This window comes from Nilaparvata lugens, chromosome 9, assembly GCF_014356525.2.
Source record: "Nilaparvata lugens isolate BPH chromosome 9, ASM1435652v1, whole genome shotgun sequence".
Taxonomy (NCBI): domain Eukaryota; kingdom Metazoa; phylum Arthropoda; class Insecta; order Hemiptera; family Delphacidae; genus Nilaparvata; species Nilaparvata lugens.
The window spans coordinates 10,134,068-10,278,246 of NC_052512.1; the positions used below are offsets into that span (position 1 = coordinate 10,134,068).

The 144,179-nt window shown below is 34.5% G+C and overlaps 3 protein-coding genes across 3 annotated transcripts in view; 1 reads left to right on the forward strand and 2 right to left on the reverse strand.

The window, feature by feature from the left end:
• The window catches only part of LOC120353035, a 69,126-nt gene extending 59,552 nt beyond the window's left edge, over window positions 1–9,574 (reverse strand). Inside the window, exon 1 of the mRNA XM_039435473.1 lies at window positions 9,244–9,574. The gene's annotated coding sequence lies outside the window, so the exon portion shown is untranslated. The remainder of the gene's footprint in view (window positions 1–9,243) is intronic.
• Window positions 9,575–10,365: 791 nt separating this feature from the next.
• Window positions 10,366–87,090, forward strand: LOC111055103 (zinc transporter ZIP1). The gene is made up of 7 exons (XM_039435474.1): window positions 10,366–10,381; window positions 19,782–20,018; window positions 24,009–24,143; window positions 26,859–27,067; window positions 41,263–41,427; window positions 58,446–58,643; window positions 86,600–87,090. Coding segments are annotated over exons 1-7 (1,119 nt in total). The 5' UTR covers window positions 10,366–10,380; the 3' UTR covers window positions 86,774–87,090.
• An 11,178-nt stretch (window positions 87,091–98,268) lies between these two features.
• Window positions 98,269–144,179, reverse strand: part of LOC111055098 — a 49,635-nt gene continuing 3,724 nt past the window's right edge. The window contains exons 2-9 of the mRNA XM_039435475.1: window positions 128,173–128,362; window positions 126,231–126,312; window positions 122,714–122,906; window positions 121,438–121,520; window positions 109,870–110,020; window positions 108,194–108,359; window positions 105,522–105,570; window positions 98,269–98,595 (exon numbers count right to left, since the gene is read on the reverse strand). Of these exons, the coding sequence (XP_039291409.1) occupies window positions 98,547–98,595; window positions 105,522–105,570; window positions 108,194–108,359; window positions 109,870–110,020; window positions 121,438–121,520; window positions 122,714–122,906; window positions 126,231–126,312; window positions 128,173–128,332 (933 nt within the window). The 5' untranslated portion in view covers window positions 128,333–128,362 and the 3' untranslated portion in view covers window positions 98,269–98,546. The remainder of the gene's footprint in view (window positions 98,596–105,521; window positions 105,571–108,193; window positions 108,360–109,869; window positions 110,021–121,437; window positions 121,521–122,713; window positions 122,907–126,230; window positions 126,313–128,172; window positions 128,363–144,179) is intronic.

Genomic DNA, 144,179 nt, shown 5'->3' on the forward strand with positions numbered 1-144,179 from the left:
CCCGATCCCCCCTGATATGGCTCCGTTTCACTGATGACATATCCCTCATATGGTCCAATGGACATGATACCCTCTGCCACTTTCTCAATCAACTCAACTCCAACTACTCTGTCTCCTTCACCTGGAACATTTCTGAATCCTCCATCAACTTCCTAGATATCAATGTAATCCTTTCCAACTCCAATACCTTATCCACCAATACTTTGACCAAAGCCACCCACACTCAACAGTTCCTACTCTTTGAGAGTTGCCTTCCCTACCACAACAAAAGATCCCTCTCACGTTCCATCTCAATCCGAAGCCAAAACATTTGCAGTGTTCCCCACCATCTTGACCAGTACATAAAAAAACTCCACCAATCCCTCATGAAATGTAACTCTCCAGAACGGTTGTTACAGAAACAAATCTCCTCCAAAACTGACACTAATCCAATCACAAAAAAATCCCAAATTCCAAAGCTCTGTACCACCTACTTCCCTGGAATTGAAAACCTCAAACCTGTCATTAAAGATCTGTTCCATGTCGTCTCCCCCAATCCCTCTAACAAACACCTTTTCCAGCAACCACCCACCCTCATTTCTTATAAGCAACCTCTCAACCTCAAGAAGATTTTCAGTAAAAACAAATCACTCACCTCTGATGAAATCTCAACTCCACCTGGTACCCTACCTTGCAAATGCCCCCGCTGTAAAACCTGTTCTATCACTGATTCTCCCATCTCCTCTACCAGTCCTATCACCAACCACACCCACCAAATCCATCAATCCAGTAATTGCATCTCCAAAAATTGCATCTACCTCCTTTCCTGCAACTTCTGTCCTGCCTTCCACATTGGTGAAACCAACCGCCCTAAACCTCTGGATCAACAATCACAGGGCTTCCTTTGAAAATATACTTCCCTACCCATCCCTACCTATGGCTCTGAGCACAACAAGAACTTTGACCAATGCTTCAAAGTCAAAGTCCTTGGCACCCTCTCTCACTCCCACAGCCCCATCCATAGATGACAAGATGAAAGAATTGGCTTTCATTTGGGTGCTTGGAGCTGCTTCTGTCCTGGTCTCAACAGACAGCAATAGTACCATAGCTATCAACTCTACACCATCTGTTTAATCGAATTGAGATAAATTCCATCATATCATAATAAATTTCACAGCTATCAAAAATATATTAAATGTTCAATAAAAATGAAAAATAGATTTCATTCAAGTTCAATTCTACAATTCTTCTCCAATTCCAGTCTAATCTTTTTTGATTTCTAATTTGAATCTCCTATTCTCTATCCATTCATAAGCTACACCTTCGTTATTCATAACCCACTCAAATCTTAAATATCCCATTTCTAACCGCCCCCTAAATACCCCATAATGTCCCCTGAATCAACTTGAATCTGTACCCTTTTTCTCTCCATCTGTCTGCACTGTGTAATCTGTGGTCTCTGCTGCTACAATTGACTCTCCGTGCTCACTCCGTGGTCACGACCGTTTGATTTCAAGCTGTACCCACTCACTACTCGATTGAGAAGATAACTCAGTTCTCGAAATTTCGGTTCTAATGTAAGTTCTAAGTGTTTTCAATCTATTTATGTCTTGTGTCTCCTTTTCTAATTCATATCACAAACTTTGAATTGTCTTCCATAATAAACATAATTTTCTATCCTGTACATGAATAAGCCAGCTCTTCACTTTATTATGAATATCGGGCAACAAGCTTCGCTCATCATTTTATATTTTGATAAACAGAACACAATTCTCCAAATGATCTGTTCAATTCCACAGCTGACTATATGTCATCTTATGAATTTCGGAAAGCGATATTTTGATTTTTCATATATCACTCGCTCACTCACTCTTTTACAAATCCCAGCTGTTTCAGCCAAGGATGAATTATCCTTTTTATGTCGTCGCGATTTTCCCAGAATGAGATCTATGCAATCGAATTTCTATATCATAAACCTACTATCTTCAATTTCGTGAATCTGTAGAGCTGTTTGTGAGATCCGTGAACATTAATAAACATATAATTAAAATGAAATACGGGTTATCCTTTTCAACGACTGCAAGAGATAGGACTGGGAACAGGATAGTGGTGAAACATAATAGCGCCAGAAGTGTCTCACACAATAGTAGCTAGTTACATGAACTTTTGAAAGTGATTTGAAAAAAATGTTAAAACACAGAACTGAAAATTGTCACCTCTCTATTCTACCCCTTTTAAGAGGCTTTTTTGAGCTGAATTGAATTTTCTCTCTCCCTCTCTCTCTCTCTATATAATATATCTAACAACAAGTATATATATTATGATATATATATATATATAAGCTAAATAATGCGTTCAGTAAGATTTCTTTTAAAAAAGAAATCTTTATTTACATACACAAAATTTGGAATTAAATAATTTTGACAAGTGAATTTTGAGTACCTCTCGCTTCGATGTTGTAAGCAGGACTGACGCTCGATGCGTGAGAAAGCTGGCTCCAACAGTTCCAGGAGAGTTCCAAGAAGTTGTATAGAAACTGCTGACTGCTGTAGGTTCTCACAATGTAACTCCTCCCTCCCTAAAGAGAACTTCGGGGGTTGGTAGCGAAGTTCTTGAAGAAGGTTGCTGTCCTCTTTTGGAGATTCTTTTGTACACGGTGAAAATCACGCAAAGAACAAGTGGAGACACTTGAATGTTTTTAAATTGGTTAAAGTTGTCTAAATTTTTCAAATGAATTTGGAAGTCTGGAATTCGATGATCTTGAAGTTCTAATTGGATGTTTTCTAGAAATTTTGGATGTCCTCTCGTTTGGGAAGAGTGGAACAGAGGTTTTCCTCGATAGTAAATTTTTCCTTCGGCTGTATTGATGAAATAAATTCCTTGAAGTGTTGTCACAGTAGTTTCGGTTTTCGTTTCTATGTGGAAGGTCTCCAATTTTGGTAAGACTGCCAAATATTGTTGTATTTCGGGAATCCATTTGATGAGGTTCTCTTCAATTTGGACGGCGGTGAATTTACAGTTGTCAGTGGAACCAGTAGATATGATAGCCGCTTCACATTGCAGTTGTTGATGGGAGATGGCTTCGGATGAGCACAGATAGCATTCGTTATCTCCTATCAATCTACATTCTTTATACAATCCTTCAATTTTTAAAGTATTAGAACATCAGAAGATTTCAATAGGTATTTGTTTTGTGGAAGTATTGTTACAAAATTTGATTCTACTTTACTTGGAATTGGTAATAATTCAAAAAGATCAAAAGTTACTTCTTCTACAATCGGAAATTCGAGAAAATAAATGATTTCGTTCTTAATTAGCTTACAATCTACATTAATCAATTTTTCTATTTCTAACATCTTATTATACTTAATTTCTAATGGGAATTTCTTGTCATAGAATTTTGAAATTTTCACAAGTTCATTGAACAATTCTTTAGTAGACATTATACTAGGGTGCAGAACGCCTACTTTACAAGATGCAATAGAATTTTCAATGTCATGAACTACGTCTAATAAAATATTATAAGCTATAAGTAATTGATTCAAAATATCTTTAATTTTTTCTAATTCTATGAAATCGTTTAAATCATCATCAATTATCAAAATTTCTCTTTCAATTCATTGAAGTTTTGGTTCACAAGTTTAATTGTTTCATTGAATTCTACAATAATGTTTTGACTGATTGAATAATGGTTTGAAATTTGATTGGCTAAATTATCTTGATTATTATACAGTTCGAGAATCAACTTATCGTATTTTTGTTCGTCATATGCGTCCAAATTACCAGTGATAAATTTTAAAACAGATCCAAGACTATTTATTAAACCTCTTTTATTGCGTTTGACGTTTTCATTGTAAAACAAAATCATTTCCAATTTTTCTTCAATAACAGACTTTGTATGGTTGATGAATTTCAAATAGTTGATTGCATCTCTTAATTTACTACTGTTTTCTGTAACGAAATCGGTTTTTGAACTTATACTAATATTTTTCCAAAAATAGTGAGATACCTTATCATAGTAATTATTCAAATTTTCAATTTCTGAATACATTGATTTCAGATCATAATTATGTACAAAAACGTGCGAGTTATATACAAGTTTGGCTTTGCCAAGGTTAATTGGTACAATTCCAGAATTAATAGTAACATTCTTAATGTCTATTGCTGTTCCTGATCTTGCTGCGTACAGGATGAAGAGGGACCTGGAAAAGGATTGTCATTGTCAATAGTCAGTTGAGTCACTGTCTTAGGTTTTTCAATGTCATTAGTTTTGATGATTTTTCTAGGTCTTTTAATTTTGGAAAGGTGTATTTTAGATTTTGTGTTATGGTGTCTCGGTACGATTTTAGCTGTTTTAAGGTCTCTGTTCACAGATTCGATTTTCTCTTTGTTATATTTGTTTTTTGTCTTACTCTGTTTCTGCATATTTTTAACGTAGATATCGGATGGAATTTCAGGCAATGTTCTCTATTCTCGTTCACTTTCTCGATAACCTTTTCTTTAATTGCTTGATTCGTTTCTCTAATGTGTTCATAGAGCTTTTTGGTTTTTTCTCTGTGTTGATTGACATAGTCGTTCATCATCTGTTTGCCAATGTCAATGTCAAATAAAGCATTTGCGTTTATGTGTCCGTTCAGAATTTCAAATGGAGTTAGTTTTGTTACAGAGTGAATACTATTATTGTACGCTAAAATTGCATGTTTCACTTTTCTCTCGATAGAATCGTCTTTGAATTGAGCTTGATTATTAAGGAGTCTAATATGCTCGACAAGGGTTGAATGCAATCTTTCACACATGCCGTTTGACTGGGGATGCTGTGTGCTGATAAAGTGAATCTTTATCTTATGAAGTGCCATCAATTCTTTCACCACATTATTAGTGAACTCTGTGCCATTATCTGAAACTATACTTTCTGGAACACCGTGATGACTGAAGAAATCCAGTAGTTTATCAACTATTTCAATTCCTTGTGCACTAGCAAGTGGATAGGCTTGTGCATAACGTGAAAAACTATCTATTATCGTCAAAAATTTCTTTTGTCAAAAGTAATGCTATCGATATGAATAGTTTGAAGTGGTTTTGAAGCAGTGGGGGTAAGATTCATTTCCAAGTTCAAGGGTACTCTTTCGTATTTTGTTTTTAAGCAAATGTCGCATCTATTGATGAAATTTTGAATTCTGTTTCGAGTATTTGGCCAGTAGTACTTTCTTTTAATTTGCTCATAAGTTTCTTGAATTCCACGATGATTATTCTTTCCGACATGATAGTTATCGATTATCTCTTTTATCTCTTCCTCGTTTGTGACATCAATCAGTTTTTTCGTACAACGTACTAGTTTGAGTTGTGTATTTTTGAAATAAGTTGCAATTACTACAGTGAATCTTTCGTAGAAATCATTTTCAAAGTATAGACAATATTTTACATTCGGAACTAGATATTCTTTTACAAATTCTACTACATCTTTCTCAAAATTATTCTCGGAAATTTCTACAATAATTCGGCACTTGTTTTCAAATAGTTTTTGTATTTTCACTTTTCGTGGATTGTATTTCACTAGATTTAGTAATATTTGATTTTTAGCAAAGTTTACTGGTTCGTCAAGAGTTTGAATTCCAATCATTTCATTACCGTAATAGTCTGAATGCACTGTTTGATCGTCAGAGTCATGTTGTTCTTCTCGAATGTCAAGGTTGTTGTCACGTACATCATTGTCGTCTACATTTCCTATCATAGATTGATCGTCAAGTTCAGAAAAATGCATTTCAATAGCTTCGTTTATTATCTTATCTACTTCTTCACCTGTGTTTTGTCTTGAAGGACCTGGAATAACATCATTATTATTCAATTGGATCCTAGATAGAGCATCAGCGTTCTGATTCAAAATTCCTTTTTTATAACAAATCTCGTAATCGTATTCTTCTAGTTTCAATCTCCAGCGGAGAAGTTTGGAATTTGGTTCTTTTATTGAGAATAGCCACTGCAATGGTTTGTGATCAGTATAAATTTTGAATTTTTGGCCGTACAAGTAGGGACGAAAGTATTTGGTTGCCCAAACTATCGCTAATAATTCTTTTTCTATTGCCGAATATCTGGTTTCGCTTTCGTTCAGGGTTCTACTAGCATAAGCTATAGGTAAATCAGCACCATTTTTCTTCTGACTCAGGATAGCTCCTACTGATACGTTACTAGCGTCTGTTGTTAATAAAAATTCGGATGAAAAATCAGGATATTGTAAAATTGGGTCATTACACAAAAGGGTTTTGCAATATTCAAAGCATTTCACATAATCTTCATCTTCAACATTAATTTTGGTTCCTTTCTTTAGGCGTTTTGTTAGTGGTTTGGTTACATCTGCGAAATTTTTTATGAATCTTCTGTAATAGCCTAACAGTCCTAGAAATCCTTTGATTTCTTTAGTAGTTTTTGGGATAGGAAATTGTTGTATTGCTCTTATCTTTTCTGGGTTTGGTTTTACTCCTTCTGGTGTGACTATGTGTCCTAGATAAGCTACTTCTTTTCTTAAAAACTCTGTTTTGTCTGGCTGAATTTTAAAGTTAGCATTTCGTAATCTATCAAATACTTCTCTCAATCTTTGGATGTGTTCTTGGAGACTGGTAGAATAGATTATTATATCATCTAAATAGACAAGACATTTTTCGTTCTGAATACCTCTCAAGATATTGTTAAGTACTCTTTGAAATGTAGGTGGGCTGTTTTTTAATCCAAAAGGCATTCTTAGAAATTCATAGTGACCTGTATCTGTGGAAAAAGCTGTTTTCTCAATACTATCGGGATGCATTTGAATCTGGTGGAAACCACTTGCCAAATCAAGAGTTGTAAAATATTGACATCTTCCTAATTTATCCAGGATTTCAGCAATATTTGGCAATGGGAATCTATCATCAATAGTTTTTGCATTTACTCCTCTAAAATCTATCACAATTCTGTATTTTTGTTTTCCGGATGCATCACGTTTTTTGGGTATAATCCAAATTGGTGAGTTCCAAGCTGAATGACTGGGTCTGATAATTTTTTGATCTAGCATTTCTTGGATTTGTCTATCAACTTCTGCTTTGTAAACAACAGGATATCGATAATTTCTTGAATAAACTGGAATTTCATCGGTTGTTCTGATAACATGTTTGACCTGATTTGTGAATGTCAATTTATTTCCGTCTACATGAAAAATGTCTGCATACTCTTTTATCAGTTCTAATATTGCTTCTTTTTCTTCGGAATTCATGTGTTCGGTTCTAATTGTTGAAAGATCTAATCTAGTTTGGTCAACTTCAAAATTATTCAAGTTATTACTGTTTGGAGATGAGGTGGATTTTGAATGAGGGACTAGTTCATAGTTTTCCAAATTTTCAACTTCAAAAGGTCGTGTGATTGTCAATTTTTTATCTTCCGTAAATGAATTTGTAATTAGACAGATTGCTTTATTGTTTTCAACTTTTAGGATAGATTGTGGAATTTCTAGTCCAGAGAGATTTTGGTATTTGAGAAAGCATTCTCCGTTTGACACGTTTTTTATCGGAATTGATATTGTTTTCTGACTACGTGCTTCAATCAAGTAAGTCCACAGTTGACGAGGTTTATTGACTTTAGAAGGTTCATTGTGTTGCAAAGTTGTATTGTAATACAGTATTGGTACTTGTTTGTTGTTTCCATAGTAAAGTTTGTTACTAATGTAATCCAATCTTACTCTCAATTGCTTTATAGCATCCATTCCTAACAAGAGATCGAAATCTTTATGAAAATCAAATACGAAAAAATCAAATTTTCTTCCTAGGAATGGTATTTTAGCACTGAATTTTTCTTTTGATTTACCATGGGCTGTAGTAACTTCAAATGGTGTTGGTTTCAAGGAATCTTTAAAACCTTCATGTGCAATTACCTTTTTTATAAAGGATTGCGTACTTCCGGGATCAATCAGTACTCGAAAGTTCGTTTGTGGGTCTAGAAAGTAAGAGAGTTCGTTATCTTTTGTTTGCAAGTTCATAATTGAAAATTTGTTCCGAGGCTCGTTTCTCCTAAAAAATGATTTTGTTCTGTTTGGTCGGAAGTCATTTGATTCTTGTGATCATCATTCAATTCCAAGTTTTCAAAATTGTTCATGAGATTTCCAGTCATTTCGGGGTAATTGAATGGTTCATTTGAGAAATTGTCAGTCAAGAGTTCGTTTTCGTTAGTATTGAGTAATTCGTCATTGTTTGTAGCGAATTCGGTTGTCAGTTGATTGAATCTGGGGTTCTTTTTCGGGGGTTCAAGTTCAGTGTTTCTGGTTGAAATACTCATTGGAGTTGGTTGCGATTGCATTTGTGGTCTATGTTGTTGACCGAAAAATTGCCTTTGAAACATTGGTCTCTGTTGGTTCATTGAACTGAAGTTGCGAAATTGTTGATTGCTATTTTGATGTGTAATCATTGGTCTTTGTTGTGATTGGTTTTGGAAGTTCGGATAAGTCTTGTTTTGGGGAAAGTTTTGCATTGGTCTAGTCTGAGGAAAGTGTTGGATTTGTTTAGTCAGAGGAAGTTGTTGGAATGGTTGTGAGATTGGTCTCTTATTGAGAATGAAATTATAATTACTATTTCTGTTTTTGTACTGCATTTCGTTTGTGATCATACTCGAAGCTCCACTTAGACTTGAAGGGTTTTTTGTTCTCATCAGTGATCCTATAGGTTCATTCAGACCTCTCAAAAATACCCTAAGGGCAAGCTGTTTTGCATATTCGCATAGAATAGTTGAGTTTGCTGCCATTTTCGTAAGGAAATATGCAAGTTGTAAGTTGAGAATCTTTTGAATTCTCTCGTGAAAATGAAAAGGGCTTCCGCTACTTTCTTAGTTTCAATTCTGTCATTTCAATATTCAACGTGAAACAATCACGTTTGTCAAGATAGCCGTCGAGAAGTACTCTTCTCACTTCAGGCCATGCATAAGTGTTTCCACTAGTTACAAGTTCTAAAGCTCTACCTTTGAGTCTAGAAATAATAGTAGAAAATAGATATTCATTTTGAAAATCATCGGGATTCGATTGTACAAAAAACTTAGCAACTACTTTATCGCAAATCGATACAAATCTGTTTATTAATAATGGCTCTCCAGAGAATTCTGGTATCATATCCAGGAATTCTTTTCTTAAAACAGGGGTAGCAGCAGAGGGTGCTGTATCTACTGATTGATTAGGCATTCTGAAATATTCAAATGTTTCGAGAATAACCAAACTAAAATATTACAATATTAAAACTTAAAATTAAGACTTACACTTAAACGAATGCTATGCTCATCTCTTCTGATGTCCTTTCAGCGTTGATGATGAAGATTTGTTGATGATGATATCGAAGTTTGATATCCACTGCACTTCACAATGTTGGTGTTTCGCAGCTTGATAATTCACCACACTTTTCGGATGTCGCGAACGCGAGGTCCTTATATTACGAACGATCGTTAACAGTTTAAAAACTGAAGATTATGTTCATTATTAATCCCGATCGTCCTACCGACTGTGCCAGCTAAATAATGCGTTCAGTAAGATTTCTTTTCAAAAAAGAAATCTTTATTTACATACACAAAATTTGGAATTAAATAATTTTGACAAGTGAATTTTGAGTACCTCTCGCTTCGATGTTGTAAGCAGGACTGACGCTCGATGCGTGAGAAAGCTGGCTCTAACAGTTCCAGGAGAGTTCCAAGAAGTTGTATAGAAACTGCTGACTGCTGTAGGTTCTCACGATGTTTTATATATATATATATATATATATATATATATATATATATATATATATATATATAGCACATAACAGGAGACACTTTAAAGTTTGTGATATAAATTAAAACAGGAGACACGATATAAATAAAAATTTTGACTCGATACAAAATTTTGACTTATTTACTTCACTCGAGTAGTCTCCACTAGAAATTCATATTTTCGGGAATTGTCATTTCATCTCCCATAATGAATCAATCAATTAATTTCCAACTATTCTGAGATAAGAATACGATTATAAGGCCTCATACAACAATGCTGAAAAACTCTCCCTCTAGACTTTAATAACTGTCAGCAGGAGATAATTCATGAAGATTAATGTTCAAAACGTCCATCTCTGTGTTTTATATTTTCCCTTATCAAGAGTTATTGTTATTCGAATCGTCATTTTTCTATCTTTATTTTTATTTTTTCACTACCTATCGTATTTCAATGAGCGAATCTTCCTCTTCAGAGTTTAGTGTGATAATAGGAATCTGACACTGAGCATCCACAGAAATATAATCAGAGCTCTTGAATTCATATTATGTTGTGTGGAAATTATGAATTATGGTAATTTATCCATATTTCTTCATGTTTACAAATTATTAGGTTCGTCGTCCTCTTCTCAAATATATTATAGGATACAATTGCCAAGTAAGTGAAATCTCTACTATTTATTATGATTATTTTTGATTCATTGGAATCCATTAAAACTAACTTAATTTAGAGAATTATTGACACATATATAGACTATTGGGCTATGTCTATTTTATAATATTGAAGAATCTGTGATTTTTTCATCAAAAACTTTTAAATCGTAATGTTAAAATTAAAAACAGTGGAACTCTCATGTAAAACAGATCCTATTTCAATATAATTCAATATAATAACCTTACTATAGTGAGTTCCACGTTATAATGGCAGTGTTTGATTGGCAATGGTATTGCTATCATCTTCTATCATTCAACAAAGCGGACAGCGCTATCTCTTTCTCGCTCTGCTCTGTTGTCAGATCATCTTTCAACAGTGTAGAATTAATAATTAATTAACAAAATATTTCATCTCCTTTATTTATTTAATCATATACAAATACAATCTAGGTAAAAACATCAGGCATTCGCCCAAAACTGCTTCAAACCTTAATTTGGAATACACAGTCTAGAGCAATGGTCTCCAAGCTTATGAGCTTGTGAGCTAGAATAGCATTTATAAAACTTCTAGTGAGTTACCAAGGAATATTAGACTGAAGAAAGTATCTTTTATTGCCTTTAAAGATACATTTCTAGTGTTGAAATCTACTTATCTCATAGCAAAAAGTATAACAAAAGTTGAAATGTAGTACATTTCAATGAGAGCAGTGGAACTCTTTTTGGTCATCATCAAGTATTTTCTTGATGTTTGGAGTTGTTTGTACGTTGTAGCCGCTATTCTGATGCAGTTGTCCATATCGATTTCTCATGAATTTCATACTTGACAAAGATGCTTCACACGAGAAAGTAGAGCTGAAAATAGTTTTCAACCTCAATGCAACTTGAATAATATTTTGATATTTTTCTTTGGGGACTTGAGGCCAAATATTTCCAGTTAAAGGAAGTGAGAGACAAAACATTTTGAAAATCCACAGATTCCATTTAAACTGAAGCCTGATCTCCACCAAAATGTTGTGCAGCACAAGCTGCAAAATCTTCTGCATAGATCTATCTCTACAAAAAAGAGTTGATGAATTGTACCATATTTGATATGCTTTTAAAATCTTGAAATCGTTGATCAAACTGTTGTCTCAAGTCTGAAAGAATTGTGACGTATTCTTGGTTATTGCTGCGGTGCTGTCAAGGATTTTTCTCGTCATTGATTTTCTTCAGACTGGGAAAGTGTTTATATTCAAACTGGACGACATTCTTTCGCACGAGCATTCCTGCGAGCTACCAAAAACTTCCCCACGAGCTACCGGTAGCTCGCGATCGACTGTTTGGAGACCACTTGTCTAGAGGTTATGCAGAAATGATAAATCAAGTCACACACTATTTTGTGACCAAAAAATGTATCTTCTTCAATTTTGAATTTATCAGATTAATTAATTTCAAAATACAAATCCAAACAAAAATCTTCCATCACAATTGTCAAAAATATTAAAAATTTCACTCAAATCCACAATTAATTATACTCATGTAAACATAATATCATTGTGATGGAATTCATTATGAATTTATTGAAAAATATACTTTCTTGCTTAATAAAATATAATTGATTATTTTAATTGAGAATGAATAGTTAATTTCACATCAATAAACCTGTATCAGCTACCGTCTATAGAAGGCATTGACAAGACAGAGGATCGGCAACGTTGTTCTCCTATCTTTCTTCACTGAGCCATTAAAACGTGAACCTCACTAAAGTTTTTCTGGTAAAAATAATCGTTTGCTCGATAGTATAATATATGATAATATAAATACATCGGGGTTCCAAACAAATGTGAGTGAAATTCCTGTGTTTAATAGTATTGGTAGCATCATTAATTACAGCTTCTTTTATGATAAATATTCAATGGAAAAGCAATCCAATAATCTGTTTTGGCACACATCAAGAGTCTATTTTAAAGCTCTGTGGGTGGATAGCCTGTGCGTACCCTTCATGTAAGCCCAAAGGTAAAAGCTACAAGGGAGTTGAGTGAGGAGAACATGCTCTACAAAAGCTTTCTTGTAGCCCTTCAAAAGCCCTTGTAGCTTATCCATTGATCAGATATGGAGAGCAACCTCTCATTTTTGTCTAATGAGAGTCCACGTTATAATGGAAGTAAAGAAAGATACAAGAACAATGTTGCCAAATTGACTCCATTTTGCCACTGAGTGTACACAGCTGTTATTCAATTAATACATCAAATTTGGTCTGATATTAATTTTATTTCCCTTGATAGAATAATTGATTTCATGTCAAATTTATTGAATTTATCAATAAAATGTTTCTCTTCATAATTCGATTCTAAACTTTGCTATCATAACTGAGATCAGATTTATAAACCTGAAATGGTGGCTAATTTAAGAAGCTGTGTAACACCAAACTGAACTTCAAAACAACAGCAATTCAGTTATTCGGTAGGTAGCATATTCTACTCCAATTTCTTTTTAAAAAAATAGAAAAATAGGAATCCTATCAATAATTTATTCCAATTAAAATAATTCTAAAATAACCTTTCGATGTTATTTATACTGGTACCAGTGTAGGCCAAACCTATTCCCATAAACTGAAGCATGGACGAAGTCTAGGATATGGTCTCAAAGGTATAAACTTTTGAAATTAATGTCATTTCAAGTATAATTTGTGTTTCTCATACGGTAATATCTAACAATAATTATTCCATTTATTCAATAATACACTTAAATAAATGCGACTCCTCTACCATTCTTTAGTATTTTGTTATAAATCAAAATAAAACATGGCGGCTGAGGATTGTTTGTTGCCTTTCTTACAGTCTGTAATCTATAAAAGGGTGGGAGAATAGAAGTATAGAGCTTTATTGGTAATAGTGGGGAATAAACCATATATGTAACTAGCAGAACACCCGTGCTCCGCTACGGCAATTAAAAGATAAGATTATTCTTGTGAAATATTTATAATCCAATAAGTTCTATCAAAATTGTTATAATTGTTTTTGAGATTAGGCCACAACTTGGCATGAAAATTATTGAGTCAAATGATTCGAATAATTATTAATTGATGTGTTGAAAGTGCTCTGTAGAATAGTAGACTAATTGCAGCGAATTTTGTAGAATATTGGGCAGGACTTAAAGAGTCGACCTCGTCTTTATTCATTGGCAATTAATATTTCCCGTTGACAGTTATCAAATTAGCAGTTAGCCAAATCAGGTTATTTTTGCTTTTGTTTGATGCAATTGAAAATTAAATTCCAAATTAAATTTATTTGAATTTGTTGACTCTTATATCCATGGATCTCTTGCTTATTCTGGAATTTTTGGCATAGCCTATCGCTTAGCCTACTTTTAGTTTCACTAATTCAAAAGTGTGAAAGCAGCCAATTTACTGATTCTTTCTTCCTTGGAAGTCCGCCCATTACATAAGAGTTCATTCATAATAGTTAATTTATTGTGGCTGATTTCTCATGTTCTAAACTTTACTATCATACATATTAAAGTGGGATCATTTTAATGTGAATTTGCATAAATCTGAATAGAGTTTATTCAATCACTTTGATTATTGACTACCATTATATGATTTCTTTCTTTAATCTTCGCTTGAAACGAAAAGTAACGAAAAGTTAAGGGATGAACATTATTTGGATGTAAATTGACATGTAAGTTAACTCAATTCAATTTCTATCTCAATTGACAACTTTCGTATTCACTTGTGATCTATCGATATCAATAGGTTTATCTTGTGTCATGTAAAGACATCATGAAAGGAAATAGGAGCTGCTGATGAAATATTATGTTTTTTTCCGATTTAGTCTGAAGCTGATTTTGAAACATGAAAACATCAGACCCAGTAGCACAAAAGTCTGTTCAATTTCAATCATGATTAAATTTCATGAGAATTAATCAGAGCATGATTTTTCTCAATAGAAGGCTTCTCTGATTGGTTCTCTTGGTATTCAGACCGGATTATGAATTAACAGACAGTGCAACTGGCTTTCTCAAGGCCATGGCTGCGTACATAGAGGTACAAGTACAACAGAGAAGCTGAAGAAATTAGTCGCATTTTCATCATCTCAAAATGGACATTAAATCCAACTACCATATGTTTCGAGAGATTGATTTTGAATTTATTTTGCTATCATCTGGTCGACTCCTGTGGGTTGAGGATTGGGGGAGCTTTGAGTCGATTATCGTGCTCAGGAATGTGTTGAAAACCAGAATTCACCCACAGTATCTATGCTTGTTGTAGGAGGCGACTGAAATGGACCTCAAGGAAACTCCAGAAGTTGCCTTGCCTTCAACCCGCGGGATCAGCCCCATCAGGGGGATCTGCCCCTTCAGGGCAGTTTCGGAGAAACAAAAAGAAAACCCTAAGAGACCAGAGATGGGTGAAACTCCAGGCACAATGTGGGCCAAGAGGCTGAGTCGAGGTTGGCCGGGCGCCTTAGAGGCAGTTTGACGTCCCCTCTCTCAGCTGAAGGACCTACAGAGGGGCTAGGAGTGGAACTCACTTAGGTCACGAGTTTGTGGGTGGAGAGGCCAAAACTCACCACTGCTCAAAGAAGGGCGGCCATTCAGGCAGAGCTTTTCGGGAGAGGTGAGTCTCTTAACCCTGAAGAGTTCCGGAGGGGCAAAAAGAAAAACTCAAGAGACCAGAGATTGGTGGAACTCCAGTCACAAATGCGGGTCAAGAGGCTGAGTCAAGGGTGGCCGGGCGCCCTAGAGGCAACTTGGCCGCCCCTCCCTAAGCGGAAGGACCTACAAAGAAGGCCAGGAGTGGAACTCACGCAGGTCTTGAGTACTAATCAGTCTGAAGAGACTGCCAAGCATATCACACTGGATTGCGACAATGATTGCAACCAGGTGATGAATGGAATGTTAGTATATAGGGAAAAACTCCTGGTTCTTGTAAAGGACAAATATATTGGTTTGCCCAGCTAACATACTTCTTGGGAACACAATAAGCCTCAGTTGATGTGTCGGGTTGTTTGAACATTTGGATCCTTGAATCCGTCCCTTTAAAAACAATAAACAATCATCCGGTCACTCTCTGAACCTATTCTTCCAGATAACCTATTCTTCTTGAATACTGCAATGTTTTAAAATAAGGTCACAGAGTTTGGAAAATCAACTACAGCTATTATAATCTTTCTCATTAAATTTGCTCACACTCTCTTACGTTTTCAACTGGCTATGGAAAAACTTTTTATGATCAGCTGCTACTTGAGGGACCAATAATTCTTTCTCAGGGAACTTTGGCGAATTTTCTCAGAGTTGAGACCTGTTCCAAAATAATGTTTCTGTCGCAAACCCATTTCATTCCTGATTCAATCAAAATCGTTAGAGCCGTTTTCGAAATCCGTCCAACACAACATATATTATGTATGTCAATACATATCCACAAACACACATATTCGAACAGAAATTGCTTTCTCAGTATAATTAACATCAATGATCATGATTTCATTCAATGAGAGCTTATTTCACATAATAAATATCGGGGCACCGAGCTTCGCTCGTTATTCATTAATTGATTTTTGATCCCTCTCTTGGATAATGAAACGTTAATGCTAAAAAGAAATACACAGACTGCTAATGATCAATACACACTTACAGGTAGAACAGATGACAAAGTAACATACCTAGAAAAGAAAAAAGCCTATTATTAAGAAGTAGAAAACAAAAAGAAATTACAGCTGAGCAGAAAGATTCACCAGGCAGTAAATAAACCCAAAGTGCTATGGACAACAATCAACGATGAAAGGAATAAACTGAAATGCAAACATCAAGAAAACCTCCACCTGACTTTCAAGGGGGGAAAAATCACCGACCCACATCAGATTTGCAATATCTTCTACACATATTTCACCCAACCAATTACTGAACTACATAGCAGCCAAAATGGTATAGAGGATCTGTTGGTTCGGAATAATGCCCAAGTGTTCTGTCAATTCAACACCATCACTGAAACTGAACTGCACCATATTTTCAGAAGACTAAAAGCCAAACGACTAATCAGGCCATGATGATATAACTGGTAAAATCCTGAAGTACTGTGAGAATGAAATAAAGGAACCCATCCTACACATAATAAATAAATCATTCAAACAGGCAGAATTCCCACATAAATTGAAAATAGAGGAGATTTATCCAAAGCATAAGTCAGGAAATAAATCTGACTCAAAAAACCACCGACCAATAGCGAATCTGCCAGTTGTCTTCAAGATCATTGAACGAGTGGCCTACAACCAGCTGATAACACACCTTGGAAGAAACGAACTATTGTCAAAAAATCAGCATGACTTCCAAAAGAACCACAGCACATAAACAGCAATATCTGATTTATGTGACGAGATATGCAAAATATGGGAAAACAAAGAATCTGCCTCAGGTCTTTTCATCGATATCTGTAAAGCTTTTGACGTCCTTGATTGGGAAACTCTCAAAACTAAATTGAAGTATATGAAAATCCAGGGGAGTGCACAAGAATGGATCGAAGATTATCTAAAGGACAGAAGGCAGTATGTGGAACTGGATTTTCAAGAAAAAACATCAATAAACTCATGTAAGTCGTCATTCCGACTTGTAAGGAGGGGTGTGCCACAGGGCGCGATTCTAGGACTATTGCTCTTTCTAATTATAAATGAGCTTCTAGGCAACAAGGCAACAAAAAATGCATTCTTTTTTGCGGACGACACCACTATTCTACTCCCTGCAAATAAAAATGTGACACAATATAACCTTGTTGACTCTACGCTTGCAGAAGCAACACTAATATGCAGTGAAATGAGACTGGCAATTAACAACAACAAAACAGTGCACATAAATTTCACTCAGACTCATCACGTACAGCAACAAAACAGTACTGTGCAAACAGTCGAATGCACCAAATTTCTTGGTGTCATTCTAGACAATTACCTGTCATGGAAACAGCATATGGTGAGTCTGTGTAGAAAACATTCATCAGCAACATTTGTCATTCGGAGAAAAAGAAATATAACCGATGAAAAGACAGCAATAACAGCAATAACTGTAATCACAACATAGACCTCCTACAACATAGATTGAAAAAGCTCAGCGATTCTCTGTCTTATGCAGGGGCATACCTGTTCAACTTGCTCCCTAATAGTCTAAAAAAATGAAATTCAATTCAATTCAATTTTCTTTTCATCTATGACCAGTCTCCACACTGGATAGATTCCGTAAAAAGAAATGAGATAGCGCTATCTGTTTTGTTGGATGTTGGACAAGGATAGTAACACTATTGTCAATCATACATTGCCATTATAACGTGGACCTCGCTATAGTTGACAAAACGACCAGTTGGAGTGCTGACGAGTGACTGCGCATTACAATGAAATATACTTGAGAGAGATCACAAAATGCGCTTTCCAAACATAACTTGGCGGTTTGTGATGAAACATAACCTCAAATCAATTCCGTTTAAAGTTTAAAAATTATTATTCTCAGTTCTTATAACATAACTGATAAGAAGTGATAACACTCTTCTTGATAGCTTGAAACAAAATAGGATAGTCACTCAAGTCTCAAGAGGAAAAATGTTTTGAGTTTTATCAAGAGCAATTCTTATCGTAAATTCTCCGTCATTTATTTTCTATTCGATTAGCTCTTGTAAATAGTCTATATTATACTTTGTTCAGGCTTTTTAATGACTCATCCACAAGAAATCATTGTCTGCTTTGTTTCTAAAAATATAAACAGAGGATAATTTCGTACTATTCGGCATTTCATATCGGATTGTATATAGGCCTAGACAATTTTTTAAATGGTAAGTAACCTAGATAAAATTATTTTAATATGGTACCGTAACCTTATTCAACTTGATTATGCTATCAGTAAAGATACACTCATGCATTTGTGGATGTAGGCCTAGGACTCAATTTATTCACTAAATTAATTTAGTGATAAATTAATTTTCTGCTCCCATGTAGCCTACCATAACTTGTTTAGATTTATTTATTAGACATACAACTGTGTCATAGTCAGTTTAATTAGACTAATTATTCTCAATCGAAGATTTTTTGTTCAATATTTTAGATATAAACTTAATCAGTTGGCTATAAAACGTAATGAATCTATGGAGTAGTAAACTGAACTGGTTCTATTGGATTATGTAGGTAGTGCAAGAAGTACTCAAATTCTACAAATTTAGGTAAGAAAATACTTGATCTACATTTTTCCAGACTACGGTAGGCCTACCTATATTCTTTATAGGCTATCATGAAAAATGATAATAATAATGGTTATGTTCATAGCACAGACATGCCGCCAGGGCATGTCTATAAGGGAACATGTTAAAAGAAAAAACCAACAAGTCCATAGATGTACAATCAGAACAGAAATATTGTGAATGCACTTATATCTTCACATACTGTTGATATTAATAGAATTTTGCAAACTACTGTATATGTAGCCTTGAAATTAGGCCAATTTTATAAAGGTTTGCACCAATCAAATAAATTTATTCCAACATCAAAGACAATATAATGAAAAAACATTCAAATTAGTACAAAGTAAATCAAAGACAAGGTCCAAACTAATAATTCAGGGGAACAAATCAAACGAATGTCTCTTTAATTAACCTGTTTTTGAAATAACAGACCTTGACAATTGTGATCTAACACAGTTTTCACCATTGTTCTCTTTCAGGTAGTCCTACCTAGTGCATTCATCTTCATGCATGATTCACGCTGACCTTCTTTGGATAAACATTTTCCATTGCAAATTTGCAATGTAGCTAAATATTAATAATCATAGGGCCTACTCAAAATCTCTCAATCGAATTTTAACTTGAAAAAAAAACAATTCTTTCATTAAAAATAAATCATATTTATTCACATCAACTTTTAAATAATCAAATCACTTGCTTTGTAGTATCCTACTGGTGTTAACTTAATTTTCCACTTTAACATAACTTGTACTGAACTCAATGATCCATCATTCAAGATTGAACTAGCCTATTTGAACTGGAGCTTATTGTACCAAGCTTGCCTCAACTATCGAATGTCAACTTATAACAACTCCACCCCACTCCATCGAATCAAGGCTGTTAACAATTTATTATTCAATTTGAGTGAATGTTGCACCAACCTAACCTCACCTGATCAAATGAAAGTTATACACAAAAATTCCAACCTAACCTAACCTTTATTTTCAAATGAAAGTTGTACACAATCATCCTAACCTAACCAAACTTTACTTCATCAAATGAAAGTTGTACACAATTATTCAATTTAATCTGAAGTTGTACCAAACCCAATCTCACCTTATCAAAGCAGATTTGTACACTGTCAATTTGTAGTGAAGTTTGATTGTAGCAAGTAGGTAACCCAGCCTGAGCTCAACCTATAACAAAGTGCTCGACGTTGCAGTGTTGTTTGCAGTGTTACACTGTCTGGCAGGCGATGTGGTGCATCTAACCGTTGCCATGGCAACACTGCTTGAGGTGAAAGGTGTGGCAACACTGTCGCTGTTGGCGGGAAGCTTCCTGATTGGTCTGACTCCATCGTGGCTGGGCTTCCAGTCTGGTGCCGATCACCTCGAGCACTCGCTTCTCTTGTCAGTCATCCTGTGCTTTGGAGCCGGTGTTCTACTGTCTACAGCCATTGTGCACATTTTAGGTGAGTTTATGATCCTACGAAAGTTCATTATCATACACAATGAGAATGAAATAGAATCAATAGAAATCAGAATAAAAAATCAGCGCATCTAACAAATTGACCCAACTCAACTGCTGTGCTGTGTTGAAAGAAACTCTCTCTCACACAACCACAAGATGAAAAAAAATCACAGGAGAGGCAATATAAAATATAATTTTTGACTAATTTTGTGTAAATCGCCGTAGAGATAGGGCTCAAACAACCAATTATTTCACAAACCATGAAGGCTCAAATAATCCAGTCCCGGCCTGAAGTATAGACTATAGATGTCAGGTGTAATCACTATTGACCACTTCAATTCAGGCGTCATACTTACCTTCCTGTATAAGGAATTCCTACCAAATAATTATGTTGTGAAAGAAATTGATGAGCTCCACTGAAATTACCCAATTTTCCCTGAGTAGTGACATTTTTCTTGATTTATATTTCAATATCGGGGCATCCAGCTTCGCTTGTTATTTATTTATTGATAAACAGAACACACTTCTTCATAATGATTGAGGAAGGACTATAACAGATACAGCCCAAAACTGTTTTTTCTCCAAACTTTGATTTATACACAATAGATGGTCCAAAAAGTAGGTTATGTTTCATACACTTGAATTCAGGTCCGATTTTCAGTCCAATTATTTGAAAACAGAAAAGTTCTAATTTAGATTGTTTACAAACCAAATTGAATAATAAAAAAACACTAACTAATCACTTGAAACTTTAAAATAATTATTAACTTTGAATATTATAATATACTCTAATTTAGAATGATATACCATGTCATGTCAACAAATCAGATTATTTTGATCGAGTCCATTAAAATTTTTAGATAATATTTCTCGCGAGATATGGTAAGCTGATTGATTACACAGCTGTTCTCCCACACAGGCATACACATCTTCTGTTATCGACAGACGACGAAATTATCATCTGTTTTTCCAAGGATGAATAATTATCATCCTTTTCGTGTTCTTCAACGAGTTTTCCCAGGGATGAGACCTAGTGCAATCGAATTTTTATATCATAAACCTACTATGTTCCAAATTTCTTGAAAATTGTTAAAACTGCTTAATCTATATAATAAGAGAGAGTAGGGTTGTGTTTGTTCATTTGTTCGTTTGTTCGCATCAAAACATGTCAACTTGTGAATTGCATACCGGAAAAACGGGAATGATTTAGATTTCCAAATTTTGAACATAGATTCCAAAAATATCAATCACGTGCACCTGGAAGCCCAAATTTCAATTTTCCTTCTAGATTTTTCAGAATTAATGTTCAAATTCATCTATGCTACCGTACATGAAGTTCCATAGGCTACATTGTTGCAGCCCAAAGTGTGTTTTTTATGAGGAGGTTATAATGCTGTTACAAGACTATCATTTTCGAACGGCCGTGTAGCGCAACGGTAAAACGCTAGCTCACGGAGCGATGGTTCGAATCCCGATGCTTCCCAATTTTTTCCCTCGAATCGTAGCCTATTATTATCAATTATTTTTTGAAGGAATTTTGTTTTCATTACAATTGAACTTGGATTTTATCAAATAATTATTTTTAATGTAAAATTTTGCCACCAGTACCAATGAATTGGACATAGTCTTCATGCTGTAGGCCTATCATTGAATTTCATAAGAAAAACATGAATAGATCACAATAAAATAATTGATAATTCATATTCTTCAGTTATAATGTACTATCAGACACGAATTCCCAGTGAAACGAGTATTTTAGGTATTTTGTTTGGTATTGGAAAAACAAAAGGCTGCCTGATTCAAATTGAGGAGGATCCTAATCGAACTAAAATTTATTGATGTATTGGAAAAATCAATATGATTCTGTGAGGTTTTCAAGTATTATGTCTTCTTCAGTCTTCTATACTATAATAAAGGAAAAAACTGGCTTATACACGTAAGGAATAGGGAATTATGTTTGACGCACCATCACGTCTGAAATATACTCAACTGATTAATTTGAAATTTTGCATATAGATTCTTAATTAACCGAGGATGGTTATTTATGCCTATTTCCAGTTCTTCAAGATTTCATTACGTCAAGTTTTCAATTTGTCATGCTTCCAGTTGTTGTATAGAAGCAGCTGAACATTTCATTTAAAAGGGACACTAGATGATATGTATGATTGGGGATCCTACTCGAATAAAAATAATTGATTTTCTGTTGCATCAAAACCGCACCGATTTCTTAAACCGTTCAAAAGTTATTCTCATTCAAATATACTGATAAATCATCCATTTATCCATCATCTTTACTATAATAATGGAAAGAGCTGGCTCATACACGAACGTGATCTAGGAAAATTATGTTTGACACATCATCACGTCTGAACTACTGGACTGATTGATTTGAAATTTTGCATAAAGATTCTTCATTATCCAAGGATATAGGCCTATTTTCAAATTTCGAATTTTTTATTACGTCAAGTTCTCATTTTGCAGTTTTAAAATAGACCCTTGCGAAGCACTCGTTACCTACCAGTATAATATAATAGGATGGTTGCTCTATGATAGTTGAAGGATGTGTCATTTTTCCAGCAAACTATTTTTTCTGGTTCGGTGTAATAGATTGTCATAATACTCTCTAGCATCTGACAGATGAGTTACTTCTTAGAGCATAAGATGCTATCTCTCCTGTAAGGTTACTCATAACAAGACACTTTCCCTGTGGTAACTACCAGCATTCACATTTTTCCATGTGAAGCACGAATTATATTATATACCAACTTTATTTTATATTCTGTATTTTAATAATTATTATGAAATATTTCAGTTGTGTAATTCTTCTTGCAATGCAGAAATTTAGTAATGTATTGTTTCACTTTCCCAGCATATGATCTAAAAATAATTTCCTTTTTCAAAATAGTTATTTGTGCAACTAGTGCGCAAAGTGACAGTTTGCTGCACCGAAAGAAACGTTTACGCACGAGCCGTAGGCGAGGGCGGAATGATTTCTTGAGTGCAGCAGAGGAACTTTGCGCACGTATTTCACATAAAATTTTTCCTACAGTTACCATTGAATATGAACAGTGGTTGATTATGGGTAAAATGATGGCTGAAATCCATCAAATGTTTGTCTGTATAATTTTGTTATCAATAGCAACTTTAATTTATTTTAAACTTGATAATCCAATTGGAAATTAATAATCGATAATTTACTCAAATTAAAAATTAAATTAATTTGAAAATTTGAATAATTTCGAGTAAATCTTAATTTATAAATAATTTTTCAATCAATCAATCTATGAATGAAAAAAAATTATTTTAAATAATGAATTAATAATATTCAAAATGTATAATTTAATGAGTTCTCTTTTTTTTATTTGAAAATCATAAAAAATATAGATAGAAAAATTCGCATTCAAAATACATGCCAACAGCTGATTGGGGTGGCTGCAAGATAATATGCAAAGTATTAAGAGTACGCAAAGTAATACTTTACGCACTAGAGCGGAAAAGTGATTCTTTGCGTTCTGTAATCAGTGCAGGAATAGTCACTTTTCAAGGTAACTATAGGAAAATTGTATTTTTTATGAATCGGTGATATAAGTTGGCATATCGGTTGAACTAGATAGATGATGGAATTAACCGAAGTGCTCTCTGTTGATGATTTATGTTGATCTCTGTTGATATTGCTCCATATCGTACCATTTTGTTTGTAATGTATTGTTTTGACAATTGCATTGCACCTGAAGAACTCAGAAGTTGTTGCAATAAATATATATTATATAAAAATGTTGATCTTCCTATAATAATCATTAGTAAACGAAAATTTAAATTGAATGCTGTAAATCACGCCGAAGACTTCTGCTACTGCAAATATTGACAACAGGGGTAAACAGCTAAATGGAAATTCGATGTATTATTATTAATAAATATTTATTAATTCATCAGCATTTGAATAAATGCAACATCTCAGTAATTTCGATCAATCTATGTTTGTATGCTTCAGGTGACGTGATCACATCTATTGGTGTGTGGGGTCAGATTGTCTTCTGCGCCGGTTTTCTCACATTATACTTGGTTGACGAGGTCGTGCAGTTCTGGTGTTTGTGCCGACTGCAGTGCGAGAAGCATCAGCACAATGGTGAGAACTCAAATAATAAGGGCAAGACCACATTAGGCGTTTTTAAACGAGAACCAGAAAGATACAGATATAATAAGCATAGCATCAGCTGATGAAGAGTGAAATGCGCGTGTGCGTGGCGTATGTGTCTGTATGCACCTTCTATTGAATAAATTATTGACCGAGCGAAGTGAGGTCTAAGATTCAAGTCGACTGTTTTGCATTTCTATTTATGTTTAAATGTTTATATGTTGCGCATTCACGGCGAAACGCAGCAATAGATTTTCATGAAATTTGACAGGTATGTTCCTTTTTAAATTGCGCGTCGACGTATATACAAGGTTTTTGGAAATTTTGAATTTCAAGGATAATATAAAAGGAGAAGGAGCCTCCTTCATACGCCAATATTGGAGTAAAAATCATACTATAGAATTATTCATCATAAATCAGCTGTCGAGTGGATTATAAATTGCAAGTCATGACGCATGCAATCAATATCTCAATATAACTTGGTGAAAAATCATCTGCTGTGTGGACTATTAATTGCATTCCTCATTGAATGCAATTTTTATGCACTATTAAAAATGAACTATTGACTGCATGCAATTAATAACTAAAATAACATAGTATTGTCTTTTGACCTCGTTGAACTCGGGCTGTACTCTTGCCAGTATGTCTTGAAGGAAATTAGCTTTTGATGTTACATTTTTGATACACCAACCTCACCAGCCATTAGCCGTTTCCACACCGATATTTCGCCGACACGACATACATACATGATTTACTCTGATGGACAGTATGAGACGAGGCTGTGGTTTATAACTGCGTGAGGTCTACTGTTCACAGAACAACTAGTTGAACAAAAATCCATTTAAATCAGTAAATCACCCCGAAGACTTGTGCTACTGCAAATATTGACTACAGGGTAAACAGCTAGAAGGAGTTTTTTTTTTTTAATTTCAGCCCGGGAACCTATTGAATCACTATGGGCCGGTTTCCGAGCTCCGTACCTATAAGTTCTGGACTTACAGAGTCCAGGACTGAAATAAGCTCTCGGGTCTAAATTGACTTTCTGAGTCACGATTTTATCTTCTAAACTCCGGAGTCTATCAAGTTCTCGACTTATTTGAGTCCAGGACTTTAACGCATTAAACGTGAGGGAAATTCACAATATTTTGCTGTTGTTTTGTTGGCATTATAGCAAAACGGAAACAGCTGATTACAGCGGGACAATTCAAATGAGCATGCTCTCCAAACTATATTGTAAAAATACGTTCCGATTTCTTTGTTGGCTCATTCAAAGCAAAACCTTTGAAAGGTGAATGAATAAAAATTTCATTTTACATTATGCTATTATTGATCATTGATCCTAACCAGTGATTTTGGAATAAACATTTCATTAGGCTATTGAGTTTGAAAACGTATTTGTTTTGAAAAAACTGGAGTAATAATTTATTATTGTTATTATTATTAATATTTTGAATAAAAACATTCAGATTGAAATATAAATTCCAAGGCAATCCTTGTATTATTTTGCTTGAACATTTTTAGGTTATGGTACAGTCGTGAAATGAGGTTAACTTCTTATGCATATTTCTGATACAATTTTATTCCAAAATGAACTTGCAAACTATAAATTATGAATTTAGTTAGACTAATCCAAATAATTTAGGTATTCCATGATATCTATTTGGCTTTTTATCTACTCCAAAACAATAACTGAATTGTGTTTGCTCAGAACTTGAATTTAAACCCTACACCAGTCGAGGGTTTGAAATCACGCTGTTTTTAATCCTGGACTCAACGATTTTTTTTATAAATTCTCAACTCAGAAAGAGGCGAGAATCTAATTCAAGTCCTGGACTTATAAGCCCTTCGCTCAGAAAGCGAAATTATAAACTCCAGGGTCTAACATGATCTTTAAACTCCAGAGTCTATTTAAGTCCTCAACTACGTTAACGCTCTGACTCAGAAAGCCAATTTTCTGACTCCAGAGTTCAAAGCCAGTTAAAGTCTAGAACTTAGCTAAATCCCGAGCTCGGAAACCGGCCCTAAATCGATCTATTTTTCTCCGGATAGAGAATTGGAATAAGGATTACGTTGACCATTGGAGAAAGGTTAGGTTGTTATAGTTTAATATCTAAGGACAAAGACAAGCTGATAGTAAATATTTATTCATATGAGGCTAGGTTAATAACAATAGAGTTTGGTTTCCAAATTTCTGAATCATTCAAGCTTGGAATTAAAGTTTGGTGAAATATTTTCATTCTTTTCGGTTTTTGATCTAATTAAGTTCTAAATTCTAGTTTGGATATTCCTGGACTAAAAATTTGATTCAAAGTGAAGCAACATAACCTACGCTTTAGACATAGGTACTTCTATCAAAATTCGGAGTGTAAACAGTTTTGGGCTAGGCCTGTTGGTCCTTTTCTGATCATATTATTTGATTTATATATTATGAAATGAATAAATAATTATTATAAAATAAATTTATAGTCTTAATATTTTAATAAGAGTATTACTGTATCTCAGCCCTAAATTTGTAATTGTCTCTTGTTGATGTATTTAACATTTTTTCTAAATGTATCTAAAGTTCGAATCTTCTCACCCACTTTTGTTTTTTTTTTTGCTTTTTCATATACCTTTCACGGGAGCATCATACATAGGAAATACATTTTCTGCGCAACTCAGAAATTATTATTGTTTTGTTATCAGCAATTTTGCATTGACTTTCAGTGTCGAAACAAGAACCTACTGAAACTGGAAGTTTGTTGGAGAGTGGACGTGGCGCTTCAAGTCATTATGGATCGATAGAAAGGAGAAAGTCTCTGGTGGGATCTATTGACCAAATAGACACTCAAAAATTACCTCAACGAGGAGAATCAAAGACTGACTCCAGTTTGGATTTTGTGTCTACTTCTAAAACAACTCCAAGTAATGAATCGGTGAGTTAATAATAATACTAATATCGAGTGACCTGGCTGGCTTAGGTCTGGTGTCAGAGTTTACAGGTCGCAGCTGATTAATTTCAGGTCCTCTGACATGACCCAACAACTGCTTTTCAGGCAACCGGGACCGACGATTTAACTGTCATCCGAAACATTTTTGTATCATCTTCAATCTCCTCTGATCAACTAGATGAGCCTACATAATAATATACCTATGGCTTTCTGTTGGTGAAGTTTCTTTTTTGTGAAACATTTTTATCTAGCCTTATGATCCTGCATTAGAACCAGGTAAATTCTAAATTGCCTGTCCCTTTCTGTACAAACTGAGTTCGGTCTAAAAGCAGTATGAAATCTCTTACCCTCAATCTCCATTTTAGCTTCATTACTCACGAATAGCCTAGAGCTTGATTAGGTATCACCCAGAGTGACAGACTCGAAAAAGAAACATCACTGAATGTTTCTCTTCTTTTGTGAAAATGGGAAGTGGAACAGCTTTAATTAGCAAAATTACAGTGATGATGAAAAGGAACTTGCAGCTTGAAACTTGCACACTTATGGAGACAAATAATGGATCGTTTTGAAGAAAAAAATATCAATTTCGTGCACCTTGAAGCCCAAATTTCAATTTTCCTTCTAGATTTTTCAGTAATAATGTTAAAATTTCATTCATGGAACATCATACGGCATACCTATTGTTGTAGAATTTGTTTGTATAAAAGGAAGCTCATAGAGAAATTGCTACTCTGGTAACAATGTGTAGCAATATGATGTGTTTCAATACAGGAAGCTCATGTTTTGATACAAATGCTGGCAGCTTATCACCGGTATAGCGATTGTGATAATATTATATTATTGTGAGCTGTTAAGTTTTAGGTAACAACCTATTGATTCTCAATCTTATAAATTTCCAAAAAGCTGTTTTAGTAATATGATATTAAACACTGAAAATCATCTAACTACCGGCGCCATACATACCGGCGCCGATTCTCAATCTTATAAATTTCCAAAGAGCTGTTTTAGTAATATGCTATTAAACACTGAAAATCATCTAACTACCGGCGCCATACAACACTACCGGCGCCGTTACGAGTAGTAGGTTGAATTATGTATGTTATAAAAGTATGAAAGAGTTTTGATTTTAAATGAAATCAATACAATAATAAAGCCAATTAGCCAACATACAATATCTTTCCACTGACAAATTCCTAAATCCGTGAAATATTGACAACTTTTTCTTTAACAAAACCATACTTTCTTCAACAAAGTGCCATAAATAACCATTTTCTATTTATTTTGGTGACAAATTCAATCGCGGCCCAACCTAAAATTTAACAGCATATTTGAATATTGCCACAATTTTCTGCAATTTATTTGTATCACTGCACAAATAGATGCGAAAATTAATGAATATCATTATAAATTATCAGACAGAAACGAATTAAATCTTTTTTTAAATGAAATATACTACATTTATTCTCATTCTTATCACTGAAAAGATACTGAAGCAAAATAAGAGTAAGGATAATGCAATGGGAGTTATAACGTTGTTACAAGACATTCATCTCCAAGCGTAGTCGTGACGTAGTGGTAAAGCACTGGCTTTGAAGCGAAAGATTCTCGGTTCAAATCCCGAAACTTTGAATTTTTTTTCTCAATTTTTTCCCTGGAAATATATCATTATAAATTATTTTTTGAAGGAAGTTGTTTTCATTACAATTGAACTTTGATTTCATCAAATAATCTTTCAATGCAAATAAAATTTAATGTAAAATTTTGCAATCAAGTTAATTAATTAATTATTAATCTATATGTATAAAAATGAATGTCTGTGTGTTAGTTTTTATTTGTTCCCTATAGACTTGAAAACTACTTGACAGAATGGCATGAAACTTTGGAGATATGTTGTGTGAATATTGGGGATGATTTCTAACCAGACATTTAAATAGGGAGGCTAATAAAAATTATTTATTTATGACTTTACAAACCTATGTTTTTGAAATTGTCGGCCGAGCGGCTAACGAAGAACGGGAAGATGATTATGATTCAAGATCATGTTGTGATAATATGATTCAGCATCTAAAGTTACCAGCTGTAATAAACAGATAAATTTTGTACTGGTATTAATACGGTAGTTTGGAGTTGAAGTTTAGATGATTGGTACGAGCTGTAGATGATGATTAGTCAGAAGACCTATACAAATAATTATCAATCCCGTATCATCGAGAAACTGGAAAATGTTGGAAAAAATGATTCACCTCATGAAAGAGAGTTGTTCATATTGCATTCATTAATTACTGAAGAATGACAGAATAATTTACATTTTTTGAATCTAGCTTAGCTTAGCTTAGGATATTCATCCTAAAATGGAAGATGGAAAGAACATGGAACTCTTTGTCATTCATCGTATATCGCATATTTCCTGGACCATCTATTGACAATCAAAAGCTATGAACGCATTAAATTCATCTTTGAAAAACTGATATAACTCATATTTTTTTACTGAACACTTTACTGATAAATATATTACTTCCAATTGATTGAGAAGAATATGTCTTCGGAATAATAAATGCTGCATGACTAAGCACATAGGAAGTCCTTATTGAGATGTGAATGAAAATATTGATTGTCAGATAAATTTCATGATTCACAAAATAAAGTTAAGTGTGACATGAGATACATTGACTTTTTGGCGGTACGAAGTTCGCCGGGCAAGCTAGTTATCTATATAATATGGGGGGTAGGTTTGTGTTTGTTCGTGTGCTCATTTGTTTGTTCGCATCAAAACTTGTCAACTTGTGGATTGCATACCAAATTTTTGCAAAAACGGGAATGATTTAGATCTCCAAATTTTGCTCATAGATTCTAAAAATATCAATCGTGCACCTCGAAGCCCAAGTTTTAATTTTCCTTCTAGATCTTTCATAAATAATGTTCAAATATCATTTATGGGACATACAGTTTAATACTGCGAATTCACCAAATCATATGATAGAAGAAAAACAGCTGTTCTATTATTGCTTTCTACTTGATTCCACTAACATCATTAATAATATCAATATTATATATATAATACCAATAATATCATTATTATTAATATAATAATAGTATTGTTTTGATAATTAATAAATATTTTTGTTTTCACAAACTCTGTATAATAATATGGTGAATGTGAAACAGGCTGCATCAAAGAAATTATCTCAAGAACATCTGTTTAGAAAAAAAAAGTTTTGAAACTTTGTTTTCCTGACGCAATAGGGGTATTCACAATGTTGGAGTTAGCTGGCTAAGTCAAGCTATTCGCTAACTCCTGTTCTTTGCTAAGTCTGTGTTAACTAGGGATGTCAATTCCGGGATCCCGAATCCCGGGATTCAGGTCCATTTTTGATACCTAACAGTCCCGGGATTTTTCAGCTTCAATCCCGGGATTTTCGGGATTAGAAAACCTGAAATTGTGAATCCTATTATTCTAAAAAAATTCAATATAGAATTCAATTACGGTGATGAATATGAGTTTTGCATAACTAATTTATTCTACCGGCACAACCTGCAGTTCTAGTTGTACTGGCTAAATAGAATTCGCATTATTGGTTCGCATCATTCGCAGAATGGTTGTTATGTATGTACGCTTGTTTCTGTTCACACAGCACCACAATTACCAGTCTAGACAGCGCAATATTTGCAATAGTGCTGATGTCATTTCCCTTAAATGCACTCAGAACTTTAAAAATACCACAGAAATCAGAAATAAAAAGCACCATCTATTCACTCTCTGTTCAATTATTCCCTGTTTCTTCTCTTCCTCTATTATAAGTAGAATATCTAGTTGGCTCTACGAAATTTCATATAGTAGTGGTTAAGCTTTTAAAAAAAGTTACTCCTTATCTTGAAAACATTTATTATTGAAATAGAATGTTTTATTTTAATATTTTTCCCAAGTATTTCTCCAATAGTATATTCCAATAATATACTCTCCCTCTATAATAACCTCTTATTCATCACCACACACTGTTACTGAACATGTAATTGAGGAGGAACAATTAGTTAAAAATGTATGAAACTGATTTTGCCAATCCCGGGATTGATATTGGATAATCGCGAAATACCGGGTTTGAAAACCAGTCCCGGGATTGATATCCCTGGTGTTAACTCAATGCTATAGTGGTACATTAGAAAAAAATAGCAGACGAGATAGCAGCTGATAGTGCAGGTTTGACTCCACTTAACCCTAGCTAACTCTGTTAAAACGGCGGCCATATTTGTTTTGGTCATATTTGGTGAGGTTATAAACTTTGAGATATGCCCGGTCTACACGACAACGATATTAGCGCAAACCTGGCAGGTTTGCGCTAAGTTTGCGTCGTGTAGAAAGGAGATCGTTGTAAATTTCTGAGGTTTGAAGGTTTGTGCTTTCTTCGATCAATCTCAGGCAGGTTTGCGTCAATTTTTCTAGGAAACTATTATGTCTCATCTATCCATCAAAACCTAATTAACTTCAAAACAAAATGAAGATAGAGAATTCGCGATTTCAGATTCGGATTCAGCACCCTCAAATTAAATATGTGCGAGGTCAATTCTCAAAAATAGGAGAGGAGGAGTAGGAGGTCTGGTGGAGGGTTGAGGAGGTGGAGGATGAGGTCGTGGAGGAAGAGGAGTAGATGGAGGAGAAGCAGGAGGAGGAGGAAGAGGAATAGGGTGTGGAGGAGGAGGAGTAGGAGGAGGGTTGAGGAGGAGGGGGAGGAGGCTTGAGTTACTATTCATCTCAAGTTTATAAACACTTCAAAGACTTTGTATATAATTTATATATATTATGGTTCAGTTTATAATACAGGTTTGTGTTATAATACAGGTGTCGTGTGAACAGAGGTTTGATCAAACTTGGCTCAAAGCCAGATTTGCGTAAACCTGGCTTTGAGCCATGTTTGCGCAAATATCGTTGTCATGTAGACCCGGCATTACACAAATTATCCGCTTGGACCGCTATTGCAGTTAGCTAATAAGAGATGGTTTTAGATGGGGCTTTCACTTAGACCAGTTATAGAATAGACACGCCCCATTGTATATTCATACTGAAAGTCGATGAAGCCAACATCTACTGCCATATCGCCCCATCGTGACGTCAGCATCGTGTAGAAAGCTTTTCTGTAGAGTTTGTAAATTAGATAGATCTTATCTATCTATGATGTGACCTGAAACTGTGATATTTCAAGAATGTGCTAAGAGAACAAAAAGAGACAGTTACTAATATTTTATCATCATACAATTTTGCAAACAAAAACTACTAATTATCTGTTGGAACTATTAACAGACGTCTTATATTATGCTGTACAAAATATACGTGTTTTATGATTAAATTCATACTAAGGTATTTTGTTCAATTCATTTGCCAAAAAATTCAAGACAAGCAACCCTACAAAATGAAATTACAGTTAAACTACAAATTTAAAATAGATCGCCAGCAGCAAGTTCTTTGAAAATAATTATATAATTTTAATTCTTAATATATAACTATATAATCATAAGTTCTTAATTATATAATATAAATATAAATATATTTTAGTTATTTAATAATTTACTTCCATCTGAAATAGACACAATCTGCTATAAAAAACAATGTAAACAAACTCTACAGAAAAGTTTTCTATATGATGCTGACGTCACGTTGGGGCGATATGGCAGTAAATGTTGGCTTCATCGACTTTCAGTATGGGGCGTGTCTATTCTATAACCGGTCTAAGGGCGTTCACAATCCAGAGTTATCATATAAAGCTTTAGCTTTATATGATTTCTATTTTATTTTCAGTTCTATCTGAGAGTTGGCTAGAGGCAGTCGCTAATCGTTTCTCTCTCTTATCAGCTACCGTTCAGGTTATGAATCGTTAAGTTTCGTCGGTCATCCTTCTTCGCCTGCCGGTTTTTGTAAAACGATTTATTGATTCGTTGAATCCAAATATATCGCTTACGTGATCCTATTACAGTTCATACGTTATCTTTTCCGAGACCTTTCTCAAATAAAAATGAGTATGTGTGCGGAGTGCAGTTTACCGGTCGTTAGGTCGGGCAGGAACTCATCGATATTGTGCTCGGAGTGCGGTTCGATTTACCATGGAAAATGTATTCAAAGTGGGTCAGACAGACCTTTGAGTGAGGCTGAACTCGAGATCTTGGCAAAGGGTGCTTGGAAGTGTGGGGGCTGTATGGTGGGAATTCGGCTTCAACGTGGTACTGGCCCAAATTCGACCCCTATCAAGACCCCTGGCGCGGGGTTCGTTACCCATTCCTCGGGCTCTGTGGATCCAAATAGTTTGTCCCTCAATGACTTCAAAACCGATGTCATGAACTGTCTTGAAGAACTGCAGGAATCTCTCAATTTGTGTAATCAAAAACTCGACAACAATGCTAGTATTTTACACACGCAAGGAAACCTGATAGCAGCGCAACAAGAACTAATTAGGGCCCTGCAAAGTGAAAATGAAACTTTAAAACGAGAATTTGGTGTTCTGTCTATGCGTACGGACGATCTGGAACAATATGGGAGAAGAAATACTTTGGAACTACATGGCATTCCAGTTACGGCTGAAGAGGACGTTTCAAAAGTAGTGCTCGAAACATGCAAAGCTGTGGGTGTTGAGATAAGCGACGAGGCGATAGATACCTGCCATCGTCTTAAAAAACGCCCGGACTCACGAAACCCGCCACCAATTATAGTCAAGTTTGTACGACGCACAATCACCCACCAAATAATGCAACAAAAACGCAGCGTGAAAAAGTTATCAACAAGCCACATAGGAATGCAAGGTGAGATCCATCCAATCTATATAATTTCTCTCTGACTGCCCAACGTAGGTTCTTATTATCCAAAGCCAGAAAATTACAGAAGGAATTTGGTTTAAAATATGTTTGGGTGGACAAAAATGGCTCTGTCAAGATAAGGATTGTTGAAAAGGGCAGAATCTACACGGTAAATTGCGAAAAAGATTTGTGCGATGTGCCAACTACAAACATCTGTTGAAATATGAAGTATAAATTAATTCTTGGATAGACTTGATTCAATAACATTTCGTTAAATTATCTCTTTTGCATTAGGGCGTTCAAAGACCGTTTTATTATACCTTCCGCTTACCTTAGTAAGTCTAGGTTTCAAATTTTATAATATTACAGTCCTTTCTTCATTCTTATTATTTCATTGTCTTATTTAAGTGTTCCATGAAAACTGACCGATTAAAAAAATAACTTATTCTGTTACGGTAATTAATCAACAAATGATAACAATATCAACAAAAGCACAATACTATCTCTTTTCAATCATGTAGGTACGTTGCAGTTTTAAAGCAATCAAATTGTTATTTTCTCATCTGAAATGTATCCTAATATGTTTCAATAATCAATAGTAATGAATCCATTATCTACAGTAGATCTATATTTTGTTTGGATAGATTATAAATATGCTAGGCTATATTGTAGTGTGATTATTTTTTCTTTATTTAAAACAGAAGTTGTTTTTTTTCTCTCAATGATAATATTTTGTGTTCGTCTTATCATATCATATTCATATTTTAACTCTTTTATGTCTATTCATCTCTATTAGTAGTCTCGAGTATATTATTGCAATAGCTCTATATTAAACATGTGGTATTGGATGGGTGTTTCAGCGTGATCATTTCCGAATATTATCAATTTTTGTTTTGTGGTATAAGAGCCTAATGTGGAGAGACACTAAATTCTCTAAGACTGCTTCTCTGTAAATGATAAACTAATCTTATCAGCTGCTGTGATTTCTACAATAAGCAGTATTTCGGGGAAGCTCATAACAATTCACCAAGCTGCTAAGCTATGTTCTGTATTTATATTATTTTCTTGTTCTCTCTCAATAAGCTACTCTTTGTTTACGGAATTGATCCGCATCGCTCAGCTATGCCACTTTTCGCTGATAAATCTAATATTTTGAGTGCTAAATAATTTTTATCTGCACTGCTTCCCACTGTTTGTTTGACCTATTCCCTACCAAAAATTACAAAGGGATAAAGAGTTAATGTTGTCTTTGGTTATTCATGTATATTGAAAATGACCATGGATTAAAAAGAATGTTTTCAAGTGAAAACAAATAAAACATAAAATAATTTCTATTCTTCACTCTCCATTGTACAATACCGTGATTTAATTTTGTCACCGGTAGGCTGAGGTGGCCGACTTATGATCTTCAACCTAAATCTCAATTTTCTACAAAAATTACATTTCTTTTCCTACTATTTTTCCTCTCTTCCTTTTTCCTTTTCAGTAATAGAGTACATTTCATTCCAATTTGAAAAATATTCTCATAAATGTTTTTCGCGGACGACGAATCCGATGAATTTAATCTAAATGATAGTATTACTTTTAACAATGGCCTTATGCTGGAGCAATATTTTGATGCTTGTACAATAAGTAATAAATTATGTATTTTACAGTTGAATATACGCAGTTATAGAAGAAACTTTGATGAATTTTCAATATTATTAGATAGTTTTAAAGTTATTAAAATCAATTGTATTGTTTTGACTGAAACGTGGTTAGATGATGATGAGTCTGTGATGCGGCTCCCGGGTTATGATGTCTATCGCTCTGGAAGTAATCTCAATCAGAATGATGGTGTGGTAGTGTACATTCACAGTTCACTGTCAGTTTCCTCCTGTGCATAGCTGTGTCTGGGCGGGATCGCTAGCTGCCTGGCTCTTAACTTTACTTTTAACGGTGTGCCCTGCCACTTGTTGGCTGCCTACCGCAGTCCCAATACTGATATAAATCTTTTCACTGTCGCTCTCCGGAATTATCTCTTAAATTTGAATAATGATAGAAAAACCTTACAAATTTTTTGTGGCGATATTAATATTAATATTCTGGGTGTTGCATTGAGCTCCGTGCAGGAGGGTTACCTGGATATGATGTATAAGTTGGGTTTCATCAGCTTTATGAATCGGGTGACACTTCCTGCGGGGAGTTCATGTATCGATCACTTTTTTGTAAAAAATGATAAAAATATGGAAGTAAAATCTGCAATCATGGAAACAACTATAACTGACCATTATCCGACATTTATTCAATTAGCTTCCGGGGTGCCTGTAGACTCGAACAATTGTCGGCCAAACATACCTACATACAGAGTGACCCAGTGGAATAATGTTGCGGCCGATCTGTTAGAAAAAGATTGGGGTGGTATCACTACTGTTACAGACAACGTTGATTACTGTGCTGATACTTTCATAAATGAAATTACATCAACAATCGAACGATTTACTCAAATTAAATTAGTTTCAGCCAGGAATAGAAAGATTAAACCATGGATTACACAGGGGCTTATTAATTCAATAAGACATAGAGACAAGTTGAGCAAAAAGGTGTTGAGGCAGCCGTTTAATGTAGGATTGAAAGAAGAGTACAGGATTTATAGGAACGCACTCAATGTCGCTATAAAGAATGCTAAAATACATTATTATAAGGATAAGGTGGATAGTGTTGGGGGTGATTGTAGAAAATTTTGGTCTATAGTTAATGAGCTGGCTTGTAGGCCAGGTTCAGCTGAGCGATTCCCCTTGGCGCAGTTTCATCAGAGGGGCGCACCTTCTGATTTAGAAATAAAAGAAATAGGTAACTCCTTTAATACATTTTTTTCAAATGTAGGTGCTGAATTGCTGATGCAATTCCTGAAAGTGGACCTGAAGTGGTAAATGATGATGATTACATTGTTAATTCCACTTTCAGGCTGCAACCACTTGACGAACAGGACATCCGGGAGATCTTGAAGGGGATGCGTGGTGGCTCTGCTCCGGGGCTTGATAACATTGATTCAAAATTCATAAAAGAACACATTGACGTGGTGATCGAGCCTCTTCTTCACATTATTAATGTCAGTATCCGAACAGGCCAGTTTCCAAATGCTTTTAAAATGGCAAAAGTCATTCCTATTTTTAAATCTGGTACTAAAAATCTTATAAGTAATTACAGACCTATTTCTATGCTAAGCATGTTTTCAAAGATCCTCGAAAAAGCAGTAAAAAACCAATTACAGAATTATTCAGAAACAAATAACATCATAGCAAATAATCAATATGGCTTTAGAAAGGATAAAAATACATCACATGCTCTGTTTGGTATAACAAAAGAGATCACGCAGAGGGTGGAAGATCGGAAACGTGTTTTAATCACGTTTCTAGATCTTTCAAAAGCATTTGACTCTGTGGATAGACTGAAGCTTTTGAGAAAAATGGAGCTCTATGGAATCAGAGATGGTTCATTGAGGTGGTTTGAGAGTTACTTCCAGAGCAGGAAACAGTCAGTTCATATAAATGGAATTGGTAGTGACTCTATGCCCGTTGATTATGGAGTTATACAAGGAAGCACACTAGGTCCTATACTCTTCCTAATTCATATAAATAATATAAGTAAATTGCAGTTGAATGGCAAACTGTTCCTGTTTGCCGACGATACTGCATTGGTTTCCTGTGGACTTACTTGGCGGGACGCTTTCAGTGAGGCCTCAAAAGACCTTTTTCATGTGAAGAAGTGGCTCGATCAAAATAAACTCACACTCAATGTTGTTAAAACCAAATATTTGTCAATATATTTTATGAAAAATAGTATGCCAGTTCAAGAATGTCTCAAGGTTCACTCATGTAATGACCACCTGTCACTTACCTGTAATTGTGAGATGCTTGAACAGGTGGAAAAATACAAATATCTTGGAGTCTTCATAGATTGCAGGCTTTGTTGGACTCCTCATATGGAATACCTCAAATGTCGCATTCGTAGACTAATATATGCCTTTCGACAGTTGAGTGAGGTTCTTTCAGTCAATCAATTGAGAAGGACATACTTCGCCTATGTTCAATCAATTATAAATTATGGAATCCTGGCCTGGGGTGGAGCGTCCTCGTTCACTTTGAGAGCTGTCGGAATTGCACAGCGAGCAATCATAAAGACTTGCTTGAACCAGGATAGTCGCTATCCGACAGAACTGGCCTATCAAGAATTTCAGGCCCTTGATGTGCGACAGCTATACATAAATTCACTTTTAATTTTCATCCGAAGTAATAAAAATTCTATATTTAATCCTCTTATCCATCCCTATCAAACACGTAATATGAATATATTTGGAATTCTACAATCCAGATTAGTTAGCAATTGCAATAGATTTAATAGTCATTACATATGCCACATTCTTTATAGAAATATACCCGCCTACATAAAGCAAATAGAACCCCTTAGCCTTAACATATACAAACGATTTTTAAATATGTGGTTATTTGAAACCGGCAGGGATGTCGCTGTATATATCATTCTTGTATTCATTATATATATATATATATATATATATTATATATATATATATATATATATATATATATATATATAATCAATATATTGCTCATAATTTATAATTGTTCAAGTTCTAAATTTTATCTTGTGTGCCATGTTAAACTTTTATTTTTCAAGTTATATTGTAAATATTTATAATTCTCTTTTTAGTAACAAGTTGTTTTACATTAGAACTCTTTCCCCACACACATACTTGTCTATGTGGGGAAAATTCACAAGTATATATTATTTATACATGTGTAGTACTGTATTTGTAATTATTTCTGTGAATAAACTCAATTTGAATTTGGCTAAAACAACATTATGAATACCCCTATTGTATATGCGTACACGTGGCATGGATTATTAATTTTTCAGCTAGAACAGTTTTTTGAGACAAAGTGCTAAATCAACATCTACAGTTTTATCAATGCTGTATCGGCAATATGAATACACATGCAGTTAATATGTCTTTGGATAAAGGTGTTGATATTTATTTTTACATAAATAAATTATTCTCTTCCATTTTTATTTAATTACAATTCCAAAATTATTCAAGCCCTGGTAGAATGATTTATTTACTCACTGTACAGTCAGTCGAAAATTTTAATAATTAAATGAGGGGTATTTTGGCAAGCTGAACAAAAAAATAAGGTCCTATACACCTTTTCGATATTTCTTCAAATGAAAAACGAGTTTTGTGGGTTGTCAAAACTCCCCCTGAAAGGGAAACTATTCAATTTATCCCATCTTTTAATAAAATAACAATGATTTCTGCGTTGAATAACATGTTTCTTGCTAACAACAATCGAACTCTTATCTTTGTGAATTCAGATATGACCTACACTGTAGATTTATATAATTCTATTAATTAGATTCATGGAAATTGAAGTATTTATTTCAGTAAGTTCATGGTTAGTTGATGAATTGATCATCAATAGAAGAAAAAAAGATTATAATTTTATCTGTACAGAATTAGTTGAATGAATTGTCGTTGAACTGAGTTGCTGGTCAACAATATTTTAATATTGGTATTTATCCATTCATTTTTTCCCAGAAGTTATTTTATTTGAATTAGAAAATATTTATCACGTTCTATCAATTAATAATTCGTAACAATGAATTGTTCAAAACATGAATTCAATCAACTAAAAAAAGACCCATATACTACTGTATTCATGTACGCATGTTTACACTTGTGATGGATAGCCAAAATTGTAGAGCAATTTGCACGGCGAATTGTAATGGAGGACTCCGATGGGCTAAAAAGTTCAGCGTTCGGAGTGCGGTACGGCGAACAGTTAAAACAGAGGCGAGCGGCACGGCGAATGGTTCGGAGTACGGTACAGCGAATGGTTAACAGCTGATTCTCAACTTTATGAAACAATTTGCTCATGTTCGCTGCAAGGCGGAAGTTCGGCGGAATGCACGGTTTGCTGCGCGGTTCGAGGTTCGGTTCAGCATGTGTGGTCACACCTTCAGATGTTACAGGACATTTATACAGTTCACAGGCCAAAGCAACATAATAGTCTATACTATAATAGAGGAAAGAATTGGCTTATACACTTACGGAATAGAAAAATTATGTTTGACACATAATCAAGTCTTAACTACTAGACTGATTAACTTGAAATTTTGCATATAGATTCTTAATTAACCGAGGATGGTTATAGGTCTATTTTCGATTCTTAAAGATTTGATTTCATCAAGTTTTCAGTTTGTTAAGTTTTCAATTTGTGATGAGTTGTTGTATGGAAGCAGCAGAACATTTCTCTTAAAAGGGAAATTAGAAAATAGGTATGATTGGCAATCCTATTCGAATGATAAAAACAGGTTTTCCGTCGCACCCAAATTCCGTCCACCATTTTTGAACCGCCATTTTGAATCCAACTTCATCTTTTTAAATTGGAAGGTGGTCATATGATACATGATTCGTTTAAGAGAAAATATGGTGAAAGTGTGGTGATAACCGCACATCGATATCTCAAACCTTTCAAAAGTTATTCTAATTCAAACTGATAATCCATCTGTTTATCATCTTCTATACTATAATAAATGAAGGAATGAACTGGTTTATACACGTGTAAAAGATAGGAAAATTATATTTGACGCATCATCACGTCTGAACTAGTGGACTGATTTACTTGAAATTTTGCATATAAATTTTTAATTAACCGAGGACTCTTATAGGCCTATTTTCAATTCTTCTAGATTCATTACGACAAGTTTTCAGTTCGTTAAGTTTCAAAATAGACCCTTGCAAAGCACGGGTTACCTGATATTATCATATATACTGATATCAGCTATCCTGATAAGGAAGATAATTGGCAACGCTGTTCTTCTTCCTTTCTCCACTGCCATTATAACGTGGACCTCACTATGGCCATTAGCATAGCCACCTCCAATACAACCCCTGGCCTACGATATTGCAACGTCGCAGTGTAGGCCTAGAATCTAATAAATGATTGGTGAAAAAGATCAGCTGCTATTTTTTAAATCTCTTTCACCAATCATGTATCATATTATAATTATGCCTACACTGCGATGTTGCAATATCGTAGGCCAGGGCCTTGTATTAGAGGTGGCTTTGCTAATGGTTGACTCAAATTCTACAATTTGCGTTTAAGAGGCTTGGAATATTAGCAATAACTGCTAGCTTTTATTTGACCTGGCAAAATAATATTAAATAAATATATTTTTGTATATTATACCGAGCATTTGTATCATCAAGGGAAAACAAAAACACTACCAACATAGACCAAAATATAAGCCGTTAATAATTTAACAATAGACTTAATCTTGTATTTTCTTGAATAATAGTTTTTAGTTAGAACACAGAATAAAGTTCTTCTTCATTTTCGCAGACAGATGAGAATATACAAGCAGATAATCTGGGAGTCTCCTTTCCAGGACAGGATCATATTGAGAGAAAAAATCGCAGTGTAAAGAGACTTGGACTGATGTTTGCATTCTGTGTTCACTCTATCCTTGAAGGACTGGCTATTGGTTTACAGCCTACTACCGCAAAGGTAAGCTCCTGGACAGCTAAACGTTTGTAGTGAAATTTATCTTATACTGTTTGCATCTTTTCAAGATTGGTTTGGTAGCCTGAATAAAAATTATGATTTCATTTCACGACCCCAGACTGCATAAACTCAGGGGTTGTTTAACACAATACTTTTCCAATATTATCATTTGTATGTATTGTAATCTATGTACTTTTTCGGACTAATAAATTTAAATTTCAATTCATGAATTTTAAATTCTGTCATCAGGCGATACCGATAAATCTGTCCTTTTCCAACTCAGCACTGTTTCTAATTTTTTGACCGAGCGAAGTGAGGTCTAAGATTCAAGTCGACGGTTTGGCATTTCTCTTAATGTTTAAATGTTCATATGTTGCGCATTTACGGCGAAACGCGGTAGTAGATTTTCATGAAATTTGGCAGGTATGTTCCTTTTTAAATTGCGCGTCGACGTATATACAAGTTATTTTTTTGGAAATTTTGTATTTCAAGGATAATATAAAATGAAAAAGGAGCCTCCCTTATACGCCAATATTAGAGTGAAAATCAGACGTATTAATCATCATAAATCAGCTGTTTTGTGGACAATAATACTAACCGTTCAAAAACATCGAGCATCTTGAAAATATATCTTTCCATCAACGTTAGTAGACAGTTGACTATAATACTACCCTTACAAAAACATAGAACATCTTGAAATGTATCTTTCCATCAAAGTTGTAGACAGTTGCAGCCAGACCTGATAACAGCGCTCACACTCACTCATTCCGGACACGTCACGGTACAATAAGACAGAAGGCTCTATGTTTATTTAGGATTTTTTCAGACATTTTAAATTGATAAATTATTTATTAATTTTTGAGAAAACATAACAACAGGTCAATGTAACTTACTGAGCGCGAGGTCTTCTGTTCACAGAACTTCTAGAAATTTTCTAGAAATGATTGATTTGGGCTTTAAGCAATGTTTCAAGTTTTCATTGGGCCAGTTGAACATAGAGGTTACATATAGCCAAGTCACAATTCACATTAAAGAAACATACAATAAATTGCACAGATACAATACATACAATAGACAATAATACAATAATAAAAAAAAAAAAAAAAAAAAAATAATACAGATCAGTCAAAGCAAATTTACAATTAGATCAGATAATTTAGTCTCCCTTACTTGGGTATCAATAGACAAAAAAGCATTATTTTAAATTGACTAGGGTGTTGTGATCAGCAGTAATGAATTCCTCTACTGAGTAAAATTGATTCACAATCAACCAGGATCTAAGTACTTGGAGAAAACGTTTATTTGGCAAGGATCTAACTTGAGTTGGTAGCAAGTTATGGAATTTGTAGCCTATCACAGGGTAGCTCGACTTGGACTTTTCAAGTCTGCATCTTGGTATATATATATATAATGATATATATATATATATAATATATATATATATACTCTCACGGTTTCTTGTGAAGTGACTGTGAATGTCATTGCTCTTTGGTAGCCTATCCTGCATCTGATGTATATCCTTCAAACATTGATAGATGAACTAATTAATTACGGATAGAATGACATTTTTAGAATGAAGGGGCTTACAGTGAACGAGATAACCCGCCCCAGAAATCACCCGGACCGCTCTCTTCTGAATTAACAGCACTTTAGAAGTGCTAGATGCATGACCCCACAATTTCAAACCATAACTCATCCTCAAATGAAAAAAAAACCAAATAGGCCTGACTGACCACCGAAATTGGCAGTTCAGACATCAGCCTTCTCAGTAGATAGACAATGCTGCTGAGACTGGAGCACACCATATCTATTTGAGGTTCCCAGAGTAACTTGGCATCAAGAGTGAACCCCAATAATCGGACCGGCTGCAAGTACTCACTGACATCTGATAGAGAAAACAATATACTTTGGGTTTTGCCTCATTCAGAGACAATCTGTTTAGTGAGAACCAATCACGAGCTTTATCATACAGCTCCATCACATCTGCTATAGCCTGGGTGACACTCTTATTTGCAGAGAACAAGGAAGTGTCATCCGCATAGAACAGCACATTTCCATCTAGATAGTAGTGCAAATCATTTATTGCTATAAGAAAGAGTGATGGGCCCAACAATGAGCCCTGTGGCACACCCCGTTTTACCAGAAGAGGAATTGAGCACTGATCATTCCAATCTACAATCTGTTTTCTCTCAGAAAGGTAAGACTCAAACACCCGGATTGCACAATCCTGTAAGCCATAATGCTCCAATTTCTTTAAAAGAACTGTATGAGGAATACAGGCAAATGCTCGTGAGAGATCACATAGCATTGAAAAGGTTGATTTTCGCTCCTCAAAAGAATTGATAATCGATTCTAACAGTTATTCCACAGCCATGACAGTAGATTTTCCCTTCCTGAGACCAAACTGAGAAGGAGCCAGGAGGTCATGCTCCTCAAGGTATTTATACAGTTGTGCAAATATGATTGCCTCAAATATCTTAGCAAAAACAGGAATTATAGAAATTGGTCTGAAACTTGAGGTGTCACAATAGGGACCCTTCTTGTAGACTGGGACTGTTCTGGAGATTTTGAGTTGTTCAGGGAAAGTACCGCTAGCTAAACAGTTTATACACATTGCTAATATGGGTGCAATAATAACTATCATCTGCTTGAGCAAATTTGGGGTCCTGCCATAAGTATCCTTACAATTGGAACTCCTGAAACCTAAAACCGCTTCAATTACATCTTGAGTACATACAGGACTCCAGGTGAATTCAGAAACTATGGCAGGCATGTGAGTAAACTGAATAGGTTCACCGTCATTTGGTATCATTCACAATCTTCTCAACTGACTCAAGAAAATAATTGTTGAAGTCATCTGCTTTGGCAAATGAGTTGTTGGTCTTTTTTGATGATGGTCTTATTTTGTTTATAAGGGTCCAGGCAGCTTTTATTTTATTACTAGACTCCATAATGAGTTTTGCGTTTGCTTCCAATTTTGTTTCCCTAATTTTATTGCGATACCCATGTCTAAGATTCTTCAATACAATGTTCAGATTAGGGTTTGTTTTACACATATGTCACTTACAAACAGAATAAGCTCTCTCAGTTCTTCAAGTTCTGGAGTGAACCAGTCGCAACTTGGACGGGTTGGACCACCCCCCAGTCGACCAGCATCCCTCCCCGATGATGAGAAAACCCTTTCAGTCTTCACAGGAAACAAAGAATCAAGTTCCTTAAAACTACAAATAATAATAATAATAAATCATTTTATTTGTTTCGACAATTATTGCCATACAAATGAGTTGAGTCATTTACACATGAATATAGATAATTTTTGTATATATAAATATTTTTTTCACATCAATATTATAACATGATAAACCAATCATAATGCCACCAACCAAGTACAGAAAAGTAAGAATGACTAATAACAAAGATTGAAAACATGAATACCTCTATACATCTAACCTATAATATCTTAAGGCTGGCAGTGACTGATAACTATCGTAATTATCATGCTTATCTATCGGTGGTCGACACCATATTTTCTCTCTTGATAAGTGCTTTCACAGTATACTGATATACCTGTTTGATTTTCTCATCATTAAAGTTAGATAACAGTACCATCAATTTGTCTACATTTTGAACTACATTATTTACATAAGGTAAAATATACTGCAATCTAATATTTTCATATTCCGGACAGATCAATAGAAAATGTATTAACGATTCGAAATCTAAATCACAGGCAGGGCAAATTTTCTCTCCGTCAAGCTGATATCTCTGACCGTTTATGTGTAAGAATGTACTCGTGTTTGATACTCTGTACTGTGTCATACAACGAATCATTTTAATTGGCAGCTCTGCGTTAATTGGCTCTAATTGCTCTAATTGGCAGATCATACGTTAGCTGTTCTCCTAGTTGATATTCAGGATTAAACAATTTATAAAAAGGAGAGCTTTGCGAATTCTGAGCCAAGTATCTATCCTCATCCATTATTTTCATTACATATCTTTCAAGAATTCTCTCTCTACTATTATATAGTTCAATAGCATCAAATTCAATATCGTTCCTTAAATTTTGAAACTCCAACAAATCCATCTCTCTCTGAACAATAGATAACCAATTAGAACTGAAGTTGGTTTTCAACAGTAGGCGATAACAAATGAAAGGGTATCTGGACTCTGGCATGTTCGCAATTCTTATCAGCCAAGATAGACATCTTTTGAGGATATGAAATTTGAGCCTTGGTCTATTCGCCTCCAATCTAACACACCAACTCGGCGTCGTACGCACCAGCAAGAGCAAGCGCTTCAAAAAGAACAACTGAACAGCTTCCACAGCTTGCTCACAACCGAAACCCCACACTTCACACCCGTACAAACTCGATGGTATGATAACCATATCTAATAATTTCATTTTCCCCTCCCATTTCTCAGACCTCACCTTGGATAAAATGTTGACAGCCAATATTGATTCAATTTTACCTCTATTAATTGAGCGTTTGCACATCTCTGTATATTTACCTGAGGATTGGAATATTACTCCTAAATAATTATAATTTTTACAAATTTCTATTTTTTCCTCACCAATCACGAAATCTCTATGGCTATTGCTCAATCGACCCTTATGGAATGGCAAAACTTTGGTCTTAGCTGCATTGACCTTGAGTCCTATTTCTAAGCTGTACTGATAAAGACATTTGAGCTTATTTCTCACATCAGAAATGCTATCCGCCAAGATGACTATGTCGTCTGCATATTGTAACATTAGTACATCGTTGTCTCTATCAATGTGTAATCCATGCATTCCTTTATCTCTAAAGTAAGTTTCTATTGCCGATGTGTACAGAGAGAAGAGAAGTGGGCTGGCCGGGTCACCCTGCAAAACGCCTCTTGTCAGTGGGATAGGTTCGGATTGTAAACCATGCAACCTGTTCTCGATTACCAGTGAGAAGTTCGAGTACATATATTGAAAAACGCTAACTACTCTCCTACTTAATCCGAGTTCTCTCATTTTCTGAAATAGCCTGTTATGCGGGATAGAATCGAACGCAGACTCATAATCAATAAAAATTGCATACATCTTTCTCTTTTTTACTTCCATAAAATATTTGACTACTGAATCTAGAACGAAAATATTATCTAAGCATGACCTATTTTTCCGAAATCCCGATTGACTTTCCACCATGATCCCACTCTGATCTGCCCAAATTGCTAATCTATCTGTTAATATTCCAGTAAAAATTTTTAGAATACAATTCGCAATAGATAAGCCTCGGAAATTCCTAGGATCTTTTTTACAGCCTTTCTTATGCAATAGAATATTTTCAGCTTTGCCCAATTCAAAGGAATTTTCCCAGTCTCCATGATCAAGTTGAACAGGCTTACTAACAGGTGTTTTCCTTCAGGTGCCAAATATTTGAAAAATTCATAGGAAATCCCATCTAAACCTGGAGCACTCCCATTTTTCAATCTCTTCAATTTTCTTTCTAACTCAATCATTTCTATCGGTCTATCGAGAAAAGGATGCTTGACGTCGAAGAATATGTACTCAATAGTTCTTTTTTCAGGTCTGTATTTATTTTTAAAAAAAGATGTCCATTCTTCCAAAGTTATAGAATCATTATCGATTGATTTATTGCCCTTTACTAGACGAACTGCTCGCCAAAATTCTTTAGCATTTGATGAATTCTGAAATTTATTTTGTAAGTTATCGTTGAACTGCTTTTTCTTCTCTTTCATTTTATTTTTATAAATTAGTTTACTGTCCAGATATTTATTAAAACAATTTATATCATGTTCTTTTTCTTAAAATTCCTATATGCCTTACGTACTTCCCTTTTCAGCCTATTACACTCTATATCGTACCAAGGTTTATTTTTGAACTTGCTTATTATTAATGACTTTTTTACCATGCCCAGATTCTCTGCCTTATTTTTTACTGTAGTCATAAAATTTTCAGCCAAACATTCTACACTTTCTTCGCTCGCATTAAATTCGATTGGGAATGTTAATTCAGACATATATGCTTCTTTGCATGCATCACTCCAGCAATATAACGTTCGAAGTTCATTTGGCACGGTCTGCGCTTCTCTATCAGATTCAAATTCAGTGTACACAATCAGTGGAAGGTGATCTGAAGTTAATACAATATCTGAAACTATTAAATCAGTAATATATTGAATACTTTCAAAATTGACCCAGACCAAATCTATTAAACTATTTCCATTTGAATTATGAAACGTGAATTGCCCCGGCATGTCACTCTTACATCTACCATTCAAAACATAGAATAGATTCTTTTCCATAATATTCACCAAATCCTTCGCGTTCCTTGAAATATATCTATCCTGAGAAATCCTATCTGCATAAAGATTTGAATTTTTGAATAAACAGTTATCTATAGAACATTGGTTTAGCTCCCCCATTCTCAAATTAAAGTCACCCCCAATCAATACAGGGAAAGACGAAAACAATAATTCATAATATTTCAAGCATTCCTGGAATTCATTGAGACAGTGCACAAGAGAATCAGGCTTAAAGTAAACTAAACATAATATAATAATACGGCCCTTTGGATTTTCGACCTTGACAATTATAATAAACTCTCTAGCTTCAATCAGCGTTGCTTTCAAATTTTTTTTTCACTAAAACTAACAAACCACCACTGGCTCTACCTCTTGAATTTGACAATTTATCTGCTGTTTGATTAAAAGCTACATATTCATTAAAGTCTCGAGCATGGAAAGAGTCAGTTAACCAAGTTTCACTCAAGCCTATCACTTCATGAGCGTTAAATAGTTCTATTTGTTCCTTATCTAAATTAAGCACGTTATTAATACCATGAGAGTTCCAAAAAATTATTTTAAAATATTTAGAAACAAGTCCCACCTTTTCATTAGAGTGTATCACCTTACTGGGTTGTCCTCTCGCTGGGGTCTGCTATTGTGAGAGCGGCCGGCTCCCCTGTGAAGCTCGCTTGCACTGCGCGGGTGATGCTGACTTTTCGCGTTCCAGCCACGCTCTCATTGCAGTCGGTTTTTTGGAGCGAGAATTTGAAGCTTTACCCTTCAAAACTACAAAAGAAAAACGAAAACCCCTCCCTTGCTTACAACGTTGAAATCATATTAGCACAAAAATCTGAAGACAATTCTCATTAAATGATCGATACTGGATAGTTTTGAGTGTTTTACCCCGTCTATAGCAAGCCAACCGAGCTCTTAGAAGGATATGTTTTTGGTCTGATATTTGATCCTTGCTAACATTCACAGTGAAACAATCCGGATCTAAGTTTGTTACAACTGAGTCAAGAGCTGAGCATTCTCTTCTTGCCTCACTTATTAAACTTGTCAGCCCAAACCCCTGCAAAACATTCAGAAACACCCTGGCATCCCTTGGTGAATAAATTGCATTGAAATTATGGTCAGTTCCAATCAACACATAATGACCCACAGACACTGCATAAGAAATACAATGCTCCAACTTATCAAAAAACAGGTTTGCATTCCCTCTAGGAGACCTATACATCGATATCACTATGAGTGATAGCTCAACAATATAAAAACCTGCAAATTCCGCCGAAACTTCCACAGAGTAAGTTGACAAGTCAAGTGGTTTAATAGTAAAATTATTTCTATTGTTAAAATATACAGCTACACCGCCCCAAGGTGACTGTCTACAGAAACTGCCAGTAAGTGCCAGCCTATCAATATTCTGGTAGAATGGTAACTCTTGTTCAACCAGCCAATGCTCTATGATACACAATATGTCAACATTCTGTGATTTACATAAAGGTGCGTACAGAATTTCGCTCTGCTCCGCAACCGAACGTCACTCCAGCAGAGCGATTGACCGGGGAACGCGAGAAGATCTAACATCTTCCGTACTTCCGTAACGTTCATGATGGGTGCGACTGCAGAGCGGGGGCGGAGCGACTGTCGTGTGATGGAGGAACGAGGGCGGTACGAGGACGGAGCGTGCTCGGTGCGGGTTGGAGGCGCGTATATGTGTACGCAGCTTATGATTTCAAGTTCATTCAATTTGTTCCTTAAACACTGCACATTTATCGAGCATAAATTCAATTGGAATTTTTCATTATTATTTCTAGACGACTCTAAATAATTAGGGCTTGACTCATTTACATGCTTATCAAAACTTAGATCACTCAGGGGCGCCAGGGGCGAATCCTAAAAAAGGCTGACTCGAATCAGACAATGATTGCTGACCTCCAGAAACATTCAGACAATCCCTTCCATCCTCAAGCAGAGTGTCCACACTTACATGATTCGTCAGATCGAAACCTAGAAAAGGGTTTGATTCATATCAGACAGAGAATGCTGATCTCAAAATACATTGAGATGATCCTCCACACCAGGGCACAAGGAACTGCCAACTGCCAAACCATCATCATTTAAACCAGGAGAGACTGAAATACTTGACTGCATTGCCTTGGAAGAAAATGAAGACACTCTTGACGAGGGGGGGGGGCCGATACATCTTCTGTCAACATCCCTCATAAAATAATTCACTCTATTAGCAATAAGTAATTTACCCCTTACATTCAGATGAAGTCCGTGGCTTGTATGGAACGGCCTCTCCAAAGTCCACAATTCTAGTACATGAACCGGATACACATCAGTTAAACGTCCTATGAGTGTATTTATAGCAGCTATAGTTTTATTAATATGTGAGCTTCCAGGTAAATCATAGCGGTAGGGAATAGTGGATATGATTATATTACTCTCTATATATGCTTCAATCACCTCAGCATGAATGCTGACTTGCAGATCTCATCAGAGTTCTGCTAATAAACCAGCTCTCATCGGACTTCAAGAGAGGACAGCCACCCACTACTACTGCTACAAGATCATTTGCAGAAGTAGTGCAAGTACCAATTAAAATAAATAAACAGCAGCAGCAACAGCAGCAACAAGTGACTGGAAAAAAATTAGTGCGCAAGATCACCGAGAAGAAGAACATCGTGATAGTGAAGCCTGCAGTGGTAACAGGAAGTGATAGTGAAAGCAGTGCTAAAGTCAGAGAAACTTTAAAAAAAACAATTCCGAAAGAAAAATCACTGAAAATAAAAAAAGCGGTAAACGTACGTGGAGGTGGAGTGTTATTGGTGATGGACCCATCCGAGGACAAGGTAAAAGTTCTAGGAAACAAACTAATTAATGATAAAGATTTAGAAATTAGTACTCCTTGGTTGAAAAAACCTAGAGTAATTATATATAATGTATCTAAAGAATTGAGCCAGAGTGATTCAAGTATAGAAATTTTCAACAGGAATTTCTCAAACACAATAAATAAAGAAAAATTTGATAAAGAATTCAACCCATTATTTAAGGTACGTAAGAAAGAGAGAGAGTACACCCACTGGGTAATCGAATGTTCTCCTGATATTCGACGAGAAATAATTACTAAGGGATGAATCTATGTAGATTGGACCTCTTGTCGAGTCAAAGATTAAACATCAGTAACTCGTTGCTCCAAATGCTTGAAATTTGGCCACACCTGAAAATTTTGTAAAGCAGAAACCACAATCTGTGGTTTCTGTGCTCAAGAGGATCACGAGTACAAAACTTGCCCTAACAAATCACAAGCACCTATATGTGCCAATTGCAAGAACAATAAAAAGGATGATAAACATCTAGTAAATGATACAACTTGTCCCTGTTATATTAGAGCAATTCAAAGTTTAATAGATAAAACAGACTATGGCCAATAAAATTCTGTATTTAGAGCAGAGGTCAAAAACCTTTTCTTTCACTACAATTATTAAGAGCCAACTCGAAATTGTGTCATTCAAACAGAAATACGAAAACCTAAACATTTTGCTGGCTCATCACACATCAAAAACAATTGACTCTCATTTTTCACTACTGTTTAACAGATTAGTTTTTGGAGCCTTTTACCTTATTGTGATTATTTTATTTCTAATCTATAAATATGACGAATGATTCAATAAATAATCTTAAGAAGTACAATTGGTCCGAGGTTGCATCACAACTTGATTCAAATATTGAAAATGCTGTTGAATTATTCGTTAATGCATTATCCACTGAGATTGGAAATGCAACCCAAATAAAAATTGTACCACACAAACTAAAGCCTCTCAAGCCTTGGATAACTGCAGGATTAATAACTTCTATAAGAAAACGAGATAAAATGCATCAGAAATTGAAAAAACAGCCTCAAAACAACTTTCTCAAATCACTATATAAAAACTACAGAAACACATGATAAAAACAACATGATAAAAAAATTCAAGTATGACTACTATAATAATATACTACTCCAAAGCAGAGGCAATTCGAAAAAGACATGGGAGCCTCTGGTGTGGTACACTCACACAACTTTCCTTGCTCATTGAACTGTAAGCCTCATTCTCAAACGAGAATAATTTAGGGGAATAACATCATGACAATTATTGGCGGCAACATATTATTTGCAACTATGATCAGACTACTGTATATGTGTATATATAATTATTGTTTTCAGAGTACTTTTTCCTTCGTGTTATTGTGAAATTAGATGATTTTTTTAAAGTCGTCAAAACAGTTGTTCTACAGATGAAATATCTTGACTATGACTGTGTAATTTTTATAAACTGCTCTACCTACCTACCTACCTACCTCATGCACGAGATGGAGGTTACAAAGTCTATTTCTCAAGGATAGGGTGGACCCCCCATTAGTTTCCCAGGGAAAAGACTCATGCCAGTTGATAGATCTGATAAATAACTATACAGGGTATGAATTTGAAAAAAATCGTTAGAGCCGTTTTTGAGAAAATCGTGAAAAACATGGTTTTTAGTCATTATCCGCCATTTTTCTCAATAATATTACGGAGCTCCTGAAATTTACCCAGAAATGAGACTCATGCCAGTTGATAGGGCTTATAGATAGCTATCTATGATATAAATTTGAAGAAAATCGTTAGAGCCGTTTTTGAGAAAAACGTGAAAAACATGGTTCTTTAGTAATTATCCGCCATTTTTTCCGCCATCTTGAATTGAATTTTATTGAATTTCTTATTGTCGGATCCTCATGGTATAAGGACCTTAAGTCTTAAATTTCAAGTCAATCGGTTGATTAGGAATGGAGTTATCGTGTTCACAGACATACACACATACACACACTCACACACACATACACACACACACATACACACACACAGACCAACACCCAAAAATCATGTTTTTGGACTCAGGGGGACTTGAAACGTATAGAAAACTTGAAATCAGGGTACCTTAATTTTTTTGGAAAGCAATACTTTCCTTACCTATGGTAATAGGGCAAAGGAAAGTAAAAAACAGCCTCAAAACAACTTTCTCAAATCACTATATAAAAACTACAGAAACACATGATAAAAACAACATGATAAAAAAATTCAAGTATGACTACTATAATAATATACTACTCCAAAGCAGAGGCAATTCGAAAAAGACATGGGAGTGTATCAATGATCTATTGAATATAAAACGAGATAAAAAATACCCAATATAGATCCCGTAGCTCTAAACCACCATTTCACGCATGTGGGTCAATTATATGCTAATAAAATAATAAATAACAGCCCTAGACAACGTACTCATGCCGATTCGTCAATCCCCTCATTCAATTCATTTTTTTGGCTGATACAAACAATGATGAAATAATAGACATAATCAGTTCTCTCAGGAGTAACTCTTCTCCTGGAGTAGACAATTTGAGTTCTGTCTGAAAAAAATAGCTTCCTATATTGTAGAGCCTCTTAAAATGATAATAAATAAATTTTTTTTGGTAGGTTATTTTCCTAAACTATTTAAAGTTGCTAAAGTTGTTCCTGTTTATAAATCAGGTGATAAATCAAACCCCTCAAATTATCGACCAATAAGTTTAATAAATAATTTAGCTACAATAATGGATAAAAAAGGGACTGATAAGTTATTTGAATAAACATAGAATTATCAATAGAAATCAATATGGATTCAAGAGTGGCATATCAACAGAAGATGCAATATCCGAATTTTTGGAAAGAATAATTGAAAACTTCAACAGTAAATAGAAAACTTTAACAACTTTCTTAGACTTGGCAAACGCTTTTGAGACTGTATCTCAGTCAAGATTATCAGAGAAGATGGAACACCTTGGAATCAGTCGCTCACCTCTCAAACTATTCAATAGTTATCTAACTGAACGGTATCAACTACTTACGCTGAATACTTTATCAAGTTATAAAAAACTTACTGAATATGGTCTGCCTCAAGCTATTCTGTTGCTTCTACCATAGAATTAAACAATCTCGTATAAGTTTTCTGTGCCTCATTATCATCAATATCTTCTATTCATGATGATTTTATCACCAATACTTTTCCAAATTTATATTAATGATTTTCTTAAAGTTGACATTGGGAACTGCTCAATCGTATCCTTTGCTGATGACTGGCAATTCCTGGGAGGACGTGCGCCTTAGCGCAGAAAATGGTCTCAGAGTAGCACAATCATGGCTCTATGAACATCTGCTTACTTTGAATGCTTCTAAAAGCCTATTCATGACTTTCTCACCCAATGCCCAAACACAACCTCATGAAATAAAAAGTATTAAAATACACCAAGTAAACTGCAATTATTGTCAACAATCAACAAATTCTGAAATTCGAAAAAAGGACCAAGTAAAATACCTGGGAATACTGTTGGATCCATATCTAAGATGGAACATTCATATAAACAGCATGTGTTTAAAAATAAAATTTTTAATATATAAATTTCATCAAATTAGAGAACTAAATAACTTGAAAATAGCTCGATTAATCTACTTCTCTTATGCACAAGCTGTTTTACAATATGGAATAAGAGCTTGGGGTGGAGCCTTGAACACACATTTTGAAAAACTTTTCATAATTCAAAAATATATTATTAAAACAATTCCAGGCAAACCCAGACTTTATCCAACAAGCGATCTTTTCAATGAATTCAAAGTACTGACTGTTCGACAGCTGTACATAAAAATCTTGATAATATATATTAAGAAGAATAAAAATAAATTTCTTCTTCGTGAAAGAAACTTGAATTTAAATTTACGTCCTACTAGAGAAACATTCCATCAAGACAGGATGGATTTGAATGTATGTAGAAGACAATTCACTTACTTATCACAGAGGATAATAAATCTTGTTCCTACTCATTTTGTTGCCAATACAAGCCGGAACAAAAAACTAAATTGCGAGATTGAGGAATGGATAAGATCAAATAAAAGTGAAGAAAAAATCTTTTAGGCACCAACTGTTTCTTGTTTTATGTTTCGTTTTCTTATCATAGAATAATAACTATTGTGTGTTTATCTTTTATCTAATTTCATCATCTACTAATCTACAAAATTATATTTGTGTGTAAATTCCACTAATCTCTGTTCATATTTTGGTTCAATTTATCAGTTTATATTGAATAAATATATTACTGCAACTTGGGTCTACGCACAGGTTTTACCTTGTAGGCTACTCCTTAAACAAAGATGGACATGAAAAAATATACTGCAGTTTTGGGATCATTTTATATATTCAATAGTATTTTTCTTATATTATTTTTAGATGTTATAATATTATATTATTATAATTGTGTATGTTTTTGAGAAATAAATTTGATAGAAAAAAGTTATTATTAATACTATTAGTACCGCCCAAAACGACGACCCAATCTTTTTTTTGGCAGTTTTTAACCTCATTTGGGGAGAGCATCCAGTCAGTCAAAGCTTCAAGCCTTGCCCCTGGAAGAATGTGGGCAACACAAGAAAACTCATTTGGCAGCAAGGAGCCCACACGCTCACGCAACCCCCTACCATGACTATCAGCCCACAAATGCAGTCTTCTATCTAAACCAAACCCATTAAGCGAACTGACATCTCTGCAGGCAGCAATAATCAAGGAGCAAGATCTGCGGAAATTATTCAAAGCCAGTTTCGCCAAACCAACATTCTTTCCCACATCTGTCAATAGTTTTTCATTCAATTTCAAATTATTTGCTAGTTCAGAGATCTTATTAAGAAATACATTTTTCTTATCAAGATTATCACTAATATTTCCCACCGCACCTGCCCCTTCACCGGTCTGCAGCTTGACAAGACAGCAGCAACAGAGTCCTCCTCCCTCTTTATCGTCTGTTTGAGTCCCAAAATCAATAGTTGTCTTATCATTCAACTCCATAATAATCCTATCATTAACAATGGACCGATCTATTGCAGCATGCCACTGCACTAACAAACGAGCATTTTCCTCAGACTATGCCTGCATTTTCCTTTTCAACTCCCCAACATTAACAGAACATTTATCACAAACATTATCAGAATCTCCCTCTTAGCAAACACTTCCATCGAGATTGTGAAGTGATTGTTTTTCGTACTCAAATCCAGTAGACGGTTTACCCTTATCATATACTGGTGTAGAAGATAAGGCAGCTCCGGATGAAGCCAACAACGGGTCAATTGTAACTAGGTGGGGGCGATCTCGATCAGTATCCTAATCAATGATCACTGATAAATCAACATGTTCAACCGTTTTATTATTACATTGCGGGGGTATTATGATTATGTAAGGCAGCAGAATCTATTTCTATTATTTTAGACATTGCTTTGTCAGTTTTTAGAGATGCTTTGCATGACTTTGATAAACAACGCCATTGAATCTCACCAGAAAGATTCTCAAACGATTTTCTATAGGAAAAGTCACGGAAATTAAGCTTGGTGTTCCCTTTATTTGTCAGACTGAGAGTGAAATTATCCATTTACCATTTGAGTAATTAAGCAGAAAGAGAACACTACAAGACGTGTCGTAAGTATAGGAAAATTATGAGTTATGATATTGTAGGCTACCTATCTTATAAAGCACACTTATTGATGTCCGTATATACTGTCCGAAAACGAGCCCGTTGACACAACGATCACACTTTTCTCGAAAGTTCAGCTGATAAGATACGAGATAGTGATCCACCACTCGAGTCCACCTTCGGTTCGAATCAGACACGAAGCCGGTTGAAAAGGAAACTCAGGTGACGGGAGCAGGCGAAATGTATCGCCTCTCTCCACGCCAGCATCCGCATCCGTATCCTCCAATCACCAGATTCAGGCATTCGATGCAATCACAATTGAAACCAAGATTACCACAGTCCACAGTGGAATAGTTTGTATCATTTCTGCTTATAAGTTGCGACACAAAGCAAATGGAGATTCCTTTCAATAACTGCTCACAATTCGGTTACCAAGATATAATTGGGGAAAATTCAATCTATTGCGTTCACGCAGGAAGGTCAAAGTTCATCTCAAAACAAACGAATACCATCAAAAGTCAGATTTCTTCAAATATCCTTTTAGGTTAGAGAATAGATTGAGTTAAGTTATCCAGCTCACTACCGACAGTTCATACACACAGTTGCAGGGTATACTATACTTTCCCAGAAAAAACACAGATCGAATGGAATATGTTATAAAACAGGTAAAATATCACAAAAAACCGAGACACTCTTCTGAGTCGACTTTCAAGTAGCCCCCAGTGCTCCCAATAACTTGGGGTCAAGGCACACAGGCGTTTTCAGACAAGTCGGCAGAGCAGGAAGCTCTCCGATTAGCTGATTGAGTTGGCGTTCAGGAATCAGCTGATAATCAGCCAATCGGAGAGCCTCCTGCCCTGCCGAGTCATTATGAAGCTTTGTATGGCTAGGCCCTTAATGTAGATTACTAACATAAAGCTGAGCCCAAACGTTCTTGAATACTAGTCATGTGGGATTAAAGTGTTGAGGTGCACAATCTGCATGAAAAAAACATTTCATTCTTATCTATCTTTGCTATCCAAAAAATCTGGTGTGGCGCACTCACACAACTTTCCTTGCAATTATGAAAATTGATCACCTGACGCTAGTGCTCACGCGTATCTCAAGTCTACTATTCAAAGATCTGAGCCAGCTAGTGACAGGACAATAACGCTGGAGATACACGAGGTCTGCTATCTCTTGATAGTGAATGATTTAATGGAATCAACGGTTGCCAACAGTTTGCAATTAAATAATGACATAGTAAAATCTCACAGATCTGAGGCACTCCCCTGATCACTGTCCAATGCAACCGAGCATACTGCTACGAGCTTATAAGGTTGTATTTATATTCATGTTTAATGTACGCTATTTGTTTGTGAATTGTGATTATGTTTGAATTGTGATTACTCATTCATGTTTCAAATACTTCTGTAATCTGTTGATTTGCTTGACTATTTCAATAAACTTTCATATCCTGAATTTTGTCCCTGTGTTATTGAAAACCTTCATTGAATGCCTTTATTATGGCAATAGTGAAACATATTGTTAAATTGATTGAATGGAACGTCATAGATCTTGGAGGTGAAGTACTATCTCAAACCACCGTACTGCAAAAATTGATGTAGGCTACATATTAAAATTATTCAGGGCTCGAATATTCAATCAAATATTGACTATATCTGCGAATACTACACGTATACTTACGTTAGCAATAACATATTATATGTATTATCAATGCTTGATGAAGAACATTCCAATATGATATAGAAAATATTATTCAATGAGAGTAAATAAAATAAAATAATTGAATTATTGAAAATGTTATCAATAATTTTGAATTCTTAGTTAAAATTATTTTGGGAAAATCGAACTGATATTTTTAATGTTAATAGACAACTCCCTATTTCATTAATACACATTTTAGGGAGAGACACCTTGTTGGGGGTGTCGTCGTCGTCCAATGAGCGATCATGGGGAAAGTAGTCCAGTGAGTGTTCCACTGTGTAGAATAGCAATAAGGATAGGCAGACGCTATGAATGGGAGGACTTGTGTAGTTTGTTACACTAGGCTATACTCAACAAGATGGGTCACAGTTTTCCCCCGCGGAATTTTTCCTGAATCTGTCATAAAATTCACGAATACTTACTGATTGTGTAGCATTTTGTAAGGAAAGCTTACAATTTCAGGCCAATTAATTTAATATTGAATATGGAAATTGGCAAGCTCTTTTAAAATAATGTTGTCCACAGGTTTTGCTGTTATTAGCAGCTATTAGCTGTCACAAGCTGGTGGTCACTTTCTGTCTGGGTGCAGAACTACTGAGCGACAACACCAGTCATGCATCGTATCTCCTGTCTCTCTCGCTCTATGCACTTACCTCTGGCCTGGGAATTGCCATTGGAATGTTCATACAACCTTCCGAATCACCAGTGATACCCTTACTACAGGTAGATATTGCAGGAACGCGCTAATCTCAAACTGCAAGAAGCTCTGTCACTGTCAAGGCCTACAGCACATTAGCGATTTTTAGTTGTCGACCAGCAGGTAGAAATCAACTGAAAATCAACCTCACTCTCGAGCAATGACTGTGACAAGATCTCTCAACCTTTGTATATGTATAAAAGTACATAGTAAAAATTCCTTTTTTCTTTAGGGCTACTCTTGAATAGAAATAAAAATCAAAGTACCCTTCTCAATATTTAAAAAAGCTACTTAGATTTTTATTTTTTGAACGAGCGTGAATTTCTCACTTTCGACTTACTAGAGCCCAAAGTTGTTTTCTGTCGTTTTGTATGTTCGACAAAAACTGATCAATCAGCTTCAAATTTTAAACACGAATTTTTCAAACCTTTTTGCAGGTCAAGTTCGTTGGACAACAAAATTGACTCACTCCTTCGTCCTTTCTTGGGATATAAAAATAAAATTGAAAGTGCATAAAGCTACGTTTACACCATGTAGCTGGAGAGCTATATAGCAGAGCTATATAAAATTTGAGCTACATATAGCAGAGCTATATGTAGCTCTGCTATAAGTAGATTTAATGCTAATTTTATGTAGCAGAGCTATTTTTAGCTCTGCTACATGTCAATTTTTGTTTATAGCAGAGCTAGATGTAGCTGCTCTGTCCTTGAAGGATGGCTGCCGAAGCTGTTTACTGCTTTTTGCAGCTGTTTAGTGCCTGCTGGGTTTACACCAGATATACTGTACTCATTTGTTGTCAGAGTGCTAGTAGGTTGCTGCCATGGCTTACTTTAGATAAAGGCTGGAGCGCACAACTTGGCAACGTCGCAGTCAATCTCAGCTTCAGGCCGAGAAAAGTGAATTCACTTGGATAGACTCCCGATTTACTACCAGCTTTACGCCCTTTATCAAATATCAGTACTGAGAAATTCAATTCAATGATAGTAAAAAATATATAATATTAACTGATAGACTGATTTTAACTTTAGCTCTAGGTGTTTCAAGTATAATGCCTAACTTGGCAATATATTTCACTGTACTTACTTTCTATATCTGTATTTCCTACAAGCAATTCTAATGATCAAATGTATTTCATTAATAGATGAAAGTATTAAATAGTACCTTCTAAATGTAAAATAAAAATATGAAATACTTTGTCGAATATTGTCTTCTTTTCAAGAAACTTCTGAATTTAATGCATTCGCTTTTTGTGCATCTATAAAGAACTATGCACCTTAATGAAAATCGATAGTTCAATAATATCTATCAAAGGGAATATATTGTACTACCATTTAGTTTTTGTTTGTAATAATATCCATCAATTTATATTAAAACACATCATTAAGTACCCTACCCTTTATTATTATTTTTTCTTTTCAAACAAGACTTGTTTCAACTCATCTTTTTTTATTTAGGAAAAATGGCTTTAGATGAGTTGGAACTAGTCGTATTTTGGAAGAAAAAAATACAAAGAGTACGGTATTGATGTTTTAATAATTTCAAAGTAGCCTTATAAAGAGAAGTGATAATTCATATTAATAATGAAATAATAGGTTTTTGAATGAATAAATTGCTGAAATAATGATAATTCATTCAATTTTGTCCATTAACTCAATTATATCTAGGCATAATAGTATACAAAAAATCACAGAAGAATTTATATCCAATAGCAATAGTTCAATCTATCTACATATCTCTGTGGGTTTATAATCACATTATTGACATAAATCAAATACTTACTATCCCTACTAACAAATTCAAATGATTTCACAATATACAATAATACAAATGATTCTACAAAATACAATTTTTCTAATGGTGTAATGAAGTTATGCATATCAAAAGCATGGTCGGCCTGAACCACACGTTGCCATATTGAACATGTTCCAGCCTTCTATCTATAGTAGGCTATGTTACTGCGCATTGCGAGCATTTTGATTTTTTTTTATTGTGCAATAATAATTGAGAGTGAATTTGACTGGAATAGAGACAAAATTATCCAGTATCTTTTTTTTCTTCTCTGTGTTGCCATTTTGATGCCATTACTAGCACTCTGACAACAAATGAGTACAGTATATCTGGTGTAAACCCAGCAGGCACTAAACAGCTTCAAACAGCAGTAAACAGCTGCGGCAGCCTTCCTTCAAGGACATAGCAGGTATATCTAGCTCTGTTATAAACAAAAAATGACGTGAAGCAGAGCTATATGTAGCAGAGCTCAGATTTTCTTTGATGCTTACCGAAAATTTTGGATAGCTCATTTTCTGCTATATAGCTGAGAAAAATATAGGCGGGCTATAATTATAGCAGATTTCCAGTGTCACTTTTTGAACATGTAGCAGAGCTATATAGCTTAGCTACATGAAGCTCTGCTACATAATGTAAACCTAGCTTAAGAAAAAAATTGTTATTATTTATCAGTCAGCTGGAACTATTTGCATGCTATTTCTGTAATTTTCCCATTCATTTAAAGAAGCTGATGCTATTATTTGGCAGTTGTCATACAGACAGACTTTATGCAACACTCATGATTTTAGCTGAATAATACACAACATTAATTTATAATTTCTATATTAGCTCGCTTCCGTTAACGTCTACACATATTTAATAATCCTATACTGCTAGTAATTCTGTGAACAGTAGACCTCACGCAGTATTCTCTTCCACAAGTTGAGCTCAGTTGAGCCACAGTATACATACAGTATGGAAACTTGGCTAGTACCCTGACGCTAAAATCCGCCATCTTCTTAGGAAGCGCCGCATTGTAATAGTATTGATGGTAGGTTCGGATCACTTCAATGATCCGGATCAATTGATCTCATTCACTGCCACGAGACAATCAGAACACCAGGGTCTTCCCAAGACCAGGAACTTCCCAAGGTCACGTGACGTGTTTAGTATTGGCGTCATGTAAAAAGCATTGGTTAGATAGGCGATTGATTACAAGTTTCCATTCTGTACTTATTCTGTGGTTGAGCTTCCACAGCTCAGTTGAGCTCTAGATGCCGAGCGGAACAGATTACTAATCTTACTGATAAGCTGTCTCAGCCTGATCTGTGATTTTCGTCTGGTTTTATATTGTTGAGCAATTGATTCTTTGGAAAGTTTAACCTCAAATTATTAATAATACAGTCATTTATTAACTCAATAATTGAGTTGTTTATTCACTCAAAGTTGTTTATTCACTCACATAGTTGTGATAAAGTTGTAGTATATTAAAATGATCGCGTGTGAGAAGTGTGAAATCGATCTACGAAATATGGAAGTGTGTGTTGTGTGCTCGGAATGCAAAAGTTCCTACCACATTAAATGCACCAAACTACGCACTATAGAGAAGTTTAAAAGACTTGGGGATAAAAAAACATCTTGGCGCTGTGATTTATGTGGTGATTCGCAGGAGGACAATGCTTGAGACTTGAATAATCAGCTGGAAATTCCAAATTCGTTTCTCCAAGCTTTGAAATTAGTCGAAACAAGATTACTCTTGCACGAATTGGCGCTCAAGATGTGATAATAACTGGAATTCATGAATCTATTACTTCCTTACATTCCAAATACGACTCCCTGAAGTCAGAAGTTGAATTGATAACCTCCAAGCAGAAAGAAATTGACTTTGAAAATCGAAAAATCAACGACAGAGCTGCGAAACTTGAGAAAATGAACTGGGATTTGACTACAGATATCCGAGAGCTCCAACAATACTCGAGGAAAAACAACATCGAGATTTCAGGCATTCCGAAAACGAGGATATCCACACTATTCTACATGAACTTGCTAATTCACTTGATATTGTCTATAATAAATCGGAAATATCGAACGCACATCGCATTCCTTCCAAGAACACTCCTCTAATTGTGGTAAGATTCATTTCATTGTTTACTAGAGACTTATGGCTAACTGCTTTTAAAAACTATAAAAACAAGAGGGGAAGGTTCTGACTTCGAAAGATGTGAACAATAATTTGAAGCTGAGGCCAATATTCGTGAACGAACATTTATCGCCTCATAACAAGTTCTTGCCCTCCGAAGCTCGCAAGCTGAAAAAATCTCAGAGGATTGCGTGTGCGTGGGTGAAAAACGGTCGAGTGCTTATCAAAATCACCGAAAATGCTAAAACAATATGGGTAAGGGATGAAAGTTGTTATATAAATTTGACCTAAAATATGTACATTTTACCAGTACAGTTACTGACTTTATTTGATTACCCAGTGTTTTTAGTATGCTGGAAAAGCTGATGGCATGTGGTATTAGAGGTGATGCTCTGAAATTGTTTGCCAGCTACCTTGTTGATAGAAGCCAAATTCTTGCTGTAAATGGTAAAACAAATATACAAAAATTTGGAAATTTTGGTTTACCTCAAGGAACTGTATTATCTCCTCTTTTATTTTTCATCTTTGTTAACGACCTGCTCAACCTAAATATCCCAAACTGTAACATTATTTCATTTGCTGACGACACAGCCTTGCTGTTCCATGATAGAAATTGGGATGACGTTTTTAAATCAGCCACCACGGGACTGAATTCAACTCATACTTGGTTAAAAAGCCATATTTTGACTTTAAATTACAAAAAAACCAAGTTTATCACCTTCTCTCCCAATGAAAATGGACAACCAAACTTTAATACTAGTTTGAATACTTGGGAGTAACACTGACAGCTGATAATAAAACTAGTCATGAAATCTCCACTCGAATTATGATGGGCAATCGGGCATATTATGCTAATCAGAAAATTTTCAGAAGCAGACTGATTTCTAGGCAAACCAAGGTAAAGATGTACAAAACATTGATAAGGCCGGTTGTGACTTATGGAGCTGAAACGTGGACCATTTTGAATAAAGATGAAAGAGCGTTGAGGTATTTCAAGAGAAAGATGTACAGGAGGATATGGGGGGACCGGTCTGCATTGAAGGAAACTGGAGAGCCAGATTTAACAATGAGATTGATGAAGCAATTGACGAAAGAAATATTATAAGGTGTATCAAAGCAAAAAGAATAGAATGGCTGGGTCACGTAGTAAGAATGAGTGATAAAAGAGTACCACAAAAGTCGCTTGATGAAAGGTTGATGGGCACCCGAAAAAGAAGAAGGCCAGAAAGAAGATGGATCAGCGATGTGGTGGAAGATCTCCGTGTGCTAGGTGTGGCGAACTGGCGGCAGGGAGCACAAGAGCGGGATGTATGGAGACGTCATGTAGAGGAGGCCAAGGTCCACCCAGGACTGTAGAGCCAGATAAAGTAAAGTACGTAAGTAAACATTTAAACATTAAGAGAAATGCCAAACCGTCTACTTGAATCTTAGACCTCACTTCGCTCGGTCAATTAAACGAGCAATTTCTGTTTACTTGATCAGGAAATAGTTTTCTGGTTGAATCTCCCTAATTGGAAACTACAACAAAATATAAGGGCGATTATATATTAAAGCATGCATACCGCGTGGGGAATTCTCAATAATTGAGAATTGTATTGAATACTTGCTCTCGTATTGTGAAACACATATTTCTCAATTATTATTTGTAAGAGGAATTCTCAATTGATACTTGCTATCTTATTTTAAAACTCTCATTCTTTATTTATTATTTTGTGAAAGGGGAAATCAACTCTTCATGATCCAATAATAATGTATTTAATGAAAATGAATCATACATTGAAAAGTATACTTATGAATATAAATTCATACTATAAGTATCCTACAATATAATTCCTTCTAATGAACTTTATAAACTTGATAATTCTATAAGACCGGTTGAAAGCCTGTTTGAAAGATTGCGGCAGGATGACAATGTCTTCAACCAACTCGGAGGGCATTTCTATTCTAGAAATTAAACTCGCATACTCTTAAAACAGGAAAATGTTTGGTGAATTCCATTACTTTTCAATCTCCACATCATTTTCCTATAAACGGAGAGATAATAGTTGGGTATATTTTAAGGTATTTATTCAAATTATTTTTTTTCAGTTTATAATGCATTTATTATGTGAGTGTAATACTATCACCCCATACTCTCTTTTGTTGGATATTGGGACTTTCTACCACATAGAGTGTGAGTGATGTATATGTGATTAAAATATTATGTTTCTAGATTGTGCCTTGGTCACTGAGTAGAAATAATTTTAAATCCAAAGTTCTTTATCGAAAATTCAATTTGATTGTTGATGAATCCAATTGATTGTTTATAACAAACAAAATCTTGAAATATCATAAGGAAGGGTGGTGTGGAGTTATATAATTTTATTGACATGAAGTGCCAGGTTTCTCTGAGATGTGGAATGGCTATATTGCGGAATTTTAAGTCTATGTCTATTTCGTGTATGTAAATTATGGTGTTGGTTTGTAACATATTTATCCAAATTTTTTTGTACATAACATAAAATATTAAAAACATACAGTGATAGCAATGTCAGCAATCCAAGTTCTATGAAATTTTTCTACAATGAGCATTGAAAGGCAAATTGCATATGACTCTAATAGCCTTCTTCTGAAGGACAATGATTGAATTGGCTTTAACATTATCAGCCCAAAGCATAATTCCATATGATAGGAGACTCTGAATGTGTGCATAATAGATATTCATCAGCACAGGCCTATCAACAGTTACACTTAGTCTGCGAAGCATATACAGGCCTTTAGAGAGTTTAACTGACAAAAAATCAATGTGCGCCTTCCATGACAGACATGAATCAACCATAACACCTAGAAACTTGAGTGGTGTAGCATCCTTCTGCTTTCTGAAATTGAAAATTATCAGAGGTTTTGTCATCATTAAGAGACAGATTGTTAGCTTCACACCAGTCCTTTAGAATAGAATAAGTATGGTTTAGTTCTCTTTCAAGATCAAACTGGGATGAACAATTAATTTTTGAGCCAAAGTCATCAGCAAAAAGGTAACCATCCAGACTGTTTCCATCAATATTAATCGGCAAATCATTTATATAGATACTATCAGGAACCCGTGCTTCGCAAGGATCTATTTTCAAACTTGATAATCTGAAAACTTGACGTAATGACATTTTGAAGAATTTAAAGTAGGCCTATAACCATCTTTCGTTAATTAAGAATCTAGCCTATATGCAAAATTTTAAGTTATTTAGTCCTGTAGTTCGGACGTGATGATGCGTCAAACATAATTTTCCTATCCCGTACGTGTATAAGCCAACTCTTTATTTTATTATAGATATGGTTAACAACTGTAAGAGATAGGAGTGTGGAACATAATAGTTGTGAAACTATGATAGCGTCAGAAGTGTCTCAAACACAATAGTAGGTACTACATGAACTTTTTGAAAGTGATTTGAAAAAAAATGTTAAAACAACAGAACTGAAAGTTGTCAACCTTATCATTCTACCTCCATTTGGAGAGGCTTTTGTTTGAGCCGAATGAAATCTTCTATATATATATATATATATATATATAATATATATATATATATATATTATATATATATATATATATATATAAATGAATGTCTGTTTGTGTGTTTGTTCCCTATGACTTGAAAAATACTTGACATAACGGCATGAAACTTTGGGAATATGATATGTTGTGTGAATATTGAGGATGGTTTCTGACCAGAATATTGGGGATGGTTTCTGACCAGAAATTTTAATAGGGTGGTTAATGATGATTATTTATTAATCCATTTTACAGACCTATGTTTTTGAAATTGTCGGCCTAGCGGCTACTGAAGAACGGAAAGGTGATCATGATTCAAGATCATATTGAGATAATATGATTTATTTGGCAAAATTCTAGCCGGCATGCTCCCCCTGTTATCTCAGTTATTATTGAAGATATCGACTCAAATTTTTTTTTTAATAAAAGAGGAGAAAAAAATAAAGCGCGCTAGCCTATTTTTATACAATTTAGTTAGATTTTAATATTAGAAATAGCTGTTTCAAAACTAACCTTATTTTGAAGAATGGACGATTCTAAATATATTATTATCTCAACTATTTTTGAAGGTATCAACTCAATTTTTTTTTGATGAAAGAAGAAGGAAAAATAGGTGTTGCTTCTATGAATTTTATTTTGAAAGACTTTTTAAAACATTAAAAAAACAATTAGGTTCTGGTCAATTTATGTCAGGTTCAAGTCATTTATATTTATAGTAATTAAGATGATTGAATAGAACAATTGAACATTGAGATAGGATTCAAGAGTTAAGATAAAGAGATTTTTCAATAGTGGAGACTCTTTGAGTATGGAAAGAACTATAATGTTAAGAACTAGGAGTTGAAGAAGTGGTGGACAATGTACAAACCTTTACTCTTAATCACATTTTCTTATGACAATGATACATTTTAATTGAATGAACTTGTTATATATATATTTGAACTACCGCCTAAACAGAGTAGTCAACATAAAATATTGCACAGAAATGAAGAAAACACTGATTCAATTTATTACCAACAACATTTATTTTACATGAATATGATATGAATATTACAAACATTTGCATTATAATCTAAATTATTATCCATTGTACATTTCTACACTACAACATTCAAAAAGATCAGACAGGCATTGAATTTGAAACACAAAGACAGACACATTCATAAGGCGCTGTTCACCTGTTCTAGTATTTTCTATTCTGTATCGTATTCGACTTAACAATAATATAAAGTGTTCAATAAAGATCATTGAAATAATTCTACTGAGAGTTCTTATTCTTTCAAAAATACACAACAGAACTCTTGAATCAAGTCAAATAATTACTAACCTGAACAAGTATGACCAAAGCTTACTGAGCCTGGGCCAAGAACAGATCTCTCCTAAACTAAACTTTTTCTAATCTGAGATTTTCCTAAAATTAGCTTCACCTAACTAGAGTTTTTCCCAACCTAAAGCTTTTCCTAACCTAACCTAAGCTTTCCTAACCTAAGCTTTCACTAACCAAAGCTTTTCCTAACCTAACCTAACCTAACCTAACCTAAGCTTTCCCTAACACTTGACTTTTTCCTGACCTAAGCTTATCCTAACCTTTGCTTCTCCTAACCTAAGTTTTTCCCAACTCAAAGCTTTCCCTAACCTAAAGCTTTTCCTAACCTAACCTAAGCTTTCACTAACCAAAGCTTTTCCTAACCTAAGCTTTCCTAACCTAAGCTTTCACTAACCAAAGCTTTTCCTAACCTAAGCTTTCACTAACCAAAGCTTTTCCTAACCTAAGCTTTCCTAACCTAAGCTTTCCTAACCTAACCTAACCTAAGCTTTCCTAACCTAACCTAACCTAACCTAACCTAACCTAAGCTTTCACTAACCAAAGCTTTTCCTAACATAAGCTTTACCTAACCTTAGCTTCTCCTAACCTTAGCTTCTTCTAACCTAAGCTTTCACTAACCAAAGCTTTTCCTAACCTAAGCTTTAACTAACCAAAGCTTTTCCTAACCTAACCTAAGCTTTAACTAACCAAAGCTTTTCCTAACCTAACCTAAGCTTTCACTAACCAAAGCTTTTCCTAACCTAAGCTTTCCTAACCTAAGATTTCAAAATAAGCGATTGCTCGAATGAATGTTCGCATCAATTCAACTTCTTCGAAAGTGATTGAAGAGGTAACTACAGGCAAGCATGGACATTGGAATACAATATAATTGATTAATCGATGAATTAAATAGAAATTAGATATTATTCTGGGGAGTTTTTCATTAAATTAACATTAACTTTCTAAAGCTGACCCTGAAACAGAACAGAAATTGGTAATTTTTGGTTTATGTGACTAACAATAATTGTATCTCACAATAAATTGTATCTCAACTATTTTTTAAGATATCAATCAATTTTTTTTAAATTGAAGAGGAAGAAAAAATAGGTGTCGGTAATATAAATTCTATCCTAAAATACTAATTTAAACATTAAAAAAAACAGTTTGAATTTCTGAAGTGAGACTCAACAATGAAGAATGATGTTATGTAAACAATGAAGAATGATGTTATGTAAACAATGAAGAATGAACTGTGATTAATGAAGCCAATAGCACAGCTGACTCATATTTTATGGCCGAATTAAAGATTTCAAAATAAGCGATTGCTCGAATGAATGTTCGCATCAATTCAACTTCTTCGAAAGTGATTGAAGAGGTAACTACAGGCAAGCATGGACATTGGAATACAATATAATTGATTAATCGATGAATTAAATAGAAATTAGATATTATTCTGGGGAGTTTTTCATTAAATTAACATTAACTTTCTAAAGCTGACCCTGAAACAGAACAGAAATTGGTAATTTTTGGTTTATGTGACTAACAATAATTGTATCTCACAATAAATTGTATCTCAACTATTTTTTAAGATATCAATCAATTTTTTTTAAATTGAAGAGGAAGAAAAAATAGGTGTCGGTAATATAAATTCTATCCTAAAATACTAATTTAAACATTAAAAAAACAATTAGGTTCTGGTCAATTTATGTCAGGTTCAAGTCATTTATATTTATAGTAATTAAGATGATTGAATAGAACAATTGAACATTGAGATAGGATTCAAGAGTTAAGATAAAGAGATTTTTCAATAGTGGAGACTCTTTGAGTATGGAAAGAACTATAATGTTAAGAACTAGGAGTTGAAGAAGTGGTGGACAATGTACAAACCTTTACTCTTAATCACATTTTCTTATGACAATGATACATTTTAATTGAATGAACTTGTTATATATATATTTGAACTACCGCCTAAACAGAGTAGTCAACATAAAATATTGCACAGAAATGAAGAAAACACTGATTCAATTTTTATTACCAACAACATTTATTTTACATGAATATGATATGAATATTACAAACATTTGCATTATAATCTAAATTATTATCCATTTTACATTTCTACACTACAACATTCAAAAAGATCAGACAGGCATTGAATTTGAAACACAAAGACAGACACATTCATAAGGCGCTGTTCACCTGTTCTAGTATTTTCTATTCTGTATCGTATTCGACTTAACAATAATATAAAGTGTTCAATAAAGATCATTGAAATAATTCTACTGAGAGTTCTTATTCTTTCAAAAATACACAACAGAACTCTTGAATCAAGTCAAATAATTACTAACCTGAACAAGTATGACCAAAGCTTACTGAGCCTGGGCCAAGAACAGATCTCTCCTAAACTAAACTTTTTCTAATCTGAGATTTTCCTAAAATTAGCTTCACCTAACTAGAGTTTTTCCCAACCTAAGCTTTTCCTAACCTAAGCTTTAACTAACCAAAGCTTTTCCTAACATAAGCTTTACCTAACCTTAGCTTCTCCTAACCTTAGCTTCTTCTAACCTAAGCTTTCCCTAACACTTGACTTTTTCCTGACCTAAGCTTATCCTAACCTTTGCTTCTCCTAACCTAAGTTTTTCCCAACTCAAAGCTTTCCCTAACCTAAAGCTTTTCCTAACCTAAGCTTTCACTAACCAAAGCTTTCCCCAACCCTAGCTTTTCCTAACCTAAGCTTTACCTAACGTTAGCTTCTCCTAACCTAAGTTTTACCTAACCCAAGCTTTACCTAACCTTAACTTTTCCCAACCAAAGCTTTTCCCAACCTAAGCTTTTCCTAACCTGAGCTTTTTCCCAACCTAAGCTTTTCCTAACCTTAGCTTCTCCTTACCTAAGTTTCTCCTAACTCAACTAAGCCTTCACTAACCAAAGCTTTCCCCAACCAAAGCTTTTCCCAACCTAAGCTTTCACAAACCAAAGCTTTTGCTAACTAAAGCTTTTCCTAACCTGAGCTTCCTCTAACCTAATCTTTTCCTAACCCAACAGTTTCCTAACCTAAGTTTCTCCTAACCCACTCTTCTCCTAACCTAAGTTTCTCCTAACTCAAAGCTTTTCCTAACCTAAGCTTTCACTAACCAAAGCTTTCCCTAATCAAAGCTTTTCCAACCTAAAGCTTTTCCTAACCAGAGCTTTCACTAACCAAAGCTTCCCCTAACCAAAGCTTTTCCTAACCTAAGCTTTACCTAACCTTAGATTCTCCTAACCTAAGCTTCTCCTAACCTGAGGTTTCCCCAATTTTAACTTTTCCCAACCAAAGCTTTTCCTAACCCATGCTTTTCTCAACCTAAGCTTTTCCTAACCTAAGCTTTTCTAACCTAACCTAACCTAACCTAACCTAACCTAACTAACCTAAGCTTTTCCTAACCTAACCTAACCTAACCTAAGCTTTTCCTAACCTAACCTAACTAACCTAACCCAACCTAACCTAACCAACCTAACCTAACCTAACCTAAGCTTTTCCTAACCTAACCTAACCTAACCTAACCCAACTAACCTAACCTAACCTAAGCTTTTCCTAACCTGAGCTTTCACTAACCAAAGCTTCCCCTAACCAAAGCTTTTCCTAACCTAAGCTTTACCTAACCTTAGATTCTCCTAACCTAAGCTTCTCCTAACCTGAGGTTTCCCCAATTTTAACTTTTCCCAACCAAAGCTTTTCCTAACCCATGCTTTTCTCAACCTAAGCTTTTCCTAACCTAAGCTTTTCCTAACCTAACCCAACCTGACCTAACCTAACCTAACCTAAGCTTTTCCTAACCTAACCTAACCTAACCTAAGCTTTTCCTAACCTAACCTAACCTAACCTAACCCAACCTAACCTAACCCAACCTAACCTAACCTAACCTAAGCTTTTCCTAACCTAACCAACCTAACCTAACCTAACCCAACCTAACCTAACCTAACCTAAGCTTTTCCTAACCTGACCTAACCTAACCTAAGCTTTTCCTAACCTAACCTAACCAAACCTAACCTAACCTAACCCAACCTAACCTAACCTAACCTAACCTAACCTAACCTTTTCCTAACCTAACCTAACCTAACCTAACCTAACCTAACCTAAGCTTTTCCCAACCTAACCTTACCTAACCTTACCTAACCTAAGCTTTTCCTAACCTAACCTAACCTAACCTAACCTAACCTAACCTAACCTAACCCAACCCAACCTAACCTAACCTAACCCAAGCTTTTCCTAACCTAACCTAACCTAAGCTTTTCCTAACCTAACCTAACCTAACCTAACCTAACCCAACCTAACCTAACCTAACCTAAGCTTTTCCTAACCTAAGCTTTTCCTAACCTAACCTAACCTAACCTAACCTAACCTAACCTAAGCTTTTCCTAACCTAACCCAACCAACCTAACCTAACCTAACCTAACCTAACCTAACCTAACCTAAGCTTTTCCTAACCTAACCTACCTAACCTAACCTAAGCTTTTCCTAACCTAACCTAACCTAACCTAACTAACCTAACCTAACCTAACCTAACCTAACCTAACCTAAGCTTTTCCTAACCTAACCTAACCTAACCCAACCTAACCTAACCTAACCTAAGCTTTTCCTAACCTAACCTAACCTAACCCAACCTAACCTAAGTTTCTCCTAACTTAAAGCTTTTCCTCACCTAAGCTTTCACTAACCAAAGCTTTCCCTAACCTAAGCTTCACTCAACCTTAGATTCTCCCAACCTTAGCTTCTCCTAACCTAAGCTTTCCTAACCAGAGCTTTTCCCAACTTAAGCTTATTCCTCACCCAAGGTTTTCTTAACCTAAGCTTTCCCCAACCAAAGCTTTTCCTTACCTTAGCTTCTCCTAACCTTATCTTTTCCTAACATAGGCTTTCCCTAACCTTAGATTTTTCCAACCTTAGCTTTTCCTCACCAATTTTTCCCCAACCTAAGCTTTCCCTAACTTGTGCTTTTTTTAACCTAAGCATTTCCCAATCGAAGCTTTCCCCAACCAAAGCTTTTCATAACCTAAGCTTTCACAAACCAAAGCTTTTTCTAACGTAATTTTTCCCAACCCAACAGTTTCCTAGCCTAAGTATCTCCTAACCTAAGATTTTCTCAACCTAAGTGTTTCTAAGCTAATGCCTCCCTACCAAATCCTTTCTATGCAAAATTTTTCCAACCTAACCTCCCCTAACCTAACCTTTTTCAACCCAAACCTTTGTAACCTGAGTTTTTTATTATCCCCAACCCAACAAAGCCTAACTCGAACTAACAAATGCAGTCCAGCCCAACCATTGAGCTCCCCTCTAACCAAGCATTTTCCAACCTAATATAACAAAGCCTTACCAGATAAAGACTGAGCAACCCTCAGACTTGCTCAGTCTTCATCACTTAAGGTTTGATAGTCACATCAAACTTTGGTAGGTAGGGTTTCATCAATATCGTTAGATACAGGAGAAAATGTGGTCAGCAGTAATTATGGTTAGCTCCATTTAAAAATATTCTCAACATTTTTCAGGCAAACAACTGGCACATTTTTGATATTTTCCAGATTTCCTATCAACTTCATCAATAGCATTAAATACAGAAGAAAATGTGGTCAGCAGTAATGGTTAGCTCTTTGATGGAATTAGAATTTTTATTCAAATTTGATACATTTGAGTTCTAATTCAAAATTATTTTTTTCCCAAAATTGGATTTTTTTTTTGAAAAAATTGAAGATAGGTAGTGAAAATTATAACTGGAACCGTTTTAAGCATAAGTTAGCCTGTGGTACTTTTCTGTAAGTTGTATAATTCTGAATGATTGAATAAATAAATAAACTTTAATTATTAATACCTAAATGAGACTTTACAAATTTAGTACCAATTGGGGTTTCCAATTTTTTCAAAAAAAAGTTTGAATTGGTTTGTTTTTTCAGATTGGTTTCTACAAGGATGCAGGTTTGATGCCTAGTGAGATCGGACTCCCCGATTATGTATTCCAATAATGGGAAAAAATGTAGAACAAATTATAATTTAAATATATCAAATTGAAGTTTGTAAAACAATAACAATAAAAAAACAATAAAATAAATATTGAACTCTTGAATCATTAATCGAACAAGTTGAAATCGGAATCTTTCTTATCGAGCAATTTCAAAAACCGATGACAACTCTATTTAGCATGCTTCAAATTTGTGACCTGTAGAGAATAGAGCAGCAACTCTATAACTCTACAACTCTATGGTGCTAGTAAAAACATGATAGTATTATAGGTTGGACAAAATTCAAAATTTGCTGTTAATATTAATAACATTAAATTTCATTGATTAGAATTGTTATTCAGTTACCGACACGTATTTTTTCTTCTTCTTTCATTAAAAAAATTTAGTCCCATAATATCTTTAATAATAGTTGATACAAATCATTATAATTTAGAATCGTCCATTCTATAGAATAAGGTTAGTTTTGAAACAGCTATTTCTAATATTAAAATTAAATCAAATGGTATAAAAATATGCTAGCGCGCTTTATTTTGTCTTCCTCTTTCATTTAAAAAAAAAATTGAGTCGATATCTTCAATAATAACTGAGATAGCAGGGGGAGCAGGCCGGCTAGAGCTTAGCCGATTTATTTATTTATTTATTTATAAGGTTAGCAAAAAATACAAGAATCGGAAAAGAAAAAACAGGCTATTGCCTAAAACTTCTTCAATTTCCTAATTTAGTTTTAAATTGTCCAAATATTATAGGTTATGTCCATTCAAATTTCAACACCAAATCACAATCTTAAAATATAAATTAGAATAAAACAAACAATTTTAAATTTGGATGGATTAACAATAAAAGTTTCTTAAAAACATGAAACAAACTATGAATTCACAAAATAAAGAATAAAAACACTTAAATTTTGAGCTCGAAAATATCACATTCACCATAGCTATATAATAGCTATTTAGCATCTAAAGTTACCAGCTGTAATAAACACGTCACCCTTTAATAAATTGTGTAGGCTACTAGTATTACAACGGTAGTTTGGAGTTGAAGTGTAGTTGATTAGTACCAGCTGTAGATAATGGTTCCTTACAAGACCTATACAAATAATTATCACTCCCCTATCATTGAGTAACCGGAAAATGTTGGAGAAAATTATTCACCTCATGGAAGAGAGTTGTTCATATTGCATTTATTATTACTGAAGAATGTCAGAATAATTTATAATTTTTTGAATTTAGCTTAGCTTATATTCATCCTAGAATCAAAGATGAAAAGAATATGTAATTCCTGGTGATTCATCGTACATCGCATATTCTCTGGACCATCTATCGACAATCAACAACTATGAAAACATTCATCTTTGAGAAACTGATTCATCCTATCTGTTTTTTTAATTCAACACTTTATTGTTAGATATTACCACCAATTGATTGAGAAGAATATGTTTTGGGAATAATGAATGCTGCATGACTAAGCACATAGGAAGTCCGTATTCAGATGTAAATGAAAATATTGATTGTCAGATAAATTTCATGATTCACCAAATAAAGTAAAGTGTGACATGAGATACATTGACTTTTTGGTGGTACGAAGTTTGCTAGGTAAGCTAGTTGTAAATAAAGCTGCTAGGTAAGCTAGTTGTAAATAAAGCTTTATTCAACACTGAAAAAAGACAGGCTCAATCACCAGGAATACTATAAATTCTATAAAGGACCAGTAAGCTATTAATTTTGAGTAGTTTAATCAGTTACATACTGGACAATGAATACATTATGGACAATCAATACGTATGAAATTTATTAGTTACAGAATAATAAACTTTGATTGAAGTGACCCCGACTACTACAATATGAATAACCATTCAGATCAAATATAAGAAATTACTCACATCTCTCATCAACTCGTACTTTTTGTTCACAAAATATTAACACAAAAATATAAGTTACAGTATATTGAATGAACTCACGGCTAGTACCGTACTCAAGTTTGTCTTTTTCTGGCCGTGCTACAAATAAATGTAGGTTTATGTTTGACATCTCGTTTCTGTAATCTTGTTGTCTATTAAGAAATTTTTCAATGTGATTTTTGTTTACAATGAAATTTGAATTTGAAAAAAAAATTATCAAAAAACTCCTAACTAAAGAAAATCTCTGTGCACTGTTCTAATCGGAATGTAACAATGGAACAAACACGTGGCAAGCTTGTGCTTTCAATCCAAAGAAAATTAAATTCGATCAGCTGATTGATAAAATTATTTTAAGCTCTCTAATGATTACAACATATGTTAGAATATCGTGTGTCAATTATTTCAATTCCATATGGCATTCACCTTACCATGTTCATAACCTTACTAAATAGGATCCTTTTTCATCCTTTGAAACTCTTAGAGGCGAAATATCTCAAATTCCGTTCATAGTGCGCGTCTAGCATGTTTGAAGAATATTTTGTGCAGAGTCTTAAGTCTGTAGGCCAATTAGTTTGAGCTGTAGTGTGATTTCACATGAAAATTTTCAAAAAATGCTCTCTCCTGGACCCCTCTCTGCTCCTAGTCGGAATTTTTCTGCATAGATCTAATTTTTTTGTAGCCGAACAAAAAAGTTCCTCATGACTTTGCTGTGCAATGAGCGGTTAAAAAGTACAACATTTTTGGGGGGCCCCAGCTCCCTCAGGGGGGAAAATTTCTGAAAATCCTTTCTTAGTACACTGGCGAATCCATTTGAGTAAGCACTCCTCAAGACGCGGAAATTCACCCTGACGTGACCTCTTCTTACACACACTTGAATCACTTGCATTGATACGATCCTTGTTCTTCAAAATCATGGATAAGGTTGAGGGCAAAATCCCAAACTGCTTAGCAACGTCTTTTTTGGCTGTCCATCCTCCACAGCTTTGATAACACGCTTCTTATCACTGATAGAAAGACTAATGTTCTTCTTCTTTGCACTCATCTTGAATTTAAAATTTCACTCTAAACTAAATTTCACTTAACCAAAAACCAAGCAACACTTTTAACAACTGCCAAAAGAATTCTCAACTGGGAACTGAGAGTTGAGAGCTTTCTCGAACCATTACGGTAGTGTGTACACTGAAGTAAACAAAAGACATGTCACAACAGGTCTGTGTGATGATTCATTGAAGAAATGACAGGCAGCAACAGGTCTAGAATCAGACTTCAATTTATAGACGAGAGTAGAAGAAGAAAAATTCAAATTATAGAGTGTTGGTGGACTTCAAATTATAGAGAGTAGAGGAACAAAAATTCAAATTATAGAATGTTGGTAGTCAAGATGTATCCTAAATCTTCAAATTATCGAAGGGACCAAAATACATTGATTTTTTCAAATCATTGAGAGTTTTTCAAGGGACCAGACAAAAAATTCAAATTATCAAGAGATTCAAATTATCGAGTGTCAAATTATCGAGAGTCAACTGTATATACAAATGAATGTCTGTTCCCTATGACTTGAAAAATACTTGACATAACGGCATGAAACTTTTGGAATATATTGTGTGAATATTGGGGATGGTTTCTGACCAGAAATTTTAATAGGGTGGCTGATAATGATTATTTATTAATCCATTTTACAGACCTATGTTTTCGAAATTGTTGGCCTAGCGGCTACCAAAGAACGGAAAGATGATCATGATTCAAGATCATATTGGGATAATAGGCCTATGATTTAGCATCTAAAGTTACCAGCTATAATAAACACGTCACCTTATGATAAATTGTATATAGTCTACTGGTATTACAACGGTAGTTTGGAGTTGAAGTGTAGTTGATTGATACCAGCTGTAGATAATGGTTCCTTAGAAGACCTATACAAATAATTATCACTCCCCTAACAACGAGTAACCGGAAAATGTTGGAAAAAAATTATTCACGTCATGGAAGAGAGTTGTTCATATTGCATTCATTAATGGCAGAATATTTTTAATTTTTTTTAAATTTAGCTTAGCTTATATTCATCCTAAAATGAAAGATGGAAAGAATATGTAATTCTGTGTGTTTCATTGTACATCACATATTTCCTGGACCATCTATTGACAATCAACAACTATGAAAACATTGAATTCATCTTTGAAACACTGATTTATCCTATCTATTTTTTTTAATTCAACTCTTTACTGTTAAATATTACTACAAATTGATTGAGAAGAATATGTTTTGGGAATAATGAATGCTGCATGACTAAGCACATAGGAAGTCCGTATTCAGATGTAAATGAAAATAATGATTGTCAGATAAATTTCATTATTCACCAAATAAAGTAAAGTGTGACATGAGATACATTGACTTTTTGGTGGTACGAAGTTTGCCAGGTAAGCTAGTTGTAAATAAAGCTTTATTATTAATAGTCAACTCTGTAAAAAGACAGGCTCAATCACCAGGAATACTATAAATTCTATGAAGGACCAGTAAGCCATTAATTTTGAGTAGCTTAATCAGTTACATAATGGACACTGAATACATTATGGACAATCAATACGTATGAAATTTATTAGTTACAGAATAATAAACTTTGATTGAAGTGACCCCGACTACTACAATATGAATAACCATTCAGATCAAATATAAGAAATTACTCACATCTCTCATCAACTCGTACTTTTTGTTCACAAAATATTAACACAAAAATATAAGTTACAGTATATTGAATGAACTCACGACTAGTACCGTACTCAAGTTAGTCTTTTTCTGGCCGTGCTACAAATAAATGTAGGTTTATGTTTGACATCTCGTTTTTGTAATCTTGTTGTCTATTAAGAAATTTTTCAATGTGATTTTTGTTTACAATGAAATTTGAATTTGAAAAAAAATTATCAAAAAACTCCTAACCAAAGAAAATCTCTATGCTCTGTTCTAATCGGAATGTAACAATGGAACAAACACGTGGCAAGCTTGTGCTTTCAATCTAAAGAAAATTAAATTTGATCAGCTGATTGATAAAATTATTTTAAGCTCTCCAATGATGACAACATATGTTAGAATATCGTGTGTCAATTATTTCAATTCCATATGGCATTCACCTTACCATGTTCATAACCTTACTAAATAGGATCCTTTTTCATCCTTTGAAACTCTTAGAGGCGAAATATCTCAAATTCCGTTCATAGTGCGCGTCTAGCATGTTTGAAGAATATTTTGTGCAGAGTTTTAAGTCTGTAGGCCAATTAGTTTGAGCTGTAGTGTGATTTTACATGAAAATTTTCAAAAAAAACTCTCTCCTGGACCCCTCTCTGCTCCTAGTCGGAATTTTTCTGCATAGATCTAATTTTTTTCGTAGCCGAACAAAAAAGTTCCTCATGACTTTGCTGTGCAATGAGCGGTTAAAAAGTACAACATTTTTGGGGGGCCCCAGCTCCCTCAGGGGGGAAAATTTCTGAAAATCCTTTCTTAGTACACTGGCGAATCCATTTGAGTAAGCACTCCTCAAGACGCGGAAATTCACCCTGACGTGACCTCTTCTTACACACACTTGAATCACTTGCATTGATGCGATCCTTGTTCTTCAAAATCATGGATAAGGTTGAGGGCAAAATCCCAAACTGCTTAGCAACGTCTTTTTTGGCTGTCCATCCTCCACAGCTTTGATAACACGCTTCTTATCACTGATAGAAAGACTAATGTTCTTCTTCTTTGCACTCATCTTGAATTTAAAATTTCACTCTAAACTAAATTTCACTTAACCAAAAACCAAGCAACACTTTTAACAACTGCCAAAAGAATTCTCAACTGGGAACTGAGAGTTGAGAGCTTTCTCGAACCATTACGGTAGTGTGTACACTGAAGTAAACAAAAGACATGTCACAACAGGTCTGTGTGATGATTCATTGAAGAAATGACAGGCAGTAACAGGTCTAGAATCAGACTTCAATTTATAGACGAGAGTAGAAGAAAAAAACTCCTAACCAAAGAAAATCCCTGTGCTTTGTTCTCATCGGAATGTATGAGACTCCATAATTATACAGCTGATAGAAGGCGCAAACTGAACAGGTCAAGCATACAACAATGGAAAAAACATGTGGCAAGTTCGCGCTTTCGATCCATGGAAAATTTAATTCGATCAGCTGATTGATAAAATTATTTTAAGCTTTCCAATGATTACAACATATGTTAGAATATGTTAGAATTTCATGTGTCAATTATCTCAGTTCCATATGGCATTCACCTTACCATGTTCATAACCTTACTAAATAGAATCCTTTTTCATCCTTTGAAACCCTTAGAGGCAAAATATTTAAAATTCCGTTCTTAGTGCGCGTCTAGCATGTTTGAAGAATATTTGTGCAAAGTTTCAAGTCTGTAGGACAATTAGTTTGAGCTGTAGTGTGATTTTACATCAAAATTTTCGAATAATTCCCTCTCCTGGACCCCCCTGTTCTCCTGATCGAAATTTTTCTGCATAGATCTAATTTTTTTTTTCAACTTTTCAGGATACATACCGCAAGAATACAATCATAAAAAAAAACAGTACCTCACTTATTTTATCAGCTGCTATTTTCAGAATCGAAACATTAAGTCCATAAATATCCATACACTTACTATTACTTGAACCTAAAATTGTATGAAAAACTTTCTCAACAGTCACTGGCTTAAAAGAGAAATTCACACTTGGTCTTGTCAACTTACTATAATAAAGAGCTGTATTTTCAACACTAACAGGTATTTCTTGGCTCAACTGCGAAATATGTTCAACAAAGAAATTGTTAAAGTCCTCAGAGGTTATATCATCAACTTGAGTTCTATCACTACATTTATTTTTTGTGAAACTATTTACAATTTTCCATATATAGCCTTACTCTTATTAATAGAACTACTTATAATAATTGCATTATGATACAAAATTCTTGTCTTCTTTATTTCAAGCCTGTACAACTTTCTAGATTCTATATAGAGGGAGAGCAACTCAGGTGTTCTGAAGGTTTCATACAAATGATAAAGGCCATTGCATTTGACCTTTAATTCTTTAAGGCTACTCTCATACCACTCACTGTTTTGTTTGCAATTATTAGATTTTACAGATTTTTAATTGTAAAGAACCATTCACAGCTCTCATGAAAAGTTCGAAAAATGTATTGTATTGTATCTATCATTATAATTTAGTGTTGAGTAGACCTCCAGTCAATTAATGGAATTCAGATAACTGACAAAAATTCTAGCATTATCATCATTTATTAATCTAAACTTATTATTTGCAGTATTTTTAACATTCCTATTATTCAAATTAAGCCTTAACAGAATTCCATCATGATCAGAAAAAAGAGTGTAAATGATTTCAGATGACCATAGACTATTATGAATATCAGTTAAAATGTTATCTATATACGATCCATTTGAAACTTCATCAAGACCAGGTCTCGTAATATCCCTTGTTACATTCAAACCAAAGCATTCAAACTTACTTACTTACTTACTCCTTGGCGCTACAGCTCATTCAGAGCCTTGACCTCCTTCAAAAAGCCTCTCCATTCGTTCCTATCGGCAGCCTTACGTCTCCATCCCCTGACACCCAGCTTCCTAATGTCATCCTCCACATCCTCCAGCCAACGCTTTCTCGGACCTCCTCTCAACCTTCTCCCTCCTGGGTTGTTCCTGAAGACTTTTTTTACAATTCTTGAGTCACTCATCCTCTCAACGTGTCCCAGCCAACTCAAACGCCTCAGTTTTATCTCGTCAACAATTTGAGATTTCTGGTAAAGATCACGCAGCTCTTGATTTGATCATATTCGCCATTCACCATTAACATTATACAGGGCCAAATATCTTTCTCAAAATCTTTTGCTCCCAAATATTTAATAGATCCTCACCCTTCTTTGTGAAAACCCATGTCTCTGCTCCATATAAAACAATTGGCTTTATGGCTGTTTCATATATTTTTTGTATTTTCACTTTCCTGGACAGGGTTTTGGGTCTCAAATATTTGGTCAGAGCATAGTAGCATCTGTTTGCGGCAGCTAGTTTTGCTGTTATGTCAGTCTCAACTTTATTGTCGTCTGTTATGATGAATCTAAGATATTTGAAATACTCAATCTCTCAAAACGATAATTGTCAACCTCAAAAAATCTTTCACCAGTGTCCTGGATCTACTGTTTTACAAATATTTGGTTTTGCCTTTATTTATTGAGAGCCCGAGATGTGCCGATCCTCCGTTGAGTTGCCTGAATGCTTTCTCTAATGTGTGTCTATTCCTTGCAATCAGGACCACGTCATCTGCGTATGCCATATATTGAAGTATTCTGTTCATTATTGAACCTCCTGGGTTTACATTCATTTCTTTAATGACTTTTTCAAGACTTAGATTGAACAACATATCAGATAATACGTCTCCCTGTCTAAGGACTATGTTTGCTGAGAAACTGCTGGTGAGCTTCCCTTGAACCTTCACTTTAAAATTTGTTTGGTGGAGTGTCATTTTAGTAAGACGTATGAGTTTCAGTGGAATTCCAAATTCTAACATAGTCTGGAAAAGACTAGCTCTCTTTATGCTATCAAACGCCTGCCGATAGTCTATGTAGAGTTGATGGAGATTAATGTTATACTCGTAGCACTTTTCCATTTTATTTCTTATTGTGAATACATGATCTGTCTTTCCTGAAGCCACACTGATAATCTCCAAGTATTTCCTCACAGTAGGGTTTCAGCTTCTTGCCAATTATCTTTGCTAGGATTTTATAAACTATGCTCAGCAAAGCAATACCTCGGTAATTTGAACAGTCAGTTCTACTGCCTTTTTTATGAATGGGATATATTATGGCAGTTTGCCATTCTACTGGCATTACTTCTTCTTCCCATATTTGATCTATCAAGTGGAGTAGCCATTCCATCAAGTATTTCATTACCTACTTTGAGCATTTCAGCCGTTATAAGATCCTCTCCCGGGCGCCTTATTGTTTTTGAGCGATTGGATGGCCTCCTTCAGGTCACACATTGTTGGTTGCTCAATGAACTGATCTGGGCCAATAATGTTTATATTATCTTCCTCTTCAATATTTTGACTCAATAAATCATGAAAGTATTCTCTCCAGTGATCCATAATCAGCTATTCCCCTCCAAACAAATTGCCTTCCTTATCCTGACAAAAAGTTGTTCTAGGTTGAAAACTAGCCTTCCCTTCTCTTATACGGAGAAACATCTTTTTAACTCCTTTCTCTCCAGCAAAAGCCATAATTTCGTCAACCCTGTTTTTGTCAAACTCTCTCTTCTTTTTGCGGCACAGCTTGTTTGCATGCCTCCTCTTTTCTTGAAAGGATGCAGCACACAAACCTCTGGTTTTGCTGGCAACGCCTATAAGCTAATTTTGAGAAGAATTATTGTTCATTTCATGTTAATGTTTAAATTAAGTTTTTGATTGTGTTTTTGTTTTGAAAAAATTGTATTGTATTATGGCAAATAAAGAATTTGAATTTGAATTTTGGATGCAGTTGTGGCTCTCGTTTTCCGACTCATCATTCTCATTCTTGCCAAGTATTCAAACAAGTAAAGCATTCAAACAAGTTCAGTAAGTCGTTGTTAAAACAATCGTGACCTATCAAATTTACATTAAAATCACCGCCAATTACCAGATTGTAACCATTTTTAAAGACAGCACTCAATACATTATAAAAGCACGTTAAAAAATCATTTAAATAATTCACACTTCTATTATAGAGCCTATAAACTGACAAAATTATGATTTTATTTCTTATAAGTTCAATTGCGGCAACTTCGCATACCATTTCAATTGACATGTCTCTAATATGATCAATAGTCCTAAATTCTAGTTGATCATTAACAAAAATCGCTGCCCCACCCCTTGTACGATCTGATCCACAAAAAAACAGAGGCAATTTTAAATCCAGGCAGATATGTAAAATCCAAATCAGTATTTTTAATCCAATGCTCGGATATCATGAGAATTTTTATATTGTAATTAGTACAAATTAGAGACAAATAGCCAAACTTATTACAAATATCCTGTACATTCCAGGAAAAACAATTAACTTTTCCGTTGCTATAATCATCATACCTAGTTATATTACAGGAACTATTAGTAACAGAATTTGAAATCAATTCAATTCAATCATAACAATATCAGACCCTCACATGTGCAGCCCACCGGCAGTCTCTCCCAAATCAGATCTCTCATTTTTCTCCCCTGACTATCAGCCCACAAATAGACACTACCCCGTGAATTATTCTCAATATTTCTTTGAAATGTTCTTTTTTTCAGTTACTGAGGCATACGATCTATTTGACAAACCAAACCAATATGTTTGATCTTGGGACCCAAGCGATTTAGTCTTGAAGCATTTTGAGATATTATGTTTTGAAGAGAAAGATTATATTTTTCCAATGTTTCAATTGAAATCAACATTCTCTTTATTTGATCATTTAGACCTTTAATTTGTAACTCCTGATGCTCAATTTTCTCTTTTAGGGAAAAAGCACTTTCATCAACAGAAAATTTTACAGATGATTCTATACTACCTAAATCAGTACTTTCAGTATTGCAAGAAACGTCAACCTGAGATTTTCCACACCTACATTTTACTCAAAAATCATTTAGGCTACTTTCCATGTCAGCAGCACGATCCACAGCTGTCCCCCACTCTATTAATCGTTTGTCGAGAACCTCCCGAAGTCTATGAATCTCCTGCCTTAGATGTGGACAGCACTCCGAAGAAGAGTCCTTCACTTTTAGTTCAGTAGCCGCCGATTTTATCACTCTCAGGCTGTTATCCAATGCAGTCTCCTCCTCCAGCAACGACTCAGAAAGCTCGCCATCTGATTTTGCTAATATATCCAAATGTGGAGTCAAATTTTCCGGTAGACTGTTCATTGAACTTGTAGTAGTTTTACTTGTGATTGACGAATTTAGTGTTTTTACGCTATGTAATCTAGATGCAGAAGGAGGCGTATCCATGACCATTTTCTCGTGATTATGTGTTCTACTCTTAAGAATAACAATTTCAGCGTCCGTCCTCACACTAGCATTGCAATTTCAAGCTAAGCATCTCCAAACAATTCCACCCGAGGATACAGGTACCACTTTTCGGTATTTGAACGAGTTAACTAATAGCGCCGGGTTGCCCTTGCTCGTCGTTGTTTTAATCATACTGAATTTCCCAGACTCCGTACTACAGGGAAGAATTCAGTAGCTTGAGATGTTTATATTCAGATCAGGCCTGCCAACCAACAATTAAGGAAACAGCTCGAATGTGTACAACGTAATAAATAACAAGAAAGCTCAAGATAACTATTAAAGTATTCAAGCTAAGCCTAATAATTATTATGATGATAAAACAGTGATTGAAAAATTATAGGCCTTTATTATCATTCAAAGTATTACTAGGAGAAATAGGTTACATCAGTACCTTTTTTCAACTCTATAATGTTAATAAATTCCAACGTTGCTGGAAGAGCAAAAGAGTAGGATGGATAAGCTGACTGAGGAGAATGATAGATTGAAGCTCGAGGTATCGCGGCAACAGGCAGTAATTGATTCCATGCGCAGAGAGAAAAAATCGTATATTTTATGGTATGGAAGAGAAAGAGGGTGAGAGTCGTGAGCAGATCATGGAGAAAATACTGGATTCAAGTAATAGTGTAAAGAAAGTTGAACTGAAAAAGACAGATTTTGTCAAACGATTAGGAACTGCTGGTCCCGGTACCAAACGTCCAATAATGTTGTCATTGGTATCAAGCATGAAGAAACAAAATATTCTAAATAATGAGGCAAGATTGAAGACTCGTAAGCTATCTGTCTATCCAGATTGTGACAAGGAAACGAGAGAAAAGAAGAAGGAGAAGTTATATTCAACTCAAAAGCAACTGCGGGATGCTGGCTATGACGTTAAAATCAAGGGAATCGGACTTCTAATCAATGGAAATTTTGCCACTTGGAATGATTTAACAGAAGACGCGTTGAACAAGTACTTGGAAGAGGCCTCGCTATCAGCGTTCTCTGCATCGCATAAAATTAAGAGAATCGCCCAGCAGGAACAGAACCCACAAGAGGTGCAGCTACAACTGGAGGCAACAAAACACAACCTCTCCGTCCACAACGCAGCAAGTCAAAGTGGAGAAAACCTTCGGAACGTCAATAATTAGTAGGATAATGCCGTAAGGAATTAGAATGTTTGAAGGTAGTACCTTACAATGTAGCTGAATTCGCTAAGGAAGTTGGCAACATAGACTTTTGAGGGAGAACGAAAGTGTTTAACCATAGAAAAAACGATAGCATAAGTAGATATCTCATGGTATAGGGCGTTTATGTCGCAACTTTTACTGTTATCACAAGCCGATAGTTCACGTAGTTCTTTCCTATGCAGCTGTGTGACGCTGGTAGTCTTTCAAACTGTGCCGTTCATACACTATCACCCAAACAAAACAGTAAAAATTGACAATAATCTACAGTAATCGGCTTGAGATAACAGTAAAAGTTGCGACATAAATTCCCTATACCATGGAATATCTACTTACGCTATTGTTTCTCTATGTTTTAACTATGTGAAACAACACCTTATCACTGGGAAATTGGGCTGCTTGCTAGCGATCATATATTATTTGCAATCAGAAAGAGTAGTGAAGAGGCCATGTTCTTTGAATAATTTCGAGGCTACTTGAGTTCAATTCTGAAGGAAAATTCTGAAATTACAATTTACCTGTGTTGAATTTCTATCATTTGGTTTTTCAAATTTGATTTTTTTCCTGTTCAAATTAGTGCACCTTCTTGAACTGAAATATAATGTTAACTTACTTTATTTTAATTGAATATTACCGTGTCACTCATATCTCCCTCCGAACGGATTCAATCCATGGGGTAATTAGCCTAAATAATAGTAATTATTTCAAAAGTTAATTTGATTGTAATTTATTTGAAAATCAATAAAGGCATTTATTATTATTATTATTATTATTATATTATTATTATTATTTATCTTTTATCAGTAACATGGAGTTTGGTTTTACATTTTTTTTATATCCATCATCTACAGTTTGAAATGAGTCTCACTACCTATAGTAACTTTCTTAGCCATGCTACTCGCTTTTTTCTCCTTACTTCTTGCTTCACCTTCTTCTTTTTCTTCATCTTCTTCTTCTTTTTCTTCTTCTCCACCTCCTGTCATCTTTTTCTTTCTCTTATACTTCTTCTACTACTACCACTTCTTCTTTCTCATCTCCTCCTTCTCCTCCTCCTCCTCCTCTCCCTCATCCTCCTCCTCCACACTTCTTGAGAAAATGGTTTATTAAAGTTGACTTTAAATTTTTTTGCAGGGCTTAGCTGGAGGATCTCTGCTCTATATAACAGTGGGCGAAATTCTTCCAAGAGAAAGACACCATAAAGGTCACTGTCCAATGCCCAAGCCAACCGGACTGCTTCAGTGGTTATCAGTCGTGAGTGGTTTCGCCCTCATCACGGCTATCAACATTGTCACCAAAGATGACTGAGTAATCTATCTATAGATGACTAAGGGGTGACCTGCTATGGATTTCGCCCCGCCGGACAGAAACTTAACACTCTCCTACGATCCCAACTGGATAATGTCTGGACGGGGTCAAGATGCCGCGAGCGGGTTGGTCAGAGCCGTGGCCTATAAGATATGTGTAGGCTATGCATATGCCAATTCCGCCTTTGAGTCGCCCTGTGTTTTCGTCGTATTGTGTCATGTGTGCTTAGGCTATAGATGATATATTCGGAAACCGGCAGAAGAATAAATATGTATATAGAATCATTTGTGTATATATTAAACTAGCCGTCAGGCTTGCTCAGGCTATATCCGTCTAGACCCCCGACTGGATTGTCCAAAAATGAGATCAGCGAGCTCGCTTCGCTCGCCTGCATGTAGACCTCAGTGGAACCTCTGTACCGAATTTGAACGTTTTATGTCAATTTGATCTCGAAAATTTGATAAAACGTAGAAAAACGCTGGTAAAAACACCTGTTTCTATATCGGCGTATCTTTGGCGAACAAAATCCTTCCACCTCAGCTAAACCTGTGGACTGAATTTTTTTAAATATATTTCCATCAATTATTGAAAAAGGTGAGAAAACGCAGAAAAGCTGAGAAAAACGTTAATTTTGGACGTATCTTTGGCGTTATTTCAAATTCCTCCAAACACAACATTATTACACCCCAGCTGAGCTTCTGTAGTAAATTTGAACATTTTCTGTTCATTTGTTCTTGAGAAAGCGCAAAAAAAGCTGGAAAAACGCAGATTTTGGGCGTATCTTTGGCATTATTCCAAATTCCTTCTAACACAACATTATTACACCCTAGCTCAGCTTCTGTACTAAATTTGAAAAAATTCTGTTGATTTGTTCTCGATAATCCTGAGAAAACGCTAAAAACCGTTGGAAAAACGAAAATTTTGGGCCTATCTCTGGCATTATTTCAAATCCCTCCCAACACAACATTATTACACCCTAGCTTAGCTTCTGTACTGAATTTGAACATTTTCTGTTCACTTGTTCTCGATAAAGCTGAGATAAACGCTGGAAAAACGCAGATTTTGGGCGTATCTTTGGACATTTTTCCAAATCCGTTCTTAGTGCGCCTCTAAAGGGCCAACTGAACATACCTACCAAATTTGAACGTTTTTGGTCCGGTAGATTTTTAGTTCTGCGAGTGAGTGAGTGAGTCAGTCAGTCAGTAAGTGCCATTTCGCTTTTATATATTATATAGATGTATATTTGTTTATCAATGTTTAAAAGTCTATCATTGAGGAACTTACTAGTGCTGTTTTGAGTTATACCTTTTTTCCTGTCTTCTTCTTCCTCAACTGATCCTCAACTCTCACTCGCTCACTTGATCTTATTAAACTCAACGAGAGTAAAGGGGTATAATATAACAAAATGATTTTTTCTGGATGAGCATGTCGTGATTTCATCCAAGGGTTGCCCGACTCAAGTAGTGACAGTGTAACGTCAGAATTTTACTAACGATATACCAGTTCGTCTTTCAAAAATAAGTCGAAGAGATTTTGAAATAATATTAATCACTATATTATAGGCCCACACTAAATATCCTATACTTATTAAACGAGCGATTTCTGTTTATATATTTATATATCTGTATGTGACCGGATATCAAAAACGGCTCTAACGATTCTCACGAAATTTGGAATAGAGTATGTTTATGATATTAAAATTCGATTGCACTAGGTCTCAACCCTGGGATGACTTGCTGAAGGACATAAAAAGGATAAATACTTCCTGGAAAAATAGCTGGAAATCTTTTCGTCTGTCAATACTTTAATGGAAGAGAGTGAACGAGTGCATGTGTGGCATCACCCAGCTGATCTCACGAAAAGAAAAATTCAGCAACAAAAAATTATTTTCGTTTATTTCTCTTTTTTCTTAGAAAACATGTTTACTTCAGAAATAGTCTGGGCGCAAATGTCATTCCGTGGTCATTTTTGAGTAACAGCCGTGGAAGATGTCTCAATTTCTTCGTTAGGTCTAGCATAATAAGGATCGTCATTATGATAAGTCGAAATCACAGGCAAACACCTAGGAAACAAGATGGCCGCCAAAATTTTCAGGGTTCTGCTATATCGCTTTCATTTCAATAACCGTTCAAGATATTCAACCGTTTTTTAGACGAAAATATTTTTAAAATCTTCCTCTACAATTTCTGTTTTATAAAATTTTCCTCTAAAATGCTTATTTTTGTAGTTATAACCTTCAAAAGCCCAAAAAAAAATTTCTAAATTTGTTCAAATTTCATTCCATTATAACTTTCTTTGTGCAAGAGATACAGAGAAATTTTGAATCTATGAAATTTAGAGCGTTTTTTCAACTTTGGAACGATATATCTTCATGCGCTGTACGTCGAAAAATGAGTTCTCCAGCGCCCTCCAAAGAAAACCCTGCATGATTTCTGGTGCGTTTTTCCATACGCATGAGGTAACAAGCTAGAGCTATAAAATCTACTTTAAGGCTGTTCATTACACTTTTTTTATTCAAATTGGATATTTTTTCAAATCTTTGTTAAGATCATAATAAGAGTGAGAAAAAGTGCTAACTGAAATTTTTAAGTGGTCTAATAAGGGAGTTATGGGTTGTTGAAGTGCTAACTCCGTTTTTTTTCAGATCATAAACGGTTTCGACTATATTAATAGAACTTCTGTTAAAAATTCAAAAAATGTATCTTTCCAAACTGAAACATTTCATCCCCCATATCGTTCATAAATAAAAAAGTAACATTTTTGTAAATTCGATAACTTGTTTATTTTGGCATTAATCGCGAAAAAACGCATATTAGAACAAAGCCAATGATGTACTGAATGTATTAAAAAAAGTCCAATGGAAAATTCGAAAGCGTTTTCAAACTGGAAAGACACCCGAAATCACATAAAATCAGGGTGGTGTGCGATGTCAGTGTGTACAGTGCACATACGCGAAGGGGCTAGCAAGTGCATACACACACACACACACACACACACACACACACACACACTCAGCCTCTTCCTACCACTGCCAACCCAGGTCTCTCCTCAACTTGGCGACAGCTACCCAGACTTTTAGATTAGATTAGATTTCTTTATTTATGTATCGAAGATGTTACGCGCTAACAAAATGCCAGACAGAGTTGAGCTTTCCAGTAAATGTAATGACCGACTGATTTGATTACTGACTAGGCCTATATTGCCGAGTGCCTGAGTGGAGCGGGCTGTGCAATAATATTCATCCAGAAATAGTGTATTTGGTGTATAATAGTACTTTTGAGAGAGAATAGAAGTAAGTTCTTATTAGCTCTCTCGCTCACCGTCTTACAAATTCGATGATACACACACTATTTCTGGATAAATATTATTGCACAGCCCGCTCCACTCAGGCACTCGGCAGTATAGGCCTGGTCAGTAATCGAATCAGTCGGTCATTACATTTACTGGAAAGCTCAACTCTGTCTGGCATTTTGTTAGCGCTTAACATCTTCGACGTCATAGTTATAGTTATAATTGTAAAGGTGCGATGGGAAGCAAAAAACCATATACTAAGTACAAACCACGTAAACGCAGTACCGTATACGTTTTAAAGTGCTAAGACGAATCTATGAACGTAAACGCGAGGTTGTAAACAAAACAACTGATTGTTCAAATATTTATGAAGAAACTAGAAAATAAATTTTTGACAGATTTTTTGCATCCAGGTAAGTTCTATTTGAATTTAATTAATTTAAATAGTAATTTTGAACGAAAGATCTAAATAATTCTGAATGTAGATACTGTGATTATTCTTGTCTTGATAATAGAAAATTTTATTGATTAATTGTAGATAATTAATTTTTCCGTATTGCCTTTTTCTGTGTGGCACAAAGCTTAGTAATAATAGTTGTATTAGATTAGTGTATAATAGTACTTTTGTGAGAGAATAGAAGTAAGTTCTTATTAGCTCTCTTATTAGCCTGATGAGCTGGATAAGCTGTAATTGGTTTTTTTGGGAAAATTCTTTTTTTATAACTGTAAATCTGAAAAAAATATGATTCAAAACATACCTCTGTCATTAAACGAAATCTTTTTTATTTCACAATGTTTTCATTTATTTACAACTAGCAGATAACCCGTGCTTCGCAGGGGTCTTAAAACTTTACACACTGAAAACTTGACGTGATAAAATATTGGAAAATTGAAAATAGGCCTATAACCATCCTCGATAAAGAATCTTTATGCAAAATTTCAAGTCAATCAGTCAATTAGTTCAGACGTGATGATTAACTTGTAATTTGAAAATTTAAGCAATTTAAAAAGGCGTCAAACATAATTTTCTTATCCCGCTACGTGTATAATCCAGTTCTTTCCATTATTATAGTATAGATGGATGATTTATCAGTATCTTTGAATGACAATAACTGTTGAGCGGTTTGAGAAATCAATGTGCGGTTTTCACCATTCATTTCATCTTGAAATTCTGTATCGAAATCATGTATCATATGACTTTCCTCCCAATTTAAAAAAATTAAGTTGAATTTAAAATGACGGTTCCTAGATGGCGGCCCATAATTTTGATGCGACAGGAAATCAGTTATATTTATTCGAATAGGATCCCCAATCATACCTATCATCTAATCGCCCTTTTAAAAAAAGAAATGTTCAGCTGTTTCTATACATAACAAATTGAAAACTTGACGTAATGAAATTTTGACGAATTATGAAAATAGGCCTCTAACTATCCTCGGTTAAATTAAAAAAAAATAAGCCAGTTCTTTCCTTCATTGTAGTATAGATAACTAAAGAAGACATGATACTTGAATAACTCAAATTATATTGATTTTTCAATACATCACTTTAGAATCGATTAGATCCTCCTCAATTTGAATCAGGCAGCCTTTTTTTGCTTCCCCAATTCCAAACAAAATACCTACAAATTCGTTCCACTCCTAATTTGTGTCTAATAGTACATTATTTATTCTTACAAAAATCTAGGAGTGCAACAGACATAACAGCCCAAACGCACTCATGAATACAGGAAATACATTATTGAAAATTATTACAAAAAATAATATATATAAATACTAGAAAAGTAAAAAAAGAGAATGATTAAAATGGTACATTTGAAAAACAGACAAGAAAAAAGTATTATAGCTACTTCGGGAAAGAAAAGATCAATATTAATGTTAATGGTAATTGATAAATCTGAATTTTGATTATTCAATAAGATCAATTATAACCACATAAAATAACAACATATAACCTACGTATTACATATGGTTAATTCTAAGAGAAGTGATAAAAGAACTAGAGAAAAAGGGAGCAGAAGGGAAGTGGAAAAAATATTTAAAGTTAGTGGAAAAAGGGTGACCATGGAGAGAACAAAGAAAAGGCCATCGTGAACCAGAGTAAATTAAGAGCAACAGGTTTATATTACTCTTCAATTGAAGAATGGTGACATTTTTCTCTTGGAGCTACATTTAGACAAGGAGAAGAGATCCACCTGACCATCATAGCAGAGGAATATATGAGGAATACGATTCATTGGTGAGTAATAATGACCAACCATGTTACATCTACAGATTGAAAACTCTTGCCGATTATGATTAATGAAGACAGGAACCCAAAAATTCAGCCTTGCCAACAGATTAGGACTGCTCACGGAACCGTTCACAAGACCATAGAGGAGTAAACAAGAAAGTACTTTCCGTCTGGATGCCAAAGTCTCAAAGCCAAACATGCTGCGCAACACACCAGTTGGAAACCCCAAAGGACAAGGACGATCCAGTTTTCTACAAAATAACAGTCTCAAAAATTTATTCTGAACAATTTCAATCTAATGTATCAGACCCACCTGATGGGGATCCCAAACCTTCGTGCAATATTCAAGCAAGCTCCGAACAAGGCTAGGAAAGAGAGCCATCAAGGCTTCAACATATCTAAACCCAGCCGTAGATCTCATGATGAAACCTAGCATCCTATTAGCCCTACCAACAAAACAATGGACATGGGGAGCAAAACTCAGAGAAGAATCAATCAATACACCCAGATCCTTGAAACTATCGTCTCCAGAGAGTTGAAAGCTGTTAATTTTGTAATTGAAAATAGGATAATTCAGCTTACAAGTGAAGACTATGAATTTACATTCGCCAACATTGAGATCGAGGCCGTTATCCCTGCACCATCTCGAGACAAAATCCAGGTCACTTTGCAGCAGAACAGAATCATTATGGCAATCAATCCTCTTGTAGATCTTCAAGTCATCAGCAAACATCAAACAATTGGATTGCAACAGACAGTCAGGTATGTCATTAATAAACATTAGGAACAACAAAGGACCCAAATTTCTACCCTGAGGCACACCAGAGGAGCTGACATAAGTGTTCGATTTCAAATTCAAGACAGAAACATAATTAAGACGATCACTCAGGTAGTCAGAAAAGAAACTAACAAGCCGAGGCACCAAACCAAAACTAGATAATTCGCAAACAAGCCGCTTATGACTGATTCTATCATAAGCCTTGGAAAAATCAGTATATACTACATCCACTCTATCTCCAACATCAAGCGCCTCTGAAACATCAGCCGTGAATTCAAGCAAGTTAGATGTGGTTGAGCGACCCCTTAGGAAACCATGCTGACTATCAGATAAAAAGGGACTAATATGACCAATCACACAATCATAAAGCACTCTCAAATACCTTAGTAAAAGGTGACAATTGAGTTATTGGGTGGAAGTTGGATATGTCATTCCTTCTTCCAGACTTAAATATGGGAATAGCCTTACCAATTTTCCATCTGGTGGGGAACACTGAATACCTCAAGGACAGATCAAAAATGAACATCATGGGAGGACCCAGTATTTCAGCACAACCCTTTACAATAAATGGAGGAACATTGTCAGGGCCACAGCCAGAACTGGGTCTCAGATGGGTCGTTAGAATTGGCTAACTCAGAACTCGCTGACTCAATGTTAATCTGCCATATGAAACTTAACTGCACTGATCGGAATTGACTGACTGTGGAAGTGGCTGTTTCTGCATCGACCGGAATTCGTTGACTGAGAATTCACTGACTCTCCCTCTTTTCAACAGCAGTCGACAGAAATGGCTAAGTCTGGAACTGGCTAACTGAGAATCCACTGATTACTACATCTACGTCTGCTTCGTCTGTTACTCTTTCCCTCGCACTCGGTCCTGTTCACTCTTTCACACTGAGACGGATAACAGATTGCAGCACACTAAGCACATATATTTTTTGGTAGCTTATTTCGGTATAAATGTTTGGATCTTATGTAAAATTTGCTGATAAATCCAATAAAACTAATTAGAGGTTAGTAACTATGATGGTTATTGAAATAATAGTCATAATATTATGCCGAAAACCATTATTTTCTCTCATTAAGAGTTGTTCAACTTGATTATTTGATTGTTGAACCAAGTATTCAAATTGGATGAAACTCAAATAATGAATATAATATTTTCAATCACCAAATAGTTTGAAATGCTGCCATACTTCCATACCTCAGGAATCAGGATTGAAAGGAGGCAAAAAAGAAAAAATACTATCAATTTTGAAGAATCAGTGTTTTGATTAAGCCTCGTTTAGATTATTTAACTGTTATAAAACAATTTTATATCACAAAAGTTACAAAAAATTATATAACTTTGTTATAAAATAAAAAATAAACATTCTCAAACGAATAAATGTAATATTGTCAAATAACATTACTGACTCAGAGTCTCTGTCAAGATGGATTATAGACTCAATGTAGTCTCTCATAAGAGTATCTAGTATACCCATATCCGTTCACAGTAGAATTTTTAGTATGGGATCATTTTCCAAAAATGAATTGCTACAAGAATAGAACTTTCCACTATGTATTTATGCAATCCAACACCTGGAAAGTGAATGTAGCCTATGTAATCATAAGGGGAAATTTGTTTGGAAATGATCTGTATATAACAGAGTTTTCAGCATTCAAAAATACAAATTAATCTAGTGAAGGTCGATTCCCTGCCTACTCCCCCCCACCAAAAAAAAACTCGTTACATCATAAAACACCAGATGATGCAAACTATAACACATTTGAGTAATTCAATGCTAGTCCAGTCAACGAAAGATTATAGAAGGAAATGTTTGGAACACAATTTTTGACCCCACAACACTTTTAAGGATAGTAAGTAGGTAAAGATTACAAAAGTCCTTACTCCTACCCCCTGTGTTAAGGGTGTGGGGGTGGTTTAAAAGTTCCATATTTTGGTTTTTTGCATATATCTTGAACAAATTCGTCTTTCGGAAATTTTTGTTGGATATAAAATTAAAGCTTACACATTAGCCTACAAGTTTCATCTTTAACATTTTTCCATACATCTCATAGTTTTCTAGATATGAGCTCTTGAAGGAGTCACATTTTTAAGGAAACCCTTCCGGCTTAGAGTTTTTCATCTTCATGTTTCATATTTTATGATTACTCCAAATTGAACAAACACATTTTCCCAGTTGCACAAGAGCCTGTTGAATTTTAATCATGATCAAATGCCAAAAGAAGCAATCAGGGAAGTCTTTTTTGAAAAGAATGCTTCTCTTCACATAGCATTCAGTCATGGTTAAAGTTTGACAGGCTTTTGTGCAACCGACCCTATCCTGGATGGCACACTACCTGCTGGCTGTTGTTCCTCCATCTCTTTCTATTCAATACCATTTCCTATCTTCTTCCTTGTCTCTCAGTTTCATGGCAACTACTTCTTCGAAACAATGACTTTTGTATAATTCATGAGAGAAGAATTGAAATAAATTCAGAATTATCTCACGTTTTATTGGTTAATTTTATCGAAAGAAAAGGTTTCAACCAAACATGAATTATAAACCAGAAAAACATTTTCAGAGGTGCCGGTGGCAAAGCCCCCTGCCAAGTGCGAGTTAAAAATACTAGGCACAGGATCATTCCTCAGAACTGAATCTTAGATCTCGAAGAAAGGTGGTGGCTTTAAACAGGTACAAAATTATATGACTGATTATATATAGTAACTGTTAGAGATCTTTAGGGTATAGTTTTCAAAAACACAGTAAAAATATCTTTAAGGATGAATGTTCATATATAGTTGCCGATTTTTGAAATTGAAATCAACTTCCTAGATTATTATTATTATAAGAGGGTAAATTTTGATATAACTTTTGATTAGACTAATCATCATACTATATAAACTTTTTCTATTGTCTGAAGCTTACTAATTATGTAACTTTGAAATTGGTGTGACGTTGGCCATTCATTGGAAAATGTTTTAAGTCAATAAATGAATTTTTATTTATATTAAGTTCAGCATGTAAAATAAAGAAATCCGCATCTTTTCATCCTCCGATTGAGTTTCGTCAACAAAAGTGGTCAAGTCTTATCAAATTGGGAAGAGAAAATTCTCTTCAATTTTATGGATTATTTAACCATTTTATGCTTTCCATCAATTGTTATAGCAGCTTCAGTGTTGAGTGTCAAATTGTCAATACAGCATCGAGTGTCAACTTGTCGGTACTTCACCTTTAGCACATGGTTTAGGGATGAGGATTTTCAATATGTTCAGCTCCTAACTAGTCTTAATGTATCTGCAGAATCAAAAATTGTGTTCCAGATATTGTGTTCAAATTACATTGATAAATGATCAATTATTGCTGTATTGAGAATGTTGAAATAATACATCAAATTGAAAAGAATTGAATCCTCTACAACCCAACGATCAGTACTTATTTTCTTAATGCATTTTTGTTGAGTCATAAGCCCTGAAAGTGCAAAAAGTTGTAAGAAAAACTGTATTCTCAAGGATTTCACACTTTTAAAAGCAAATATCTCAAAAATTAAAGGAGATATCACAAAACTCCACTGTACAAAACTTGTAGGAAATTTATCTAGCTTAATTTTTGTTCAGTTAATCATGTCGCTGAAATGCATTATTCTCAAGATACATGCGTGTAAGCCAGGAATGAATGAACCAGACTTTCAAACCACCCTCATCCCTTAAGCACAAAGGGTAGGGATGAGAACTTTTGATATATTCACCTTCTAAGTGGTCCAAACAAAGCTGCGAAGTCAAAAATTGTGTTCCAAACATTCCCTCCAAATTTCCCTGTCAATTGATCTATTGTTGTTGAACTGAAGTTTTTACACTCAACACTATAATGGCTGCAACAATCGTGGGAAGAACATTTTCCACAAGCACTCATAGTAAAATAGGAGATATTATTGATACAGCTTCTTATTACTATTGTTAGTCTCTATTTCTGAGATTCTACGATACGCTATTTGATAGAAAGATATGTGAATGTGATATAGACGAGACAGGATAAATATATAGGAAAAAGGAACGTCAAGAGGGCGACCGAGATGTATTTAGGTGAAGGAAGCCCTTGAAAAAGGAAATTGAGAAGAGGAATATTTTTACCTAATAATTTAAATCGTTCAATTAATAATTTCGAACAGAATACAGTAGTAATAATTTACCAGTTTGCAGTTGTTTGAGGTTATAAGCACTGTTGTTTCGAAAACAAGAATCACCGGCTTGAACAATCACCAGATAACAGTAGTTGATAATCAGAGAATGAAAAACACAGCCGCTCCGTTCGGCGTCTTAACTGATGTATGTACACGTACACGTCAGATCCGAAAAACAACATTTGGGCCTGGGTTGCACAAAAGCCGGTTAAATTTAAACCGTGATCAATTTCACGAGAACCAATCAGAGAACCAAGGCCAAGACGGCTTGTGTGATTGATTTTTTCTGGTGGAACCACGATTAAAATTTAACAGGTTTTTGTGCAACCGGCACTTGGAAAGTGTCATTAAAACACGTTGTGACTTGCTGCTGACACTGAACACAATCAGCAAGTGCACGCGTTTAGTGTGAATTCGCAAAAGGAATGATTTTAGCATTGATAATTCCCGAGTCAAGTGAGAAAGACTACATACTGTTTTTTTGCTCTTTTATCCAGTCTATCACAAAACAATTTGAGATTTAGAACCAAGCCACACGAAGCGCTCCATCAGGCGTTCTCAGACTAGTCGGCAGGGCGGGAAGCTCTCCGATAGGCTGATTATCAGCTGATAAGCCAACCCAATCAGGCAATCGGAGATACAGCCCAATCAGCCGACTAGTCTGAACGCCGAGTTTATATTACGTACGTATTTATTTTACAGGCATGTTGAAAAATTGAGAGAGTAAGCCTCATTTGAAAGTTTCAGAATTCCACATAGATGATTCTATAAATATATAAGGCCTACAACCATCCTCGGTAAATTATATATATATATATATATATATATATATATATAATATATATATATATATATATATATGCAAAATTTCAAGTTAATCAGTCCAGTAGATGAGTCGTGATGATGCATCATTCGTGAATTTCCTATCTCGTACGTGTATAAGCACATCCTTTCCTTTATTATAATGACTCAAGACAAGTTAATGCCTCCTCAATACACGTGTGTCAAAGTCAAAAGAGAAAGAGATAAGTCAGAACTCAAAACAACTTTATTTCTAATGTTTTACAATCTTTGAGACTACCAAAAATAACACTTCAACACAAAAGCACTCAAATCTCATTAAAATTAATAAAAAAATGCAAGGCTGATAGTGAAAACCCATTGAAAAATCAAGAAAATCGTGCAATTGTACAGATTGTAAAGAATGGAAAATTGTGCAAATTGTGCAGGTATAAATAAATTGTAGCTGAGAATTGAGAATCGGTTTCTATATTTTTTTCGACTGAAATCAATTCTCCGATAACGGAACTACTCCTGATCGCTGGCATGGAACTGCAGAGGAGAAGCAGGAGGCAAACTGAAAAATAAATAAATAATCCAGGTTATATTCACAAAACAATTGACACTATTTCAATTAGACTGATTTGGCAAGAGAGAAAAACAGTGATCTCAAACATCTAACCACAATTGCCATTTCACCAGTTCAATTATCTATTTATTTATTCAATGATCACAGAACACATATCATTAAAATGATACCAAGGCTGCACTCACGTTAACGTGATACGAATCTGAAGTATTCTCATTCATTAATCAAAACTGTAACCATTTGAAACTTGGAAAAATATCCTATACTATTTAACGAGCAACTTCTGTTTATTAATGTTCATAATTATGTTTGGATGTTTAAATGTTTATAATATGTTTGTATTTCAACGGATTTCGAAAACGGCTCTAACGATTCTCACGAAATTCAGAACATTGTAGGTTTATAATATAAAGATTCGATTGCACTGGGTCTCATCCCTTGAAAAACTCGCTGAAGGACATTGAAAGGATAATTATTATTCATCCTTGGAAAAACAGCTGATAATTATTTTGTCGTCTGTTGATGATGGAAGTGAGTAAGCGAGTTCATGTGTGTGGGACTGTGTCAAAATTATGACTCAGCTGTTGAGCTTTTGTAATCATTCAATCAGGTACTTAGTGCCGGTTCCAAAATAGCCGGGTTACTTTCAATTCTGATTAATTCCAGTAGATCCAACTTTCTGAAATGGTCTTCTTTGATTTGGTTCATGTGAAGTTAATCAGGATTGAAAATTAACCGGCTTTTGTGCAACTGGGCCTTTGTGAGGGAAATTTTTGCATTCTTCTGGGAATTAATCTCATTTTACTGTGATTAGATAGAACATTTCTGTATGAATGTTATTATAATTTACTTTTTCGTAATACATTTTTTATGCTTTTGTACTCCAGAGCGAAGCTCGGTCCCCGATATTGCTGTGTTATCCATAGGCCTACAAAAATGGAAATAATTTATAGAGAGGTCCAAAATATAAATGGCAGGACTTGATTAACATTGGTGTTGCTAAACTTTTCTATCATTCGATCAAGCAGATAGAGCTATCCCTTTGTAGTTCCGCAACGTTGCCAGATTGGTTTTTGACAATATAGAAATATAATCAACAAATTATTCAATCTCAATTATGAAAATTTATTAACTATCATTGAAAAATACAGTCTTGGGTTGGAATTCCGAATTTCGGAAAATTTAAATATAATCTCTCATTGACCATGCACAAGTAGATAGGGTAGTTGTGAGTTGGAAAAAGTATACTCAAGTTTAGAAGTAGCCCATACTCTTATTACATGCTCTCACTATTTCGTCTTCCAGCAAAATATAATAATATGGCATGTATTATTTTTCCACTAGAACGACAGTGGATTTTGGAGGAAATATTTCTGTTACTAAAATACACTGGAAGTATGTATCTTCGTAGCCATTGCCTTCTATAGAGGATAGCTGATACCAGTATAAGTTATCTGATGTAATATTAACGGTTCAAACTTGTTTAAAATAATCAATCATATTTTATTCGTAAAGTGAATATATTTGAATGAGCGAAGCAAATTCTATGTTTCAATTCGATCGGCGATTGTCTGTTTGTTTGTACCGCAGTTACAGTCGCAATTATGATACGATTTGGATGAAAATTTGGAATACAAGTACTTTGAAACAAGGCGCAGAAACGTATTTATTCAAAACTTTTAAATTCATCCCCATATTTTTAAAGATGGCGGCCCTTTATTCGGAAATTTTACTCTAATAATCAACCTAACTTTTCAATACTCAATCGGATCAGGTTCAAATTTGGCTCATTCTTTTCAGCGCTTCAAATCGGTCTTTTTTCATGTATCACATGTTCAAAATTTTGTGATTTTTGGAATTAGAATATTTTTCCAAGTCCTAATCCAAGTTTCAGAATTTTATCTTTTCAACCGTGCTTCGGAGCTCAAAAGTGTAGCGGACCTCTATTCTTCAACGCTCCAATGTGGTCTTATCATTCTCATATATCACATGTTCGAAATTTAAAAAAAATTCAGAACTCAATAGCATGTAATTTCCCCCTCCCCAACCATTTCAAACATTTCAAGTTTCAGATTTTTACTTTCCTTGCCCTATTACCATAGATAAGGGAAGTATTGCTTTCCGAAAAAATCAAGGTACCCCAATTTCTTTAGGTTTCAAGGTCCCCTTGAGTCCAAAAATCAGTTTTTCGGGTATTGGTCTGTATGTGTGTGTGTGTATGAGTGTATGTTCGTCTGTGTACACGATATCTCATCTCCTAATTAACGGAATGACTTGAAATTTGGAACTTCAGGTCCATACAATATAAGGATCCGGCACGAACAATTTCGATCTAATGCAATTCAAGATGGCGGATAAAATGGTGAAAATGTTGTCAAAAACAGGGTTTTTCGCGATTTTCTCGAAAACGACTCCAACGATTTTGATCAAATTTATTCCTGGAATAGTCATTGATATGTTATATCAACTGCCACAAGTCTCATATCTGTTAAAATTCCAGGAGCTCCGCCCCATCTATGCATATTTTGATTTTAGATTTCAAATTATCAGGCTTCAGATACAATTTAAACAACAAATTCTAAGAGGAAAAGATTGAGCATAAAAATCTCTACAATTATGTTCAGTAACATTTTCACCTAGAATTGAAAATGAGCTCGAAATTTGATAAAATGTAATTATATCAATTGCAAACTGCTGGCAACTGTTGATAGTATCAACAGTTGCCAGCTTATAGTATTACTATATTATCATTATAGTAATACTATATTATTTTATAGTAATACTATATTATTTCATAGTATTACTATAAAATAATTCACTATGAAGAGATAGCAGACTTCGTGTGTCTCCAGCGTTGTTGTCCTGTCACCAGCTGGCTTGGATCTTAGAATAGTAGACTTGAGATGCGCCAGGTGAACACTAGCGTCAGGTGATCTATTTTCATAACGGCCAGGAAAGTTGTGTGAGTGCGCCACACCAGATTTTTTATCTCTTCAACCGAGCATCCCAGCTCAGAAGAACTTCTATTTATCAGCGTCCCCCACCTATCCTATTGCATAATTATTATATCATCATACTCTAAATCCAATTTTCATGTTGTGTGTTTGTGTGTGGATAGGCGGGCGTGTGTGAGTAGTGATGTTAGTGAGTGTAGCGAGTCTACTGTTCTCCGTCTACTGGTATTAACACTGTTCTTATGATGAATTCTGATAATTGAGAATGAATATTTTGTCTAACAATCATATTTCTACATTGTTAGAAGAGGTACGATCCAAAGAATTTGCGGAGCTGGAAAAGGATAGCGCTATATGCTGTGTCGGATTAAAGACAAGGATATAGTGAGGTCCACGTTATAATGGCAGTGTAGCATTGACAATACTGTTGCTGTCCTTTTCTATCATACAACAAAACAGATAGCGCTATCTCTCTCTAGCTTTGCAATGTTGTCTGTTTTCCAGAATATTTTATTTCTACTTTTGACAGTGACTGTACAAAAGTAGACAAACAATCTCAGCCGCCATTTTTTTCTTCATCCTATCAAAATATTTCAGTACACAAGTCGTATAATAGATTCAAAAAAATGTATTTTTGGAACAATTAAATAATTTTTAGACATTACCGTATGAGAAACACATATCAAAATACCTGAAATGACATTTTAAAAGTTGATAACTAACCATCCTAGACTTCATACATGCTTCAGTTAGCCTACACGTACCGGTACCTACTCGTACCGGTATAAATAATATTGAAAGGTTATTTCAGAATTATTCTCATTGAATTTACTTATTTTTAATAGGATTTCTATTTTTACTTTCCTTGCCCTATTACCATAGGTAAGGAAAGTATTGCTTTCCGAAAAAAATTAAGGTACCCCAATTTCTAAATTTCTATACGTTTCAAGGTCCCCTGAGTCCAAAAAAGTGGTTTTTGGGTATTGGTCTGTATGTGTGTGTGTGTGTGTGTGTGGTGTGTGTGTGTGTGTATGAGTGTATGTGCGTCTGTGTACACGATATCTCATCTCCCAATTAAAGGAATGACTTGAAATTTGGAACTTAATGTCCTAACACTATAAGGATCCGACACGAACAATTTCGATCAAATGCAATTCAAGATGGCGGCTTAAATGGCGAAAATGTTGTAAAAAACAGGGGTTTTCGCGATTTTCTCGAAAACGGCTCCAACGATTTTAATCAAATTCATAACTAAGAAAGTCATTGATAAGCTCTATCGACTGCCACAAGTCCCATATCTGTAAAAATTTCAGAAGCACCGCCCCATCTATGCAAAGTTTGATTTTAGATTCCCAATTATCAGGCTTTAGATACAATTTAAACAAAATAATTCAAGTGGAATAGATTGAGCATGAAAATCTCTACAATTAATGCTCAGTAACATATTCACCTAAAATTGAAAATAAGCTCGAAATTCGAGAAAATGTTATTATCCAATTGCAAACTGTTGGCAACTGTTGATTCTATTGAATGATTCACTATGAAGAGATAGCAGACCTCGTATGTCTCCAGAGTTATTGTCCTGTCACCAGCTGACTCAGATCTTTGTTTATAAGTAGACTTGAGATGCGCGGGAACACTAGCGTCAGGTGATGAATTCTCATAATGGCAAGGAAAGTTGTATGAGTCCGCCACACCAGATTTTTTTTCCATTATCTTTAGAAGAAATCAGAATAGAACACCTACCGAATAACTCAATTTCGGTTGTTTGAAATTCAGATTGGTTTATCACAGCTTTTTAAATTAGCCGACATTTCAGGTTTGTATAAAAATAAAATCTGATCTCAGTTATGGAAGCAAATTTTTGAATCAAATTATGAAAAAAAAATTCTTGAATTATTTGACATTTATTTGATTATTTTATCGAGTAAATGATAATAATTATCAGATCAAATTTAATGGGATGAATTGAGTAACAGCTGTGTACACTCAGTGGCAAAATGGAGAGACTTGGCAACGTTTTTCTCCTATATTTCTTCACTGTCATTATAACGTGGACCTCACTATAGTTGAGTGTATACATCACTGGGGATGATGTGAGTGCTTTATTCTTAAGTGGAGATTAGATTATTATAGTTTGTTTAAAACTACTTCATACTTCGCCTGGAGGGGCGAACTAACGTTGGTGGGAGCTGACAAACCAGTTCAGCCAATTGGAACGGGAATAGAACCACGCGGTAGTCATGGCAACAGGCATAGATGCCAGATTGTTTCACCCACACGCACAGTATCGCACACGTGCATTCTGAACCATAACTTCGCCAGAGAAGGTTTGCTCTGCTTTTGTCTTGCGTATGGTCAGTGTTCTGCGTAAAATAATCACTATTATTAGATTTATAGAGTTGTGAGTGTGTCTTTTGATTGTACAGTGTGCGTGAGTGTGTTTTTTTAAATATAAGTTACAACTAAAATTTTTAAAGTTTACAATGATTTTATTGTGTATTCAATATATTTATCCGTGATGGAAAGTGGAGAAGCTAGGAGAAAGAGAGGTCACTCTAGTGTTCAGCCAGCTAAAACACCTCTTTATTCTAAAATCGGCCAAGGAACTGCTCTACGAAGTCAAACACGTGAACTTGTAGTGAGAGTGAGACGTTTTTTCCAGCGTGAAAAGGAAAATGGGGGTATATTAATACCAGTTGAAAGAGTATTAGACAGAACTGTAGCTGCGTTAGGCATAAGTAGAAGTACTGTAAATTCTATTTGTAAGGAAAAGGAGAAGCAAATTAATGAGACTCCTAATACTGAGACAACATTGGAAACACCAGGTAAGGAGAGAAGGGGCCGAAAACGTGTAACTGAAATTGATGGTTTTCAACAGGAAGCAATCCGACGTCACGTGTATGATTATATGCATAGGAAAGTTCATCCTACAATTAACAAACTGTTGATTTCTCTGAAAGACTCAGATCTATTTAAGGGAAGCCGCTCTTCACTGAAAATAGTACTTCATGCATTGGGGTTTGAGTACAAACGTTTAAATCAACGAAAACTTCTACTGGAGCGCAACGACATTGTAGCTTGGCGTAGTCGGTTTCTTCGGGAGGTGAAGGACTTAAATTTTGATGAAATAGTGTTGTTGGATGAAACATGGGTAAATACTGGCCACACACTTGCTAGAGGTTGGAATAGCCAACAAGCTGCAGATTTTAAAATCAGAATGATATAGCTCACGAGCGAGTACTTCAGCCCAGGGTCTCACTAGTTTTTATAGTAAGTTTCATAGAAGCACGGAATAAAGAAGTGCTTATTGCTCATTACTTAGCATTACTTACTTAATTAGCATTAGCAAATGCATTTTTTTTTATTAAATTTCATCTCTTGACTCACAAACTATTACTTATTGATCTCTTCATTACTCCGTGGTTGAAGGGAAATACTCACATATTATGTGAGACGTCTTATTAAGACGTCTCACAGACGTATAGGCCTACTTCAGCTATGAATATTATTTATACTCATTAAGGTCAAAATAAGTAATGTCGTCTATGTAGGCTCATATTGTGTCCCTTTGTGTTTTGTAGATCAGTTAATTCTTCATCACAGACACACTTTTTCTCTATGTATTTAACACGACATGCAGTCAAAATTTATCTTTTGACTGCATGTCGCGTTAAATACATAGAGAAAAAGTGTTTTAATACATCGCAGCTCGGAATGGATCAAGGAACCATCATCATTATTATAGAGTTTTCTTGTACCCAAAATTGATTTGATGGAAAGTACCTACTGACCGCCTCTTCTTTCCCCGTCTGTAGGCTTATAAGAGAGTACTCATTATTCTCACTCGTGAATGACCGTGTAAATACGGCAACACCGCGGCAGCTGCATCCCACCTTTCCGCTACTCACCGTATCCCTCCAAATACGAAGTAAATTGAAACACACTATAGTATCTTACCTTCTAACATCTTCCACCTTGGTACGATCCATTTTAAAACTTTCACCATCTGCAAAACAAAGACCAGTTAATTTTTTTCACCATCGGAAAACTATGGGCCATATGAATAAAGTTGAGCATTTTCTTATACTTCTAAAATATTGAGCTTCTGCTTCATTTTCTATGAATAAACGTGAGCAAAACCTTTTGCTTATGCTCATCAAAAAAATAGTTTGAGCATTTGCTCAAAAGTAAAAGCTTTTGCTCAAAATTGTATGAATAAACTAGAGCATCTGCTCAACTTTTGAAGCAAATGCTTCAAGAAAGGTGAGTCTAGTCTAGAGCAGCTAGACTGGAAACTATACCAGATACGATCAAAACCATTAGTTGAGAACTATAAAACTCTTTTTAGATTCAACCATGACTCTTTTTAGACTTTATCACCATTATCCCTACAAAAGAATAAATACAAAAGAAAGCTGTATCTGTTATAAAGATAGCCATCACAAAATAGGAAATAGGCATTTAATAAGATGAGAGTGTAGACGATTATAAGAAGGCTATTATGAGAAATAAGAATATGCTGAAGATTATTATAGAGATGACATTTTTTCACGCTATTATTTCAAAATTCTAAACTCATCTAACCTAAAACTCTATTCATTAATAGAAAACAGAGCAGACGACGCAAACTCAAGCGGTGCACCCTACTTGCATATTTAGCGCTTCCGTGAGCTATAAAAACAAAGTAAGGCTACAAAAGCGAATCAGCTGATGGAAAATCTTTAAAATACGTGAGCATTTCCTCCAGAGTTCAGGAGCATAAGGTAAGAGTATAAGGTAAAGCTTATTCATATAAAAAAGAGCAAATGCTTTTGCTTCTACGTTTCTCTCATGAGCAAAACCTTATGCTCCATGCTTTTGCTCATGAGCTTTTGCTCTGGTTTTATTCATATGGGCCTATGTTTTTCAGGTAGAAAGGAATATAGAAACAGATGTTCTTTTTTTAATTTCAACCATTTCGATTTGGTGATTTTTTAATGAAATCGAATGTACCATTAATGAAATTTAAACATTAATTCTGAGAAATCTAGAAGGCAAATTGAAATTTGGGCTTCCAGGTGCACGAGATTGATATTTTTAGATTCTATGTGCAAAATTTGGATATCTAAATCATTCCCGTTTTTCCGGTATGCAATCCACAAGTTGACATGTTTTGATGCGAACAAACGAACACACGAACAAACACAACCCTACTCTCTCTTATTATATAGATAATCCACTCTGAAGATAGGATTAATCAGACTATACAATTATTCATAATCAATCAGCCGACAAGTGGACTAATCATGCATTGCACAGATGTCTGGCCGTGCCTATTTCTATAAGGTAGGGTTTCAATATTTCTATGATGCCTGCCCATCAGTATCCTCACATTTGAAAAACAAATTCAATAGGTGATTGAAAATAAAATAAAAAAATATCAAATGAACTAAATAATGATGAAGAAATTATAATATTCTTCATTGAAAATTAATTTTAAAATAGTTGAAAAATAATTCTATGAGATGGAATGATTATCACGGCACTAGATAAATATTATCATTTATTATCATTATCAAATTCAAACATGAACTGAGTTTATTAACATAAGTGAGTTCTGGATCTTGGAGAATACAAATAACAGTTATTAAGAACTAGTAGTTCCGTGAACAGTAGACTTCGCGCAGTTAAAAACCACAGCCTCCTCTAATACTGTCCATCAGAGTGAATTATGTCCTGTCCTGACGTGTCGGCGAGATATCGGAGTGTAAACAACTAATGACTGTTTGGGTCATCGAAAATTATTATTAATTTCAATTAAAATTATTAGCATTACAATGCTAATAATTTGTTGTAAACAACTATGCTATCATCAAAAGCTTACCAAGTTGAAAGCAGAGAGAAAGGAAGGGAGGAAAATAATAAGCTACTTCGAGTTATCAATATTGCATGCCTCACTGCTTGCAATTAATAGTCCACACGACAGCTGATCTTTTACTAAGTTACATTAAGATATTAATTGCATGCAATTAATAATCCACTCGACAGCTGATTTATGATGAATAATTCTAAAGTCAGATTTTTACGGTAATATTGGCGTTCGAAGGAGACTCCTTTTCCTTTTGTATTATCCTTAAAATGCAAGATTTCAAAAAAACCTTATGTATACGTTGACGCGAAATTCAAAAAGGAGCATAGGCCTACCTGTAAAATTTCATGAAAATCTATTGCAGCGTTTCGCTGTAAATGCGGAACATATAAACATAAATATAAACATAAATATAAACAAAAATATAAACATAAAGAGAAATGCAAAACCGTCGACTTGAATCTTAGACCTCACTTCGCTCGATCAATTATTATGAATCAACTTGAACAGGTGACATCAGATACTTGTGGATGAGAGAACTGCGTGAGTTTCTCAGAGGTCTACTGTTCACAGAACTACTAGTTAATAATAATATATTAGTATATTATGTATTCTTTTCTCCATGGTTTATTGTCAGAGCTGTGTGCAAATCCAGCTCTACACAGATCGAGTCCATTGGCCAACGGATTTAACGACCCTCTCCTTCTTCCTTGTTCAGGATATAACAGGATAACATATCGAGTGCATAAGAAAGAGATTGTAGTTATTAATTTATACTCACCATACTTAACAAGTTGGTTTGTTTTCATATCGATGAAAGCACGAACAACTATGTATTCATTATTCCGACTACTGTCAGGCTCTTGGAACTTAACACTGCCAGAGTACATAACGGCATTAAGTGGTTGTTTCACGTTCAAATATTGTAGAATATCCAAATATACATTCTGTCGAAAAGAGAAAATTACTCACATCAGAATAATTATACAGATATACTATTGAACGAGCAACTTCTGTTTATATGTTCAGATAATAGATGTTTGGATATTGATATGTTTGTATTTCACCGGATCTCGAAAACGGCTACTCTAACGATTCTCACGAAATTCAGAACTTAGTAGGTTTATAATATAGATTCGATTGAACTAGGTCTCATCCCTGGAAAAACTCACTGAAGGCCATTAAAAGGATAATTATTATTCATCCTTGGAAAAACAGCTAATAATAATTATTTTGTTGTCTGTTGGTGATGGAAGTGAGTGAGCGAGTTCATGTATGTGGGACTGTGTCAAAAATATGACTCAGCTGCTGAACTTTTGTAATCATTCAATCGGGTACTTAGTGCCGGTTGTAAAAAAGCCGGGTTATTTCCAATCCTGATTAATTCCAGTAGATCCATCTTTTTGAAATGGTCTTTTCTGATTTAGTTCACGTGAAGTTAATCAGGATTAGAATTTAACCGGCTTTTGTGCAACTGGGCCTTTGTGAGGGAAATTTTTGCATTCCTCTGGGAATTAATCTCAGTTTACTGTGATTAGATAGAACATTTCTGTATGAATGTTATGATAATTTCTTCTTTCCTGATACATTTTTTATGCTTTTGCACACCAGAGCGAGGCTCGGTCCCCGATGTTAGATGCTAATCGATAAATAATCATAAGAAAATCCTGAATTCAATGCTGTGAGCCACCCAGAAGATTTCTGCTACTGCAAGTATTGACAAAAAGGTCAACAGCAAGATGAAAATTCGATGAGAGCTAATATCCAAAAATTATTTGCCAATACAATGTTGGAATAATTATTATAGAAAGCGGTTGTATACATGCTCATTGATTACAGTGTGTTTTTCAACCATATAGTGAGGTGCACGTTATAATGGCAGGGAAGAAAGATAGGAGAAAAGCGTTGCCAATGTTCTGCCTTTTCACAGCCTATTATAGAGGATAGCTGATACCAGTATATCTGATGTGATATAACTGTTAATTCTTGTTTTGAAATTGATCAATTATATTGATTTGATTCGTCGAGAAAATATGTTTCTCAGTGATCAGATAATACATTGGTTCCATGATTGAGGAAAAATATTTTGTTCATCAATAATATTCCCAAATTGATAAAAACGATCTGAAAACGTTGCAGAGCTAGAAAAGGACAGTGCTATCCGCTTTGTCGAGTGATAGTCAAGGATAACTACCCCAATGTTGATCTAATACTGCCATTACAGCGAGGATCTCATTTTAGACTTGGTACTGTTATCTTTGATGTTCTCTTTATTTAAGGTTGCACGCAATTTAACTGTTTCCGTTATTTACAGTCTTATTCATCTTAGCGAACTCCATCAATATTTTTCTCATTCCAAAATTAATCAATTTAATTCAGAAATTTGTATTTTTTATTGTGTTGTTTTCTATTCTTATTTCTGTTGTGTATCTTGTGTTTATTGATTGATTGATTTACCTCCACGCTTTGACAGATCGCCAGGAATGTTTCAACTTTGAAAGTTCTGTGCAGGTCGAAGGCATCGAAATCATATTGCCTGTCATCGACATATTCAACTATTCTGGGAATGTACGTCGGATAGCCATGTTTCCATTTGATTTGCAGACAGCTTACAAGAAACAAAAGCCAATAAACAAAATTAAGCCAAAAAACACAATGAAAAAAAAATCAATTCATATTTTTAATAGGATGCAACCAATAATGAACAAGAGTTATGAGAGCATATAATTGGTTGCAAACGAGATTTGTTTTTCATAAATATTTCAAACCTTCAAGAGCGGATATTTTGAAAACTGAAAGTTTTGGGATAAATATTGTAGGAGATTATGTAAGCTAAAATTTTGTATGGAAATGTGCTATTAGGAAATGGATACGTTTTAGTCGGTCCCGACTGAAGTATAACGCCAGCTCATTGTTCTGCCGGCTTGAATTATAATTATATTCAGGCAAAGTGGGACCTTCCTGCAAGGGACTCCCCATCACCAAAAATAATACGAATTTACTTTTTTTGTATGGAATTTTCGATATTCATGCGAGAAATCTAAAATTGAACCATCCTCACCCCTTTTGCATAAGGGATAGGGCTGGAAACTTTTTGTTATGTTTGTCACCTGGTCGTATGGGACATTATAATAATAATATTTTTCTCTACCACAGCTCTTAAAGAAGTCCAGTCAAGGGAAGGTTATAGAGGGAAGAGTTGGGAAAACAGTTTTTGACCCCACAGTTTTGTTTAGGGTAGTTATGACGATGTGTTGTGACCCCATAAAATAATTTTGAAGAATCCAACTAATCTTTAATAAAATTGGGAAATTGAAAGAATAGATAGCCTAGTCAAGGTATCATTCAAATGAAATTGAATCTTATTTATGATAAAGAGTAGTCATATTATCTATAAAGCGATAAGAGAACCATGCAAAATTGTAATTATGCAGTAATGAGAATTCATTGGCAGAAATAGAATTATAAAGCGGCTTGTTTATTATTGGCAGATTATGAAAAAAAATATTGCTTGTACAATTTGAGGTTAGAATCCTTTGTTTTGATTTAATACGTCAATCGATTTTAGATCAATCGACAATTTATTGAATAAATATTGAATAAATCAGCTGATTGCTTACTCGACTATTATGAATTAAATTATATTTTACTCAGAAAATTATATATTTCTAGATGTTAAAGAAGGTTCATGTAAGGAGAAAACAATGATTATTATGTTATTTGAATATTTGTTGAAATCTAAACAAGTATGAAAAACCAAGAGTATACAAAGCTCACATAAAAAATTGAATGTATACCACATTGTAGTATCATATATTGAGATTTATTTATTGGAATGCTAACAGGCTATTACATGAGTTTTTTATGGGAAAATTTTTATTTATCTTTGTATAACAAAGTTGGAGAAACCCTGAATCTTAAGTAACCAATTACATCACGTATTACTGAAACTATAAAGCCAATCAGAGGAAGGCTTACAAATTGTTAGAGGAAGAGGTGAGAATTTTCTGAGAACTTCTTCTCTCTGGCTTGTGATCTCGAGCTATACGGCAGCACATGGAGATAGGGTCTCTTTTCAATTGATATTTGAAAGCATCAAGCATCAAAAAATCATTCGGGTTGTCTAGTTGTAAAATGAATTTCTTGATTTCTTTTCTAAATAACTGACGTGACGTTATTTTCCTTGTTGTTACTGAAAGTGAATTGAATATTTTTATAGCTATGTATTGAAGTGTCGTCTGGAATGTTCTAATCTTGGTTTTGGGAGGTTAATGTCCTGTGAATTCCTGAGGTTTATTCTTTCTCTCATCTGTTGAATATCGAAACTATTTTCAGCCAAATCCAGCAATGCTTTGAATAGAAAAGAATGTCTCACTGATAATATTGATAGTTCTCTGAAGAGCATCATTGAACTATATTGTTTAGGTTTATTACAAATTATTTTTAATATATGTTTCTGACCCGTAATCACAGGTTTAATATGAACATTGTATGCACTCCCATAGCATATTATTCCATAATTTATTCTAGAACCAATAATTGCATGGTGTAATTGTAACAATACTTCTTTTGGACATAACTGTCTGAGGTAATAGAACTTCCTTATTTATACAAATAACTCATTTTTTATCTTCTGTACATGATCTGACCAAGTGAGCCTACTATCCAATATGAGGCCCAGATACTTAACTGTACGTGCTTGTCTTATAGTTTCACAGTTACACAATATATTATTCACCTGTTGCGCACAATCTAATTTATGGAAGTAAATACTAGTTAACTCCTGATCTGTGTTTTGAAGATTAAATTGTATTATATTACATTTGTCTGTGTTGATAGTTAATTTATTTTCGCAAAACCACCACCTAAGGTGCTTAAGTTCCATTTCTAATTTATTTTTAAGTTCTTGATTTGTTTTGGCCGAATAAAATATAACTGTATCGTCTGCAAAAGATGCAATCTTTTCCTGTAAGTCACCATCCATCAATATCCGTCGTATATGGTTACTGATAATCAGTCACTAACTATCCTTTTGACTTCCTTATTGGTATTCTTCAATATCTTCACGAGAGCAGCTGTAAGAATTATTGATCATCAGTTATTGAAACCCATGGTGATTTTACTACTGAGCTAGAGCTGTGGTCTGAACCCAGTATATTTGCGAGCCGGACGGCCTTAACTTTTTGCAAATTTATTTGCAAGCTAGGGATCTTAACAGCTGCACTAGTATATATCCAATATACTATTTCATGAAAGAATGTCACCCAACATGGATGGCAATATACCGTTTCACATAGTAAGGAGGTGAACATATCAAAAGTCCCCATTCCTAACTCATGTGCTAAGGGGATGAAGGTGATTCAAATGTTGCGTTTTTCATCGTTTTGCTTCCACGCTCATATATTGAGAACAATGAGTTCAACCGATATAACTAACCATTCAAAAATGCAGCTTGATATTAAGTTCTCTACACTTCTTGATCTGTGATATTTTTTTTTGTGATATTCCCAACAGTACCCGAGACATTTGCTCTTAGAGGTGTGTAATTGTTAAAATAACAGGTTTTTATCCAATGTTTGGCTCTTTCAGGGCTTATAACTCTCCAACAATGCATAATAAAAACTGATGCTTATCGTGGGTTTGTAGAGCATTTAATTCTCTTTGAAATGATGTATTATTTCTCTATTCCAAGTCTTCCTTCCATTGTTATAGCAGCTTCAATGTAGGGGGTGAAATTTTCATAGCTGCAACAATTGATCGTTTGACAATGACATTTGAAGGGGGTGTCTGTGACACAATTTTTGACTTTGCAGCTTGATTTGGACTAGTTAGTAGGTGAACATAGCAAAAATGCGCATCTTCATCCCCTCTGTTGAAGGTTTGGAAGGAACTGCTGAGGTGGCACTTGTTGCAGCAATGAAAATTTCACCTTCAATTATTGAAGAGAATTCAATGCTCAAGTTTTTTCAAAAATTTCACGCCTTCAAGAGCAGATATCTCAAAAACTAGAGGAGATATAGAACTAAAGTCTGAGATATATTACTTTTAACATGAAGAGGAGAAACTCATTTCTCCCTCCACAGTTTGTAGCGTAGACACAGACAGACATCCTGTGCACAATTGGATGCACCGTGTCATTTTGCTCCATGCTCTTGTGATGAAAACAATATTATACCTGCTAACCAGTATATGACTTGAAACATTGCCAGCAATAGCTGGAAGGGGAGTGTTGGTGCGTCGCGTTGAAAAACTCTCTCACACAGTCACAAAAGAAGGAGAATGCTGCTAGGTAGTGGGAGTGATTAGTGGAGGATAGAGCATCGGACCTCTCCGTCTTCAAGAAAGAGCCATGTTAAAAGTAATTTCTCTCCCTCTTTAGTATGGATATGGTAGGAAATTATGTAAGCTTCAATTTGTTATATGACAGTCAAGTCGTTGGGATACATAGTTTTTGAGTTTTATGCGAGAAACCAAAAAATGGTACCTTCAAACCACCCTACCCCCTTAGCACAGTGGCTAGGGGTGGGGATTTTTGATATGTTTACCTCCTTACTATCCTTAACAGAACTGTGCCTTTGAACCACCCCCATCCCCTTAGCACAGTGGGTAGGGGTGGGGACTTTTGATATGTTTACCTCCTTACTACCCTTAACAGAATTGTGGGGTCAAAAATTGTCTTACAAACATTTCCCTCTATACCCTTTTTTGAGTATTCATTGCCTGGACTAAAGTTATCCTATAAGAACTGAAAACTCATCATAATAGAGTAGTTGTTGTTCTGTGAGCTGTGAGTAGCTAGAGACAATATTCTTTATGCTCGCCAGCTGTTTACTTTACTAACTGCAGCGCATGTGCAGTAGGCTACATTTTAGAAAAATGCAATTCCAATAAGTTCATGTCCCTACTTTTTCACCCAATTTCCATCAGTCATGGTGGCAAAGCCAGCTGGAGCGTTGACTCTCATACTGAAGAACCCAGGTTAAAATCACGTTTATACCAAACTTTTTTTGCAGATGATACTAATTGTTCTATCATATTCTAATAATAAATTATTATGATTAGATAGAATAATTAAATAGTATCATTCAATTATTATTACATTGATTCATCAAAATAATTGGAAAAATTATCAGATAAAAAAATGTTTATTGTATTGGAATCAAATACTGCAGGAATTTTTTTGTATTTAATTCGAGTGGAAAGCTTCTTTATCACTCTCGTCAAGATTACCACACTCTGCTATGCATCGCGTTTAACGCTCTTAAGAGCAATGTTATAATTCGGAAAAAGGGCTGAAACAGGCACTTCGTTCTAGCGTGTTTCGGACGCTATTTTCCAACCGATAATCATGAAAATGGTACCAAATTGTTCAGAAAGATTTGGACATTTGGCGCCGTACCGCCAAATTCCAATTTTCCAACTATAAAATGACTTTCAAAATTCGATGAACTTGGAAAAAATTTGGCAAAGTTTGACGCTCAATAGGAAAAAATTGATAAGTGATATCAAAATTTGGCGGTACGGCGCCAGATGTCCAAATCTTTCTGAACAATTTGGTACCATTTTCATGATTATCGGTTGGAAAATAGCGTCCGAAACACGCTAGAACGAAGTACCTGCAAAGAACTCTATATCGAGAAAGCTTCAATTCCCTACTAGCCTTTCGAAAAAGTGTGGTCGAACTCACTAACACAGTCCCAACTGCTATGATTGCGAGTACACACACTCACACCGGAGAGCCGGAAAACTGGTTTTCGGTTGTAGAAACAATTGATTGTTTTTGTTCAATGAGATATTGCCCGTCTTCTTGTCTGCGCTATTGTGTTTTATGTTATATACTATATTCATATAATATGCTCTATTATTCTATATGCTTATACAGTAGTTTGACATCCATATTATTATTTATTCCCATTTCATCTCAATATCACATGAAATCTGTACTATATTCTATTTGTACAGCTATTTTGGAGACATGGTTCATTCTTCTCTCATCGAATTCTTTATTATCCATGTTGGGCCATGCATGGCAATTCAAATTCAACCCAAGAACTTTACATGATACTACCCGGGAAAAATTTAGTTTTGGAGAGATCAAGTTTTACATGTTTTTTTCTTATACTGTAATTAGAAAACAACCAATCATTCCTAAATTCTCGAGAAAAAGTAAGTTATTGGATAATATGAATGAATAATAGTTCATGCTTCAACGAAAATTTCTGCAATAAAAAATACTTTTAGTATACTGCAAGATTTCCAAGATAAGCCAATTCTCTGTTCACTTTTTTCATTTAGGTACATTTACTTTCTTTGAAGTAGTAATAGGGTACAAGTATTCAATTGAAAGAAAGGTGAAATGCAAAAACTAATGTACAGTATGACACTGTACATTGTCATTGTCCAGGAGTGGTAACGTTGGGGGGGGGGGGAGATTGCGCAGACTGCGTCTTTTGTCATTGTAGTGAGGTGGGGTTTCCAATAGGGTCAATATTGTAACGACTGACGATCTTCTTCTTCTTTGGAATGTTTTCTGAATCGTGCAGAATCACAAATACTTTGCTTCTGAATAAAATTGAATCATACATTTTTTGGGTTTAGGCGCCTGCTGGCGCCTGCGCGGTAGATTCTATTAAATTCATAATTGACCAGAAATGAATTCGATTGTTTATAAAATAGAAAAATAGACAGTTATCAACTGTCTATTGTTCAGTTGTTTACAGGCCGTTGTACATGGTGATCTGCACTTGTTTTGGTGAATCAGGAATTAGGTACTTCTCGTAATATTAAATTTGCTACCGTATATTAGCCCAGTTCTGAATCGTGCTAAAGGTCCGTTGTCACTGGTGCGGCTGGAACGATAGTCGTTGAACGATTATCGGTGGACGATCATCGCTCGGCGATGATCGTTGCAGTGGTCATTGTCACTGATGCGATTAATAAACATTAGTTCAGTTGAGGTTTGACTGTTGCTAAGTGAAGTTCTGAATGATGAGTTTAAAGAAACGGCTACTGAGTTAGTTGAAGATTTAGAAGATGAAGATATTTTAGAAATGTTAAGTGTACCACGACTTAACACACATAATATATTCACAAAGAGAACAGAAGAAGGTTACTTCAAAATATTAATAAACAATCATTTGTAAGCTGATGAGAGAATGTTTTCTGAGTTCTTTAGACTTTCCAAAGTTCAGTTTCAGTTTGTGTCTAGTTTAATCAATGAGGACCTTAAAAAGTTGTCTTCAAACTACATTCCATATCCAATCACAGGAGATGAGAAGTTAGCTCTTACGTTAAGGTAGGATATATTTTTTATTCTTATTTAATTTTTGTAAAGCAATGATTTTTTAGAATGATTATAAAAACCCATATATTGTAACAGGAATATTGTGCACTCCTCGAAAATCGGCCAACGACTGCGATTATGACTGCTCCAGCAGCAGACCCGTACGATTGCAGTCAGCGACTCTGTTGACAGTCGCGTCAGTGACAACGGCGCCATTCAAGACAATGTACAGCAGGCGCTCTACGATTATCGTCCAACGACTGTAGTTCAACGATCTTCGTTCCAGCCGCACCAGTGACAACGGACCTTAATACAGTCACAAGTACTTTGCTTCTGAATAAAACTATCCTTATGAATCATTGTAGCATTATAATATTTAGCGTTGTTGTATGATTTGAATTTTTGTGCCCTGTTAATTATTTATTTATTTATTTATTAGATTACCACAAACAATAAAATGATCGGGAAAGAAAAAACAGGCTATTGCCCAAAACTTTTTCAATTTCCTAATTCAGTTTCAAATTGTGCAAATATTATACATAGGTTATGTCCATTTCAATTTTCTACACCAAATCACAATCTGGGAGTATAGATTAGAATAAAACAAACAATTTTAAATTTTGATAGATTGATAGTAAAACTTTTGTAAAAAAAACGTTAAATTCACAAAATAGAGATTAAAACCACTTAAATTTTGAGCTCGAAAATATAACGTTCACCTTAGCTATATAACAGCTGTTTCATGTTATCATGGATAATAAAAACCAATTTGATTTGATTTGATTTATTATATTATTGGAATCATTTTTTGTTTGTGATTTTCCATGATAATATACATATATACATTGAAATATTTGATCATGTACTCCAAACAATATTATTACTGGAAAAATTAATTCCTATCTAGAATCAAAATAATCATAATAAATTTAAATCTCAAGAATGAAGAATCATGATTTTTATTTGTCTATGCATAAACCATTTTATTAACAGCCTTCAGCACTTACTGTATCTATATAATACTGGTCGTCAGGCTCGCTTCGCTCGCCATATCCCTTTAGCCAGATATTTAGTCTGTACCCCCGACTGGATCGTCGTAACATATGATAAAAATGCTCAAATGAAAAATGCAGGCAAGCGAAGCGAGCCAAATCATATGGTCGAAATTAAAAAAGGTACATCTCTTTCTATGTTGCTTTCTACCTGAAAAACATAGTTTTGAAACTTCGTTTTCCTGATGCAATGTTTAGGCCTACACGTGGCATGGATTATTAAATTTTCAGCTAGAACAATTCTTGAGACAAATGCTAAATAAACATCTACAGTTTCATCAATGCTGTATCGGCAATATGAAAACGCATGCAGGTCTTTCAATGAAGGTGTTGTTATTTAGATAAAGAAATTATATTCTTCCAGTTTTATTTAATTAAAATTTCAAAATTATTCGAGCCCTGATAGAATGACTGACTCACTGTACATGGGCCTATTTTGAATTCTTCTAGATTTCATTACGTCAAGTTTTAAGAAAGACCCTTGCGAAGTACGGGTTACCTGCTAGTAACTAAATATGTTGTATATCTTTAAATAGCTGAGATATAGGCCTTGCTCAAGCCTGATAGAGCATTTTCTTCCAAACCTTACGTTGACAAATATTGATAAGTACATATATCTCAACACTCTTCTACCGGTTTGTATTATAATCCAATTATCAAAAGATGGCAAAATTTGATAAGTGTGTGTACTGGTAGGCTATTATAAAATCTGAAAATCAATAACCTCTATTGAGAACTACATAACCCATACAACTTTGCAAACAGTTCAAGTTTGTTTAACTTGATCAATACTTGTAAATAATATCAATTAATTGTTGAAAAATATATTCAAATTTCTAAATAATCGATTTTTAAGATATTTCCTATACTGTTACATTGTGATTTGAAACATTTGGCAGATGGCAAAACATGATATCTCTGACATCACTAGCAAAAATCCTCAATTAAATAAATTCAATCCTCAATTTAAATAAATGTTTTATTCCTTTATATTTTATATTCGAATAGTCAATGATCAGCTGATTATATTAGTGTAAAATGGGTAAGAAAAAATATGATAGATAATTTTTGCAGCTATGCCAAACTTTCAAATTGCTCTCCTGAAAAGTTTACAAATCAGCTTGTGTCATCTACCCACAGAACTGTTTCGAAGAGGTAGGCCTACTCTCTCTAGATTATAGTTCTATATTAACATATGGTATGGACATTTCAATTATAATTTTAAGATATTGGAATAAGAAGAATATACATGCTAAAATTCGAACTTTAAACCCTTAAAAACCACCCTTAGAGTTAAAATATCGCCAATAGATTTCTTAGTGAGCCTCTAAAGGGCCAACTGAACATACCTACCAAATTTGAACGTTTTTGGTCCGGTAGATTTTTAGTTCTGCGAGTGAGTGAGTGAGTGAGTGAGTAAGTCAGTCACTGAGTGCCATTTCGCTTTTATATAGTCTATATGGATAGTGCACTCATATATTAATGAACTTGGATGTCGATTTAGAAGAATTAGTCAAATGAAGTGTTCTTTGATAACACTGTTGAAGCAATAGAATACAATCAATCTATAGCCAGGCTACTCAAAAGCAGATCAGTCATGTTAGAACAGCCGCAGAATGAGTAGACAATGCAGTGTATAATAATAATAATAATAATAATAATAATAATAATAATAATAATAATAATAATTATGGACTTTTCTAGGAAGAGAAGATTGATGTGAGAGTGAGTGCGCGTGTCAATTGTGATAGTGGTGCTACTGAATGAACTTCTTTCTCTAGAAAGAGAAGACTGATGTGTGAGAGAGCGCATCGATTGAGAGAGAGTAGAGCTATGAAGACCGATGTTTGTGGGCCAGCATGCTTTTTCACTCCGCTCCCCATCTCATCTGTTAAATTTACCTAGTACTACACTTTTTGAACAGCCTTCCTAGACATGCCCCTTAATACATAAATAACTATTATCTCATATAGATCAGAATCTCAGAGTTTCAAATATAACAGTCGGAGTTTTAATAAGAGTTTTACATATATATATATATATATATATATATATATTATATATATATATATATATATATATATATATATATATATGTGAATTTATATTTATATATAATACTAACAATAGTATTTCACTTGTCATTGACAGAAAGATTGTTTATTCGTTTGTTCTGTAGCATCTTTCTCTATTTAATAACAATTATTGTGCGCTCGAACGATAGAGAGAAAATATTATTGTATTCTAGTGGCAACCATTTTTTCATTTTTGGCATTGACTGATAGTTTATTATTACCCTAAAATTATCTTTTCTGGGAAGAGCTCGTTTGATAGGACTCATAGTAAGGTCCTATGATCTAGTGAAGAGGATGGGCTTGTTTTTTATAACAAAGTTTATCCTGTTAAAATTGTATTATCAGAGAAGACAAGTGTGAACCGATTAATTAGTTCAGATGATTATTTGATATTTTATTTTAATTTGTAAAGTCGCGTCTATCAGTGGATTCCAAACTGAGGGGCATCTCAAAGGTAGCTGCTTTTTTCAAGATTCATTTTATTTTATTACCATAAAAATTGAATTCTTGATGGCAAGCGGATAGTAGCCTTTATATTTTTCTGATGAAATCATATTTTTTATCTGATAATCTAAGAAGTTAGTTATTATGTGCAATAATTGATTTTTTTAAATATATTCTTAATTTTAAATAGCCCAATTTCATCATAATATCATAGTGTTGAATATTCTTTTCTCTTCATTTTTCTATAATTTTCTTTCCCACTGCACATGTTCACCTCCTTACTACCCTTAACATAACTATGGGGTCTTCCAAGCTTTCTCTTCTATACCCTATTCCGAGCATTTATTGTCTGGACGAATCTTATTTTGGATATTTTATAAATTGAATGTTCTACATGCAATACAGAGTGATCCAATTATCTCACAACCCAGTGATAATAATTTATTGTCAAAAATAGAATTGAATTTGAGTGCCCTTCAAAAACGTTATAATTGTGATTTTCGTGCAATACACTCATTTTTCCAATAATAGAAATATTTGATCTCTGCTTCAGTGGGTCAACTGTGTTAGGATTGTTTTCAGACCATAAAGTTGTTGTTCCTAAAAATGATAAAGTCTATAGTGAGATCCACGTTATAATGGCAGTATTTGACTAGAATTTGCGTTTCTATCCTTTTCTATCATTCTACAAAGCAGATAGCACTATCCTTTTCTAGCTTTGCAATGGAAATATAATTTATGAAAAATATTTTATTCCAATTATCAAAATTTTTTTAAAGCATTGAAATCTATTTTTTCTTGACGAATAAAATATTATTGATCATATTTAACAAGAGTGGATAGCATCAGATAAACTTGTATCAGCTATCTTCTATAGAAGGCAGTGGCAAGGGAGAGAATCAGCAACACTGTTGTCTCCCAACTTTCTCCACCGCCATTATATTGTGCACCTCACTATAGGAAATTTTTCCTCTGCTATCGACAGAGACATTATGGCCTCCAGTGAACTACATTTTCCGTTAAAATATTATTTGATAAAAAATAGAGTTGTGTATCGATTGGATCACTCATTATTATCTATTTATTTATTCATAAGGTTAGCGAAAACAATACAAGATTATCATTATCATTATCACTATCATTATCATTATAATTATTATTCAATGCATACTTAGGTTTATCTTGTTCTGTTGAAGTCATTTCGTGGTCCCAATCGTCATATACGTGTAGCACACTGAATTGGGATCCTATCACCTGGAATTGAATTGGCAAAATATCAATTTATGTCATGTACAAGCTCATTGGATATTGAAAGAATTATAAATCACAAAATAGAAAGATAAAGGTACCAGAAACTTTCAGACTAACGCATTTTGTCAACAGCTTTTGCCACAAAGGGCTCCAGTATAAAAAAATTAGAATCAGATTCTGATAATTTGTTTCTGATGTATTATATATGAGCGTTCACACTGTTTGAAATTTGGCTTTAAGCTTGACGGATGTAACTTTTCCATCTTTGAGCGCTCATAAAGATTCCAAAAACGTCAAACAAAAGAGCTAATTATTCAAATCGCATTGGAAATCTCATCCTCTATCAAAAACCACAATTTACATTAACTGTACTTTCCATTTTCATCTGGGAATGACTGAAGCATTTTAGATAGATACTGATATCTAGAACTAATATGATGACTCCCATTCAAGGACCATATAAGGACTTCTATTCATCTATTTTTTCTTGTTCGAAAAATGACAAATAGTATTATTATATTTGAATTGGATTATACTTCTATCATATAAGGGCTTCTTACTCTATAATTATGAGGACTTCTGCCACTGCAAATATTTACTGAAGAACTAAATAACAGAAGAAATTGTTAAATGAAGCTGCCCAAAAAACTGTGCCCACAACAGGAATCGAGCCCTCTTCCATATCCATAAGACTGGGAAACGATATTTTTCCGAAAAACGTGACATTTCTTTCCTATAGTAGGGCCACGTTATAATGGTAGAGGAGAAAGATAGGAGAACAACGTTGCCGAACCTCTCTGTATTGTCAATGCCTTCTATAGACGATGGCAGATACAGGTTTATTGATGTAATATTAACTGTTCATTCTCATTTAAAATAATCAATAATAATATTCAAATGAGCAAGGAATCATATTTTTGAATAATTTCATAATGAATTTTCATAATTAAGATGTAATATTTTGTTGAATAATTGATAATTCTACATTGTTAAAAGCCGATCTGGCAAAACTGCAAAGCAAGAGAGAGATAGCGCTATCCGCTTTGTTGAATAATAGACAAGGATAGCAATACCATTGCCATTATAACGTGGACCTCACAATAGGTTATCTCACCATCCCACCTTCATTTTAAATAAATCTGAAAAAGGCTCTTGCAGAGTTTAAACTACTTGATATTCATTTTTTTTTTCACTACCTTTATTTTGGTTTCTCCTTTTGGCATGTACGTGATTGTTTCCGGTATTGGTGCGGATGGAACTCCTTTATTACTGGTACTGCTATTTCCGTTCCCACTTAGTTTTTTATTAAAACCTTCCACTATATGATAGTATGCCAACAGCTGGATGTAAGAATAGCCTTCTTCCACAATAGCCTCCTCAGAAAACAGTCTGTGAATGAGCATAACGATTCTATTGGGTTGTATCTACAATATTATTAAGATTTCTAAGATTTCTTAAGATTGAAGATAATCGGAAGCTGGATTATAATTATTATAGAGGAGAGATCGCAAAAGAAGATATCCCATGGTATAGGTCGGTTATAGCGTTCCTCAGGGGTCCATTCTTGGGCCTCTACTTTTTCTTGTTATGATGAATGATATTGGGTTCAGCATTCGATCCAAGGTGGTATGCTATGCTGATGATTCATCATTAGCTACTGCTGATGTGGATCTCAGGGCTCTTGAACAACAGACGTCCAGATGTCAGGGTGAGGCAGAAGCCTGGTTTAGGGCGAACCGTCTATTTTTGAATAAAACCAAGACCCAGAAGCTAGTGCTTGGCTCGAAACAGATCAGTCAAAAATTGTGCAAAAATTGCTAAGCTTTTTGGCATTACACTAGATTATAAACTCACATGGATACCACGTATGGAAAGTGTCTGCTCCAATCTTAGTAGGGTTATATACCTTCTTCGAAGGCTCAGGGATTGTGTACCCGCACACTATTTAAGAATGTGCTATTTCGCTTTTTTCAGAGTGTCTTTATGTACGGATTGGTGTTGTGGGGTTGTGCCCCAGATGTTCAAAGAGTGTTTTTACTACAGAAAAAGGCTATAAGAATTATCATATCAGATGCAGCGTATTTGGAGCATTGCAAGCCATTATTTATAAAAGAAAAAGTTATGACAGTTTACAGTATGGTAGCTTTCAAACTCCTACTTCAAGTAAAGAAGGATATAGGATCATATAGATGCAGAGTTAACATCCACAGCCATAATACACAAAATAAGACAAAAATAGGAGACACAAGACTGAAAAAAGTATAAACCAGTCCTAATCATGTATCCTTGAAACTTTTTAATATTCTGCCAGACTCAGCCAGTAACTTGCCTTTAACAGTACCGTATTCCGACAAAAACTTGAAAACCTTCTCTTACAGTATCCACTCTACTCACTCTCTGATTTCCTCCAGCTGCCAGTAGAGAATAATTTTTTGAAAACCATACGTAATAGTACTCTGTAGTCTCTAACTTTTAATTTTTATGTGTTTATATTTAAATTATGTATTATGTACGTTGGATTATTTTGCTATTGATATTATTATTTTATTGACATATATGGAGGAAACCTTAAATAGAGGTTTCCAATAGCATTGTTTGTGTCCTGAATTGAATGAAACTTCCATTCTACTATTCTGTTATTTTATTATAATGTATTTATAATGTATAATTTGACGTATCCGATAGCATTGTTTGTATGCACTAAAGGAATAAAAATCATTCTTATTCTTATGTTCCAAATTACAAGCCAATTTTATTGTTTGTTCATATTGTTTGGTTATTTTATGCTAAAATATAGAGCAGCATAAAAAATGGGGGCATTGTCATCAATGGTACCCATATTAATAACATACGCTATGCAGATGACACTGTACTCCTTGCTGAAACCATAGAAGACCTGCAAACAATGCTAAGCAATCTGATAGAGGCTAGTGAGGAATATGGCCTCACATTAAATGCTAAGAAGACAAAGTAAATGGTCATCACTAAGCAAGGGATTCCCCAAGATCGCCTTTCTGCTGGACGGGATATAATAGAACGAGTGGAAGCTTATGACTATCAGGGTACCCGCGTTTGCTGCAATGCAAGTCACATGCCACAGAGATCAAGATACGAATTGAGAAGACCGGAGCTGCATTTGTAACTAGTAGTTCTGTGAACAGTGGACCTCACGCAGTATTCTTATCCACAAGTACCTATTGAAACTATAGAACTTATGGAAATACAGCAATAGACTAGCTTCTCCACACATCTGTGTAATCACATGTCAGCTGATTTATGATGAATAATATTCTATAGTCTGATTTTTACTCTAATATTGGCGTATGAAGGAGGCTCCTTCTTCGTTTTATACTAGAAGAACTGTGAACAGTAGACCTCACGCAGTATTCTCATCCACAAGTACCTGATTGAAATTATAGAGCTTATGGAAATACAGCAATAGACTGGCTTCTCCACATATCTGTGTAATCACTTGTCAGCTGATTTATGATGAATAATTCCATAGTCTGATTTTTACTGGAATATTGGCGTATGAAAGAGGCTCCTTCTTCCTTTTGTCCTTGAAATGCAAAATTTCCAAAAACCTTGTATGTACGTCGACGCGCAATTAAAAAAGGAACATACCTGTCAAATTTCATGAAAATCTATTACCGCGTTTTGCCGTAAATGAGCAACATATAAACATTTGAACATTAAGAGAAATGCCAAACCGTCGACTTGAATCTTAGACCTCACTTTGCTCGGTCAAAAATCTGGTGTGGCGCACTCACACAACTTTCCTTGCCGTTATGAAAATTTCCATTATTATTTGAAATCAATCACCTGACAAGATCAATTCTGCTATCTCTTCCAGTGAATGATCTAATAGAATCAACCAAGTTGATACATTCCAAGAATACATTCTAGGTACAACAGTTGCCTCTTTCATTTGCATTTGAATAATTACATTTTCTCGAATTTCGAGCTTATTGTCAATATTGGGTGAAAATGTTACTGAACATTAATTGTAGAGATTTTCATGCTAAATCTTATCCAATTGAATTTTTTTGTTAAAATTGTATCTGAAGCCTGATAATTGAGAATCTAAAATCAAACATTGCATAGATGGGGCGGAGCTTTTGAAATTTTTACAGATATGCGACTTGTGGCAGTTGATAGAGCTTGTCAATAACTATCCTAGGTATAAATTTGATCAAAATCGTTGAAGCCGTTCTCGAGAAAATCGTGAAAACCCCTGTTTTTAACAACATTTTCGCCATTTTAGCCGCCACCTTGAATTGCATTTGATCGAAATTTTTCGTGTCGGATCCTCATATTGTAAGGACCTTGAGTTCAAATTCAAAGTCATTCCGTTAATTGGGAGATGAGTTATCGTGTACACAGACGCAATACACTGATACACACACACACACTCATACATACAGATCAATACCCAAAAACCACTTCTTTGAGCTCAGGGGAAACGTATAAAAATTCAGAAATTTGGGTACCTTAATTTTTCTCGGAAAGCAATACTTTCCTTACCTATGGTAATAGGGCAAGGAAAGTAGGAATCGGCATGGAACAAAAACGACCTAATGGATATTTTCTCTCGATGCTATTATGTCCCATAAATTGGACCGAGTTAAACTAGATGAAACTAGTGCATCCTATGCACCAAAATAATGGTGTTACATCAGTTTAAAGGGAAAATAATTTGAATTCAATTCTCACCTGTTAATCTTGGATTCATAGCTTCCACTGAAAAGTTTGCCTAGTATTGGATGTTCGGTGGTTTCAAATACGATGTCGCCAACTGTGAAAAAGAGGATAGAAATTGAAAAAGCAAATCGTTCATATTCGAATCGCATATCCATTTTTTTTGAAGCATTTAACAATAACCATTCTAACAATAAATCTCATGTACCTCAAAACCTGTAGATTCAAAATTGTTTCTTGATAAATGATTTTTACAATATTATAATACACGATTCGATCATATCACAGAAAGACTTGGATGAGATCTTTTTAAGAAAAGAAGCGTCTACAGAGGTAAGAAATATTTCGGGAAGCTACCAACCAGATTGCAAGCATAAGGCTGGGTGCACACCAGTTAGTCAAGACAAGACAAGACATGATCAGACACGTTTAGTCACAATACTTCACATAGTTGCTCATGACGCAACTCACACTGATTAGTCATTACGATTAGACATGTCTTCATAAGCATCTATGTGAAGTATTGTGATTGAACGTGTCTGATCATGTCTTGTCTTGTCTTGACTAACTGCTGTAGCCTTAGAAAAACCTAACACCTTTGCGGAGAATTTGAAGGAATATCAGATAAACCTTACTCTTTATTTCGTACAAGTGTTTTAACTGCCGGTAATTTTTAATTTTTGACTAATCTAGTAAGCACTTTCTCATTTTTCAGTCTTATCATAGAAATAGGCTAGCCTAGCGTTATGTATTACTGAGAATTGACACTATTCAAATGTATGTGTACACATATTTTGATGAATAAATACCGTATCTATTCTATGGTTCATTGGAATTATTCAAAATTACTTCACACACACACATACATATACAAAAATCAAAATAAAGTTCAGCATGACAATACAATTCAACTAAAACTCAATAATAATATTGATTATAATAATAGTGAAAAACTACTGTCTTAAGCTGCGTTTACACCGGAGTTAATAACACAAGTTTTTAACATTTTTGTTATCAACTGATGTTAATTACAAAAGTCAATAACATCATGTTAAGTTGCGTTTACACCGAAGTTGATAACATGAGTTATTAATGAAAAGTTGTCAACTTCATCAGTTGTCGATTCACTGAATCGACAAAAATTTCTCGTAGCAAAAGTTAATAACTCGTGTTTTGCAACAGAAAATTCCTTGTTATTAACAAGATTCATGTTATCCATCGAGAGTCGGTAAAGATCAAAGGAAATGTGCTATGTTAATAACAAAAGCTTCTTTTATCGCATTAACTTTTGTTAATAACAGGTTACTATCTTCCCCGCAACCCCCTCGCCGTGAATCCCTACCCTACAACTACAGCTGTTCCGTAATAACTACAGCTGCAGACGAAACACGTGACAAAGTTATTAACTTTTGTTGATAACAAAACTAGCAGCAAAAAGAAAAAAAATGTTATTAACTTATGTTGAAAACTTTTGTTTTAAACTCTGGTGTAAATGCATTATAATTTATTCACATTAGATCAGATGACGATCATTAGGTTAATGATCACACATGTTTCAATTCAAAGTATTTTGAAGACAATTTTTGCTTTTTATCACGGCTGTTATAATCATATGAATACTCTCGGTAAATGATATCATTTGGAAGTCAATTATATTGATAACAAGATCTTGTTAATAACAAGGGATTTTCTGTTAGAAACATAAGTTATTAACTTTTGACTAGAGAAATTTTTGACGATTCAGTCAAGTTAATAACTTTCTGTTAATAACTCGTGTTATTAACTTACCAACGTTCACACCAAAGTTATCAACAAAATGTTAATAGGCTAACTTAATCCTTATAGATTCGATTAGATTGGACATAACTTATCATACACATGATGAACATACGGTTTGTGTTTTGCTGATAATTTTGGTGTAAATGCAGCTTAAGTAAGCGTGGAGGCAATAACTAACCATATGAAATGATTTTGATATTAGATTGTTCATCAACTGTGAAGAATTTGAGTTCAGTTGTTTCTATGATCTTTAGATTATCAGGAAGTGTGACGACGTCCACCTTGACACCGTCCCTGAGGAATACTCGAGCTAGGTGTAGTTCATCAGCCATCACCATCACATTAATCACTGCATGAAACACGAGTTCCTGCAACAAACGGTTACAATGAAACATTGGTGCACTGAAGAAGCATCAATGCTCAAGGTGATAAAGATTTTAGTTTGCTGAGGGTTGCCTTGGTTTGCGAAGATTTTGCTTGTCTTGGTTTGTCAAGGGTTTGCTTGTTTCGCTTTCAGTTTGCAAAGATTTTGCTCTCAGTGAAAGTATGTCGAGCATGTGTAGACATACATGTCTTTGAACAAAACGACATTCACGCGAAAGGTTTCGAACGAAAAAGAGCTGTTGAACAACATATTCTAACATGAAACAACCAATAGTACAAAAGCATAGAAAATTTATAATGATAGAGGAAATTATAAATTTCGACAGTATCATCATTTTTGACCGAGCGAAGTGAGGTCTAAGATTCAAGTCGACGGTTTTGCATTTCTCTAATGTTTATATTTATGTTTTCATGTTCCGCATTTACATTTCATGAAATTTGTTTGACAGGTATGTTCCTTTTTGGATTTCGAGTCGACGTATACAAACGATTTTTGAAATTTTGCATTTTAAGGATAATACAAAAGGAAAATGAGTCTCCTTTGAACGCCTATATTACCGTAAAAATCAGACTTTAGAATATTATTCATCATAAATCAGCTGTCTAGTGGACTATAATACTACCCGTTCAAAACATCGAACATCTTGAAAATGTATCTTTCCATCAATGTTGCAGACAGTTTCAGCCAGACCTGATAACAGCGCTCACACTCACATTCCGGGACGACATGTCACGGTAAAATAGGACAGAAAGCTCTATGTTTATTTAGGATTTTTTCTAGACATTTAAAATTGATAAATCATCTATTAATTTTTGAGAAAACATAACAACAGGTCAATGTAACTTACTGAGCGCGAGGTCTACTGTTCACAGAACCTCTAGTAAAATCATAATGTTGACTAATTTCTTGTCGGATAATATTTCTCGTGAGATCAGCTGATTGAATGCAATAGTTCAACAGCTGAGCCATAATTTTGTCTCAGATTAATAATTCAAGGTCTATAGATACAGGTCATGACACAATCCCGTGATGAATTGAAAATCGCCATTTTATGAGAATATTTCTAGTTCACCAATTTCAAATTTATCAGCTGCCATCATTATAGATTGAACAACATGATTTGTTATTTTGTTATATTGTTCAAGAAATGTTGCTTGGCTTCGAATTGTAAAATAGATTCTTCCCACCGAATATAGTATATTTCGCACCTGAAGAAGAAATGAGATTTTTCCGGCTCGAAATCAGTTTTCGAAACCGGCTTAAAATCGGATTTTCCTCGGCCTACGGCCTCGGACTAGAAAAGATTGAGAGCCGGAAAAACATTTTTGCCCATGGTGCGAACGCTATTTTTCGCCACACACAAAAATAAACAATATATATATATATATATATATATATATATATATATATGAGAATAGTTGTTTACTAAGCACTTCCGAAAGCAGAAGTGGAAGGTGATAGCTCTAGCAAATCACAGGTAATCTGAATAGCAGTAAATTGTCCAAGTATTTTATTTTTCATTCTGATTTGTCTAAATAACCTATAAGATGATGTTTAATTATGTGGGAGGTTGAGTTTATACTTTTTTATTCTCTCAAATGACAATCAGATGATATTATTATAAATGTTTCAATTATTGAATAATGAACACAAATAATGAAAAGTTTTTTGATCAGCTGTTTTTGATCACCTTTATTAGTTCCATTTTAGCGGCTGGAGAGGGTACTCTTTCTGGCCTAGGCCGGAAAGAAACCTGTTCTGACGTCAGATGAGTGTCGTCTGCAAACAATGTCTTTCAGATCTACGTTCTGATGTGGTATTTTTTTTATATATTCCAGTGTAGTTGCTACTATCCCTAGCTTGCAAATTAATTTGCAAAAAATTAAGGCCGTCTGGCTCGCAAATATACTGGGGTTCTGACCACAGCTCTAGCTCAGTGATAGATTCATGATTACTCTCACTGTAATGGAACACCATGGGTTTCAGCAAATGATAATTAACAATTCTTACCGCTGCTCTCTTGAAGATATTTAAGATTACCAATAAGGAAATCAAAAAGATAGTCAGCGACTGATTATCAGTAACCATATATTCAATCAAGAATAACGAAAATCAACTATTATTCTTCTGATTGAGTTTCAAAACGCTCGTCATGAATACAGGTATGCACTAATTCATCCTTCCGAAATTCCTTGAGACTTACAATGCCAGTTCTAGAAGTTCCCTGGATCCTTATATGATGATATATTGTAGACTTATTATTATAAGTATCAGTAAAATTTTGCTGGCTGAATAATATGACTATCATCAGAGGATGATAAGTAGCGCTTCGATTAATCCCCCAATTCACTGATAAAGGCCTGCTAATGATCTCATTAGGATAACTAGCACACTCACTATAATGATGTTCTGGAGTTCTTGTAGAATAATTAATTATCTCCAATAATTGATTAGTCGAATCCTTTTGACTCTGCTGGGCTTGCTTATGGTCCAGATTGTGTGTAAATCTCTATCAGTATTAAGTATATATATACAGGAATAAATTACAGTTAAGAACTCTTTAACAACACTGAGTTCACAAACAATCAAACATTAATTACACATACTTATTTAAAAAAGGGACTGGCTTGATGCTTTTAAAAATAATTGAAAAGAGACCCTATCTCCATGTGCTGCTGTATAGGTCGAGATCACAAGCCAGAGAGAGAATTTCTCAGGAAAATTCTCATCTCTTCCTCTAATAAAAAAATTGTAAGCCTTCCTCTGATTGGCTTTCTAGTCTTTGTAAGATGTGATGTGATTGGTTACTTAAGATTCAGGGTTTCTTCAACTTTTGTTATACAAAAAATAAATAAAATTATACATAAATAACTTATATAATAGCCTGTGAGAATTCCAAATAAATAAATGCAAAGAGCTGGGTAGAAAAACGACCTGAAGCCACTCCTGTCGTTTTTCCGCAACACGCTTCATTCTATCCGCCATTAAATTCTGAACAGATTGGTACATAAAATGTTGTTGTATCTTGAAAAATGAGTGAGTTGTGAACATTTTTTGTTTGTGTGGCAAACCTGAAATTATTCAACTGACAAGCTGTGAGCCAGCAGCCGGTGAAATCCTTATTTTGTTTCCTTACAAAAGAAGAAGCTGATTCATTGATTGATTGAGTACTTTATTTATGTGGATTACAGTATATACTGGCTTATACATGTATATACAATAGCTTACAATACAGCAAAATTATAGATGAATTTACATAATATAGACTAAGAAAATAATAATTATTGAACTGTATATGATTTGAAGAAAGCAATTTGGAATAACTATACAAGATAATATTGTAATGCATCAACATAAATTGGCGGAGCTTTGGACATATCAATGTCCATTCTTTGGGAAGAATATTAAAAATATCCTCCCAACTAACTCTCTACCAAATGAATGGTATAAGAAAATCATTGATACATCCAAGGGAACCAATTATCCTCTAGATGATGGAAATAATGAAGAAGACGCTCCTGAAGAAGAATCTGATACTAAAAACATAGGGGTGTATGAATTTCCCGAAAATCAGAACAGTACCATGTAACATTCCGGAGTCTTGATTATGAGAAGAAACGTGTTCAAGAAGAAAATATCATCTTCAATTGTTCACTTCAAAATGACATTTTTTAGATCTTTTTTACCTACTTATTAATTATCCAATATCATGAGCAAAATATTATCATTATCACTACTCTTGATACGGGTTTTTCATCATTTTATTGAACCTCTGAACATGTAACAACCAGGGTTATGGAAAAACGACCTGAGACAACACACCTTATATCAATTAATATCAGTTAGCCTTGGATTACTGGCTAATTATGAATAACAGCATTGAAAATAGTATAAAAAGATCAATAAAATTCAAATACTTGCAAGAATATTGCATTTTGATGAAATAATGAAGATGTGTACTAAATATTTCAAACTCAATCCCGCAAAACTTGATTTCTCGACTCAGGTCGTTTTTCCACCCAACTCCTCCTAATCTATGATAATATAACAATAAATACATTTAATTTTTTATGTGAGCTTTGTACACTCTTGATTTTTCATACTTTTTAGATTTCAATGAATATTTGAATAACATAATAATCGTTGTTTTTCCATTACATGAACTTTTCTTAACTTATAATAATTATTAATTATCCGAGTAAAAAATAATCTAATTCATAATAGTCGAGTGATCAATCAGCTGATTTGCTCGCATAATAAATCAATAAATTGTCGACTGATCTAAGATCGAGTGACGTATTAAATCAAAACAGAGGATTCTATCCTCAAATTGTACAAGTAATTTCTTTTTTATAATCTGCCATGAAACGTGCATGTCGCTGGCCCGGCCACATTCGAATTTCACCAAACAAACTATGCCAAGATTTACTACCTATTTTCTACTATTTTCTACCTCCAATAGCCGATTTTCTACCTCAAAGATAGCAGAGATATTGAATAAACTAAAGTGCCGGGCCAGGGACATGTTAGCCCGGCCATCTCAAACCAAACTGAAATCTAACCATTCATAACGGAGATATTGGCGAAAATATGTGTAGGTCAAGTGCATGTCGCTGGCCCGGCCACATTCGAATTTGACCAAACAAACTATGCCAAAATTTACTACCTATTTTCTACTATTTTCTACCTCAAACCAAACTAAAATCGAATCACGCATAATGGAGATATTGGCTAAAATATGTATAGGTCACGTGCATGTCGCTGGCCCGGCCACATTTGAATTTCACCGAACAAACTATGCCAATATTTACTAAATATTTTCTACTATTTTCTACCTCCAATAACCGATTTTCTACCTCAACCCAAACGGAGTTATAGGGAATTGTAAGTTTTCACCCACACCCCTCGCCTATCACCACACTCGAAAACTCGTTTCTAGTCTTGCCATGATTGAATTTCTGAAAAAATAAATGAGCCAATATGTAGTACACAAGCTCTGCTATCATATTCCACAAAGAACGGAATCGATAGCTCATCACTAGACAAAGTTATTGAGTGTTTAAAGATTACCCCCCCCCCTCGTAACAGCATGTCGCTGGCCCGGACACATTCGAATTTAAACAAACCAACTATGCCAAGATTTTCTACCTATTTCTACCTCCAATAAAAGATTTTCTACCTCAACCCAAAGGGAATTATAGAGGATTGTAAGTTTTCACCCACCCCCCTCGCCTATCACCACACACGAAAACTCGTTTCTAGTCTTGCCATGATTGAATTTCTGAAAAACTAAATGAGCCAATATGTAGTACACAAGCTCTGCTATCATATTCCACAAAGAACGGAATCGATAGCTCATCACTAGACAAAGTTATTGAGTGTTTAAAGATTACCCCCCCACCACCTCGTAACAGCATGTTTCTGGCGTGGCCACATTCGAATTTAAACAAACCAACTATGCCAAGATTTTCTACCTATTTTCTACTATTTTCTACCTCCAATAAAAGATTATCTACCTCAGCCCAAAGGGAATTATAGGGGATTGTAAGTTTTCACCCACCCCCCTCGCCTATCACCACACACGAAAACACGTTTCTAGTAATATTTTCAAACTGTCCAAAAATCCACTGTTTCTTACTCAGCCGCCAATTTGTTACTCACACTACTATCTCAACCAAGGAATCTCAGACAGTTTCAAAATTATTTGTAGATTAATTTCGTACCCTGGAACAGTGCCTTGAATATTGGTAGGGAAACTTGGGATATTTGGTAGTGGTTGATTTTAAAAATAAGCATGTATTGAACTATGTTTTGAATTGTTTCTGATGAAATACCATATAACAAATAATAATGTTGGGAAATAAACATAAAACAACTTATTACATAAAAAATGCATTGCAAGACGTACCTTTATTTCATCAATAACTATAATTGAACATATGATACACTAATTAATATTTGAAATACCTTTGTAAAATCACAACTAATTGTTCACATTCTGCAAACAGAAAGGAGAATAGAAAAAACATCTTTATTTGCAATGGATGAAAATCGCAAACTATGTGAACATATAAGATACACAAATTAATATCTGATTACCTTTATACAATCGAAACTAATCGTTCACATTTTGCAAACAGAAAGATAAGAAAAATCATCCTAATTTGCAATGGATGAAAATTGCAAACAATTCGTTCATAAGATGCACAAATTAATATTTAAAATACCTTCATACAATCGAAACTAATCGTTCACATTTTGCAAACATAAAGAATAGAAAAATCACACTAATTTTCAATGAATGAAAATTGCAAACTATTCGTGCATAAGATGCACAAATTAATATTTAAAATACCTTCATACAATCGAAAATAATCGTTCACATTTTGCAAACAGAAAGATAAGAAAAATCATCCTAATTTGCAATGGATGAAAATTGCAAACAATTCGTTCATAAGATGCACAAATTAATATTTAAAATACCTTCATACAATCGAAACTAATCGTTCACATTTTGCAAACATAAAGAATAGAAAAATCACACTAATTTTCAATGAATGAAAATTGCAAACTATTCGTGCATAAGATGCACAAATTAATATTTAAAATACCTTCATACAATCGAAAATAATCGTTCACATTTTGCAAACTGAAAAAATAGAAAAAACATCCTTATTTGCAATGGATGAAAATCGCAAACTATATGAACATATGATACACTAATTAATATTTGAACTACCTTTATGCAATCAAAACTAATCGTTCACATTTTGCAAACTGAAAGAATAGAGAAATCAACCTAATTTGCAATTGATGGAAATTGCAAACTATATGAACATATGATACACAAATTAATATTTGAACTACCTTTATGCAATCAAAACTAATCGTTCACATTTTGCAAACTGAAAGAATAGAGAAATCATCCTAATTGCAATTGATGGTAATCGCAAACTATATGAACATATGATACACAAATTAATATTTGAACTACCTTTATGCAATCAAAACTAATCGTTCACATTTTGAAAACAGAAAGAATAGAGAAATCATCCTAATTTGCAATTGATGGAAATCGCATACTATATGAACACATGATACACAAATTAATATTTTAACTACCTAGTATAATTATAAATTTGATTCAAGTCAATGAATCAATGTATGTGAGAGTAACGTATTGAAGATTTAATAAAATAATAGAATTAATTTATTTGTTTCAAGCACATATGCTAATACAAACGAGTTGAGTTGAATACAGTCATTACATTCTATGATATCACATTACTGGTATGTCTTAAATCATGCTTTAAATATATATCACAAGTAAGAGTACTTTAGTAAGTATATATGTTCCTAATATACAGAAGAATAGATCTATCACATTCGACAAATTTGAAATTTTAAAATAAAATATCTATCTGTACATTTTCATGTAATAACAATCTATCAATCATAGCACTCCCGTATAATATGTATACCTATACATATTTTATAAACGTGCAATAACAGTTCAACTACAAAAATAATGAATTTTTTGTAAAATTTATCCAATACTACATTTCTCACATACTAAAAAAATACCATTTATAGTAATCAACAATAATAACATTCCAGTTTTAAATATCTACCTATTCCTATTTTATAAACGAAACGAGTAATAACAGTATTAACTTCAACAATAATCAATTCTAGACAGATATATCCAATAATACATTTTTATATAATAATCCGTCACACATACAATAATCTCTTCCAACTATCTTATTTTTAGAGCTCAATCTATCCCCCATCAAACTTACTTTATTCAGCTCACTGCATTCCCCATTTAACCGTCTAAAATGAGCATCGAATACTTTTAATATTTTCAATGATAATCCCTGTTCCCTGACTATAATTATCGGACATTATTCAAGTGTTTATTATCATAGATCTGATTTCGATTGCTTTCATTGTATACCCATACAAACGGTTGATTTTCTGCTCCGTAAAGTTCGAAAGTAAAACCATGAGTTTGTCATCGTCAGTAACCACATTTGTAGTGAATTTTTCTAAATAGTGTCTTCTTATTCCACCATACATCGGGCACCTTAACAGAAAATGCTCAACATATTCCTTCTCTTTCAGTTTTGTACTAGTTTTCCTTCCTTCAACTTGTAAGACTTAAGAAAACTTTCCTCTGTCCTGCCAATCTCCAACCAGATTGCAACCCGCCAGATGCAACTGATTCTTCAACAAACACACCCAGTTACCTTGGTTATCTTGATCCTGTTGCGCCAACTCGTATAATCTATCAATGCATTCTCTGGGGTATCTCCCGTTAGCCATTGACATAACTCTACAGATGTATTTAATTGACTTGACGAATATAAAACTACTCAACCGTAGTCTTCCAGTCTCGAATCTCAATGACCAGCTGGGAGTGCTTCTATTCAACAGGAGTAAACGCTTTAGAAAATAAAGCTGTGCTTCTCGCCAGTGTGAACTTGGAAGAGCATTTCCTAGAAGTACATCCAAAATTGACAGTTCTGGATGCAGAATCGATAGTTCTACAGTTCCTGGAGATTAATAACGATAGTTCCATTGAAAAGGTCGAAATAAATGGATTTGAAAAAATGCTCTTCCAAGTTCCACTAGAAAAATGTATTTTTGTCAGCAGAACACAGAGAAATGCTTTAAGATCCTCGAATATGAGAGTTCTAGGCAGAGGAGGTCAACCTGAATATAGAACAGATGAGTTCCAATTGATAAATTCAATTGATAAATTTTTATGGCTATTTGAAATTCAAAAAATCTGGTGTGGTACACTCACACAACTTTCCTTGCTCATATTCGAAAATACGATCAGACTTTTGTATATGTGTATATATAATTGTTTTCAGAGTACTTTTTCCTTTGTGTAAATTGTGAAATTCAATGATTTTTTTAGTCGTCATTTTTTTAAAGTCGTCAAAACAGCTGTTCTACAGATGAAATATCTCGACTATGTGTTCTTTTTATGAACTGCTCTACCTACCTACCTCATGCACGAGAAGGAGGTTACAAAGTCCATTTCTCAAGGATGGGGTGGACCCCCCATTAGTTTCCCAGAAAGGAGACTCATGCCAGTTAATAGAGCTGAAAAATAACTATTCAGAGTATGAATTTGAAAAAAATCGGTCAATTTATTTTGAAAAAATCGTGAAAACATGGTTTTTTAGTAATTATCGGACATTATTCAAGTGTTTATTATCATAGATCTGATTTCGATTGCTTTCATTGTATACCCATACAAACGGTTGATTTTCTGCTCCGTAAAGTTCGAAAGTAAAACCATGAGTTTGTCATCGTCAGTAACCACATTTGTAGTGAATTTTTCTAAATAGTGTCTTCTTATTCCACCATACATCGGGCACCTTAACAGAAAATGCTCAACATATTCCTTCTCTTTCAGTTTTGTACTAGTTTTCCTTCCTTCAACTTGTAAGACTTAAGAAAACTTTCCTCTGTCCTGCCAATCTCCAACCAGATTGCAACCCGCCAGATGCAACTGATTCTTCAACAAACACACCCAGTTACCTTGGTTATCTTGATCCTGTTGCGCCAACTCGTATAATCTATCAATGCATTCTCTGGGGTATCTCCCGTTAGCCATTGACATAACTCTACAGATGTATTTAATTGACTTGACGAATATAAAACTACTCAACCGTAGTCTTCCAGTCTCGAATCTCAATGACCAGCTGGGAGTGCTTCTATTCAACAGGAGTAAACGCTTTAGAAAATAAAGCTGTGCTTCTCGCCAGTGTGAACTTGGAAGAGCATTTCCTAGAAGTACATCCAAAATTGACAGTTCTGGATGCAGAATCGATAGTTCTACAGTTCCTGGAGATTAATAACGATAGTTCCATTGAAAAGGTCGAAATAAATGGATTTGAAAAAATGCTCTTCCAAGTTCCACTAGAAAAATGTATTTTTGTCAGCAGAACACAGAGAAATGCTTTAAGATCCTCGAATATGAGAGTTCTAGGCAGAGGAGGTCAACCTGAATATAGAACAGATGAGTTCCAATTGATAAATTCAATTGATAAATTTTTATGGCTATTTGAAATTCAAAAAATCTGGTGTGGTACACTCACACAACTTTCCTTGCTCATATTCGAAAATACGATCAGACTTTTGTATATGTGTATATATAATTGTTTTCAGAGTACTTTTTCCTTTGTGTAAATTGTGAAATTCAATGATTTTTTTAGTCGTCATTTTTTTAAAGTCGTCAAAACAGCTGTTCTACAGATGAAATATCTCGACTATGTGTTCTTTTTATGAACTGCTCTACCTACCTACCTCATGCACGAGAAGGAGGCTACAAAGTCCATTTCTCAAGGATGGGGTGGACCCCCCATTAGTTTCCCAGAAAGGAGACTCATGCCAGTTAATAGAGCTGATAAATAACTATTCAGAGTATGAATTTGAAAAAAATCGGTCAATTTATTTTGAAAAAATCGTGAAAACATGGTTTTTTAGTAATTATCCGCCATTTTTCTCAAGAATATTACGGAGCTCCTGCAATTTTCCAAGGAAAAACTCATGTCATTTGATAGGACTTATGAATAGCTACCCATGGCTTGAATTTGAAGAAAATCGTTAGAGCCGTTTTCGAGAAAACCGTGAAAAACCTGGTTTTTGGTCATTATCTGCCATTTTTCTCAAGAATATTACGGAGCTCATGGAATTTTCCCAGAAATGAGACTCATGCCAGTTGATAGTGCTTATGAATATCTATCTATCCATGGTATGAATTTGAAGTAAATCGTTAGAGCAGTTTTCGAGAAAACGGTGAAAAACATGGATTTTTAGTCATTATCCGCCATTTTTCTCAATAATATTACGGAGCTCATGGAATTTTCCAGAAATGAGACTCATGCCAGTTGATAGTGCTTATGAATATCTATCTATCCATGGTATGAATTTGAAGTAAATCGTTAGAGCAGTTTTCGAGAAAACGGTGAAAAACATGGATTTTTAGTCATTATCCGCCATTTTTCTCAAGAATATTACGGAGCTCCTGAAATTTTCCCAGAAATGAAACTTATGCCAGTTGATAGGGCTTAAAAATAGCTATTCATGGTATAAATTTGAAGAAAATCGTTGGGGCCGTTTTCGAGAAAACCGTGAAAAACATGGTTTTTTAGTCATTTTCCGCCATTTTTCTCAAGAATATTACGGAGCTCCTGAAATTTTCCCAGAAATGAAACTTATGCTAGTTGATAGGGCTTATAAATAGCTATCCATGATATAAATTGAAGAAAATCGTTAGAGCCATTTTCGAGAAAAACGTGAAAAACATGGTTTTTTAGTAATTATCCGCCATTTTTTCCGCCATCTTGAATTGAATTTTATTGAATTTCTTATTGTCGGGTCCTCATGGTATAGGGACCTTAAGTTTAAAATTTCAAGTCGATCGGTTAATTAGGAATGGAGTTATCGTGTTCACAGACATACACACACACACACATACACACACACACACACACACACACACCACACACACACACACACCACACACACACACACACACACACACATACACACATACACACACACAGACCAATACCCAAAAATCATGTTTTTGGACTCAGGGGACCTTGAAACGTATAGAAAACTTGAAATTGGGGTACCTTAATTTTTTTGGAAAGCAATACTTTCCTTACCTATGGTAGTAGGGCAAGGAAAGAAAAAACGAGATAATTCACGTTTTCACCAGAAGAACACAGAATTCAAATATTTGAGAGATGGAAATCATAGTTCTAGGAAGAGGAGGTCATCCTGAATCGAGAACAGCTGAGTTCCAATTGATAAATTCAATAGATACATTTTTATTGCTATTTGAGATTCAAAAAACGAGATAATTCACGTTTTCACCAGAAGAACACAGAATTCAAATATTTGAGAGGTGGAAATCATAGTTCTAGGAAGAGGAGGTCATACACTAATACACACACACATACAGACCAATACCCAAAACCCACTTTTTTGGACTCAGGGACCTTGAAACGTATAGAAATTTAGAAATTGGGGTACCTTAATTTTCTCGGAAAGCAATACTTCCCTTACCTATGGCAATAGGGCAAGGAAAGTAAAAGAAAATATAAACTATTCTGCCATTCTTCAGTAATTAATGATGCAATATGAACAACTCTCTCTCTCTCTCTCCATATTTACAAGAATTTCCAGGAAATGTCCCATTCGCATAACACAAGATATTCTTCAAATATTGATATATCACTACTATTCAATTAAATTTCAAAACAAGAATGAATTTTGTACAAGCACAGTTTTCAATGTTCATTATTAGTGATAGTAGAGATAGATAGGAAATATCTTGGAGAATCACTCACAAAAGTTAAGTGCATCACATTTCTATAGTTGTTTTAGAGTGAATGCAATGTTCAATAAGAAAAATGATCCCAATAATCCTGAGAACTACAGAGCGATTTCATTTACAAATGCAATTTACAATAATAAATATTTGTAAGTATCTTGTTGACAAGATTGGAGAAGTGGATTTATGGTCGAGAAGTCATTAGTGAGAATCAAGCAGGTTTTCGAAAAGAATACTCCGCAATAATTGATAACATTTATATTTTTTTCAACGTAATTAAACATTCTCTATCCATGTGTAAAAGATTATACTGTTTCTTCGTCGATTATAAGGCTGCGTTCGATTCAGTATAGAGAGAAGCACTCTTTTATAGACTGGCCGAGATAGGAGTTTCAAGTGAATTTGTTAATTTAATAAGAGCGCTATACGGTCCAAATGCAAAATCATCGATATGGTGCAAGGAGGAGCGTCAAACTGAAGACATAAGTATTGAAATCGGATTAAGGCAGCAGGGCTGTCTCATGTCTCCACTTTTGTTCACCTCATTTATTTATGATATTTGCGATATTTTGGGAGGGGGAATCAGGATAGGAGATATGATATTGAACGCTCTTTCTATGCAGAACTTGTTATCATTTCCGACAATGTTACTGGAATGCAGAGAATGATCCATGGACTACATTTCTATTGTAATCGTTGGAGTCTAGTTATTAATATGGATGAATCAAAGATGATGGTTTTTAGAAATGGAGGAAAGCTGTGTAAAAGGGAAAAGTGGAAGTATGGAGGTGAACCTGTAGAAATTGTGAAGGAATATAAGTATTTAGGTTTAGTTTCACATCAACTCTGTCTTTATCAGCACATTTAAAGCAAGAATTAAGAACAGCAAAATTTGGAATTCAGAGTTTGTGGAATAAATTGATAGCAAATGACGATGTGACTGTTTCAACAAAATGGCAAGCTTTCAATGCAGTTAGTATATCTACGGTTACTTATGCAGCTCAGGTGTGGGGTTATCAGGAGAGAAACGATCTAGAAATATTCCATAGATTTTTTATTAAGCGTCTTTACTGGTTACCTAGAAATACTCCTAATTATATATTGTATTTGGAGACTGATGTAAAAGAAATGTATCTCCAAACTTTAAGAATGAACAGAGATTATGTTTTGAAAACAATAACATTATCAGATAACAGGTTTGTATCATATGTATCATGTATCATAATTATGTTCATATAGTTTACGATTTCCATCAATTGCAAATTAGGATGTTTTCTCTATTCTTTCAGTTTGCAAAATGTGAACGATTAGTTTTGATTGCATAAAGGTAGTTCAAATATTAATTTGTGTATCATATGTTCATATAGTTTGCGATTACCATCAATTGCAAATTAGGATGATTTCTCTATTCTTTCAGTTTGCAAAATGTGAACGATTAGTTTTGATTGCATAAAGGTAGTTCAAATATTAATTAGTGTATCATATGTTCATATAGTTTACGATTTCCATCAATTGCAAATTAGGATGATTTCTCTAGCATTCTTTCTGTTTTCAAAATGTGAACGATTAGTTTTGATTGCATAAAGGTAGTTCAAATATTAATTAGTGTATCATATGTTCATATAGTTTGCGATTTCCATCAATTGCAAATTAGGATGATTTCTCTAGTATTCTTTCTGTTTGCAAAATGTGAACGATTAGTTTTGATTGCATAAAGGTAGTTCAAATATTAATTTGTGTATCATATGTTCATATAGTTTGCGATTACCATCAATTGCAAATTAGGATGATTTCTCTATTCTTTCAGTTTGAAAAATGTGAACGATTAGTTTTGATTGCATAAAGGTAGTTCAAATATTAATTAGTGTATCATATGTTCATATAGTTTGCGATTTCCATCAATTGCAAATTAGGTTGATTTCTCTAGTATTCTTTCTGTTTGCAAAATGTGAACGATTAGTTTTGATTGCATAAAGGTAGTTCAAATATTAATTTGTGTAGCCTATCATATGTTCATATAGTTTACGATTTCCATCAATTGCAAATTAGGATGATTTCTCTATTCTTTCAGTTCGCAAAATGTGAACGATTAGTTTTGATTGCATAAAGGTAGTTCAAATATTAATTTGTGTATCATATGTTCATATAGTTTGCAATTTCCATCAATTGCAAATTAGGATGATTTCTCTATTTTTTCAGTTTGCAAAATGTGAACGATTAGTTTCGATTGTATAAAGGTAATCAGATATTAATTTGTGTATCTTATATGTTCACATAGTTTGCGATTTTCCTCTATTGCAAATAAAGATGTTTTTTCTATTCTCCTTTCTGTTTGCAGAATGTGAACAATTAGTTGTGATTTTATAAAGGTATTTCAAATATTAATTAGTGTATCATATGTTCAATTATAGTTATTGATGAAATAAAGGTACGTCTTGCAATGCATTTTTTATGTAATAAGTTGTTTTATGTTTATCTCCCAACATTATTATTTGTTATATGGTATTTCATCAGAAACAATTCAAAACATAGTTCAATACATGCTTATTTTTAAAATCAACCACTACCAAATATCCCAAGTTTCCCTACCAATATTCAAGGCACTGTTCCAGGGTACGAAATTAATCTACAAATAATTTTGAAACTGTCTGAGATTCCTTGGTTGAGATAGTAGTGTGAGTAACAAATTGGCGGCTGAGTAAGAAACAGTGGATTTTTGGACAGTTTGAAAATATTACTAGAAACGTGTTTTCGTGTGTGGTGATAGGCGAGGGGGGTGGGTGAAAACTTACAATCCCCTATAATTCCCTTTGGGCTGAGTAGATAATCTTTTATTGGAGGTAGAAAATAGTAGAAAATAGGTAGAAAATCTTGGCATAGTTGGTTTGTTTAAATTCGAATGTGGCCGGGCCAGAGACATGCTGTTATGAGGGGGGGGGTAATCTTTAAACACTCAATAACTTTGTCTAGTGATGAGCTATCGATTCCGTTCTTCGTGGAATATGATAGCAGAGCTTGTGTACTACATATTGGCTCATTTAGTTTCTCAGAAATTCAATCATGACAAGGCTAGAAACGTTTTTTCGTTTGTGGTGATAGGCGAGGGGGGTGGGTGAAAACTTACAATCCTCTATAATTCCCTTTGGGTTGATAGGCGAGGGGGGTGGGTGAAAACTTACAATCCTCTATAATTCCCTTTGGGTTGAGGTAGAAAATCTTTTATTGGAGGTAGAAAATAGTAGAAAATAGGTAGAAAATCTTGGCATAGTTGGTTTGTTTAAATTCGTATGTGGCCGGGCCAGAGACATGCTGTTACAAGGGGCGGGTGGGTAATCTTTAAACACTCAATAACTTTGGAACTTTGTCTAGTGATGAGCTATCGATTCCGTTCTTTGTGGAATATGATAGCAGAGCTTGTGTACTACATATGGCTCAT

What these genes read in the sequence shown, in the direction of transcription:
- LOC111055103 (XM_039435474.1), top strand. An exon ending in CGAGAAGCATCAGCACAATG is followed by an intron (nt 24,144 to 26,858) that starts GTGAGAACTCAA and finishes ATTGACTTTCAG; the next exon opens with TGTCGAAACAAGAACCTACT. An exon ending in TACAGCCTACTACCGCAAAG is followed by an intron (nt 41,428 to 58,445) that starts GTAAGCTCCTGG and finishes TGTTGTCCACAG; the next exon opens with GTTTTGCTGTTATTAGCAGC.